The 107,123-nt window shown below is 55.0% G+C and overlaps 2 protein-coding genes, 1 long non-coding RNA gene and 1 other non-coding gene across 12 annotated transcripts; 3 read left to right on the forward strand and 1 right to left on the reverse strand.

The window, feature by feature from the left end:
- Positions 1 to 5,354: 5,354 nt before the first annotated feature.
- Positions 5,355 to 5,427, forward strand: TRNAM-CAU. Its single transcript has one exon. It is a non-coding gene; the product is annotated as a tRNA-Met (tRNA).
- Positions 5,428 to 5,862: 435 nt separating this feature from the next.
- On the forward strand, positions 5,863 to 30,487 carry FBXO31 (F-box protein 31). 4 transcript variants are annotated; one of them, XM_048316471.1, is made up of 10 exons: positions 5,863 to 6,253; positions 13,197 to 13,268; positions 15,068 to 15,154; positions 18,725 to 18,801; positions 20,244 to 20,411; positions 21,081 to 21,155; positions 22,497 to 22,606; positions 23,262 to 23,415; positions 23,996 to 24,357; positions 25,609 to 30,487. In XM_048316471.1, the coding sequence occupies exons 1-10, from the start codon at positions 5,863 to 5,865 to the stop codon at positions 25,829 to 25,831; spliced, it is 1,719 nt and encodes a 572-aa protein (XP_048172428.1). In that variant the 3' UTR covers positions 25,832 to 30,487. The 4 variants fall into 4 exon arrangements, with proteins under 4 accessions (XP_048172428.1, XP_048172429.1, XP_048172431.1 ...); XM_048316474.1 differs by lacking the exon at positions 5,863 to 6,253 and adding an exon at positions 6,436 to 11,548; XM_048316472.1 differs by lacking the exon at positions 15,068 to 15,154.
- A 5,820-nt stretch (positions 30,488 to 36,307) lies between these two features.
- Positions 36,308 to 61,037, forward strand: KIAA0513 (KIAA0513 ortholog). 6 transcript variants are annotated; one of them, XM_048316747.1, is made up of 14 exons: positions 36,308 to 36,422; positions 38,038 to 38,407; positions 50,466 to 50,946; positions 51,667 to 51,766; positions 52,178 to 52,251; positions 52,367 to 52,437; positions 52,918 to 53,125; positions 53,567 to 53,607; positions 54,078 to 54,156; positions 54,602 to 54,679; positions 56,248 to 56,277; positions 58,599 to 58,679; positions 58,953 to 59,047; positions 59,159 to 61,037. In XM_048316747.1, the coding sequence occupies exons 3-14, from the start codon at positions 50,609 to 50,611 to the stop codon at positions 59,206 to 59,208; spliced, it is 1,245 nt and encodes a 414-aa protein (XP_048172704.1). In that variant the 5' UTR covers positions 36,308 to 36,422; positions 38,038 to 38,407; positions 50,466 to 50,608; the 3' UTR covers positions 59,209 to 61,037. The 6 variants fall into 6 exon arrangements, with proteins under 6 accessions (XP_048172704.1, XP_048172703.1, XP_048172701.1 ...); XM_048316746.1 differs by lacking the exon at positions 38,038 to 38,407; XM_048316744.1 differs by lacking the exons at positions 36,308 to 36,422; positions 38,038 to 38,407 and adding an exon at positions 41,322 to 41,516.
- Positions 61,038 to 66,980: 5,943 nt separating this feature from the next.
- LOC125332279 lies at positions 66,981 to 68,135 on the reverse strand. Its single transcript, XR_007206426.1, has 3 exons — positions 68,014 to 68,135; positions 67,740 to 67,907; positions 66,981 to 67,436 (listed from the first exon to the last, which is right to left on the reverse strand). It is a non-coding gene; the product is annotated as an uncharacterized LOC125332279 (long non-coding RNA).
- Between the last annotated feature and the right edge of the window lie 38,988 nt (positions 68,136 to 107,123).

The following is a 107,123-nucleotide window of genomic DNA, read 5'->3' on the forward strand; positions in this document are numbered from 1 at the left end:
CCCAACTGTTCTATCTTCCACAAGGTTGGGTTGGTGTTTTTTTGTTAAAAAGCCAGTATGAAAAAAAGCCAGTGACTCCAAACCGTGGCTGACATTCACAGCAATTCCCTTGGGAAAAACTCCCACTTTTCCTATTTTTTTCCCCACATGAGCTGCCTCACAATGAAGTGAGTGTATTTCACATTCAGAATTATAAATCATCCCCTCATTTTTCTGGTACAACGGGACTGAAAAGGCTTTTTTTCCCAGGGAACAGGCGAAGCTGTTCCTCTGCAGTGCTGCACCCTTCCTGGAAGACAGTGCTCAGTGTGTGGGGCTGGGAGCTCAGCAGCTGTCAGCAGTATTAAATTCACCAGGAACACGGAGAGAAAAGCCCCATAAAATAAAAGGAAGGACACTGTGCTGATAACGACTCGCATTTCAACCTGAATTAAAATACCTCCCCTCAGTTCTTTTCTCACAAATTGTTCTTATTGATCCAGCTCAGCTCAAGATTAATGTGGGTTTGGTTTTTTTATAAGCGTGCAGCCATTACCCAGCTGCTATTGGACATTTTCAGGCAGAATCAAATAATAGAGAATTGTTTGCAATGCCTTAAAATAACTCTTCTGGGAAGTTTTCCTCTTAAATTTGCCTCAAGATGGTAGCTACCCTTAAGAACAAATTCCCACACTTCAAATTTCACCATTTGAGTCAGGAGAACTTTAGGAAGAAGTAGTGAGAATGGCAAAATACCTGTTTTGGGGGTAGAAAAGTGTAATTTGAGAAAAGTGAAGCTAAAGAGACCACTCGCAGAACATTTAGCCTGGGTGGGTTTTCTCTGAGGTCTAACAACAGCTGAGCCCGTCCCTCAGTGGGAACACAACACTGTCTGTTGGAATATCACGTTCTAGACTATTAGACATGCTTTTTTGGATGGCAAATCCAAGCTAACACACAGATGTGTGCAATGTCATCACAAAAACATCATGTTCATAGAATGTTTGGCTAAAAACTCCCTGCACTCCCTCTGCACGAAGGATTGCCCAAGACATCATTGCCGGGTACCGACATCAGTTCCTGCTGTTCCTGCTGTTCCAGCGAACGGCTCTTGGCTCCAGGATCAAGTTTTAAGTGGGAGATGATGCTTTCACGAGGGAACACAGTAAATCAGTTGGTGTAAGCAACAGTGAGTTGTGTTTGTGTACTGCTTTTCACTCGGAAAATCCATAACGTCTTGGCAAGCAGCAAGGCCAGCGTGAGCACGGGAGGCAGAGCGGGGACATCGTGGAATAACACAGCGTGTAACAAGGTCTTCCCCTGATTTTTGATACTCTAGGATTGCAGCAGTGCCCCAATGTTCAAATATTAACCGAGTACTACGTCGCCTGTGGTTCAGTAAACACCCTCCTCACTGATGCTGAGATGCAAGGGCAGCACGCTGAAGAAAGATCGTGCCCTCTTCCAGAAATCATAGAATCATGGAATGTTTGGGGTTGGAAGGGATCTTAAAGCTCATCTCGTCCCACCCCCTGCCATGGGCAGGGACACCTCACACTATCCCAGGTTGCTCCAAGCCCCGTCCAGGGGGCACTTCCAGGGATCCAGGAGCAGTCACAGCTGCTCTGGGCACCCTGTGCCAGGGCCTCACCACCCTCCCAGGGAAGAATTCCTTCCCAATATGCCATCTAACCCTGCCCTCTGGCAGTGGGAGCCAGTTAAAGAGAGGGCACCGAGCTGTGCTCTAAAGCAGAAGGATGTAACCACTTCCTGAGCCATCAGCAGCTTTTCTGCAGTGCTCTGGATTTTCCCTGAAGAACCCAGCCTGTCCAAGGGTGTTTATCCTGCAAAGTCTGGTGAGATCGATGTCCACAGAGAGAGCAAGGAAGTGGGAAATCATAGACTCAGGACAAGAAGAGCTGTTTTCCAGCTTAAAATATACACATTACAAAAACCAAAGCAAAACTCTTCGGCCTTTCTATTGGAATATTCTCCCTTTGATGTGTCCTGCCTCCAAGGATAGAGGCAGTTTTTTAGGAGGCAGGAGGAGTCTTTGTTTTTTATTACAAAGCAGAAATGTCAGTGCAGGCCCATGCCAAAAAAACATGCTGCAAATACTCTCTGTGGCAAACAGAGCTTGCAGAGGGGGTTTGTTCATCTGTCTTGGCCTGCCTTGCCACACTCTTCTGTCCCTCTTGCCAAATGGAAAAAAAATCATTCTCTCCTCGCTGTTGTGGTTCTAATTGGCTGGATGTGCCATCAGCTGGCTCATCCCCACGCAGAGCCTGGGAAGGGGTAAACACATCCAGGATTACAGAAAATGAGGACACTAACTTTGGGACCCATCCAAAGCCCTTTAGTGAGCGTGAAGACTAATTGACTACAGCGAGACCTGCATCAGCTCCTTAATTGCTGAGAGGAAATGAAACAATAACATTTCCCCCTTCGCTGCATCCTTTTTCAAGAGCCCTGTGGTAATGGCTGCAAGCTGCCTGCCTGAGACAGCAGCACTGGAAAGCTCTGGGCCATTACTCTGGGAATGTTTTGCAAGGAGGGTGCTCAGACAGTGCCACAGAGGCTGGGAGATGATGATAACTCACTTTTCCTGTTTTCCCTACTGTGACAAACAAAGCTGGTTGGTTCAGATAATGGATTTGGTAAGATAGGGGAGAAAGCAGCAGTTTTATACTTTGATGATGGGGTGGTGGATACTGAAGTTGACGGTGAAGTTCAGTTATAACCACCCTGTTGTGCACCAGCTCTCCACCTTCTGGGCCCCAAGGACCTGGGATGTGCCCAGGCTCCAAAATTATTGTGTGTTACTCCACAAGAACAGCGCTGGAAATTGGAGACAGTGAGTGTTTCTCCTCTCTGATGTGATGAAAGGCTGGGATTCCCTCACTCTGCTCCGTGGGAAGGGGAAACATGGTCACTTGGAGCACTGAGAGCTTTGCCTCAGGCTTTGCTGGGCTCTGGGTGACATCAGTGTGGGATGCAGGTGGGTGCTGCTGGGCAGACTTTTCCCCTTGCCCTTCTTCATCTGGAGGAAATCAGCACGGGGCAATGGAGCTCCTTGGGAATTGGCATGGATTTGGGATGGGCTGTCCTGCCTTCTGCTGGGCTGGACTGGAAAGGGGGTCAGTGGGCCAAGGGAAAGCCTGATTGATGAGAGCTGTGGCTCAGCACCCACGGAGCCAAGACTGTGGGGTAAGGTTATAGGGGTCAGGTGGGTGAGGGAAAGGAGAGAAGGTTGTAGGCTGATTAGGCAGCAGGAGCATTCAGTGGAAAAGGAAAAAGAATAAAGTTCAGATAAAAATAGAAAGGCAAAAGAGGGGAAAGCATGTGTGTGCTCTAGACTGCCGTGGTTCTGCTCCAGGCAATGTCACCCAGGACATCTTTTGTTTCATTTACACGAATATCCTTGCCATCAGTACTTTTCCCTGTCCCCTCCATGAATCCATCAGTTCCTAAACAAACAGACATGACAAGGCCTTCGAAAGCTGTGTCAGAACCTTTGAGTACCAGTTGAGTATAGTGTAACAACGTGGGAAAAGCCATGTGATTCCCTACAGGTGCAAAACAGCTCCGGCCGTGTTTCCAGAGAGCTGGTGTTTGGTTTACATGACTCACTGCCCATGTGCTTTGGTTTAGATGCTTGGAGCAGCTTCTTGTAATGTAATCAGAACTGCGGGCACTAAATTTGTCCATCACTGAGGCCCCAAAGGATTAGCATAGCACTAAAAATGATACCTCATCCTGCACGTGGGCAGAGTCAGAGGGCGGAATGCAGCGGTTCAGCCTGGGAGAAACCGAGCGTTTGCTCATCCCAGGGTTGGAGCAATGTTGTTTGTACCACGAGGCAGCCTGGATGTGATCATCCCATGTGCACGGCCCCCCAGATCCTTGGGAATCAGGGTATCCTGGCCTTGACAACAACAGCTGCCCATCAGTAAAATTCTTGGGCAACTCGAGCATCTCATCTGGTCTGGTAGGGCTTAAAAGGAGTGTGAGCAGTGGGACAAGGGGGGTGATTCTCCCCCTCTTCTCTGCTCTCATGAAGCCCCACTGGAGCTCTGTGTCCAGCCCTGGAGCCCCCAATGTAAGAAGGATGTGGAGCTGCTGGAGCGAGTCCAGAGGAGCCACGGAAATGCTCCAGAAGCTGGAGCCCCTCTGCTCTGGAGCCAGGCTGGGAGAGCTGGGGGTGCTCACCTGCAGAAGAGAAGGATCCAGGGAGAGCTCAGAGCCCCTTGCAGGGCCTAAAGGGGCTCCAGGAGAGCTGCAGAGGGACTGGGGACAAGGCATGGAGGGACAGGACACAGGGAATGGCTTCCCAGTGCCAGAGGGCAGGGATGGATGGGATATTGGGAAGGAATTCCTGTCTGTGAGGGTGGGGATGCCCTGGCACAGGGTGCCCAGAGCAGCTGTGGCTGCCCCTGGATCCCTGGCAGTGTCCAAGGCCAGATTGGACAGGGCTTGGAGCAGCCTGGGCTGGTGGAAGCTGTCCCTGCCCATGGCAGGGGGAGAATGGGATGATTTTAAGGTCCCTTCCAACCCAAACCATTCTACAATTCTACAATGTCCAAAGGTCTGTTCCTCCTTCATCCTCTGCCAGCTCCCCGCTCTGCAGAGCAGCCTCCCTGCAGCGATTCTTGTGGGTGACGCTCGCAGACTTTCTGCATCAATTAAATCTCTCATTTCCTGGCTTCTGCCAGTTTGGGGATTTGTTGCTTGATTGTCATGGCGACTGCTGCCGTGGGACCCTCGCTGAGGGTGAGGCCCCTCCATTAGGATTCAGGGCAGCGCTTCAGCCTGCATCACTGGGGACCCTCTTGTGCTGAGCACTCTCTGAGAGCAGAGAGCTCATTCCACTGCAGAAATCCCAGTTGAACAGCATCTCTTCACAGCAAACGAGGCTGGCTCTAATTTTTGTTAATTATGTGGAAGCAATTTGATTTCCTCGTGAGCGTGTTGTCAGTGCAGCTCTCATGGTCTATTCCTGGCCAGCAGGATGAGGATGCTTAGGAACCCCAAAGGACTCTGCAGCTGTTTTGCAGAACAGCATGAAAAAAATAGGACCCATTTACAAAATAAAGAGAAGAGACAAAACCCAAGATCTTTCTTGCAGAACAGCGTGGGAAAGAGGAGCCATTTGCACAAAATGTGAGGTCTGGCAGGCAGAAAAGCAGAGAGAAGAACGAATGGGGGAAAAAACAACGAAACGAACAAAACAGATGCAGAAAAGGAGCTTTTTGTAAGGAAGGAGGTTTCTCAGACAGCGCCTCGGGAACGGCGGTGACGACACGAACACTGGCGAGAGGCCGGGGAAGCGCAGGCACAGGGACAAGAGTACTGCGCGGAGGGGTGTTTCTCGAGGAGCCTCGTTAGCGCAGTAGGTAGCGCGTCAGTCTCATAATCTGAAGGTCGTGAGTTCGATCCTCACACGGGGCAAAGACGGTTTCCTCCTTTTTTTTTTGTTTTCCCCCTCCCGCACGCAGCGTTTCCCAAGGGAAGGGAATATCCATTTTTTACCATGGATTTCGAGCAGGAGGCGGGATCGCAGCGGGGCGAACGCGCTCCCCAGCCCTGCACCGGCCCGCAGCGCGCCGCGTTACCGGGCACCGGCCCCGCCATGCGCGCGGTCCCCCCGCCCGCTAGGGGGCGCGCACGCTGGTTGTATCGGTTAGGGAACAGCGTCCGCGCAGCGTCCGCTACCGGCGGGGGCGTGGCGCGGCTGGATGAGGCGGCGCTGATTGGCGGAGCCGCGCGGTGGGCGCGGCCCAGCGGCGGGATGGGCGGCACCGATTGGCGGGGCTTTGGGGTGGGCGGGGCTTAGCGGCGGGCACGGTGGCGCGCCCCGGAGCGGCGGCCAGAGCGGCGGCGGCCATGGCGGTGTGCGCACGGCTGTGCGGCGTCGGGCCGGCCCGCGGCTGCCGCCGGCGCGGCTCGGCGAGGGAGCAGCGCCGCGGGGCCGCCGACAGCGAGCCCGACACCGATACCGACCCCGAGGAAGCGGGCGGTGGCGGCGGCGTCGTCGTCGTCACGGAGGACGAGGAGGCGGCGGAACGCATTGAGGGCGGGCGGCCCTTGCCGCCTTCCGTCGAGGCCGGCCCGGCCGGGCGGGCCCCGCTGTCCCTGTTGGAGCTGCCCCCGGAGCTCCTGGTGCAGATCTTCGGCTCCCTGCCCGGTACCGACCTGCCCAGCCTGGCCCGAGTCTGCACCACTTTTCGCCGCATTCTCCGCACCGACACGATCTGGCGGCGGCGCTGCCGCGAAGGTACCGCTCGCCCGAGGGGATGCACGGTCCGGGGGTCCAAGGGCAGCAGCCTCGAGGGTGCAGGAGGACACGGAGAGTGCGGGAGGGGATGGAGTGGGCATCCTGAAGGGCCGGGCTCCGTGGGTGCCGGGCAGAGCTGGGGTCTGGGGGTGCAGGCTATGGGGCCGTGGCTCGCAGGGCTCCGCGTGTGCAGGGTGGAGAAGTGGGCACATTTCGGGTCCCCTGGGCACGGTCCCTTGGTGGTGGCACTTGGCTTGTGGCAAAGGGCATTGAGTTGAGGTTGTCCCCCAGGGGTAGCTGAAAGGGAGGAGTGAGATGGCAGCAGGCCGGGGAAGATGATGCCTCCATGCAGCATGTCCTTGGGGGAATCCTGAGGATGGGGGGTTTCGGCAGCGAGGACAGGGAATGCTCAGCCCCTGCAGCAGGGAAGAAAGGGGGGCCCTTGGGATTCCTGGAGCCATGGAGACACGGGGGATACACCGGGGGCAGGGAGCCTTCTGGGTCCTGTGGTGCACGGAGGAGGCCAGGGACATTCTTTGGGGAATCATAGAGCCAGGTGTGGAGAGGTTCCAGGTTCGTGTGTGCATTTTCCAGGGCTCATCTGGTGCAAGGATGCTGTGCTGCAGTAATGTGAAGGCCTGGGAGGTGCTTTTTCCTCAGCTGTGCTCTATGAGGCTGCAGTTCTCCCTCGTTACTCCTCATCCTCGTCCTCCCACCGTTGTGGCTCTCTGTCCTCTGTTATTTCAGTCCTGTCCCACCTCCCAAGGTCTGCCTTGCTGTGCTCATCCTCTTTCCAAATGCTGCCATCCTGCCAGGTGCTGTTGCTGCCAGCACATGAAGTCATGTGTATTTCCCTGTTTGCTTTCTGTTTTTAATACCAGTGAGGGCACAGGGATGAAAGATTTGGGTATGTCAGTGGCAGCCTGCTGTGGGATCTGTTGGAATGCCTGAAGCCTTGCAGGAATGAATTCGTGCCTCTATCAGCACTATCCAAGAACCTTTGGACAACACAAAAACTGCACCTGGAAAATGTAAACCAAAGCATTCTGATTTCATAGTTCAGCATTGTCCCAATAATTTAACATTGGTTGTAGGAATGGCTAATGAAATGGTGTTAATTCCTTCCTTACACTCCTCTAGTGACTTAGAGCCCTCATGGATGTTTGTGTGTTTGATGAATGGTTTGCAAAACTTGACTGATTAATTATTTTAATAGGTTATGATCCTGGCAAGATGTGTATATAGAAATATATGTCACTTTTTAACTATAGGCACGGTTGACTTATAAAAGAGCCACTAAATTAGGCCTGGTGGGGAAATGCATTTATTTATCTAATTCATGTCTGCTCCTCAGATTTTCTTTTCAGTAGATAAAGCAGTGTTCAAAAGCTCAGCTGAAATTCAAGGAAATGAAGGAAACAGTGGAATTTTTATGGCTAAAACTAACCTGGACAGGAAGGGGAGGTATCAAGACTACACTTTTGTCTATGGCCCTTAGCTAACTACCAGGTGAGAGGTGCATAAACCAAATTTTGATGCTTTTTGCATGTAATTTCTCCTGCTTCCCAACATACCCATTTCAAGGAGTGTCAGAGAGCAGCTTGATGGCTGCTGGTGTGGCTGAGGAGGCTCCTGTACCAAAGGCTGGTGCCCAAGCCGTGCTGAACAGATAAGGGGCAGTTCCTGGCCAGCAAACTTCCTACAGTGGTGAAACTGAGCCTGAATCTTTTAACCAGCCCTGGTTTTCCAAACAGTTCCTCAGCTGGATTTCTCAGGCTGTTTGTGGTGCTTTGCATTGCTCTGCTGTGGTAGGAGTGGAACTTTGAGTAGTTGTACACATGAGGCTAAAATTAGGCAGTATTTTATGGGTAAACATCAGGTGTTGGTAAATAAATACACATTTAAAACTTAAAATACTCTGTGCTGTGTTTCTGCACAGCCATGCACTGGGGGCTGTGTGATAGTCAAACATAAAATGTCATCACTTTTTGTAATCTTTGCCAAAACCAAACCAATTCCCATCTCTAGTCAGTGCTTAAGTGTGTGTTTGTATTGCCTGAGTCGTGTGATGAGGCTGCATGTCCTAAAAACAGAACAAGAACACATGTGCCTTGCCGGTTTATTTGCTCTGAGGCCTCCTGATGCTCATGGAATCACAGAATATCTTGAGTTGGAAGGGATCCATGAGGATCATCCAAATCCAGCACGATATTCCAGAAGTAACTGGGAAACTTCAGCTTGGTGTCAGCTGCATGTGCAAAACTACTTCTGTTTTTAGGAATGCACAGCAGTGCAGAGGCAGGAAAGAATCCTGAAATTCATCAGAACAGACAGAAGCTGCTCTGGGAGAAGCTGTTGTTGCAGTGCTTTGTTTTGGCCATTTTTCCCTTCTCCTTGGACAAGAGCAGCGCTGGATGTGAGGAGCAGCCTGGCTGTGTCCCAAGTTGGATGGGGCCCTCGGTCCATGCAGTGTTGATGTCTTGCTCTGTCCTGCTCTGGGCCAGCTCAGCTGTAGCTTAGTCTGAAAACATGCTGTGATTATTCCAAGTGTCCAGAGGACTTGTCTGCCTGAAAGTGGAGTGGCTTTTGCTGCTGGTGGAGGACTGGGAGAGCGCTGGGATGAAGCAGGGGGAATTGTGTAGCACTGACACGACTGTCAGAGCTGTTGTCCTTTTATCATTGCAACTGTTTGGGGTAAACAATGTCTCTGGATCGCTTCCTTGGCAAGGAGGGGGTTGCAGTCACTTCCATGTTTTCTATAAATAGGAGATTGCTGATCTCTGCAGCAGGAGCAGAATTAAAGCTCGTGTCACCCTGGCTGGTGGCCTGACCTACCTTGATTAACACCTTATAGTCCATTTTTAATCTTTAATTTCTTTTTTCTTAAACCAGAACAGGGCGAGTGCAGCAGGGCACCTGGGAACAGACCAGTAATGCAGAATAACCAGCTCTAGAGCTTGGAAGAAAAGGCTTTTGTTTGTGAAAACAGCCTCCAGCAGCTTTTGGGCCTGCTGCAAAATGTCAGCCAAGGTGCTGAAGTTTCTGACCTTCAGGTTGTATGGAAAGAGGTGCCTGTGGAGAAGAGTGGGGAAAAAAGGCTGGGAAATGTGGTTTGTACAGTCAGTGAGGAGACTCTTGGGTGGGGTTCAGCTCTTACAAGACTCCAGGGAATCCATGCAGGAGTTTGATGCACAAAAGCTGCCACAACAGGAGCCATTTCTTGCAGTGCTGTGTCCTTGTAAAGGTGGAGGTGATTTTCATAAGTCACAAGGCTCCAAGCTCCCTTTGTGTGAGGTGAAAGCATTGTGCAGCGTGTCAGTCTGTGGCTTTTCTTCATCTCTGATGACCTTTTCTGGCCTTTAAACTACAACCTGGCAGTGGTTTGCTGTTCCTCACTGCTCAGGCAGGTGCTCAGCACTCTCAGCCACCCTTCAGAGTCTCAGACCTGTCTGCAAGCTGCACATCTTCTGCTTTAGGGTTTCCACAAATATTTGCATTTGTTGCAGATCAAATCTCCCTTTCCTCCATGGTAACTCCAAGCTTTCCCCTGGGAGAAGTGTTTGGGAGAGGACTGGGTGTGTTTTAATCTGATTGCTCAGCCTTTGGAAACAAGAAGCCAGTTCCAAATTTGTCCACCTGGTATTTCAGAGGTGCTAACCTGAGAATCTCCCATTTTTGTGGTAGCTGGAATAATCCAGTGAGTTTTTATCCTCTCTGTTCTGTGTCCAGCCTTGTGAACATGCATTTATCCAGGGATAATTGGAGGATTTGATTAACCAGGACACAGTGGAAGTTCAGTAATGGTGAAGGGGATCGAGCTCTGCCAGACATCCTCATTTCCTCAAAACTGGATGTGCACACACAGCTTCCAGCAGCTCCCTGGCATTGCTGTGCTGGGAGAGGCAGCAGAAAAGCAGGAATTGGGGCTTTGATGTGAGCACAGGGGTTCTTCCCAACCTGGGGTGGAAGAACCTTGCTTGTTTTTAAACTCCTGCATGGGCCACGCAGGGTGGGGGTGACAGAGCTTCTTTTGGGGGAGGAACAGGGAATGTGAGGCTTGGAAGTGGGAGCAGGGCAAGGAATAAATGCCACTTGGAGAAGTATTAGTGCAGCTCATGCCTAGATGGAGACTGCTTTTCCAAGTCCTTTAAATTCCCGTGCATGTGACCATGGAAACAGCAGCGTGTCCCTGTGTTTGGGAAATCAGCACTCCTTATAAACCCACTCCAGCAGCCTTTCCAGCTGGTCAGTGGGAACTTGGAAAAACCAATTTCCATCCTTGCTTTGGGAGCAGGATTAAGTAGCCATTTTCTAAGGGTGTGAATTTCGGTGACTATTAACTCCTTAAAATAAAAATACTTAACTCAGTGAGCTATTGCACTGAGATACATTTCCTTAAAATAGATTTAATTGCACTGAAGTGGAATTTTCCAGGAAGCTTGAGCTCTTCAGATCTTTCTTGGAAAGGGATTTCAGTTCTCTGTAAAGAAAACCTTACCAGTTTTCTTTTTCTCTCATTATCTCGAAGCTCTACTTGCTGTTAATTTATGTCCCTCTTGCCTTCTGGGTTAAAAAGAGATGGCCTTTCTTGCTTATGATGTTTGGAGGGGTGTTGTTTTTCGGCACTGTGAGCCAAGAGATTGATTTTTCCCATAAAATGGCCATCGTGGTGTGAACAGCTGGTTCAGGAGAGCTGCAGTAATGCACTTGTGGAGCTCAGCCATCACTGTGGCATTTTCACTCTCTGTAGTTGTTTGCTGACCAAAACAGGGTAAGAATTAGTTATAAAATGAGTGTTAAAGCACATTAAGATGAAATTATTTTTTTCCTGGTAATACTTTCTTATAGGACTTGGATATCTAATGACAAATAACGCGTAGCAATATACAAATCCTAAATTTTTGTGTTATTTAAAGGAAATTGTTATTTGAATCTTTCCAGGAAAGGTTTTAATTACAACCACTTTAATAATGGTTTGACTTTCATAAATTTCACTGCAGGTTATCAGGAGCTCTTGCATGAAGCTTTGACATCAAATGCCTTCCCACCCTGTTATTTGGAGGTAGCTGCTGGTGGTGGATCTCCCATGGCACTCACTTGAGTGATTTATGGATTAGGGAGAAGGCTTTGGGAAAAATCAGCCCCTTCTGTGGGAAGAGAGAGTGTCACTCTTGGTGCTGTTAGAGATTCCATTTGGGCAGAATCCTCCCTTTTCCATGCAGTATAAATCCCTTCCCTGCCTGACTTCAACCTGCCTGCAGTGGGAAGGGCTCATCTCACCCATCCTGGGGCCAGGTGAGTGTTTGTTTACATGGACAAGAGTTGCCTGTTCCCAAACCACGCTGTTCCTGCCCTCTTCCAAAGACTTTCCAGTCAGCTGGGGACATTCCATGCTGTTCCCTGCATCCCTGTGATGTGTTTACCCACCACATTCTCACTGACAGAGCAGTGCTGGAGAGCCTGGAAGGCTCTGGCAGGGTGGGGCTGCATTCCCAGGCTCCCGTGGAGCTCTGGTTTCATGGATCTGCAGGACACAGCTGGCACAGACCCAGCACTAAGTGGTTTGTTTGTGCTGGGCTGTTCTTCCTGCGAGCTCAGCTCGTCTGCCCTCTCCTAATTGTGCTTCCTCAGCCCACCTTGGGATTGAGCTCTGAACCCTCAGAGCTTCCTCTGGCTTTGCCTACAGAAGTCAGCAGGAATTCTGCCGCTGCCCTTGGTGGTTTTTGACGAAGGGCAGCGTTTGTTGTGCCTTGTGCCCCTCTCACCTTTGCTGCCCTCACCACCGCTTAGGCGGAGCGATGTGTGCGGGACGGGTGTTCCCTGGAGACAGGCTGACAATAAACCCTCTGAGTGCTTTCTCGTCATGTGCTTGTATTTATAGACACAAGGAGGCTGAATTCATTCAGGGAAACTCCTGCTTTTCTCATCTTTGGAACCTGAATGCTCTCCTGCAGCAGGTTTCCAGCGTTAGGTGGTGCTTCACAGCCACAGTTGGTAATTCAAGGATGCTCAGCTGAGGATCAGTTTCATATTTAACGGCTTGATGAGGGTCTGCAGAGATACAGTTTTGTGTCAAATAGCTGGCAGATGTTTGTGCTGCTGAGGAAAGCTGCTGTTTGATCTGTGCTGTTGATGTCTTTGATGTCAAGGAGGGCACTTTCCACTGCTGAGATCTATCGGGGTCACTGCAGCAGGGTGGCATTGTCACTGCTGATTTTTTTGGGATCTCCCTACTCTCATTTCCTCCCTCTGCTCTTCTGAAGATTTCTGGCATTGAGACATTAGTACTTGGCTTTTATTACTTTTGAAGTTTCTTAGAAGTTCGATGTTGACTTCCTGAAAATGAAAGGAGAGAATCTCATTTTCTGCTTCAAAGCTGCTCCGAGATCTCTGACTCCCTTTGTTTTCGGGGCTTCTGGGAGCAATCAAAGGCATCTGCCTGTACAACAGCCCCCTCTCAATCTGATCTGCTTTCAAGTGTAGCCATATTTGTGCATGCTGGGGCCTGTTTTATGTCTCCATTTCATTCTTTTTCTAATCTGTGACCTTTCCTTTAGGATCCTAATAAGCAGTTTTCCCTGTCGGGTACCTCAGTGGGAGTAGATAATTGCTCTGCACAGCGGTGATTTGCTGGAAACAGGCACACAATCCCAGCTGGAATGGGGATGTCTCCCACATTTCACACTCTTCCTGGCTGAGGTGTGAGCAGCTGTGAGTTTGCTGGGTGTGTTTGTGCCTTATGGTGTGTTTGTTGCAGGCATTGCTTGTGAAATGTCTTGGAATCTTCCACAAAATCACATCCGGTTTTTAAAGCAAAAATAAGGTTCTTGGTCTACTTGGCAGCTTCAAGAATGCACCTGATCAGATCTCAGTAGCTGCTACCAAGACTCTGGGTGCAAACCTGTTTGTGCCAGAGTTGACCCTTTTTTCCATGTTGTTGCAGAGTATGGAGTGTGTGAAAACCTGAGGAAGCTGGAGATCACAGGAGTGTCCTGTCGAGATGTTTACGCCAAACGTAAGTGGTAAACCCAATCCAAATCTTGCTTAATACCCGTTTTTAGAGCATAGAAGTGTTGAATATTTGTTGAACTTTGATGGCAGAAGTTGTTCAGACTGACTTGCAGGGGTTTCATTGGGAAGTTGACATGTTTGGAGTTTTATTTCATACCAAGCAGATGCCAAGAGTTGGGATTTCTGTGCTTCCCAATCCTTTGGTGGGAAAAGAGCATGGAATTTAATTTTTTAATGAAGTATATTGGGGGTTTTTCCTCCTGTTTTGCCACTTTCAGATTTTGCTAAGGAGCTAACGGATATTTTTTCTAAGCCTTGATCTCAGTGAAAGGAAATGGCTATAGGAGAGTGGAAAAGGGATGAGCATGCCCTGAAGGAGGAGAGCCTGGCAGGAGCTGTCAGTGTGTTTTGGGAATGTCTGTGGGGGTGGCACCCTTTAGAATCTTGAAGCAGCAGTGACCTCAAGTACTGATCTTAAAGCCGGGAAGAAGAACAGGTAGAAGGGGTTTAATCCCATCCTTAATAGACTTGCTGAGCATCCACAGGAAAATTACTTCATCACCTGTTATCTGTCTTTCCCTATTCTGTACTACACTAGGGATGGAGCTGCCTAATTCTCCTGGCTGGGAGGGCTGAGTGATGCTGAGCCAGCACACGGATGTCCCCAGAGAAGTCCCATTAACCTTTAATTCCTATTTAATCCCATATCTCTGTGTGGCACTGATGTGGTGACAGCTACACAGCACACACCAGGTCAGATGTTAGCTCTTCATTGCCACTTTTAAGTGGGACAGCATCTCTTCATGACCTGCAGTCCTTTTTACTACGTAACTTCCATGGCTCAGAGATATTAAAGTGATACTTGGTGCTTTTTATGCACAAGCTGTGGGTAAAAATGGCCCTCCTGGCTCAGGACAGTGGTGACTCTCTAGCCCGGTAGTTCCCAGCCATGGCTGTGGGCAGGAAGGCCGAGGAGAGAGCAACCCTGTGGGATATTTTCCTAAACATTCCCACTGTTTGCAGGTTTCCAGAGTGTAATCAGTTCGTTTATTTAATAACCTGCAATAGATCTGTCTCACTCTGTTTCCATGAGTAGTTTTCAAACCCATGGCATCCATTAGCAGAGAGTCACACTTGGTGTGTGAGAACCACCCCTGTGATGGTCTTTCCTGCACTTCTGTGTGAGGTCTGTGCCCGTATCCATCCAGCAATCCCAACCAGTGATGGTTGCTCCAGAGTGGGAATGCTTGGCAGCCGTTCTGGCTTTCAGGATGCGCCATCTCAGCTCCTCTGCTCAGATGCAGAACTTTGCCCTGTGCCAGGAGCAGTTTCCTGGTGGTGTCACCCCTTTTTCTCTACTGTCCCATAAACCTCTTTAATTGCAGAGGAGTTAATTTGGGATTACTGCATGGACTTTTCTGTTCACTGAGTGTGCTTCTGTGAGAAATGGTGGGGCAACATGGGAACTGAGCTCATTGCCTGAAAGCAGAACTAATCCAAGGCCTGGGCTGCTGTCTGTGGACTTACTTGGTCTTCTTGAGGCAGCAGTGCAGAGTTTGAGGAAGGACTTTGATTCCACTTGGAATTCGCTGGATGCCATTTGTAAATAATGTCTGTGGGAATCTGGAACACGTCCTGTGTGAGAAATCCTGCTCACACGAGACCGGGGGTGACGGAACCAACTGGAAGCAAAGTCAAGGAGAGAGCTGGACTTCCCTGCGTGGTTGTCCCAGATCCATGGAACTGTTTGCTGGTCCCAGTGGAGCAGAGTTTGCTGGCACTCACCCTGCTCTGTCTGTTCAGGTATAAACCCACGGGTGAAGTCGGGGCGTTTTATGAAAATCCTGCCCGACTACGAGCACATGGAGTACAGAGATGTTTACACCTGCCGTACGTACCCCGCTGCTGCTGCTGCTTCCTGCACCCAGCACGCCCGGGATGCTGCATGGAGTGTGCCCTGGCTTGGAGCAAAGGATTGGGGATGACCTTGGGACAGCAGGGAGGTGCCACCAGTTGTGGCTGGTGTGTGTTAGAGGAGCGCTGTGACCCTGCGGGGTGACAGCGTGAGCAGGGCAGGCACTCAGGGGTGTTGGTCTTTTTTTGAGGTGCTTTTTTGAGGATCTCTCCTCACAGAACAGGAGCACTCACTCTGCTCGTTGGGAATTGCACCTTTCTGAGAGGGAAGAATTCTGATACCCTGGTGAGGCCTCCCAAAAGCAACTCTGGACTGGCAAAGAGCGTTGTCGTGATCCAAGTGAGCCACAGTCAAATCCACAGCTCTCTCCAGTGCAAAATGCTGAGTGTTCCCATAGTAATTCCCTCCCTGCACACTGAATGCTTTTAAGCACCATCTGTCTCTAGGAAATGTTCTGCTAATGTTTTAAAGATTGTGATTTGCCTTCCTCATTTTGGATAACCTTTTTTTCCCCCTCCTCGTGTTGTGTTGAGGGAGGAATGGTTAAACCCTTGGAGTTTAGTGTTCAGCAGGAGTTGAGGGGGAAGAAGGACTGATTAGTTTACATCAGTTAAGGAAGCCAGGAGTGTTTGGTGTTTATTTGGAGGGGGTGTTGAGCTGTCTCTGATGCTCCTTTGGGTCTGCAGAGTTTGGCAGACTCAGTTACTAACTCACTGCTGCTTGGGAATGGAGTTTATCACACACATTAATGAGGGAGTGGATGCTGCAGAATTCCCTGTGCTGAGGGAAGCAACCAAGCAGGGGCCATGCTGGGAAGGTGAGGACTTTAATATGCGTCAGGACAGACCAGCAGCACGGCTACAGCAGGAACTGGGACAAAAATTTGGGGTTTGGCAGCCTGGGGTGCCTGTCAACACCAACTGTGTTCTGGGGCTGGATGGGAAGGGGAAGCAAATCCAAGCTGCAAGATGGATTCCTTTGGAGATTGGATGTTTGCTCCAAACATGCTGTTTGTGGGGGCTCTTAAATGACATTTACTGCTGTTCCCTCAGTTATTACTTCTTTAGCTGTAGGCCCAAACTTCTGATGTGCCCCTTTTCTCTTGGGCTGTGTTGTGTTCCTTGGGGAGAAGCTTGGACAGTTGGACTCGATGATCTTAGAGGTCTTTTCCAACCTGAATGATTCCGTGGTTCTGAGCCCATGTGGTTTAAGAAGCAATGGCCCATTTCCCCTTTTTCCCTTCCTGTGTTGTCAGGATTTTCCATGGAAGTCTTCCTTAATTCCTGTTCCTGCAGTGTCACCCAGGTGAGCTCAGATTGCTTTCCCCAGGGGCTTAAGCTCGCCTGGATTACTCTGAGCTCTCTCTATGAGCAGTTCAGGCATCACCAACCTGAGCACTGCTTCCATTATTCCAGCTCAATTTGCTTATAGAGACCTTCCTGCATCCCAGGAGTCTGGGAGAATTGCAGTGGTTTGGGTTTTTCCTACTCAGGATCTTCCCCAGGCAGCCTTTTCTTGGTGGGAGTGTGGCATTCCCTGCTTTTCCAAGCCCATCCCCAGCTGGATTCAAGCCCCCTTCCCATCTGAAGGGTGTGCAGGGCTCCTTGTGGAACGTGGGGAATATTCAGGCTGGATGAAGGTTGTCCTGGAGCATCCCGTGGATGTGGTTTTGCTCCATTTGGCAGGAGGTGGACTCAGAAATTTGGATAGGCAAGAGGCTTCTCCAGGACTGAGCACAGGCAGTGGAAAACCTTGGAGAAAGACCTGAGTGCTGTTTTCTTTCGAGGAGCAGGAAGGGAAACAACTGTCAGATTCATCCTGTCTCCTACCAGGAAGAGCCAGAGCTGGAATTCATCAGGTTTTCCCTGCAATTAATATTAGCTGCTGTTTTGCTGGAGCTCAGAGACAGCCCAGGCTTGAAAACTGAGCTGTGTTTTGAGACTTGTTTGGGCCCTTGGCCAAGTACCAGCATTTTCCCCCGTAGCTTCTGGAAATGAATGGGATTTTTTTTTTTTGGTTTCCTGTGTCCAGAAATCAGCCCTAGTTCCTGAAATAGCTCCCAGCAGGAGCTGGGCTAGGAGGAACATCCTCATCCCCCTTGGATAGCTTTGTTTTCTGTCCTAAAAAGTAGTAATACATTAAAAAAAGCTGGGTTTTATCAGCTCTGTGGCAGACAGGGTGGAAGGCAGACTGTGGTGGGTGGAGCAGCTCATGCCATTAATTAATGTGTAATTACTGAGCTGGGAGTGGGGTTTGCCTGCTTGCCTTAGTGCAAGTCTCAGTCTGAAATTGTTTATTGCCCAGGGAAAAGGCTCCTCCAGGCCAGTTGGCAGCAGCTCTGGACTTCCCTCCCTGCTGTCCTAAACTCCTGTGGAAGTTCTTGCTTTGGTGGGATAAAAAAACTTGTGCAGCTCTTGCTGTCTGAAGTAATTAATGAAACAAAGCTGCTGGAACAGCTGCACTGAAGCACAATTCTTCTTTTAAATTGATGCAAACCCAAAGCTATTATTTAAGCCAGTTCTGGTAGTTAAAATGGGTTCTTGTGGCCTTCTGAGTTGGCTGTGGACATCTCTAAGGCAAGTGAAATACCTTCTTCATGGAAATAACATGCATGCTGCTGTTCCTGCCCAAAATGCCAGGCTCTGTAATGCCTTCTTGTGAAGGTTACTGATCCTGGGAGGAAATCAGATGGACAGAAGGAAATTAGATGGACAAGAGGAATGGCTGTGTGAGGACTGGAGGCAGGTCCCATCTCTAAGCTGTCCTCACAACAGCGGGTTTAAGATCATTCTGTAAAAGCCCTTTCCTCCTGATTGCTGAAAATATTCCTCTGTTTAGGTGGGCTTGGAGGGACACCTGGCTCTGAGACAAGAAACAGAGAAGCCTCAACTGCTACAGTAGATTTTGAGTGGGTTTTGGAAGCAGCTTTTGGGCACTGCTGAGGTGTGGCTGCTTCTGTAGAAGTTTTAAGGCCGTGGCTGAGCTGGCCTCACCACCAGATTCCCAAGCTGGAGTGATCTATGTGCTTTGCCCCTGCTCCCAGTGGCTGTTTCTAAGGATGCTTAACTCTGGAGCCAAGTTTGTCTACACAAGGCAGTGAAATGCTTTCAAAATATTCAAATTTCCTTGTTCCTTCCTGCCTTCCTGCCCTTCCCTATTTTCTGTTGCTTTGCAGTGTGAAGCATCGAGTGTGTTTTTCGTAACTGGAGGTGGCAGATGCTTCTATTTGTTTTTAGCTCTGGTTATATCGCGTGATTTGTATTATTGGGACTGTGTTGCAAAACTTTCCCGGGAATTCCTGCTGAGGTAGGTGGTTCTGCCCTTCCACAGGGCCAGGAGCAAAGAATATAAATGTGTGTGAGCTTGGGCGAGGCCTCAGCTCAGAACTTCCTGGCTGGGCTTGGACACAACCACTTTTCCCAAGTCAATGTGGTTGTGGGTGCTATTGGTCAGCGCTGTGTGCAGCCTGGGAGCAGGCTTTTCATTCCCAAAATCCCAATTCCTTCTTCTGGATGTGCTCACTTGAGTGTCTCCCTGTTCCCCAGTGCTGCACCGCTACCGGCACATCCTGGGATTGTGGCAGCCGGATATCGGGCCCTACGGGGGACTGCTGAACGTGGTGGTGAGTGAGTACCTCATCCTGGGGCTTCTGAGGGCTGAGGGGGGTTTTTCCCACACTTTCCACCCTTGGCAGCCATTCCCAGACCATTAAGAAGTCTGAACAGTCAGCCCTCAAGTGAGTGATATGGACCCAGAGGGTGCTCCTTGGTTCTTCCTTGGTTTGTCTTAGGTTGGACATCAGGAGGAATTTCTTCACAGGAAAGGTTGTTAAACATAGGACTGGGCTGCTCAGGGAGGTGGTGGGATCCCCATCCCTGGAGTGCACGTGGCACTCATTGCTCTGGGTGGGGATTGCTCACAGGTTGGACTCGATGGTCTTGGAGCTCTCTTCCAGCCTGAATGGTTCTGGGATTCTTTTTATCATCACCACCTTTCTCCAGACAGTTCTTTTATTTTTCAGCTCTGTGCCAAACAGAGCCCCAGGAGCAGGTAGAAAACATGATCAGTGTTTGAGGGAAAGGCTTGATTTAGAGTTTGACACTGATATTCCGGTGGCTGGCACAGGAATCTGTTCACTTCATTTTCTTTGCCTGCAGCTGAACTTTTTGCAAAGGGCTTTGCAGTTGTGTGGTTGGCAAACCTTTACACCAGCTCTAAGACTCGTGCATCAGATGTAGAGTGACACTGGTGACAAGATGTGTGGAGTCTGGCAGCTCTGGTGCTGCTGGGAGAGCAGTTAATGAACAATGTTAGACTGAGCTGGTGAGAGCTGAGCCAGGAGTTTGCCTGGAGCCCTTGTTCTCTGCACCAAGGTTCAATAACTGCCAGGTTGAAGCGGAACAAATCACGAGGCCTTTGCATTTTGCAAGATTCTATTCCATGAACTGGTGTAAGAGGGCACCCAACTGCATCAATACTTCCACTGTCACCTTATAAAGACTTTGTGGCACTGCTCTGCCTTCATCTCAGATCCCTCTGTTTGGAGAATATCCTGCCTCTGGAATTGCAGAGCCTATGGGGAAGGATTCTGTTAGGTGTGCAGGAAGGGGGCTGGCACTTGTGCCTCTCAGGAGACGAGAGTGTTGCTTCCTGTGTTCTCTGAGTAATAAAGCCAAATAATTCCTCATCCAAAAGGCAGGGATAATCATGGGAAGCAGAATTCATCTGCTGGAATATCTGCCAGCAGGAGCTCTCAAACCAATTAGAGCCTGACTTGCTGTGTGGTCTCTCCCTCTGGATCCTGCGCTCCAGGCAAGTCATTTGCAACAATAAAGGCCTGAGCTTTTTCCAGTGGTGCAGGAAGCCTTGTAAAAAAGCCCTCTTCACCCAGGGAGTGCTGGGAGTGCATATGGTCTGGGTTAATGGCTGGAAAGCTGTTTGGGAATGCAGCAAACTATTCTGCAGCTCCTGCCCTGGGCCAGAAGAGGCCTCAGAGTTTGCTGCAGACTCACAAGGAATCATGCAGGGCTGATCCCGTGCGCTTTGTGTCCTGTCCCTCTGCAGGTAGATGGTTTGTTCATCATTGGCTGGATGTACCTGCCGCCTCATGACCCTCACGTGGATGATCCCATGAGATTCAAACCCCTCTTCAGGATCCATCTGATGGAGAGGAAATGTGCCACGGTGGAGTGCATGTATGGTCACAAGGGACCTCATAATGGCCACATCCAGGTGAGCTCCTCTGCCTCCCTCAGCATTGTGTGTGCACTTCGGCTCTGGGAATGGATTCCTCAAAAAGCTGTGAGGATTTTATTTCAGAGCTGTGGCTTTCACCACCCTGCTGTGTGTGTGGGCGCCAGCTTTACGCTCATTATGTGTCTGACAGGTTGTGTGGGCTGTTCCCTGCTCTGAATTTGTTCCCTGGCAGTGGCACAGCCAGGCTGTTGTGCTGTTTTCCATTGGGCTGGAGCATGGTGGGAGCACCAGGATCTGGGGAAAGGATGTGTAAACTGGCCTTGGGCAGCTGGTGAGTGTGCCCAGGCAGACACAGACCTGTTCTGCAGCTCTCTCCACAGTGAGACCTTGAGAAGGTGATGCAGCATCCACTGGATGCTTTAAAAAGCTTCCTGACAGGCTGTTTGTTTTTCTTTAAAGGAGGAAGCTCAAATAGGGAGGCAGCTTAAAACTATTATTTTCATTAGAGTGCATTGAGGTTTTATTGCTTTTATTTCTCTGTTCTGTAGCTGCTGCACTCGGTAGCACTGAAGGATTTCTGTGTTGTAGCAAATCCAGTAATGTTTGTTTTGTAAAGCACTTGCTGTGAGCAGTCTTGGCTACGTCATCCAAAGCATCTCTGAACAGGGCTGTAACCTGTTCAATTCTCCTCCATGGTAACCACAGATTGTAAAGAAGGACGAGTTCTCCACCAAGTGCAACCAGACGGATCACCACCGGATGTCAGGGGGGAGGCAGGAGGTGAGTGCTCTGCCAGGGCTCCACACTGAGGCTCTTTGTGTGTCCCCTTCCTGAGGAGCAGCTCTCAGCTGCTGTTGGGGTCTGGGAGGTGCCCTTCTGCCTTCTGATTTCTGTGTGACTGAGCAGATATGAAACCCCAGGCTGTGAGCTTTTGGCTGATGTCCTGTTTCAGGCAGCTTTCTGTGTCAAGGTGCTCTTTGAGCCCCAGCACCTTCCTCCTGTTTTGGTAGCAGACCTGTCCAGAGAGGGTCAGCAGCACATCTTGGACATCAGCAACACTCCAGGCACTGATCTCTGTCCGTATAATTAAGATCTTTCAAACACAGTGAGCACCAGCTGCATTTGGATACCTGCTGGTCAGCGAGGCACCTTCCCACTGCTTGCCTTGCTCGAGGGATTAAAAGCTTCATTTGGTTGTTTCTCCTGTGTCTGTCAGCTCTATCCAGCAAGGCAGATTCCTGAGTGAAATACCTGTATTTAAATGCAGGTATAAATGTCAGGATGAATACCTTTGCCAGGTACTGCTGTTTGCTTCCAGCTGGTTCCACGTGACAAATCTGATATTTGAGCTGCTTCTGAGGAATGCTGTAAAATGTCTGTCTGCTAATGGGAAACAGCTGGGTGAAAGGTTTAGTGAAGTGTTTTCTGGTGCTGGAGCAGATGAGAAATGCTTTAATACTTTCAAAGCACCACGTTAAGTGTGCGTGGCATTATGGTAATTGGAGGATCTGGCTTGGGAAGATAAAGGAGGCAGGTTTGGAATATCACTTGGCAGGCTGCTATCTCAGTGTAAGCTGTTATCACACCAACTCCTGGCAGGGTATTAACTTGTCAGAGCTGGAGTTGGGGTACTTCAGGAGATGCTTTCAAAGTACCCTTTGGATTTAGATGCATCAGAATTAAATCAGCAGGTTTTAACCTCCTAAACCCTTAGTGCTTTTCAAAAGCTTTTTCTTTTATGTTGAACATGTCGGGACAGGGCACAGGAGTCAGCTTGTGGGCACACAAATGAGTTACTGTGAGGGAAAGAGTAGATGAGCTACTCTGCAGTAACAGGCCGTGCTTTTGCTTTTGTTCTGAAGGGTTGTATTGGTTCTACCTGGGATTTCTTTGAAGGGAAGCCTGTTGATGGTGTGACCACTGGCAGTTACCATAATCACTGTTAAGCATATTTCCAAGCCGACACGTGCTTGTTCCCAAATCCAGCCACGTTTCCCTGTCTTTGGCAGAGGATGTGCCCTGTCTGTGGCTCTGCCAGTGAAATGTGCTGCCACAGAGTCACACAGTGAAGTCATCTTGGGGCGATGTCCTCATCCTCCCCCTTTTCTCCTCGTGCTGCAGGAATTCCGGACGTGGCTGAGGGAGGAGTGGGGTCGGACTCTGGAAGACATCTTCCATGAACACATGCAAGAGCTCATCCTGATGAAGTTCATCTACACCAGCCAATATGAGTAAGGGCTGCTACAACCTCACAAGCATTTCTCCCTGAGACAGGGGTTTTCCATGGGCTTCCACAGCCAGAGGAATGCTGTGTCTCTGCAGTGCTTTCCAGCTGTACAGGGAGATGAGGTGGAACGACAGCAGTAGGAATAGGATTCCAAGTTCTACACAATAACTGTGCACAGGAAGGTGCTTTTGAGTCGTTTAACTGTGTTTAATTTGAAGACAGAGCAAATGTGATGCCAAGGAGTGTCTGGTTATTATCCATATTAATCAGTGTGCTCTGTAGGGCAGGAACCAGAGTCCCTGAGAAATTGGGGGATTGTAACCATCTCTCCAGGTTTCTATTAGCAGCCACCTCGGTGTAGCAGATGTTTAAATATGCTTCACTCTCAGGTTTTCTGGGAATCTCAAGGACTGAGGAGGTTTCTTTGCTGCAGGAATCTCCTGGTGTGCTCACAGGGATGGTGGGGAGAGAAGTGCAGGGAGGGAGGAAGTGCTTGCGGAGCTCTAAAGCAAATCCACTCAGCTTGTTGGCATTGCTGAATACACAGATCCTGCCTGTCTTGACAGCATCCCCAAGCTGCTGGAGGAGCAGAATGCAAACCCATTGCTGATGGGGAGGGGTTTTTTTCTTGACTTCTCTGACGTTTTTCTCTTGCACAGCAACTGCCTGACGTACCGGCGCATCTACCTCCCCCCCAGCAGCCCCGACGACCTCATCCAGCCAGGCCTCTTCAAAGGCACCTACGGCAGCCACGGGCTGGAGATTGTCATGCTGAGCTTTCATGGGAAGAAAGCCAAGGGCACCAAAATCACTGTGAGTGCATTTTCCTTTCTCTCAGGTGCTTGTGAAAGTGTTCTCAGTGCCGTGGATGCACAGGAGAGATTTCTGTCTGGGAGTTGGCAGCCCAAACCCTGCTCCCTGTGGGGATTGGTGGCGTTGGGTGAATCTCAGCACATGCAGAGTAGCCAGAACCTGCTCTGCAAAGTTTCTCCTGGTTCCCCCTTCCTTTCCTCCCCCTTCCAGCTGCTTTCTGTGAACAGCTGGTAGCAGGTCTCTGGAGATCCTCTGTGTGTGTCTGAAGAGCAGGTACCAAATGTTGGCAGCTCTTCACTGAAGTCAGGCTGGGGAGCTCCTTCCTCCCCACGGGGGAGGGATTCTGGTGAAGTGCAGCTACAGCTTTGACTTTCTTTCACCCTTGCAAGTACAGCTTTAGATTTAAAGTTCTGTTTCTGGGAAGGGGAAAGCAGAGATGTCAGAGGACAGCAAACAAGGTCCAAGCAGGTTTTCTTTGTTGCCAGCTTGGTGACTGTAGAATAGAGTGAACTATTAACAAATGAGGTGATGGCTCTGTACCACCTGGTGTGTGCAGCCGTGCTGTTCCTTCCTGCCCTAGGGAGATCCCAACATCCCAGCTGGACAGCAGACTGTGGAGATAGACCTGGCACATCCTCTGCGGCTGCCTGACATCGAGAACCTGCGAGACTTCAGCGAGCTCTCCCGTATTGTGCTGGAGGTCCAGGAGCAGGTCCGGCGGGAGGAGCAGGAGCGGGAGCAGCGGCAGGAGGAAGAGGAGCATTCCCAGCAGGCTGCCTCCCAGCCTGCCAGTCCCCTGGGAGGAGAAGGTGCTGAGGGGGAAGAGACTGCAGCTGGGGCAGAGGGGACGACCCAGGACAAGGCACCAGCTTCCCAGCCCTTCGTGCTGCCCATGGGAGTGATATCGAGGAACGAGGATTATCCCCGGACCTGCCGGATCTGGTAACTGGTGGTTTTATGGCCCAGTCACTTTTTGAAAGGGAAGGGGGAATCTTGGAGGTGTGTCCTGTATTTGTGTGCCCTTTGCCTGCCTGTGGATCTCCCAGCCCCTTGGGCTCTGATTTCATGGAATGCTGGGATGGTTTGGGTTGAAAGGGACCTAAAAGCCCATCCTGTTCCACCCCCACCCTGGACAGGGACACCTTCCACTATCCCAGGTTTCTCCAAGTCCCATCCAACCTGGCCTTGGACACTTCCAGGGATGGGGAGTTCACAACCTCTCTGGTTCCTGCCTCTGCTGCCCAATTTCCCATGCTTTGGTTTGTTCCCTCTCTCACCACACTGTCACCTGCCATCCCACTTCCTTGCTGGATTTACTTCTGAAGCTGGCACCTCTCCTGAATTCCACACACACATCCATTTTTTTGGTGTGTTTTATGTCCCAGAGCTGCCCAGCTCACATATTTAGAACTGTTCAAGCTGCTTCCCGTTCCCATGTGTGTCATTCATGTTCCTTGGCTGTGGGAACACAGTGCTCTCTCCCACCTTTCCCTGGCCTCTGGTGCCGTGGGGCAGCCCTGGCAGGTGCTGAGTACCCCAAGCAGGAGGTGCAGGCATGCAGAGAGCTGTGTTCAATGGGAGCTGGAGTTGGTGAAGCAGCACACTAAATGAAGTGTGGAAAAGGAGCCCTAAAGCTGAGGCTTAGGCAGGTGACCTTCAGCCAAACATCTGTGCTCGTGGAAAAACCTACCCAGAGCTGGTTAATCCCAGAAGGCTCCTGCTGTCACAGCTGAGTTGTTTGGATAAAACCCTGCTCCACCTGCTGCTTGCTCAGAGCTTTGACTGACCTTTATTCCTCCTCAGATCCTGGTAGATTTTTTCTGCTTTTTAGATTTTCCTCTCCCTTCCCTTAGGTTTTGCCACTCTGGTCATGCTCTCAATGTGCCTTTGCTTTCCTGGGAGGATTGATCCTGTGCTGATCCTTGAGTTGCACAAGTTAATCTCAGATGGGTTAGGGGGCTGAACTACTGAAAAACACAGCTTTGGTGTGCAGGTGCTAATTAGGATAACCCAAAGCAGCAACCTGCAAGTAGCAATGAGGAGTTTCTTGTCTTAAAAACCGAGTGTAAAACTCGCTGTTCTGTCACACCCGGCTTCATCAAGACTGGCTTCATCAGAGTTTTGTGCTAATTTCTTTGGATTAAATACTGGGTGATTCTGGTTGTTCTCACACCTCTTTTTATCCCCTTGCAGTTTTTACGGGACGGGGCTCATCGCTGGCCACGGCTTCACCAGCCCCGAGCGGACGCCGGGAGTGTTCGTCCTGTTCGACGACGACCGCTTCGGCTTCATCTGGCTGGAGCTCAAATCCTTCAGCCTCTACAGCCGCATCAAGGTCTCCTTCCAGAACGCCCAAGCGCCTTCCCGGGAGGCCTTTGATGAGATGCTCAAGAACATTCAGTCCCTGGCTACTTGATGAGTGGTTGGTGATGGACAGGGCTCGGGGTGGCAAAGGCTGCTGCGCTCCCCAGCCGGGGCTGGGCTGGGGAGTCCTCGCTCTTGGTACCTCTGGATAAAAGCATGCACTTTGAATAAAGCCTTTTTACCCCAAATGTACACACATCCCAGTTCAGACATCCATGACTGCCCTTTTCCTCTGTGCTGCTCCACGCTGCTTCCCAGCAGTCCTTGTTCCCCAGTCTGGGCTTTTTAGAGCTGAAGGGATCCTGCAGAGGAAGGAACAGACCTTCCTTAGTGCAAAAAAAGAGTATATTGGGACAAAACCAACACCTGGTCAGAGCTGGGCAGAGGAACAGGCAGTGACAAAGCACATCCTCCTCTCCAGAAACTTTTCTGTGGGTGCAGCATTGCCAGGAGAGGCTGGTGTGATAGCTGCGTCCTTGGCTTGGTAATTGGAGTGTGTGGTTTCCTCTGGAGAATTCCCTCAGCAAGGGCAGGATGAGAGTGCTCAGCATTGTCCTGGTTTCTGGAGCTGGATGGATGTGCTGTCCCTGGAGCTGCAGGTCTGGGTGTCTCCCTGAGCACAGAGATGATGATTTCTCCTTGCAGGAGCTGGCTGTGGCACTGGAACTGGGTGTAAACTGCAGAAGCTCTGATGTGTTCAGACTGGTTTGTACCTGGAAGGTTTTCTCAGATCTTGTGAAGTGGGTCTGAAAATGGAAAGGAAGGAGCAAAAAAGAAACCCAGCTGTGAGATGAGCCCAGCTGGGCAGCAGAAGGTGCCACATGTCACTGGTCCTGTGTGACCCACAGGTGTCATTCCTGTTCAGGATGTCCTTTGGAGTCCAAAGGAGTGACAAGGGATTGTCCTCCTATTGTGTGGCTCATTCTGGCTCCTGGAATGGTGGGTGCTGCTGGGTGGGTGCTGCTGCCCCACTCACAGGGCCCTTCTCTCCCTTTCTAGTTTCACTTGTTTTATCCCAGGTGATTTTGTGGCAGATCTGAGCTCTGCTGGGAATTGTGTGCTGCAGGAGAGGAAGCAGATTCCCTCTAGACTGTGCTGTGCAGGAAAATGCTGGCCAGTGCTCATCTCCAGGCTGTGAGCTGTGCTATAAACCAGCAGCACTAACACAACCCTTTGTTGCAGCTGCTCTCTGGCTGTGAGGACAAACTCCAGGTCCCTTCTCTTCTCCCCTCATCAGTGTCTAACAAACCCCTGCCTTTACATCTCTGCAGTTTTAGGTCTTTAAATGTGTCTGTACCTGTGCTGGGAGGTTTCAGGCCCCTTCTGTGGAGAAGTTTTCAGTCCCTGCCTGGTTCCAGTGCCTGTGAGCAGCTTTTATTCTCACTCTCACAAGGGCTTTTTTGCCATTTCTGGCTCATGAGGTCTCTGAGCTGTGTGAGAACCCAGGTTCCAGCAGGGATGCTGAGCAGCAGCTCATGTCACTCACAGGATTAATTCCTGTCTCTCTGAACAGAGTTCTCCAAACTTCTGGGAATTTGAAGGTGATGTAGGGCACTTTTTGCTGTGTTTCCTGCAGGTTTGTGAGGAGTGGAAAGCCTGCCTCAGTGGTGGGGGTGAGGAGCTGTTAGAGGCTTGGTGAATAAGCTGTGAAAAGTAGGTTGGCTGTGAGCAGCCTGTAGGGGTTTTCCTGGCAGAGGGAAGAGCCAGTTTGGATCACACAGGGCTGGGGAGAGAGGGAGTAGTGACTGCTCTCTGTGTCTTGGTGAGTGGGCAGAGAGGTGACCTGGAGCTGAAATTGGGCATCTCAGCCTTCTGCTGCAGCTGCTGAGCTCTGTGCACAGCTCGTGCCTGATTTGCAGACTGAGGTTTCCAGCTTGGTGCAGGTTCCTGGGACAACTGAAGATGTTCAGAGCTGGGTTAATGGTTGGACTCGATCTCAGAGGTCTTTTCCAGCCTGAATGATTCTATGTTTAGGGCTTTATTTGGTGTCTCAGTGGCCTGTTTATCTTGGAGTTTGCCATTAGGCAATCTCTTGTCTGCCTTGTGTTCTCCCTCACAGCCCAAAGGGATGGGAGATGTCCCCTTGGGCAGCTGTTCCCATTGCATGTCCCTAAAACCAGCTCTTCTTCAGCTGGATCCATAGCTCTGATTGCAGATTCCTCCTCCCCACTTCAATATCCCCACCAAAATAAATCAAAATCCTGAAATTTTACATTACTGACTTGAGAATTTTTGCTTTTAGCTTTTAAATTACGATTCACATTTTTTAAATGGAGATTGAAATCCAGATTGCATTGATTGCCCTGCAAGTGCTTGGCCTGAGGCTTGAGTTGCTCTCCCAAGTACCGACCTGTCTGTAGCCTCTGTCCTTTGTCACCTGGGCAAGGTGTCACCTGTTTGCTCTTGGCACAGGTTGTGCATCTGCTCTTCTCCAGGCTTCTTGTCCCTTCTGCCAAGGGTCTCTTGAAGGCCAGACCTGCTTGGCTGGCTGGAGAGAAGGGCTTTGGTGGAAGTTGATGCCCTGTGGGAATTTTTCCCAGCTCTGCCTTGCCCCTGTAGTGGCATCTTTTTATTTATAACTTACCTGGCTGGCCTCAAAACGTCAGGATAATTCCTGATTAAAGGGAAAACTGCTGGTACCCCCTGGCTTTGTTCTGTCTGGAGCAAAGGAAATAGCAAGTTTTGTATTAATATTCCTCCTCTGATGCCTTTTCTCACCTGCTGCTGCTCCAAGCCTGGCAGGCTTTAGTGGCATTTCAGAAGAAAATCCCCTCTGATTCAGCTGAGGGTGAGGAAAGCTGTGGAGATGGATTTGGGAATGCTGCAGGTGCTCCTGTGCCAGTTCCTTTGTGCCTGGCTCTGTCAGTGCTTCCACAGCAAAGCAGGGTAGCACGGAGTTAAAACTCCCAGCCCTGCAATCTTTGGGAAAGGGGAGACAGATTTAGGAGCAGGCAGTTTGGATCTGATCCCCCGTGGCCAGGGGGATGCTCCTGCTTTCCCCAGTCCTGCTTTTCCTCACGGGAAGTGGTGCTGACAGGACAGGGCTTTGCTGTGCTTGCTCGTGTTTGGTACAGGCTGTTCCACCCCCTGCCCAGCACTGCATACCCCATGGCTTTCCCAAATCCCGGTTCTCCAGCCCCCTGGGATCTTTCTGGGAGCTGTTGACAGGGATAATGTGTGCTGGGGCCCTGCAGATGGTGATCAATCTCTGCTGCCGACGTCTCCTCGTCCTGTTGGCTCTGCAGGAAATCTTGGGGACAATTGGCTGGATTTCTTCATCCCAGATGGGTGGAAAGTGCTGGCGAGGATGGAAAACAACTTGTCAGGGGTAGGAATACTCTTGGCAGGAGCCTTTTGGATTAAACAAAGCCTTTGCAGGGAGGTTGCAGAGCCCCAATGGCCACTGCAAGACCTGGGGCTGAATTTTGGCTCAGGGACAAGAAGTGACTGGTTCATGTGCTGGGTTTTGCTCCTCCATCAGAACACATGGATTTGGCCAGCTGGAAAAGAGGAACATCAAAGCTCCAGTTTGTTTGCCTTGGGCCTGATTTGAGAGCTGTGAACATGCTGTGCTTAGGCCTGGTGGTTGTGGGAGACTCTTCCCTCCACGGGGATTTGTCAGGCTGGGTTTTACTAAGGATGGGGAAAAAGGATGGAATTGTTTGTGGATTCAGGTGTCAGCTTCTCTGTGGAGTGAACAGCAGTGCTGCTGTTGGAGGGCAGCTCCTTAGGAAATGTGTGCTGGGGAGAAAGGGAATTCCTGTGCCTGGAGCTGTCAGCTCCCAGGAAAAGCCCAAACTGCAGCTGGCTCAGTGTTTACTTTTCAACAAGGATGACTTTTTCTTGCTTTTTATTAATTTAAACCTAGTGGAACTCGATGGGAGTGTTGGCTGTTGTGTGGAAATGGGTTGTTTAGGCTCGACTTGATAGTTTAGGGAATGGTAATGTGTTAACTCTGTCTTGTAGCTGGCTGCTCACGTGGCCAATAATCCTCTGTGATGTTCAGCTGCCAAAGGCTCGTGCTGCCCTTCCCAGTGGAACAGTGAATTTTTTGGGATGTGGAGTGGAAGATAGAGGTACTAAACTGTGAGTGCCACTGACCTTTGGGTGCTTTGTGTGCTGAATTAAAATGTGTGATTCTGGTTTTTTGTTTGGATTGCAATCTTTGGAACTTTTGAGGCAAAGAGCACTCTGCTCGACCGTGTTCATTAGCTTAATTAAAGCAATCTGCACTTTTGTTTTGTCATTGATTACTCCCCTTTCCCTGTTCCCACGTGTATTTTGCACTCACCACTTTAACATGACACTAATGGATTGATCTGGGCATTTCCTGTAGGTTTTGAGTGTGGATAAGTCTCGATAAAGTATTAAAAGTGAAGGTGAAAGATAAATCCCTGCTTTGTACAGAGGGCAGTGGGAGGAAACCACTGGACATCCACCACCACAGATATCCATGTGGAACATGAGCAGTTGTAGTTTAAACACCTCAGCTGCCCAGTCTGCTCCCCTGCCCAAGGGCTGGGGCTTTGCCTGTCCTGTTCTTACTGGCTCTGAGAGGAACAGGATGTATAAAATCAGCACCTGGCCTACTTCACCCTGGGTTTTGGAAAGCTGAGCAAGCCCTGTGTGTTACTTTTACACCTGATCATTGTTACCCAAGGAGCCTTTTCCAATTTCAAATAATAAAAAGCAAAGTTTTGTGAACTTACTTCTGTTCGCTTCTTTTTTTTCCCCCCCTTGTCCCAAAGGAAAATGCTGGGCCAGTTCCTCCCTCCTGACGTGCAGCTGCCTGTCTTCCGTCGTGGGACAGGAATTAATTTTCCCTTGTTTGGGTACTTGGTGAGCAGTGCTGATTTCCTGAAGATGTGAGACACACCCCCCACACCTCATGCTGTAAAATCCCAATTCTTCCCCTATCCCTATTTTCTGTTCTCTCCTCCTCCATCTCCCCTGGGGTGCCCGTGGTGCCCTGCTCCCTCCCACTGCAGGTTTGGGGGGGCAGAACTGACACCCTGAGCCCTGACAAAGCCTCTCTGCTCTCCCAGGCCCAGCTTTCTCTGTCTGAAAGGAAGCATGAGGTAATCCTGGATTTTTTTATTTTTTTTTCCATTCTTCCTTCCACTTGGTCTGAAAGGGATCAGCTGGCACTGACCCAGCATGAGGGTGAGGAGAGGGAGGCAGCGTGATGGTGTCATCCCCCTTCTCTGTGGGGTCACACTGGGAGTTGTCTGCATTCCCTGCACTTGAAATCCACACCCACGCCAGCTCTGCACTGCTTTTCCAAGTGATGCTGTGGAAATGGGACAACTTGTGGCATGAGCTCGGCTGCCACCAAGGAGCTTTTCCTCCTCCTGCTGCAGATCCTGTGCCAGCCCCGTGCTCCCTGTCCTGCCTTTCCTGGAGGGAATGTCGTGCTTCAAGTTCTGCAGCCCAGTTCTGCTGGTGAGTTCCTTGGCAGCTGATTCTTTTCGAGAACAAACCCTGGCTGGGGAGCACCGAACTCCCCAAGTTCAGGCACGAACTGCTAATTTGGAAGTGGCTCTGCTTTAGTGCGGGTGGTTAATCCAGGCTGGAGGGCTCTGTTACAGCTGCCCAGTGCCGTCCTCTGAATGTCTGGCATCTTCCATTTCCCCTCTTTTATGTATTTTTATACACCAATGCCTTCCCCTCATCCCATGCCTTGATTTTGTGGTGCTGCAGGCCCGTTGGCAAGGGAAGAGTAAAACACAAGTGCAGTAACTCCTGCTCTATGTTTGGCTTGGAGGAGCACAAATGTGGTTTCTCAAGAGGCAGCGTTGCTGAATCCCAGCCACAGGCACCTCCCAAGTGCTGGATTGGGAGCCTCCCTCTCCTTCCAAGGAAGCTGGAGGTGTGAAGGATCACTGCAGGGCTGAGCTCCTTTGCTGTAACCCCTGGCCAAGGAGTGAGGAGTTCCCTGGGACCTGGCAGAGATGTTCTGGGCAGGTGGGTTCCTCCTCCCAGCTCAGTGGTGGATAAAGAGATTTTGCCATCTGCTGGGGGTCAGCTCCTGACTGTCACGGCCTTTATGGGCTGTTCGTGTGCAACAGGGAAAGAGTTGTCCCTGGAGGTGTTGGCTCAGGAGCTGAGGCCATGCAGGGGTGAATTATTCCCTCTCTGACAGGACAGACACGTCCTACACAGGTTTGGGGACATCATCTGTGCTGGGTCTTGGTCTCTGCTCTCGGGAATGTCTCTGCTCCACCAGAGAGGCCACAACATTCCTGCACAGCATTCCTGCTTCTTCCTACCTGGCTTGTTCCTAAAACCCACAAGGCTTTTGCTTCCAGACAGGAAGGAAGGTGGCTCTCCATTCTTAGAGCCACAAATATGAGCCTGAAATCACTTCCCAGTGTGAGCCCAGCCCTGGCAGCAGCCGGAGCCTTTCCCTGGGGTAAGGATGGGGTGTGACAGCTTCAGGCTCTGCCATTCCCTCTGCCTTTCTACCCACCTTGTTCCGTGATCCAAGGGCTGCATTTTCCAATTCCCAAGACTTCAGGAGACACCTGAACAGGAGGAAAGTTGGGCTGTCCACGCTGTGTCTCTGCATCATCCCAGCGCCTTGCCTGGAGGAGGGTGAGCAAACTGTGGGCTGTGTGTTCTGCTCATCCCGATTCCCAGCAGAAACTTGCTTTTTTCCTCCTCTTCCCAGTGGAGGCGGTTAATTAATGGCTAATTAAAGCCTTCTGAGCTCCCTCTGTAGTTCCTTGGAGCTGTCACTCCTTTCCTTGCCCACTGCCATGTTCTTGTTGTCATTAAACCTCTGTGGGTGATGGGCTCTGCTCCTGGCTCCTGCTTTAATGTCACCTTGTCCCTTCAGAGCCCTCGTGGGCTTCCTCCCGTGGGATTCTCCCCGAGCAGCCGCTGCCGGGCGGGGCTGGGCCGCGCCGTGTCCGCCAGGGGGCGCCTGGAGACCGGACACGGACACTCGTGGGACCGGGATCGAATGGACACGGACACGGACACGGACACGGACACTCGTGGGACCGGGATCGAATGGACACGGACACGGACATGGACATGGACACTCGTGGGACCGGGATCGAATGGACACGGACATGGACACGGACACTCGTGGGACCGGGATCGAATGGACACGGACACGGACATGGACATGGACACTCGTGGGACCGGGATCGAATGGACACGGACATGGACACGGACACTCGTGGGACCGGGATCGAATGGACACGGACATGGACACGGACACGGACACTCGTGGGACCGGGATCGAATGGACACGGACACGGACATGGACATGGACACTCGTGGGACCGGGATCGAATGGACATGGACACGGACATGGACACTCGTGGGACCGGGATCGAATGGACACGGACACGGACACTCGTGGGACCGGGATCGAATGGACACGGACACGGACATGGACACGGACACTCGTGGGACCGGGATCGAATGGACACGGACACGGACACGGACATGGACCCTCGTGGGATCAGGATCGAATGGACACGGACATGGACACGGACACTCGTGGGATCGGGATCGAATGGACACTGACACTTATGGGACCAGAATCCACATGGACACGGACACTCGTGGGACTGGGATCTGCACAGATGTGTGAAATGTTGTGCCCTGGCTCCCTGAGGCTCTTGGGTCAGGCCACCTGCTGAAATCGGGACCCCTGGGGCATCCCTCAGGTGGGGTCAGGTGGCACCTTTGGGACTCAGCCCCTCCTTCCCTGCTCTCTCACCAATCCGCTGTCGCACCTCCCACCCCTCCCCAGCTGATCCCAAATGAACCCATTCCCATCATCCCAACTCCGCTACCTGTGGGACAACCCCAAATTCCCTCCCCTCCCTCTCTCCCTTCCAGCCTTCAGTCTTACCTCTCTTGGAAGCGTTTTCCTCCACGCCTGGCTTCTCCCTGGGGCTTTCTGTCACCTTGTCATCCCTCGCCTCACCTCCGGGAACCCAAATTATTCCCGCCCCGGGCCACACTGCCCACCCAGAGCTGCAGTCCCAGCTCTTCCCACGGAGCCTCAGTCCTGCCCTGTCCCTCAATCCTGGTTTCCATAAGCCCTGAGCCCTCAGAGCGAGTGACCTCTTGCTCCCTGCTCCGGTGCCTTTATCCCACCCCTGCTCCCAGCCTGTCAGGAGTGGTTTTCCCGAGCTCCGTTACCTGCCTGGCTCTGCCCCTGCGTGTTCCTGCTAATTAAAAACAAAGGACGAGATGCTGGTGAGTAATGAGCTGGATGGATCCGCTCCATTTAGGAGTTCTTGGATAAACAACATGGAAATTTAATTTTCTGCCACTCTGGAAAAGACAGGCCTTGGATATTACTTGTGCACCTTTCCAAGCATCTTGCTTGCTACAAAGGGGAAACTTGGCTTTGCTTGGGACCCTTCCCGAAGTTTCCCGCATGGATAACGTGCCTGTTTCATCCGTGACCACATCCTGGCCAGTGCTGGTTCTTTTAGGGAGAAGGTGCCAAATTATCCCTGTGCTGGGCTGTGCCTGACGCGGGGGCAGCTGGAGAGGAACCTTCTCCTCTCCAAAACAAGCGGATACGGCGGCAATGGGAAAAAACACGGCTGGGAGCCAGGAAGCGGGAGCTGCATCCCGGCCCCCGCCGCGCTCCGCGCACAATTCCCTTCTCCCTCTTTGTTTTCTCTAATTGCACAGCGAGGCCTCCGGGCACAGCCTGTTTCTTCCTCCGCGCCGGCACAAAGCCCTGCGGAACGGGGCTGGGACGTGCTGACCCGGCAACAGGGAATGCGACCTTGGGAGAGGGATCCAACCGGTTTGGGCTTCCCCGCGGAGCGATGCTCGGCCGTGGTGAGGACTCTGCTCTGCGGGGCTGGAAGTGCTGCTCCCCACCCCGGCTCTTCCAGCTGGAGCATCCCCTGGGATGGATGGAGGCGCTGGGGCAGCACCACAGGCAGCCGGAGCGGGGTCCCCGCTGGGCTCGCAGCGGATTTAACACTTCCCTTTAAGCCTTTGGGGCGGGATATCAGCTCCTCCCGCTGGGCACGATTCCCTCCTTTCCCCACCGCTTCCCTGCCTGCGGCGGGGTTGTTTCCCATAGGAGAGGGCTTAGGGAGGCGAGGTGGAATTACAGCATTACAGACAAAGCCTTTAATATCATCTTCCCTGCGTGAACAGCGGTGCAGGGCGAATGTTCTGCCGGGCGGGCTGCAAATGAGGCACTGTACGGTGCAGGATGTACGAGGAATTGCTCCATCACCGCTCCTAATGGCTTAACCAACAGAATCCATATTCATAAATCAAGCCAGGAGCGGGAGCCGACCTCTGTTCAGCGGTGCAGCCAGGAATAAAGGCAGATTACGAATTGCACAGAGCTGCTGCAGCTGCCACGGCTCGGCCTTGGCATTAAACGGAGCCCAAGGAGAGAAGATACAATCAAAGCTGTCTGGCGGCAGCTGAAGGATTAGCTGAGTCAACCAGCAAAGAGCTGAGCTCATTTATCGGGCTATTTTCAGGGCTGAAATGCACCCTGGATGGAATTTTACCCTCAATTACCGATCTCACACTTGGACAGAAGGGAATCATCAAAAATGGGCTTTTTCCGTGCGCCGGCTGTTCGGGTTTGGGCATTGCAGGGTGTGGTGGAGCTCGCCGGGGTGAGCTGATGAGGGCTGGGAAGTGGAGCCAGGGAGAGAGGGAGAAATGGATGGATCTGTTCTCTCTGGCCAAGGGAACTGTGGTGCAGGGAGTGTCACAAAGGTGGTGGCAGGAGGACCTGGTTGTCTCTCACCACCAGACAGGGCTGTCACCAGCACTGGGTCAGACCAGACCTTGGCTTTTCTGTCCCCCAAGGACACAGGAGTCACCATTTTCCAGCCTGAAAATGACCAATGACTCCTAAAATGTCACTGGAAAGTCCAGCACAAAGCCTGGCTCTGCCCCTTTGCAGCCGAGCTTTGGGTTATTGCAGAATCCCACAATGGTTTGGGTTGGGAGAGACCTTAAAGCTCATCCCATTCCCGGCCCTGCCATAGACAGGGACAGCTCCCACTATCCCAGGTTGCTCCAACCTGCCCTTGGACACTGCCAGGGATCCAGGGGCAGCCACAGCTGCTCTGGGCACCCTGTGCCAGGGCCTGCCCACCCTCCCAGGGAACAATTCCTTCCCAATATCCCATCCATCCCTGCCCTCTGGCAGTGGGAAGCCATTCCCTGCGTCCTGTCCCTCCAGCCCTTGTCCCCAGTCCCTCTCCAGCTCTCCTGGAGCCCCTTTAGGCACTGAAAAGGGGCTCTGACTTCTCCCTGCAGCTTTCTCTGCGAGCCAGGCGAGGGGGGATTCTGCAGCTTGAACCAAAACTGCCTCTGTTTCCCCCAAAGTCCGGCTGTTTCCCGGTGAGCTGGCAGTGGGAGGGAAGGGGCTCTGCAGGGCTGGCTGCTCTCCCAGCCCAGAGCGGGTGCAGGCAGCAGCTCCTTGTGACGGAGGGGCCAAAAATAGAAATTTCCCAGGAGCTGGGAGGAATAATACTTCTCCTGACACCCTGCAATAGCCTCGAGGCTGCCAGCGTGGTGATAAGCAGCTGTTCTCCTGTGTTCTGGAGCAAGCGTGGTTTATCTCTTCCTTGTTCCAGCCCTGCAGGAAAACCCCAGCGATTTTGCTGCCGTGGGACCCCCAGGTCTGTATTTGATTATTGCTCTCTTCCAGCAGCACCTGGAGATTTGACTGGAATTCCCAGCCCTGGCAGGGCTCTGGTCCCCGCTGCGCTCTTGGATTAAAAGCCAGGAGCGGGAGGTGCAGGGGAGCTCTGTGGGTTTTAGGTGGGGTGAGCTGGCCGGGTCTGATTCCTGAATTAGCGGTGTTTTGGAGGCTGGGGAGGTCAGGGAGGTGAGTGCCCATCCGGGCTGCTCCCTCCGGAGCTTTTCCGGGAGGAGGAAACGTTCTCAGCCGCCTGCGCAAACGAGAGGCCCCGAGGAGGAAACACATCAGGCTGGGGAAAATCCCGACCTGCTCCTGCAAAGCTCAGGGCTCCAAGAGAGGATTAAATCCCAGAGAAAACTCGGGTTCCCCCTTCCCTCTGCTGTCCTGCCCCCCAAATTCCTGTTTTCGGGTGAGGTGATGCCACTGCCCCGTGCAGGGCACGGTGATGCCACTTTTAGTGTGCAGAGTTTGGTGAGCAGGAGAAAACCTTCCTGAGACCCTTCAGAAAAGATCGATATTCAGTATTAAGCTGGTTTTAGGTGGTTTTAGCCAGCAGCTGCTGGGGGTGGTGTCTGACTTCAGCGGTCCCAGCCTCTTGCAGCAGCAGCACTGCCCAGGTTCAGCTGAGCTTTTCCCTCCATAAAACTCCTCAAATCCCCTCCTTTGCTTCCCGCCTTCCCTGGAGCAGGGGTGACACAAGCGGAGGATTTTCCCATCTCCAGCCCCTCTCTGGGAAGCAGGGTAACATTACATCCAAAACAAATTACGTTGTGCATCCGAGCGAGGCTGCTCGGATGCGTTTTCCTTCCCTGTCGATGGAGGCAGTGGGAATTGCAGCCCCATTAATTTCTCCTTTTTGCCTCCTGCGAGTTGCCAGTGCCTCTCCCCCGTGCCTGGTAAGTGCCTCATCTGCTGGCTCGGATGCTCTGCTGTGTCCCTGGGATCTTTTGTACAACCTCAGTGCTGAAAGGTCTCCCCAGCAGCCTGGGAATGCCGTGGGGAGGATGCTGGGGCTGCGGGATGCAGCAGGGATTACAGGGAGCTCCGGAAGGGCCAGCCCAATCCCGGCATCCCACAGCGTTTCCTTCTGGTTTGTGCCTTTGGAACCTTTTGGGGTTTCTGGTGCAGGATGAGGGGATGGGGCAGCTGCCAGGCCCCAAAGCATTCCCAGCCTGGAGGAAGATCAGCCGTGCTGCCGGCTCTCGGAATGGGAAACTGCCGCTCAGAGGACAATAAAGGTTATTAAATGTCAGGGAGAAATAAAGCTGCCTTCTTCCCACTTTTTTTCCTGTTTTCTCCCCCTGGCTGCACTGGTTTGCAGGAGCTTTGTGCTGCAGGGAGAGATGGGGACTGGGAGCAGCTGCCTCGGGGCACCCCAGCGGTTCTGGATTTGGGATGGGGTTACTCCTCGAGCATTTGGAGGTCCCAGCCAGGTCCAGGGCCCCCAGGCCCAGCCTGACTCAAGGACAGATTAAATGGGTTCATTCCCTGGGCAGGCACAGCCTCACAGGGAATTACATCGGTCTGGGCTCACTCTTTGGGATGTGGGATGCATCCAGCCGGCTGCTAACCTGTCTCCAACCCTTTGCCAGGCACAGGGTGTCGGTGACAGCCGGGAGGCGGTGACAGAGGCCCTGCTGGCCTCTGCCACACCTCTGCTGCCAGCGCCGTGCCCTCGTGGAGCACCAACAGGTCTTTCCAGTCCCGCCGGAGCCTCCGGGAGCTGCCATCGGCGGGCGGCACCCGGGGACAGGGAAAAGCAGCGGGTGCATCCCTGCCTCACCTGGTTTGGCTTTCACTTTGTCCCTCGGAGCTTGCATTAATCATTGGACAGCGGTGACTGCTGGCGGAAGTGTCCCTGTCACGCCAGGCTGTGCCCGCCCGGGGCTGGGCACCCGGGCATCGCCGCTGCCGGACGCCTCTGCAAGGAGCAGCGCCGGGAGCCGCGGCCGGGGGCAGAAGGTAAAGGGGATTTTGGGGCTCCCCCGGGAGCAGGCTGGGCTGGAGGGGGGGTGGGTGCTGATGGCACCCGGCAAAGCTGCTGGGAGGAAATACCGGCCTGCAGCAGGGAGGCGCGGAATGGCAAAAGTCGGAAAATTCGCTGTGGTTCGGAAACTTATTGGTGTTTTTTTGGGTGGCGAGCAGGGCGAGCCCGAGGGTCGGGGATCAAAGTGTGGCTCCCATGAGATCCCAAATTGTGGCATCTCTGCTGGTCACTCTCAGGGGCTCACCCATGGCACTGCTGGGACAGTTCCATCCCCCGCATTGTCCCTCCCTGCCTGGCTCCCGGCTTGACAGGTGGCTGGAGTGACAATTGCTGCCTCCAAAGACGATATTTGTAAATTCCTTGCTGGGCTGTTACCCGGCATGTGGGGGAGCTTTACACAAACAGAGAGCCAGAAGTCACTGCTGGAGCTGGGAGGGAAATAACATCGCACAAGGCACTTCCAGAGAGCACGGAGGGGGTCGGCCAGGGAAGCAGCTTGGGAGGCGAAAATCAGAGAATCATGGAACGGTTTGGGTGAGAAGGGACCTTAAAGATCATCTTGTTCCACCCCACAACTCACAGTGAGCTCGCTTTGGGTAGATTTGGTGTGTATTTAAAAATAGTTGCTTAGGGGTGACTGGCACTGGGATCTCATCCCATAGCATCCCATCCCAGCCTGCCCTATCCCATTCCATCCCATCTGATTGCACTGGAAGGAGCAAACCCCATCACAGAGGGCAGCAGGACTGTGAGCAGAAGTTGCCTTCCATGCCTGGAGTTAATTGAAACACCCTTATCCTCTTCTTGGTTATTTGCTCATGAATTTGGAAGATCTTTATGCAAACCAATTAGGGATGGGATTCCCTGGGGATGGAGTGATGGAAGTGCCGTGGTTGTTTTGTCCTCCCTGTCCCTTGCTGCTGACCAGGACGGTCGGTGCTGAATCCTCTGGGATTGCAGAGGTGATGTTGGGAAGGACAACCGGGAGAGCAGGGAGGTGACACCTCAGCGGGATGCTCAGGAGAGGGTGGGTGAGGTGGCCTGCTCAGGGATCCCATCTTTGTCAGGATTAGGGAATAAAAGCAGGAAAAGGGCATTGATCCCCTGCCATTGTCGTGCCTTAACATTCACATTCCTGGGCTGGAGTGCCACCGTGCTGGTGACCTTTCCTTTGGAGCTGTGGCCACTGGGGTGTCCTGGGCATCCTCTGCCCTCACCCTGTACTTGTGTCCGAATGCTCTGCGGGCTGCAGGGCTCCCACCAGCTCCTCTCCCACGTGTGAGGACCACGCTCTTCCCGGGAAAGATGGTGCAGTTGGAGGTGATGCTTATCCCCGGCTTGTGACCAACTGAGCCAGAGCAGGAGAGGGGACACGGGACACGAGAGCTGTGCTGGAGGTGTCACCAGCACCGCAGGTGTCACCAGCAGCTCATTTTGGGGACGCTGGTGGGGACACTGTGGGGTGGTCAGTGGTTGAGTTGTGGTGCCATGCCCTGTGAATCCCACTGTTTTGCCCGAGCTGAGGTGTATCCCGCCATCCCAAGGCTCCTGCTGCTGCACCCTGAGCTGCTGGCGAGGTCCCTGCCACCTCCCCAGCCCCGTGGCACTGTGACAACAGAACCCGGAGCTGTCACTCGCCGCTGCAGCCTTTGCCCTCCCAGCAGCCCCACGGCCGCTCCTCGCCCTTCCCACTGCCTGGAATGGGCAGGAGGGAGGAAAACCAACCTCCTTCCTCCCAGCTCCACCACTGCTGGGGCTCCACGGGTGATTTTCCATGCTCCAAGGGCTGGTTTGCCACGGGCTGAAGCCCTCTGGAGCTCTTCCCCAGGTCCACGTGGACTTGCAGGCAGCATTGGTAGGTTCAAATCCCTGAGGATGTTCCTGTGCTGAGTTTGATGGATCCAAACAAGATCCAGGCTTATTTGGAGGGGAAGCAGAGGGAAAAGAGCCCCATTCCTGCTGCTCCAGCCTGTGCCAGCCTGGCCACCTGTGTCTCGCTTTATAAATAGGTTTGGCTTTCCTTTTAGGAAAGATAAAACGGGTTTCCTTTTCTGTGGCACGACTTTGCTGCAGATTCCAGGGAGACTGAGGGTAATTATAACACTTTCATCCTCCTGGCTGCCTGGCTGAGCTGCTCTGACACACGTGTGGTGGCAGATGTTTGCTAACCAAGAGGACCCCGGGAGGGTTTTTCCTCCCTGAAGGAATTAGTGCCACGGAGGCGTGAGGCTGTGACAGCCTCTGGCAAGCCCCGTGTTGCTCAGTGGAGTTGTGTCCTCCTAACGTGGGACCCATCTGTGGGATGGCCTCAGGGAGGGCAGAACATTCCCAACCCCGAGCTGTGGTAGGGAACGTGGCTCTGGCATCTTCTGTGGGAATAACACATCAAATTAACGTGGTTTGGGGCTTGTTTCCTAACCTGGATCCCAGCTGGGATTTATGGGGGAAGCTGGAGGTCAGAGCAGGGTTTGTCTTCTCCAGCTCTTCCCCTGTGGCTGGATAAGGAGGAGAAAACTCTGTTTTAAACCAAGTAAATCCCAGCACAGGAGAGCTCCTGGCTGTGTCTGGATCTGCCACACTGGCACAGGGAGAGATTTTCCGTGCCCAGACTGGTGACACAGGGGATGTGCCAGTGGGACATGGAGCTGGGAGTGCAGGTGTGTCTCTATCCCATAACACCTCAGTACATGAGGAGAAGGAAGCTCCGGTGCCTTCTGCATCAGAACTTCAACCAGGACGGAGGAAACACGAGGATTATCCCAACTGTTGAGCAAACAGGGGCGTTCAGTATGGGAGGGTCCAGCTTAACGCCATAAACAAGATTGGATTAGGAGGGATTTGCAGAGGGTCAGTCTGGAAGAGCGGCTTATTTAGGTTTTTAGCAGCTGTGTCACAACCATCCGTGGTGTGGCAACACTCGGTTGCGTTGTGCCGGTGTTGGGTGTTGGGTTTGAGGGCCCAGGGAGCTGCTGGGATCTCCTGGGCTGGGAGAGGGCTCTGGAGCACAGATCAGCACCAGGAACCCGGCATCTTCCTTGTCTTGGGAGGCTGAACCAAATCTTTCAGCCCATGAGATGGTGGAGGGTGAGTATCCTTTGGGGCTTGGGTGCTTTCCTGTTGGGGGTGTTTTTAAAGCCAATTAATTCATCCTTGTGCAAGTGACCTGGTGATGCTGAAGCCTCTTGTTGCCCCTGTCCCTCTCCAGGTGCTTTGGCTCTGGTGGCACAGCCCTGCCCACAGGAGCTGCCCCTCTTTTGGCCTGGGGTCAGCCTGGCCCTGCGGTGTTGCAGGACCTGGGCTTTGGGGTTTTTATCAGAGCTGTTATCTCGTTTCTTGCTCTGCTGTTGTTCCTTACAGCAGGATTTTGCATCGAGGGGGCAAGTGAAGGGGAAGCAGTGACACCTTCTCTGTGGTGAGCGGGGACAGGACCTGAGAGAATGGCATGGAGCTGGGCCAGGGGAGGTTTAGGCTGGAGAGCAGGGAAAGGTTCTTCCCCCAGAGGGTGCTGGGCACTGCCCAGGCTCCCCAGGGAATGGGCACGGCCCCGAGGCTGCCAGAGCTCCAGGAGCGTTTGGACAGCGCTGCCAGGGATGCCCAGGGTGGGGTTGTTGGGGTGTCTGTGCAGGGCCACACAAGGACTGGATGATCCTTGTAGGTCACTTCCAGCTCAGGACATTCTGTGATTCCGTGATCCGTCTGCCATCAAACCCCTGGCTCCTTCCTGGATCTGCCAGCTCCTGCCCTGGCCCTTGTGCCTGGCCCCGCTGCTCAGGGGTGCGAAACAAAAAATTACCCAATGCTTCAGCAACTTCCACCAAAGATTTGCTTCCCCTTGCAGCTGCCGAGTCGATGGGGATGTCACCCTGTGCTCAGCACCCACCCCGCTCCCAGCCTCCCTCCTGCTGCTGGGGACCCACCCCTGGCAGATGCGGCACTGCCGCTGCTGGAGCCGTGCCGGGATGGGATGGGAAAGGGAAAATAGGGCACTTCTCGTGTGTGACAGCCACAGCCGCCCCCGGAGCCTTTGTCTGCAGAATGGGAACGCGGGGAGGAACATCCCCATCACCGGCAGCTCTCCCTGTGCCAGCGCTGCAGCTGCAACCCCGCTGCCAGGGGCTTCATGGGCGTCCCCGGGAGGTGCCAAGGAGGGAGGAGGGCGGTGGGAGATGGTTGTGGGCTGGGCAGGGAGCTGGGAGAGGGGTCACTCTCCCAGGAGGGTGTTTTAGGGGGCACCACCATGGAGGGATTTCCACTTGGGAAGTCTTGGATGTCTCATATGGCTGCTGGAGAGTAAATAACCCAACCTGAGCCTTGGTCCTGCTCCTTGGCTGCTTCCAGCTGTGGCAGAGTTTTGGGATGGATGCTCTCCCAGTCCCTGGTGAGCAGCCTGGGGCCTCTCCTTTCCTTGTTGAGGTGAAGAATTCCCGGGGAGAGCTTTGAGCTGAGGTGGAGGAGGCGAAAAACGTCATAAAACCATGGAATGGTTTGGGTTGGGAGGGACCTTAAAGCTCACCCAGTCCCACCCCCTACCATGGGCAGGGATGCCTTCCACTATCCCAGGTTGCTCCAAGCCCCATCCAGCCTGGCCAGGAACATTTCCATGTGCCAGGAACATGTGTACTCCCAGGATTTCCACCTCCCATGCTCCAAACCCTGGCTCAACTACAGAATAAACAGATAAAAACAAACAAAGTCCAGGCATCCACGTGAAGACCCAGCCAACAAGAACTGGCAGGGGGGAGGCGCTAAAACCCCTCCCGTGGTGTTGTATCAGAATCGGGGAGCCAGGAGGCGTTTTTTCCATGTCACTTGCAATTCCTGAAGCCTGGCTTAATTAGAATAATCACCCTGGGCAGACAGTCAATTAGTGCTGCTCCCGGGTTTCTGCTGAGCTCAAACGTTGTGTCACAGGCACGCTGTTCCCTCCGTGGGCTGATGATGATGATGATGGGTGTGCAGCGTCCCTGGTGTGGGGATGGAGGGGGCAATGACCAGTTTCCCAGTAATTGGCACCATTTGAGCTCTCCTGACGAGGATGCTCCATGGCAGCAGTGATTCACCCCTCTCCCTCTCTCCTGCCTGGCTGCAGAGCACGGAAAAGCCACAAAATTGAGGCTTTTGACTCTTTTCCAAGGGTGCCCTTGAGCGGCAGCACCTGGGTTCGGCCGGGCTCTGCCAGGGATGCTGCAGTTCCCATCCCAGCAGTATTCCCCTGGAATCACACAGTTTGCTGCTCCTTGGCATCTCCAGAGGATGTGGTTCCTATTGGTTTTTGGGGATCAGAGCAGGACTGGCTGCTGCTGCAGGTCCTCCAGGCCGTGCCGGGTCAGCAATCCCTCTCTCCCTGTCCATGGGATGCTCTGCTGCATGGAAAATGCTCTGCTCGGGGTTGGGGTGATGCTGGGGCAGGGAGGATAAGCAGGACCAGGGATTCTGTGCTGATATGGGGGGGGGGGGGGCTCCTGTCTCCCCTCGCTGTTTTAGTCCCCTAAACCCTCTGAGAGACCCCTCTGGGTTAATGCAGGCAGTGCCTGGGTGCTTTTGGGAGGGCTGAGGTGGGCTGGCAAGGGCAGAGCTGGAGGGCTTGGGTGGCCTCCTCTCCATGGTCGCTTGCTTCTCCTTGTACCAGAGACTCCCCGTTGTTGAGAGCACCCCAAAATTGCCCCCCAGGCACGTGACACCCCCTCCCAGGGGGCTCAGCCTTTCCCTGTTTCCCATCTCTTGCCATGAAACCCCTGGAGTTTCGTTCTGGAGGGTCAGGGGAGAAGCCAGATCGCAGCACTGCCCTCCAAGTGGGCAGGAATTCCCCCGAGCTTTGCTCTTGTCCTGTTGCTGCTCCCACCCGGTTCCTCCTCCCGCCTGGGGCTTTCCCCCCTCTCTGATCCCACCTGGCCCTTTTTTCCCTGGAGTGGCTCACCTGGAGAGGAGCAGAGCAGGTAACCCACAATCCCCAGGGGGCTGAGTGGTGGCAGGGCTTAAAAACCACCTAAAGCTAAGAAAAAGGGCCGGAGAATCTCCCTTTGGAGGCGATCCTGCCTAGTTTTGTTTAATATCCCAGATGTTGGGTTGCACAGGGGCTTGGACAAGCTGCTTTGGGCTGGAAAATCCCCCTTTTATGGGAACCTCACCTCGTTACGGTTAATATTTGGGATAGCTGCATGTGCAGGCAGTTAGGCTGATTTTGGGCTGCAGAACTCCTTGTTGATGGGGACCCCACCTCATTTTGGTTGGTATTTTAGGTATCTGCATGTGTGGGGACTCAGGCTGGTTTGGGCTGGAGAACTCCCCTTTTGATAGGGAGCCTGCCTAATTTTTGTTAATATCCCTCATGTCAGGGTGCACAGGGACTTGGAGGGGCTGTTTTGGGCTGGAGAATCCCCCTTTGATGGGAACCCCACCTCATTTTGGTTGATATTTTGGATATCGGATCCAACACACGGCTTGGATATTTTGGCTTGGTTAATATTTTGGATATTTGCCCGTGCAGCTACTTAGGCTGGAGAACTCCCCTTGGATGGGGCTCCTGCCTAATTCTTCCTCCTATTCCCCATGCCAGGGCGCACAGGGGCTGTTTCTGAGGGGCGATGCCCGCCGTGGGAATCCCTCCCTGGCTGGAGAAGGGCCGGCGCGGCTCTCTCGGGAGCCATCGGCGCTCGGCCGGCCGTGACAAGCGTGCCCGGGTGGCACAAAGAGCTTTTCCGCGGCGCTTTCCCGGGAGCCGGCGCGGCCGCAGCCGGGCCGTGCGCGCAGCCGCGCGTGGGCACCGCCGGGGCTCCGCAGGGAGGGAGCGCAGCGTCCCCGCGCCGCCTCCGCCGCCCGCTCCCCGCCGTGCCGGCCCCGCCGGCCACCCCCGGGCCGGATGCTGCGGAGCCACTGGCGAGCCGAGGCGCTGCGAGGCTCCCGGCTGCAGGTAAAAAGCCGAGGGAGGCAGGGAAAGGAGGGAGGATGGGGATGCTGTGACCCCGCCTGGGGACAGGCCTGGGCTTTAATCCGTCCTGCGGGCCCATCTCACGCCGGCAGGTGACACCTCGCTTTTCTTTTTTTTTTTTTTTTTTTGCATCTCTCTTGAAGCTCCGCACATCCAGGGGGATGCATCCATCCTCCCCGGGAAGGAGGGAGGGTCCCCGCGCTCCGTCAGCCTTTGCAGCTCCGGCTGCATCCCGAACCCCTCAGCAGGGGCTGGGAGCAGCATCTCCCGTGGGAATGGGGGGGCTGAGGGTGGTCTTGGCAGGGAAACCTCTCTCCCCCCCCCCCCCCCCCCCGCGTGCTTTTTGGGGGGCTCACTTCCAAAATATGGCCCCCGGGAGGAATTTTTGCCAGGTAAAAATTGGAATTGCAGGATAGGTAGCCGCATTTCGGGGCTCCGTGGGGATGAGGCCGTGGCGGAGGGGGGTGTGTGAGAGCTGCGCCGCTGGGAAGTGTGAAAGGAGAAACCGCTGCTCGGCACAAAAGCCCGGCTTGCGCAGCTCAGGTCTATTCAAGAGGCATTTAATTCCCCTCGCAAGTCCAGGCGAATGGGGAGCTGCCATCTGGTGTCTGATGGCAGAGCGGGGAAAGGAAAGGGCTCTCTGGGAAGCGGCGCGCTCGCCGGGCTTCAGATTCCGTGGAAATGGCTCCGTTATTAGGGCTGGGTGATGGTTTTGTTCGTGCCCCGTGTGGGCTAAAGCCGGGCTTGAGAAGGGAAAGGGTCCTGGAAGGCAGCAGCGCCCCAACACTGGGGCCAGGACCCTCTAGACCAACACACACCACCTGCCAAAAATCCTCCCTCATCAGGCACTGGGATCCCGGTGCCGGCTCAGGATGAGCTGGGAGCTGACTCTGGCATGCACCGAGTGTGTGCGGTCTCTGCCCCACCTGGTATCCCCCTGGTATCCAGGGAATTATTTTAGGAAGTTGTGGAGCTGTGGGCAGTGCTGCAGCACGGCTGCGCCTTGGCCCGGGCACGCTTGAGCCTCCCTGATAAAGCCGGGAGCGTGTCCCGGCACCGGCAGCAGAGCGGATCTGCGGCGGCCACGGGCAAACCCAGCGAGGAGGAGTTTCGGCTCTCCAAAGTCCCCTCTCCAAAGGATGTGTTTAAACCCGGAGGTTCGTGTGTTTAAATTCAGCGGGGTGCTGGGGAGGGGGGTAGGCGCGGTACCTCTGGATTTAGGCTGGGTTTGGGGGATCTGGCACTCAACGGGTCTGCCCCGCGGAGCCGTGACCCTGCTGCCGGCGTGTTCTCTCCGGGGGAGGGACACGAGGGAACAAGACTGACCAGTTCCCAGGGAGGAAACAGGCTGTTCCCTCGCGGCACGGGGAGTTTTCCTTGGCAGGCGCTCAGCCGTGCCCGGAGTGCCCTTGCAGAGCCCTGCCGCGCTGGCTCCGCGCCCGCGGTGCCACGAGCTGGGGTCAGACCCGTGGGTGCAGTGCGGGTCGGTGGCTGCGTGGTGTCCCCGGGCAGTGCCAGCAGCAGGAGCAGGTGGCATTCCCGTGTCGGAGCCGTGCCAGGGCAATGCAAGCCCTGCACAGGGTGGATGGGACGAGGGTGGGCTGCCACGGAGGGCCGCAGCGTGGGAAGGTGCCAGCACCGAGCGATGGCACTTTGCCAGTCCCTCAGCAGCGGTGATCCCCGTGCGTGTCCCCTGCATCGGGGCTTCCTCCTCCCCAGGGCATCAGGACGTGGGATGGCACAAGGCAGCAGCCTTTCCCGCAGGCTGGGAAGGACGTGTCCGCTGGCACAGCGGGGAGAGAGAGGTGGGATGTGTTTACATCACCTGTGCTGCAGCACAGGGCACAAACCCTGCCCTGCCAGGGCCGGGTGCTGCCCACGCGAGCATCCCTCGCCCCCGCACAGCAGCGGGATGCAGGCAGCCCTTGGCATCCACAGCCCTTGGCACGGACGCAGCACCAGAGCTCTCTGCGGAGCTCCCGGCTGTGTCCAAAGGAGCAGAGTTGTCCCCTCTGGGCTGCCAAGCCCTGCAGGAGCATCAGTCGTGGCTTTTCCCCTTTTCCCGGAGCTGAGTGTTCCCAGGGGCTCTCAGAGCTCCTGCACGCTGGGTCTGAGTGCCAGGCTGCAGGGATGAGGCTATGAGGAGGAAGCCAGAGGTTTCTTTGCTTTAATTCCAGTTTTGGGTCATCCCTGGCAGCTCCCAGCTGGAGTGTCCATGCAGGATGCAGATGGGAGTGTGGCTTCGAGCACTGGGATGTCACCCACAGCCGGAGCTGATAACAGGGATTATCTCAGTGTGTCATCCAGCTCTGGGGACAGGCTGGGAGCAGCTCGTTGGGACCCTGTGGTTGGAGGGAGAGGAGAGCCGGGCCACAGATTGGCCAAATCCTGCTCCCAACTGGGATTTCCATTGGGGCAAGCTGGGATTGGATCGCTCTTCCCAGGTGGGAATTGCTGAGGCCCTGCAGCAAACCTGACCCGACACACCTGGAAAAAGCCCAGAGAGGAAACTCCATGCAGGGCTTCGGGATGCTGGGAGGCCCAGCCAGGAGTGCTGGATTCAAAGGCAGGTCACGGATGAAAGCTGCTTGCACACATATGTGCAGCTGTAGGTGAATCATTCACATCTACCCCAGCATTTCTTTTTGGTAAAAACAGGCACTTTCCAAAGTTTCAGGGCACCGTGGGTTTCCTGTGGAATTCCCACATGTGGCTTCAGCACATTCATGGATGATGTTCCGAGGCTGGTGTCTCCACCGGTCTGGCTGAACTTCGTGGTTAAAGTCAGCCCAGGAACTGCTGAATTTCAGGATGATGCTGAAGCTCATGGTGTTGCATCAAGGCTCCCAAGCAGCCCCAAAATCCCTTTTTATTCCAGAACCCTCATTTACTCTCAAACTTGACCCAGCCAGGAATGGGTCCCCTGGGCAGTGGTGGGATGTGCAGCTGTGCTGATGTCCATGAGTGGATGGTGCCAACTGTGGGACCTGAGGCTCTCAATTGGTATTTTGGCTAATCCTTCCCTGGATTTGTTCTGCTGCAGCAATGAGCAGGTTGTGGAGTGGGGACAGGGCTGGTTTTGCTGCTTGTTTTGGTTTTGAAGCTCTTCTGGGCTCCGTGCTGAGAACCCAACCCCTTCAGAGGTGCCTGGGCAGCCCAGCACCCCCAGCAGCGGCCAGCACTTTGGAAGGCCACCTTTGGTGGCCTTTGCTCAAGGGCAGGGCTTTACCATGAGCTGGTCAGTGAGGGGTTAAACCTTTTCCATCCCTCTGTGAGCCGGATGCACTCCCTGGGGCTGCTGAGCTGAACTCCAAGTCCTCTCTCCCAGAGGGTCGTGGGGCACCCTGTGCCAAGGCCTCCCCACCTTCAGGGGGAAGAATTCCTTCCCAATATCCCATCCATCCCTGCCCTCTGGCTCTGGGAAGCCATCCCCTGTGTCCTGTCATTCCATGCCTTTACCCAAAATCTCTATCCAGCTCTCCTGGAGCTCCTTTAGGCACTGGAAGGGGCTCTGAGGCCTCCCCAGAGCCTTCTCTCCTTCAGTGCCAAAAGGGACTTTGCAGCTGCTGGGGGTGGATGGAGGGATGGAGGGATGGATGGATGGAGCACAGCGAGGTCCCTGCAGCAGGAGGGGTGGTTTGGGGGGGGTCAGGGACATGGAGCCAGGCTGCAGCTGGCTGCCTCCCCACGGGAACAGCGCCAGTCCCTGCTGTGCCGCAGCCTTGGGCTGCTCCTCTCCCAGGAGCCGATGCCTTGGCAGCTCCCTGAGTGCAGCAGTGTCCCTGCAGCTCCCTGGGACCAGCTTTAGGTGTGTGCCAGGGGGCTCCGTGAGGGAGGGTGGGACAGCAGGCTGCCAGCGGAGGTGGCTGCATGACTTCTGCCACCTGAGGTGACTTTTCTTTCTGTCCCTGCTGTCTCTGGGGGACAGGGGCTTTTCCCAGCCAGGAGCTGAGCTGTCTGATGCTCAGGGAGTTGTGTTTCTCTCACTGTCCCTACATTCAGCTGCCCCAAAGGGTCCCTGGAAGGGAGAGGAGGAGGGGGATGCTGCTGGAACAACGGCTGCTCCTGCAGCCCAGGGGTTGTTTTCCCACTGTGCTGTGCTTGGTGAAACACGTCAGGTTTGGTTTCAATTTGAATTCCTGTTTGTCTGATGAACAGGACATCGGCCCTTTGGGCGATTTTTGCTCTGGGAGCGGTTGCCTGTGTCCTGGGATCAGTTCCCTGGAAGGCAGCGGGGCTGTGTCAGTGTTGCTGTCGTGCTGCCCTGGGTTTGTTGCTGTCACCTGTGCTGCTGTCCCTGCTCCTGCACCCTGTTCCTGGCTGCTGTAGCATGTACTGGGCTTCAGACACCATAATTCGCCACCTCCTGGAGCAGAAACACCCTCACAGAGGACATCAGTGACACTGACACAGAGGCAGCTTCAGGGTGGCCGTTTCTTTTCCCTCTTGCTGCACAGCAGCTGCTGCAGCACTGTCCAGGACAGGCATGTGCCGGAGCATCCCGGTCCATCCCTGTCCCTATGGTCTCTGTACCTCCTTTGCAGTCTGGGGTGGATGCCAAAACCCCTTAACTGCAGTCCAGAGCCCTGTGTCCTCATCCCATTCCAGTTTCTCTCGTGTCCAGCATCCCCTTTCCATTCCCAGCTAAGTCCATGTGTGTTAAACTCCGGGATGCTCCACCCCGGAGATGATCCCATTTCCAAACGGGGTCAGACAGGCCCGTGAGCAGAGACAGGGCAGGGACAGGAGGAGGTCAGGGCTGCCTTGGGGAACCACCAGTGTCCTGCCAGCTGCTGGCTCCCGCCAGCCCAGTTCTGCCTGTCAGGCCATGAGATGTCACATCCCAAATGTGACTTTTGGAGCTGAGGCTCCGGCTGTCCCTTTTCTGGGCTAAAGGATGGAAAACCCTCTTGAGTGGTGCCGAAAGCACGTGGGCATTCCATGGGATTGCTGACTCACGTGGCTGGTGGAGAGGAGCCAGCTCTGTCTGTCCCTCCACTGCTGACGGACATCCTGGGGACCTTGTGGGTGGTGGCCTTGCCCAAGGTCCGTGGTGGTGGTTCCCGAGGATCTGTCCTCATTCTTGTCCTCCCTGTGTCTTTCAGATGTCCTGTGGTAACCTGTCCCCCACCAGGAGGTCCTGCCTGCCTTAGCCAGCACCCTGCCAGCGATGGCCTCAACGCCCCAGTGAGGGGCAAAAGGACGAGGAGCGAGTGTCCCCAACACCGCCACATCCCCCAGGACAGCCATGGAGGCCCCTCTGGATGTGCCCGTGGGGAACCTCATTGACTTTGACACCGAAACGCCCGCCTGTGACCCCTCAGAGCCCGCTCCTCCCGCTGCTCCCAGCGACAACGGGCACCTGGGGGACACGGGGGACGTGGCCGCAGAGGAGAGCGATGCCACCGAGTCAGCAGACAGCGAGAATGACATGGGGGACTCTCCCCGGCACTGGGGTGGCTACCGCCGCTCCTCCTCCAACGAGTCCTTCTCCTCCAGCCAGAGCACGGAGTCGGCATGGGACGAGGCCACGGCCGAGCGCCGGGAGTTCATGCGGAGTTACGTGGAGAAGATCTTCACCGGGGGGTGAGTGAGTGGGGCTGGTGACACCAGGGACATCCCGCTGGATGGGACGGGATGGGATCTGGCTGCTTTCCCGCTCTGGGAGCAGCAGTTTGTGTCCTTCCCCGAGCTCGGCTGCTGCCCCAAGGTGTTGGTGCTGAGGGGGATGTGGCTTTTGCCTTGCACCCCTCTCCTGGCCACGGCCCAGCTCACCTTCACCCCCAGCTTCCCTCCCTGCTTCTCTCTCCCCATTCCCGTGCCAGGGCTCACCGTGCCGGGAGTCCCCATCTCCTCTCCCTGCTGATGCTCGTGGAAATGCCGGTGGCTCGCACGTGCCCAGGGACCCTGTGGCAGCCTCTGGCTGTGCCCCCAACCCTGCATCACCCAGATCCCAGCGCTGTGGTATCCGTAACTCCGTGGCTCAGCGTGTCAGGCTGGATGGAGCAAATGGAGCGTGAGGAGCAGCAACAGGGCTTGTTTTCGCTCTGGGGCTCGGCGCCTGTCTCCAGAGCTCAGTTTCTGCTCGCGCTGGCCTTGGCTCTTCCCTTCTCCCTTTGCCTTTGGTTTCCCTCCTGCCAGGGAGGAAGAAAAGAGCAGCACAAGGCGAGGGATGACAAAATGGATGCTCCTCTCCTCCTCTTCCTCTGCTTTCCTCCCCGGGATGCTGATGCCAAGAGGGATGTTGGGGGTTGCAGGTCACATCCTTGGTCTTAATGATGTTTTTTTAATTTTTGCCTATTTTAGGGAGGATTTGGACCAGGAGGAGAAGGCCAGGTTTGGGGAGCTCTGCAGCAGCGAGAATGGGAAGGGCAGGGAGTGGTTCGCAAGATATGTGAGCGCCCAGGTAAGGGGAGTGGTGGGGAAGCAGCAGGAATCCTGCACGGGGTTTGGAACAGCCTCAGGCCACGGGGATTTATTTATATCCCAAAGAAGTATTTTTGGAAGGCAGGAACTCAAGGAAAGTGAGGAACCACAGCAGAGGGAGACACAGCAGCGAATAAATGCATTTTGAGCAGTTAAACACACCCTTGGTGCAGCACGGCAGAGAATTCACTGGTTTTATTTAAAATTAAATCCCACCAGTGCTCAGACACATCCTATTCCCTAAAAACACAACCCAGACAGACACAATGCTATCTCTGAGGGCGAGACCCAGCCTTGAGTGCTCTTTTGCCCCCTGCCCTTGGTGGGTGGTCCCGGGGTGGGCTGGGGCTGTTCCTGCTGCTCTGCTGAGCCCTGGGCTCTGTCCCCGCAGCGCTGCAACTCCAAGTGCGTCTCGGAGCAGACCTTCTACCGCCTGATGCAGTCCTTCGCCCTCGTGCTCTTTGAGTAAGTCCTGGGGGCACTCTGGGGCTTTGTGGCAACTCCCAAAAGCCCCTGAGGGCAGGGCCGTGAGGCTGTGCTTGGGTTGGGGTGTCCTCACTGTGTCCTCCCTCCGTGTCAGGTGTCACCAGATGGACGATTTCAGCCCTGCCAAGAACCTCATGACCATGTGTTTCACCTATTACTATATAGGTAAGGGAACCTGCACCCCTGTGGAGGCTTTGCTGGTGCTGGGGGCCGGTTTGAAACGTATCCTGTGCGTGGGAAGGGGGTTGGAGGGGTGCCCCAGGTGGAAAAGAGCCCCCATGTCCCAGAATCCATGCCAACCTGGCACAGCCCCTCGCTGGGGTGGTGATGCTGCTTTGTCCTTGCTTCCAGCCAGGAATATTTGTACGTGACAAACCCCAGATGATCCCAGACCCTGGGGGGGTGGGATGTGAGCACCCCAGCCCAGAAGCACCTTGGTTTAGTGCTTGCTGTGTGGTGGCTGCTCCTCCACGTGGGGCTGGATTGGGAGGGGGGAGGATAAAAATAAAAACCTACAGGAGTTGGGATGGGAACTTGGGTGTCTCCACCTCCTGGTGGTGCCTTGTGGAGCTGGGTGCAGGTCTCCAGGAGCCGGCAGCACTCAGGGCCGTTGGGCTCACTGAGCTCCTGGCACATTTTCCCCAGGGAAACCTCACGCCCTGCCCTTGGAGGCCAAGGAGAAGCCCACGGGCAGCATCGACTCGTACCTGAAGTCGGCCAACACCTGGCTGGCTGAGAAGAAGGACATCGCAGAGAGGCTGCTGAAAAACACCTCGGCCAAGACAGAGAACGTCAAGGGCTTCTTTGGGGGCCTGGAGACCAAACTGAAGGGTCCTGCCACCAAAAAGAGCGAGTGGGTGGCACTCCCTTGGGTGGGCAGGGGGGCTGGGCACCCTTGTCATGACCAAGCCAGGAGCCTCCCGGGTGTAGGGCCACCATGGGTTTGCCACTGTCACCTGTGTTGCTGTCCCTGCTCCTGTCCCACCCTGTGCCCTCTCATGGCCACGGGAGGTGGTCTCTAGCCTGGTCCCATGCTTTAGTCACTGTCACCTCATGGTCTGGGAGTCCTGTTTCCCTTGGCCGTGGAGTTTTGTGGTTCCCAGCTCGTGATCTTCTGCGTCATCTCTGTGCTGGGCCCAATGGGGGGGACATCACTGTCTCTGTCACCTTTCTGGCCGTGGGGACGGTGGCATGCGAGCAGAGGGTCCTTCAAATGAAGTTCCCTTTGCCGGGGGGCCATGGGCTGTCGGGGGGACAGGATTTTGGGAGCTGACACTGATTTCTTGTGCCACAGCGAAGGTGAGGACAAACCAAAGGAGAAGCTGAAGAAGACAGGTGAGTGCAGCCAGCGCTGGTGAAACAGGCACGGTCAGGGCATCCCTGGGGAAGGAGAGAGGGTTGGAAATTCTGGAATTCCTTGGGGCTGGGTTTGAAATTCCAATCACAACTCTCCTCCTGCGAGGATCTCGTCCTCAGTGTCACAGGCTGCAGAGGTTTGGGCACCCACTGCCTCCGAGCTTTGGAGGTGCACCAGTCTCCCCCAGTGCCTGTGTGTGCTCCCAGACCAGTGGTCCAGTCCCTCCAGGATCCTCCTGGGACATCCCTGCCTTCCTCAGGGCTGATCCCTGCCCTCCAAGGGCACTCAGAGCTCCTCTTGCCGTTGCTGGGGATGTGTTGAGAACGTGTTTGGTTTGCAAACCATCCCGGCTGCTCAGCCACCAGACTGGGAGAGGGCACAGAATCCGTGTGAGGCTGGGGAGGTGGGAGTGCCCCAGGCCTTGGCACATGACTCGGTGTCCCCACAGTGTCCCTGCAGAGCCCAGAGGAGGAGAAGAAAGGGGAGAAGATCTACCTGTACATGCACCTCAAGCAGCAGCCGATCTGGTAAAGCCCCGGGGCGAGCTGGCTCCAGTCCGGGGAGGGGTTTGTCCTCCTGGCCACGTGTGCCCAGATGTCCACAAGTGCCCCTAACAGGCACGTCCCCTGTGTTTGCAGCCACCAAAGAGCTGGTCCAGAAATGCCCCAAATCTGCCAGGCTTGTTTGGCCCATCCTGACCCTTGGGAAGACTCAGGGACAGGCTGGGCGAGATTGTAGGATCCTGGAATGGTTTGGGTTGGAAGGGACCCTAAAGCTCATCCCATCCCACCCCTGCCATGGGCAGGGACACCTCCCACTATCCCAGGTTGCTCCAAGCCCCATCCAGCCTGGCTTTGGACACTTGCAGGGATCCAGGGGCAGCCACAGCTGCTCTGGGCACCTTGTGCCAGGGCCTGCCCACCCTAATTATGAAATCCCAATTGGCCATTCCCAACATCTCCCTCCCTGCAGGCACAACCTCCGGTTCTGGAACGCCGCCTTCTTCGACGCCGTGCACTGCGAGCGCAGGAAGAGGTCCCCCACCACCAGGTAGGGCACGTCCCCGTGGGCAAAGGAGACTCCATGCCCCCTCCAGCCACCCCAGGGTGCTCCTCCCAACAGCCCCGAGCTTGACCGACCCTGGGGAAATGCTCTGCTTTCCATCCCTGACTGGAAACCTGCTGGGAGCACTGGGAAGTGGGGTGGGGGCAGTGAGATCCACGGCCTGGTTGGGATTTGGGAGCATCAAGGTTTTCCTGTGCATTTTGCAGCATTTTTGGAGGAGCCAAGCCCCAGAGGAACCAATGCCCAGGAATCCCAGCCAGGGATTTCTCAGGCTGTTGGTGCTGAGTTTGCCAACAGGTCTGGGAGGGGCTCAGTGCAGCCGTCAGGGAGGTGCAATGGATGGGGGGGATGTCCCAGCTGTCCCCAGGAGGGACAACCTGCAGCCAGCAAGGACAAAAGCTGGGGATGGTGGCACTGCCAGCACCGAAAATTGGGATAAACCTGCCAGGGAAGGAGCTGCTCGTGTCGGGGGCTGGCATGGGGCACATGGGATGCAGAAGTGGGTGAGACACTCGCCAAGCTTGTGCCCGTCTCTTGCTCCACCCGGAGCAGCCGGGAGGGCTCCAGCCATTCCCTCCTCTCCTGAGGCAGTTTCCCACTCCCAGCCGGCCCTTCCCCGCTGTCTGTGCAGTGCCCTGGGGCTCTGAGCTCTCCGAGCCGCCCCCTTTTGGGAGCGCTGACAGCACTTTTGAGCAGCCAGCTCCCCCCGTGTCCTCCCCAAATCCCGAGCTAAGCCGCAGCAGCCCTGGCTCGCGCCCTGGGATGCTGTGCCAGGTTCAGCTCACGGATCAATCCCTATTTTCCCTTTTATTGCTTTCCCTTTTTTCTCCCAAGCCAGCACGGGAAGAGCCCATTCAGCAGCAATGTAACCAGAACTGCATTTGCCTTGATTAAGCCCCAAATTAGCAGCAGCAAATGCCTCACAAGGACAGACGCCACCGGCAGCTGCTCCCTGCTCCCAGTGCCTTTCCCAATTAATCTGATGGCTGAGTCTGCCTCGGCTGCAGGAGCAAGCCTGACTAACAAAGGAGCTTTGGGAACTGCAGCCCGGAGTCTCTCGAGCATCTCGGGGGGCTTGGAAGGTGGTGGTGACCCCCCCGAGTCCTCTGGAGAGGATGAGAATCCTCAGAGTGAGCTGGGATGCCGCGTGCTGGGCTGAGGACTGAAATCCCTGGAGGGAGGAGCTGGTTGGTGAGGGCTGGTTTGGAATTCCCAGTCGGTGCGTGGCCGTGGCAGATGTCCGGAGGGTCCGTGGGGATGGGGCTGTGGCCATCTCTGTGATGGGGTCACCAGGACATCTCTGGGGTGGCCGGGCCTCGTTCTCCCGGGGCTGCAGCGAGACCTGGGGAGGTTTTTTTCCCCTCTGGGTGGGGAGGGCAGGGGAGGGGGGGAAGGAATCAGAACTAAACTCCTCTTTTTCTCTCTCTTTCCTCTCTCTCTGCCTCTAACAACCTTCTTCCGTCTCTTCTTCTCTCCGTTCCCCTCCATCCCTCTGTCTTGCATGATCTTTTCACGCACCACTTTTGTCTGCCCTGTTTCTGCCGCCGCTCCAGAGGGAACACTGGGGAGGAAGAGGAGAAGAGGTGTGTCTGTCCCTGTACTTCCTTAGTGTCCCCAGGCTGACGCTCACTTCAGGTCCAGATCCTGCCCTGGGGAGGGGGGGGATGTGTTTTGGGGGGCTCTGAAAGGCCCTTCCTCCACGGAGGAGGAACAGCTGATGGAGGTTTGAGCATAAGCATCACCCTTCCAAAGGGCCAGAGGGGTTTGCATTGGCTCCTCTTTCATGTGGTTTTTAAAACGGAGCCTGAATGGTTTCAAGCTGTGATGTTTTGCTGGGAACATCCCTCTGGGCAGGTCCTGGGCATAAACTGAGTTTCTTTGTGTAGAAAGCATCCCCCTCTCCTGTCCTTCCCGCTTGCTCCTGGCTTCTGCTGCCACTTAGAGGTGCTGGGGATCCTTTGCCAGCTGGAAAAGCTGGCCCTTTTCCATTTTCTAATGTGTTTTTTTCTGCTGCCATCCCTTAACAAAATTAAAAACACAAATGAGGGGCTGCATGTCCCGATTGGGAGCATGTCCTTGGGGCCACGAGCTGGCACTGGGACAGGGGACAGTCCTTGCTCTCTTGGAGTGTGGGATCTGGGAGCAAATCCCTCCAGGTGATGGCTTTAGCAAGAGGCTGAGGGTTCTTGGAAGCCTGGCAGTGAATGTTCCATGTGGCTGAGGAGTGTCCTGGCAAAGAGATGGTGTAAATGGTGCTGGGGAAAATGCTGCTGCTGGAAGAGGAGAGAGTTGGTGAAGAGTTCTCAGCACTTCCAGGCACAACAAGGCTTCCCTGGATACCCCAAAACACAGCCCCACAGCCCAGGGGGTTCCTCACCCTGTGCCTGTCCCACTGGGCCAGTGTGAAAATCAAAGGCTTTGAGTGGAGCCACATGTGGGTTTTCTCCCTTCCCAGGCGTGTTACTCTGCAGTAATAAGCCAGAAACACAGCCAAAATTGGTTTTTTTGGGGCACTTTGATAATGTTTTTTCTCCCGTCTTCCTCCCTTCAAAGCATAAAAAGGCAGGAAGAAAAGAATTACAAACATGCTTCTTCTGTAAATGAGCCGGTGGGGTCTGTGAAGTTTTGCTTCCAGATTTCAAAGATCCTTCATTGGATTCTTGCCCTCTCCTTTCAGTCTCTCCATTTGGGTGTGGGTTTTATTTGCTATCCTGGGCTTTATCTGGGAGAAATTACACCTTCTTTGCTTTAAAAGAAAATCCCCTGAAACATATTGTGTACATTTCCAGAGCCCTATAAACAACGAGCTGGTGGCTGGAGGCTCCGCTCAGCAGCTTTGCACATTTGGGTTGGGGTGATTTAATGGGGACTGGCTCCCTTTATGGGGTCAGCCTGGCTGAGCACCCATCCTCTTCCAGTTCCAGCCACGCTGGGGCTGAGCCAACCTCGCTGAGTTTAGGGTGAGACACCCTCTATCCCAATTTCCCCCCGGCACAGCTTCCCCCCTCCTGCTTGGCATTCCGGCGAGCTACGAGTGTCTATTCTTCTCCCGGTGTTCTCCTCTTCCTTCTCCTCCATTTTTCTTCTGCCTATCCCTGTTTTTCCTTGCTTCTCCTCCTCTTATCCTTGGCTGTGACCTCACCTGATTCTCGGGAAGGGGCCGGCTTCACTGTGGAGCTGTAGTTTCCCTGGCGTGCATGCACTGAGCCCTGCTGCCACCACCCCAAGTGACATCCCTGTGGCACAGGCTTTATTCCCGGGATGGGGGCTCTGCCACTGCCTAGAGCTGGTTGCAAACACCCAGAGCTTGAACCCCTCCGTCCCTTAAGGCGATGCTGCAGTTGCAGGAGGCTGGAGCGGAGCCGTGGCATCTTCAGGGCACTGCTGGGATGAGGGGCCGTGGGGAGGGGTGTGGGAGCTCCCGCCCTGGCAGAGGGGGAGGTAGGTTTGGGGAGCACCTTGGTCGGGATTCGGGGAGTTGGAGCCTTGCTGCAGGTGAGGGACAGGTGCCTGGTGTCCCCCTGTCACCCTCCCAGGCTGGGGGGCTTCAGGAGAGCCCTGCTGGGATGGCCATCCCCTGCTTTCCTCCTCATGCCCGTGGTGGCACCGAAGGTGAGCTCTGTGCTGGAGGGATTGATGCTATTTTTAGCTCTTAATCAGGGCCTTTGCAGGCAAAGCCAAGGCTGAATGAGGTTTTTCCTGGAGCATCTCTTGCTTTGCTCCAGGGCAAGAGCTCTGCAGATGGATCCATGTTGTGAGCTCATCCCACACCCAGCACCACACCCAGGGGCTCTCGGTGCCTTCCTGTCCTCCAGCAGCGTGGCCCAGGGCGGGAAGAAGCAGACAGGGGATGCTGGGGTGACCGTGGTGACAGAGTGGTGCCAGACTGGCTCGTTCCTTGCAGGGAGAAATGGTGCCACATGACGCAGGAGGAGCGCGACGACAGCCTGCGCTTCAACGAGAACATCACCTTCGGGCAGCTGGGGTGAGCAGGGCACCACGGGGTGGTGCCAGCTGCTGAGGGGGGGACCTCCCGCTCTTCCCTCACTGGGGACATCCTTATGGTGCAGAGGATGTCTGGTGCTTCTCCCTGGGACCTGCTCCTGCCCCTTCTATTGAATATCCTGGTGCCAAAGGGACCAGGCTGAGCATCATCCCAGTGCCTGGGACAGGGGGCTGTGGAGAAGGGGAGGAAGGTGGGGGGAAGAAGGGGCAGCTTGGCCATTCTCTCACCCAGAGCATCTCTGTCCTCCCTCAGCACCTTCATCCACAACATGCTGGCGTTCGGCCTCAACAAGAAGCTCTGTAGCGACTTCCTGAAGAAGCAGGCAACCATCGGCAACTTGGATGAGGGTAGGGAAGAGCCTGGGGGATGTGCAGCCCCTTCCCGGGGTTCCTGGAGGGATGGAACGTGGTTGGGATGGTTCAGCAGCCTCTCAGAGCCCTTTTCTCTCCCCTTCCCAGAGCAATACAAGCTGCTCAGTGACCACATCGAGCAGATGGCCACGGAGTAGCCGCCTGGCCGGCACAAGGCAGCGGAGGGACAGCGGCCGGACAGGTGGGGAGGGGAGAGGAAGCCACCTCCGGGGCTACCTGTGACTGAAGCTGGGCTACCTACAACACAACCCACACACACGAGCTGCAATAAAACCTGCATGATCGTCCACCAACCTCTAGAGCTGCCCCAGGGCAGCCTGTAGGCATAGGAGCCAAACAGCCCCCGCCCTCGCCAGACCCTCCCGCCTCTATTGTCGGAGCAGACAATCCCAAAAGCGATTTTTGTTGGTTCAAACGCAAACCAAAACACAAGGGAAAAGCAGGAAGAGCGTGGTTGTGCAGCCCCCGGGTGCTGTGTCATGAAACGCTGGTGAGATCTCTGGTGGTAAATCCAGAGGTATCCAAGGCTGCCTTTCCCTGCTGGCGGCCCCTCGCTGATGCTGGAGCTGCACAGGGATGCAGGAGGTGATGGCAGGGACCGCAGCCAGGAGCACCCAGTCACCTGTCAGTCAGGCTGTGTGGCGTCTCCAGGGATGTCACCACTGCCTGGGGACCTGGGCAGGGTGGGGCCTTGCTGGGGGCAGAGGTGGGGCTGGCAAATTGCTGCTGATGTGCAGCTCCCTGGGAGCTGGAGGGAAATCCTCCTTTGGGAAACCTTCACTGTGCTGCCTGTGTGGGTTTGCACCTCTGGGCAAAGAGACAACAGTTTGCTCCTTCTCGTCAGCCTGGATGAGTAGGAAAAAAGCCATGGCCTGGGGCGGGATTGCGGGAGAAGAGGCAGAGGAGCTCTGCTGGGCTTGGGAGGGGACGGACGGCAAAACGCCTCATCCCTCTCCCTGCTGCCCTGTCAGTGCGGGATGCTGCCGGATTGTGACATTTCCCAAAGCCTCCTGGTATCCCGCGGCAGTAGATTAATTGTCCTCCTTCCCCGGGCTGCCCCTCTCTGCCCTCTCCTGCGCCAGCTCTTCGCTCCAGCTGCTCATCCATCAAACCTGAAATAGCCCTGTCTAAAGGACATCTCCTGTTCTGCTCCAGGGGTGGCAGCTCCCACCGTGCAGCAGAGCTGTTTTATCCCTTGGACCTTGGCACGGTGTTTGCAGAGAGGCTGGGGACGTGGGGACATCGCTGCTCCCCTCTGCAAGGAGCAGCCCACAGCGTCAGAAACCCCCAGCCCTGCACAGCCAAGGCTCCAACAGCCTCACCCCAAAAACATCATCCTGACACTCAAGTCCGGGTTTCAATCAATCCGTTTTTCCCTGTGCTGCCAGCTGTATCCCATAGGAAATAGCATAAATGGATATTTTTCCCATGTAGCTCTTGGCTTCTGGTGTCATTTCCAAGCATCAAAGTGATGCTTTTACCTAAGCTGGGCTTCCCTTGCCGCTGGGGATGGGATCCATGCTGGGTTTTGTAGAAAGGATGGATCCAGCACCAATTTTTCCTTGGTCATTCCCAAACCTGGGCAGAGTTACTGGAAAAGGGTTTTTGTTGGGTTGAGGGGCTGATGTTGGTCCCTCATCGCAGTAAAGACCCTCCTGATGGACAAAATGTGCTGGACCATGAGCAGCTCAGCATCCTGGAGCATCCCATCCCCATGGCATTCCCTGGTATCTGTCTCCACTCAGGTCTTTCCCAAATCCTCATTCATTTCTTTATTTTTACTTTTTTTTCCCCAACATGGAAAGGAAAGTTCAGTGCTGAAGTATATATATTATTTGCATGTGTATTTTTCTATAAAAACAACTAAAATCCAATAAAAAATAGCTATAAACCCTCCTAGACCGGAACTGTGTGAAGATGGGATGAGAGAGAGAGAGAGATTGGAATAAATTATCTTAAAAACGAATATTTTTGCTCAGTTGTTGTTGTGTGTTTTAAGCAGCTGGATTTTCTCCATGCTGCCTGTTCAACCTCAGTGTTCCCTGGTGCCTCCATCAGCTTCTCCCTTCTGATAATCTGTTTTTTAATAGAGAAAAATTGTTGCACCTTTTACAGAGCTGTTCTCATTTGCCCTGGAGCTAGAGAGGCACATGAAGGAGATTTCATTTTTATTTTCTTTTCCCCTGTGCTCTCCCTTTCTGCCAGTGGCCGCTGAGCTGACGGTGGAGCTGGGATCCTGCTCTGGCCTCGGGACATTTGGTTTCAGTGTATTTAAAAATCAATTACTCGGTATTATCTTATTGAGGAAAAGATGTTCCCTTAGGTTAAGGGGCTGGGAATGTCATATTCCACCCAGGATTCAGAGTCCTGCTCCCCTCAGTGTGGCCCTCTGTGTGGCCAAGCTGAGCCTGTTCCTTGCCCTGCAGGGCTGGTTTCTCTCTTGGTAGCCCAGCAGGAGGGTTCTGTGGCCACATTTCTCTTGGGAAGGAGCTTTCCCTGCTCCTTGTTTTTATTTAATTACCCCCCGCTGCAGGAGGGAAACCCCCAGCCCCAAAGCTCAGATGTTTTCCCTGGTGTTTCCCCTGGGTGTGGACTGCTCAGCTATGGAAAACAAGGAGCCTGGGATCACTTCTGCTCCCTCCACCTGCTGAATTCCTTATCACCTGGCTGTGTCTGATAAGTTTGTGTGTATAAGAAAGGAGGGTTTATTCCTGAGGTGTTTGCCCAGCTCCAGGTACCCTTTGCACTGGGTGCCCCTGGCACCTCCCTGTTCCTGGTTTTGCTGGCTGGGTGCTTAGAATTGTTTTGGGAGGATATAGGGGAAGCTTAATCCCAACCTGGGATGGAGTGAGATCCACGGCCAGTTACCCTGGAGCTGGGAGATCTCCTGAGCTCCAGGAAGTGCCAAGGAACAGCATCCCTGTCCTGCTCATCGGGTGGTGATTGCTGAGCCAATTTAGTCATTACCAGATTAAAAAGTGGTGTCACCACACCCAGGAGGGTCATTGGTGGAGCTGAACCCACCCTTGGTTTAAATCCCTGCAGGTGGGTTAGGCCAGGTGTGGGAATGCAGGAGGAGCCCCTGGAGCAGGTACTGGCTGTCCTGGGCACAGCTTTTCCCCTTTTCTCCCTTCCCTGCCGGGTATTAATTACACCATGCAGCAGCTTTAGGAAAGCTGATCCAGCTCTGGGATGATTCCACCCATCCATTAAATCCAGGGTCAGCCTGGTGGCTGCTCCAGCACTGCTCCTTCAAGCCTGAGCACAGCGAGCAGCTCCCAGCCCCGCTGCCTCCCTCGGGAGGGATCAAAGGACGGCTGCTCGCCCGGCTCCGGGGGTTTTATTGCGTCTCTATTAAAGCTGTTAAAAATCTTTCCATTGTAGCAGTGTCTGGGAGTGATAAGTATTCATAACAGAGGGGATTCAAGATGGGTTTGGTTGTAAAAACACCTCTAAGCTGGCTGGATTTATGGCTGTTAAATCATCCCTCCTCTCATCTGTCACAGCCTTTTCAGATGTTCATCGCTGAACAACAGCGAAGTTGGGGCCATAATTTGTGCCGCTGAGTGCAGAGCAGGAGGAGGGGAGTCCTCTCCATCAGTAACTGCTTCACGATTTATGGAGACTTCTCTCAATCTTTTTTTTCCCCGAGTAGGAGAGGCTTTGCCTCACTTTCTGCTGTTGCCAGCTTGCTCAGCCAGCTGGAGCCAAGGAAGTCCAGGTGGATTTAGAGCCCTGCTGGAAGGTTTGACAGCAGCTTTCAGGGAATTTGGGGCTGGCCCTTGCCCGCAGCAGGATCTGCAATGCGGGGCTGCGCCTCTCGCTGTGCTCAGGCTCTGCTTTGGGGCTGGATCTTCCCATCCTCCCCTGGTTTGGGGATGAAACATGGGAAAATCCCACTGATGCAGCTGGTAAAGGATCCTAGAGTGGTTTGGTTTGGAAGGGAACTTAAAGATTTGCTGGCTCGCTGATATTGAGGTGTAAGTTTGGGCTGGGGGGTTCACCAGGCTCTGTGCAGCTCCAGGCTGCAAACCAGGGGCTCCCTGCCTGCTCTGGCAGCCCGGGAGGAAATTTCTGGAGATCTGGGATGATATTTAGAAAGACCTTCTCGCTCTCTGCACCCACCTGAAAGGAGGTTGGAGCCAGGCGGGGACAGTGTCTCCTCTCAAGGAACAAGGGGCAGGACAAGAGGAGATGCTGGAGCTGGGGAGGCCAGGCTGTGTTTTCCTGTTCCCTGGGATGATTCTGGGAGCCAACGCTGCTCTTCCCAAGAAAAGCTTTAGGATGTCTGGTTTGGAGCTGTGCTGATGTGAGGGGCAGGGCTCCCTTCTCCCCTCTGAATTGGGTTTCTTGTAGGGATGCTGCACAGCTGCTGCACCAGCAGGTCCCAGAGCTCCCATCAATTTAAAACCAATATTAGCCAGAGCCAGTCAGTGACGTCTCAAGGGGGTTTTGTGCTCAGCCATTGCCAGCCCCGGGTCAAACTCCTCTCTGTGCGTCGGTGCCACCTCCAGCCCCATGCTGGTGAGGGCAGACAGGCAAGAACCTGCCTTGAGCTTCTGTCCCAGCCCTCCCCTGCATCATCCCAGAGGGATCAGCCCCTCCTGCCTCCAAATCATGTCCTCCAAGCCCTGCTGGCCACAAGCTTTCATCCCCTGGGTGCCCCAGCGCTGGCCAGAGGGGAGCCGTCCCCACCTGCCACACGTGGTGTCCCAAAAGCTTTGAGGTGGATATATTTTTGTTGCAGTGTGTGTACATTTCCAGGAGGTTTTGGGTTTTTTCCTACCTACGTGAAAATAAAGTACGGATTCAAAGCTGAATTGTGGTGTTTGCTCCCACAGAGAGAAGGGTGGGAAGGGCATTCCATAATCCCATAGAGGTTGCAACAAGACACATTTCTGCCCCTGTGGCAGCTACTAACACATGAATAGCTACCAATACTAATAAATCTACTCTTTATTCTAAGAAATAATCATAGATTTGGGTTGCAATAGATGATTTTACTACTGGATCCTGAAAGATAATATTGTCAATAGAATTTAATCGATCCCAATAGTAGAATTTATTGATCATTGTACTAATAGCTAATAGCAATGCTGGAGATGCTGCTGCTTACAGCAGATGATAATAAACACTAATAAAATAAACGAATACTATTAATTAATAAGAAATATGAATAAAGCTAATAACCACCTCCTGTCACTCCCCTGAGAGGACAGAGGGCAAAAGATGGGTGACACCTCAGGCCACTGGGTGACCCTGAAGCCTTGGGCTCCCCTGGACTGGCCTGGCAGTGTTTGATCCATGACACCAAAGTGCCCCTTCTCATTTGGCTCATAATTATTAACCCTTGCGTTGTCATTTGACCCTTTGATCAATTCTCAGAGCCTCAAATGACCTCAAGTAACCCCAAATGACCTCAAGTAACCCCTATGACCTCAAGTAACCCCAATCAGGGCCTCAAATGACCTCAAGTAACCCCTATGACCTCAAGTAACCTCAATCAGGGCCTCAAATGACCTCAAGTAACCCCTATGAGGGCCTCAAATGACCTCAAGTAACCCCTGGATCAACTAAAAAAGACTCCAATGACCTCAAGTAACCCCTATGACCTCGAGTAACCCCTATGACCTCAAGTAACCCCAATCAGGGCCTCAAATGACCTCAAGTAACCCCTATGAGGGCTTCAAATGACCTCAAGTTACCCCTGGATCAACTAAAAGAGACTCCAATGACCCCAAGTAACCCCTATGACCTCGAGTAACCCCTATGACCTTGAGTAACCCCTATGAGGGCTTCAAATGACCTCAAGTAACCCCTGGATCAACTAAAAAAAGACTCCAATGACCTCAAGTAACCCCTATGACCTCGAGTAACCCCTATGACCTCGAGTAACCTCAATCAGGGCCTCAGATGACCTCAAGTAACCCCAAATGACCTCAAGTAACCCAGATCAGGGACTCCAATGACCTCACATAACCCCTGTGACCTCAGGAAAACAGCATGAAGAGTTCAGTGTATAAAATCGCATTCCTGTGCTGTTGCTGAGGGAGTTGTAACAATAATTCTGACATTAATTCACTTTCTAAGCTGCCAAAGGGAGGGCAGCTCCCTCCTTTCTCCAAACTCTGCATTGGCCACACCTGCATAGAAAGCCGAAGCAGTTCTTCCGTGATAAGAGACATCTTTTTACACATCAGAGTAATTTTTAATAATTTTATTATTAAATCTAATGGGGAGTTCCAGGGGATCTTTATTTTCTCTTCACTTGAGCAGATGCATCCCATGTTTCCATTTACAAATGGGATAAAAGCCACTGAGGAAGAAGTTGGCAGCCAACCAGGACCGAGTCCTCTGTGGGATTCTCACTTGGGTTCTGCGCTCCCAAAGGGGGATAACTCCTCTCTGTGCCATCCCTGTTACAGGCTGTGGCAGCACAAGGAATGAGCTAGAAAAAGAGTGCATGAGTAAAACACCTTGTCCAACGGGAATTCAGACTCGAATCTCCGGGATTCTTGGAGTAACACAAACCCTTCTGTTTGTGGGAGCAAACTCCACAACCGAGCTTCGAATCCATACTTTATTTTCACATAGATAAAAAAAACCTTGCAAGTATCGGAGGAAAAAATCCCTCCTGGAAATGTACACCCAGTGCAAGGAGTAACACTTAGCCCTGGCCACAGGCTGAGCTGTGCAGTGACAGTCTGCAGGCAGGGCTGAGGGAAGGGCATCCCCTGCTCCGACCTCCGGACCGAACCCCTGTGGGAACCCCAGGAGAACAAAACGTAGGGAACAAACCAAAACCCAGCCCTATGTGCCCCCTCTGCCCTTTTCCTGCCCAAAAAACCCCACAAGAGATCTCCAAGTGCAAACCCTACAAATGCTAGCAACAAAACACCGCCTTTTATCATATCTCTACTTCCAGGTCGGCTGCTGGAGCTCCTGGAGTTTCCCAGGCCGCCACGAAGAGCCCCCGTTTGTTTTAATAATGATGGTGCCAGGATGGGGTGAGCGGGGCGGTCCCCGATCCCAGGAGCTGTGTCACAAGTCCCTCCTGTCCCGGCGGAGTCACCAGAAAGCGATGTCTTTTCACGGGGCTAAAATTCCGAGCCAGACTGGGTTAGGTGATAAAAAGGGTGACCTTTTAAAGGATCCTTGTGGTGCACAACACGCTGGATGAAAATGTGTAGAGGATGCAGCCTGTAACGTATTTACAATTTTATATGTTTAGCAAATCGGTGGAACTGACAAGAATCCCCAGTTAGAGAGGTAGGTGATGAGGTAATTGCCCCTGGTACTACCCTTTCCTGAGTCCCTGAGCTCATTTGGGGTTAATTGAGCTCATTTGGAGTTACTTGAGGCTCTGAGAATCGATCAAAGGGTCAAATGACAACGCAAGGGTTAATAATTATGAGCCAAATGAGAAGGGGAACTTTGGTGTCATGGATCAAACACTGCCAGGCCAGTCCAGGGGAGCCCAAGGCTTCAGGGTCACCCAGTGGCCTGAGGTGTCACCCATCTTTTGCCCTCTGTCCTCTCAGGGGAGTGACAAGAGGTGGTTATTAGCTTTATTCATATTTCTTATTAATTAATAGTATTCGTTTATTTTATTAGTGTTTATTATCATCTGCTGTAAGCAGCAGCATCTCCAGCATTGCTATTAGCTATTAGTACAATGATCAATAAATTCTACTATTGGGATCGATTAAATTCTATTGACAATATTATCTTTTAGGATCCAGTAGTAAAATCACCTATTGCAACCTAAATCTATGATTATTTCTTAGAAAAACTAGTAGATTTATTAGTATTGGTCATTACTAGTGTATTATTAGCTGCCACAGGGGTAGAAATGTGTTCTAACCCAAACACCTCTCTAACACTCCCCCCTTCCACTCTTGTCTCCTCCAACCTGCACACCACTACAGCTAAGGTGCCTGGCACATCCCAAAACCCAAATTTCACCAGCCTCTCTGAGCAAGTTCAGGGTAAAAAACCCACATCCAAACCTTCCCACACATGTACAGGACAGATTACCTGAAAAAGCCTCAAGTCCTTCCACTAAGTAGGGATTAATGGGATCGTTCTTCCTAATATTGCTGTGGCTTCTCCGGAGTAGTGAAGCAAGCCCAGCTTTGCTGCCCAGGCAACACCTGCAAGGCTGAGGGAAGGGCCAGGTGAGTCAGGGAGGTGGCCCCTGCACGCCCAGCACGGTGACACACGGGTGGGCTCTGGCCGTGCTCCCCAGGGGCTGGAGCAGGGCTGGGAGAAGGCAGTGCAAGAGCAGGGAAGGTTTGAAGGAAGGAAGCACTCCGCAGGTTTCCTCTCCAGTTTCTCAGAGCGATGGATTTCTCACTCTTCAGTTCTGTCAAAACAGAGAGAGGGGGAGGGAAAACAAGCGGTTAGGGATGAACACAAACCAAATCCTCTGCTGCAGGTGTGGTAGTGACCCATACAATGTGCTGGGGGACAGCTGGGGCTCCCTCCCCAGGCTAGAGGTGAGCATCTCAATCTCAGGGGTCTCAGGGATCCCTGGGAACAGAAACCACCCCACACGTATTAGGAGGGACAGGAGGGATCCCTGCCAGCCCCGCAGAGCAGCTGCCCAGCCGTGCTGCCCTCCCGCCCTGTCACTCACTGTAGACGCTGAGCTCGGTGCTGTTCTCACCCAAGCCGTAGCTGCCAGCTCCCACCTGGCACACCTGGTGTCCTGCACTGTCACCGTGCTGATGGACAGGGCCTTGTCCCCACAGCCGCTCCCTGTAGTCCGTGTTGTCCTCCAGGACGCTGCTGGCCGTGCTGTGGTACAGCCTCACCTGCCTGTTGCTGTGTCCACCTGCAAGGTGAGGGGTGACGCTGGGCTGGGCAGCCTGGCAGGAAGCCCTGGGCTGGTTGCCACCCCAGCCCACCAGCCAGAGCTGCTCTCCCAGCCCAGCACTCACCTAGAACTGATCAATGTGGGTGTAGGAAGCATCTTCAGGGATGTAGAAGTTGCACTCGGTCCTGGCTGTGCCCCCGATCTCCACTTCCACCATGGCTGGCATGGGGATCTCCAGCTTGCTGGCTGCAGCTGTGGGACAGGATTTGCCATTAGGGGCAGGACGAATGGGGAAGAATGAGGAAGAATGGGCTGTCTGAGCACAGCCTGTCCCCATCCCCATCCCCCAAAAGCTGTGGGGCAGAGCCGTGCCCTGTGCCAGTGTCCCCTAGACACCGTGTCCCAGCCCAGCAGGAGTGACAGCCAGGACCTCACTGCCTTCAGCATCCACAGAGAGCCCACAGGCTCAGGCCAGAGATCCCGTTCCCAAAGAGGGGACAAGGTAGGTCGTGCCCCCACCAGGGGGGTGTCCCCTGGACAGTTGTGTCCCCAGGACACTGTTGGGAGGCAGCCTGTCCCTGACCACCACGGCACAGCCAGGACTCCCAGGACACTGCACAAGCTCTGACCCTGCTGCCCCAGCAGGAACCCAGCAGTCAAAACATCCATCTCTGCAGCATTCCCAAGGTGTCCCCTCGCTGCTGCTCTGCTCCCTGCCCAGCTCTGCCCAGCCACAGCACCCCTGTGAGCAGAGCTTGCCCATCCCTGCACCGCACCTTCCTCCCAGCCCAGCCGCCCGCAGCAGTAATGGAGCTGCTGGTGCTGCTCCGGAGCAGGATGGGAAAGGTAATGGCTATTGATCCAGAGCAGGCAACAGAGCAGCTTCCTAAGGGATTGGAAGCAGAGCAGCCCCAGCCGGGCAGAGCAGAGACAAGGGTGGCATCACAGCAAGGCTTGGAGTGCCAGCACCACCATCTCTGCTAAAGCAAGGGGGGGTCTGCACGCCCTGGGCTGGCACACGGCCCTGCAGAGGGGACAACAGTCTGTCCCCAAGCAACAGAGCCAGCCCAGGCTGGGGACAAGAAGGAGGAAGTGGTTGCATCAACATCTGCCTTGATAGCGCCCGTTCAGTAACAGCCACCACCAAGGTGACTTCAAAGGGCAGCGCCGTGCCCACAGAATGCTCTGTTTGGAGTGGGTATGTGGTGGCACATGGCCAAAAAGCAGCCAGAAGCCCTTGTGCCACAGCAAAGGCCCTGACATGCAGGACCAGCCATCTCAGAGCACCCCAACACAGAGGTTTTGGCCCTCACCCCTCCCCTCAGCACGTTACAGTTGGCACTAAGCAAAGAGAGATGAGCAAACACAGCACAGCAAAGAAGGTGCTGGAAAAACAGGTGAAAGTCCCAGAGATCAGCACACACCCTCCAGCCCGGCCTCAGACACTTCCAGGGATCCAGGGGCAGCTGCAGCTTCTCTGTGGGGCCTCCCCACCCTCACAGGGAAGAGTTTCTCCCTAATATCCCATCTCACCCTGCCCTCTGACAATGTGAAACCATTCCCTCTTGTCCTGTCCCTCTGTGCCCTTTTCCAAAGCCCCTCAAAGAGCTGGGATCCAGGCAGGTGGGAGGTAGGAAGGTCACCTCATCTTGCAGCTGCAGCAGAAAACCTCACCAGCACTTTGCAAGGCAGCAGCTCCCGCTCTCCCTTCCCATCGCCACGCTCAGAACATGGAACAGCTTTTGGAGGTGAAGCCTCCAGCTTTCTCCAGGTGCTGCCAGATACTCACTGAGTATCCAGGAGACGTGGAGCCTGGATTGATGCCACCTGGTGCCAGGCCCAGCATACTGCATGGGTGGTGGCAGCTGTGGCACCGTCAGCCTGGCACCCGCAAAGAGAGATCCCAAAAAATACCTGGCAGAGGCCGTTCTGCCCCCCGGCTGTGCCAGCTGTGCCGGTAACCGGTTTCGTAGCCCCATCCAGTGTCTGCCAGGCGAACTGCACCGCTGGCTCCCGGGGCGGGCAGCGCTTGGCCCAGGGCAGCCCACGGAGCTTTGGCTCCCGGTGCCGTCAAAGCCGGCATGCGGCTGGAAAACCCGCCTGGCTGATGTGCTCCACCTGCTCTCCCGCTGGGAAAACCACAGGTGTGAAGGGGGGGTTCTGGGCAGGGCCGTCACCCCGTGTGTCCCTCGGTACCTGGTGGCAGCGGTGGGTAAATAGCGACGGTGAGTGTGCCAGGGGCTCTTTGAGGGTTGATGGGGGAAGGGAAGCCCTTCCCAAGGTGGGGGAGCTGCATCGGGATTCCACAGGAATGCCCAGAGGCAATAAGCTGTGCCCAGCTGGTGGCAGGGCTCCCCTCTTTAGATTCTCTGATGTCTAACACATGGGGGCTCAGCCTCACCTCGGTGCTTTGGGGCTCTCTCCACTAAATGCTGCTGAGTTTCCTCAGGATTCTGAGAAGGAGACCTGTTGAAATCCCCTTATTCCTCCCTCCAGACATGGAACATCTCCAGGAGATGTTTCCTCTTGCCCTGTGGGATGTGTCCAAGAAACCCCAGGGGACTCCTCGCTGTCCTTCCGCTGGGATTGGGGCATGCTCGGCTTTTAAGTCTCTAAGTGCAGAGAGATGAATCCCACCACTAAAACATTTGATTTTCTCCTTCTCTGAATGATTTACAATTGAAATTGGAAGATTCCTATGGAGAAACATAGCTTTGATTTGTTTTAATTTATTTTTTTTCCCTTTTGCAGGAGCCTGAACTTCCCAAATCTGTTTTACTGCAGCCGAGGGAAGCTGCTGGGAAGGGCTGTGCCGTGGCTCCTTTCGGAAGGGCCCGAAGGCAAGGCTGACTCACTGAGACAGACCTGCAGAGAGGGGCTGGACAGTAATAAAACACATCTGTCCTCTGTGACCACATCCCAGATGTGAGTCACATCCTCTCCTTCCGCACTTCCAACTCCAGGCCATGTTTGGACAAGGTCACTGCAGCTCCTTGTCCAGCCGGGAGACAGAGGGGGTGTCTTGGCTGAGTTAATTTTTCCCCTGCTGGTTTCCCCAAAGGACTTTGAGCTCATCTGCCAGCAGTCCTTGCTGTGGGCTCAGCCAAATTTGCCCCTCTGCAAGCCAAGCAGGATGGGCAGCTCTGTAAAAGCTGGATAAGCTGGAAAATCCCAGAAAATCAGCATGCTTTCTCTCCCTCTGGAGCTGGTTGGGCATGGAGCTCAGGGATGGAGCAGGATGCAGGACTGAGGGGGCCAAATCCACCAGGCAGTTCCCTTCTCTCCTGGTGCTATTTCTGACAGCACTGCAGAAGCTTTTTGTAGTTTTATTCCAGCCCTAAGGCTTTTCCATGCGTTGTGGCTTCCTAAGGAAGAGGATAAATGCTGAGCTGGTTGGCTCAGGACCAGCAGGCTTGGGAGCCCCCACCAGCAAGAAATCCCAGCCCTGACGCTGGGAAGCTCTTGCAAAGGGTGAAAGCCTTGTGTGTGTCCTTGCTGGGAATGGAGGCTGAAGGGAGATTTTTCTCCTCCTTTTCCAGCTGGGATGGAGGCAGGTGTGTTTTCCCTGGAGCACGCTGTCTTTATCTGGCAGCTGATCTGCTCAGCTGCATCCCCAAGCTTGTGCTTTATGAGCCATTTCTGCACTTTCTCCATGAAATGGGACATTTTTGGCTGCAACCCTGGGATAGAAACCCTGTGGGGCCAGGTGGGACGTGAATTCTCTTGTGTAACCTCTGCTCAAGGTCACCTTCTCCAGCCTTTAGCTTTCAATCAAGGATGAACACCTTTCCTTCTCCCTGGGGATTGGGAATTCAGGGTGTGAGCAGCCCTTTCAACAAGAAACCCACGGATGTGGCTCAAAAAAAGGAAAAGACTGAGGTCCTCAGGGGATTGCTGTGGGGCTGGCAGCCAGCAAAGCCACTTCCTCGCCGAAGGGAGGCAAAATTGAGCAGTTTTCCTTGGCTGGCCTCTCCTGCCACTGCGTGTGCTGCTTCCAGGCAGGATGCTCGGGGACAGGAAGGGACAGCAGGGCCACTGCTTGCTTCCCGCAGGCTCCCAGCTTTGCTGTCACTCAGGCCGTGCTGGAAGTGGGTCTGAAATGACCTTTCCCCGCTGCAGCCCCGTGGGTTGTTGCTTTTGCCTGTGGGTTTTGGCATCCAGCCCCTCCATCCCTCACAGAGGGGATGGCTGCTTGAAGAAGAGCCGGTCTCTGGAGCAGGCAAGGAAAAGGATGCTGGAACTGCTTAGCTGAGAGGTCAAGTTTCCCAAGATGGCACTGTGGTGGCTTTTTCGAAGCTGTCATTGTCAGCAGAAGGGGAAAAAAACCCTCCTGGATAATGTGGGCCTGCGCAGGGCAAATATTTGACATGCTGAATAAATGAGCAGGAGGGAGACGTCAGGGAGAGCAGGGAGCTCTGACTCATGTTCCCACAGCGCTCCAGACACCTTCCCGGCAGGCAGCTGCCAAATGTCCGTGTCCCTGGAGCATGGCAGGCAGAGAAGAGTGTTCCCACAGCTCTGCTGGCAACCAGGGATCTTTGCAGAGCTCTGGGGTGCTGTGGGTACCCCCAGGTGGGCTGGGACAGCCCCTGGAGTGATGGGGAGGCAGCAGCAAGGGGGTGTCTGGGAATGGGATTTTGGGTTGGGCCTGCTGGTTCGGCCACCCCCTGCCCTCCTTTTCTTGGGGGTGCTGAGTGTGATCCAGCCTTATTCCCACTTAGGATGCTCCTGTTGAACAGCCAGCCTGGGCATGCTGCAGCCATCTCCTGACAGGGTGATGGGCTTCACCTCCTGGCTCTGACACAGGTTCCGGGTGAAAATAGCGGGCAATTTCCTCCCTCCCAACATGCAATTTAAGCGTGTGGTGAAGCAGCAGCGTTTCTCTGGCTGGAAAGCTGCTCGGTGTGAGCGTTTGAGCAGAGCTCTGTGGTTTTCCTGCCTGTCCGCCTGCAGCTGCAGGGGAAAAGCGGAAGATCTCGGCTGAACTCTCGTTTCCCATCAGGGCAGCGTTTGTGCACAGCGGGGAGGGCCAACCTGCAATTCAATCTCCAGCTCTGGGGACAATACAGCCTGTGTCCTGCTGCCGACAGCCATCCTGTGCAGGGACAGGCTGTCCCAGCCTCGTGCTCGTGCTAGTGGCACCGCTGGCTGGAGGGACAGCTTGTGCCTCTGAGGACACGACGTATTTTGTGATGTGCGTCAGCTTTGCTGCCTGTGTGTGACTGGGAAACGCTCTCTCCCCCACTGGCTGCATCCTGAGGTTGTGGATATGAAAGTCCACATGTCTCTTTCTTCTTTTTAATTGCTATAATTTGTCTGGCTCTTACCCGTGGTCAGGAGCAAGGCTTGGCTCTGAGTTCCCTCCGTGGATTTATTTTGATTTCGATGCTGTGCAAAAAACCAAACCACCCCAGCCCCTCGCGTGGTGCCCTGGGTGTGCATCCCGGGCACGGGTAATTTTTCTCGATGGAGTAATTTCCTTGCCCCCAGTGGGACTCCTCTTGTGAATAAAGCTATGTGGGATCAGAGGCTGAAAACCACAGCCTGGGAAATTTATGCAGAGGAGGGAAGGAGGGAGATTGTTCCTAGCAGGCAAGCGGCGGCGCTGATTGCTGTTCTCATGGCAGGCGGACAGGGCTGGGGCTCATTAGCAGGCGGCGGGAGGCAGGGCAGGGTTCGAGAGCTCACAAATTGCCTCAGAGCAGAGGTTGGTGCCTCCTGCCCTGGATGCTGTGGGGACGGCTGCCCAGGGGGATGGGGTCGGGCTGGGAGCGTTCCCTGAGCCAGTACCAGGCGTGGGGTGCTCAGTCCTGACCCCGTCTTCCAGCAGCCTGGAGCCTGTGATCCTGTTTTTCCTCTTGAGCAGGAAGGGAGCCTGGATGTGCTGCTGTTCTGGGGCTCACTGGCAGCGAGTCAGGGTCTCTCTGTTTGCTGTGTCCAAGGTGGGGTGAAGACAAGGGCCTGAAAGATCAGGAAAGGGAACAGTGATCAGGAAAGGGAACAGTTGAGAAAAATAGAGGGTCCCAAGCAGAGAGAGGTAAAATCTGAGGTATCATGGGCAGGAAAAGATAAAGGCTGATGGTTTTTCATGGGGAGAGTGCCAGGAACAACCTGGGCTGAGCAGAGGGCACGGAGCAGGGGAAGGGCTGAGATGTCATGGGACACATTCCCTGGGACACGTTCCCTGGTCCTTTTCCCGCAGACACAAGCATTGTCCCCATCCCTGTGGGACTTCCCAGGAGCGGCTCCCACACCCAGACTCATCCTACACCCATTCCTGTGGACAGGGCACCCCCAGCCCCTTGGCACAGGGGATCAGCATGATCCTCCCAGACCCCACTGTCACTCCAAGCCCCGGCAGAGCCAGTGAGCTGCGTGTCCCCACGCCGGCACTACCACCCCAGGTGGCCTTGTTTTCCTCGGCAAAGGCGGATGGGAGCCACCATCTTCTGAGCAAAGAGCATTTTTAATCTCCTGCTCCCGCTCCGTGCAATTAACTTGATTCCCTCCCCTCGTTTCCTGCAGAGGTTTAATTAAAATGCATTGTTCGCCTCGCCAATTATTTGCTCTGTCCCCCGGATAACCTCTGTGCAGCGGCTGCTTCTTGGGGTTTTTTTTTTTCTTTCTGTCTTTCTCTTTCCCCCCCTCTCTTGTTGTTATTGAGGTTTCTCTCCACTCCCCCCTCGGCAGCTCCAGCAGCGTTTACCTGCCCGGGAGAGCGGGATGGGGGAATTATGGAAGCACGGCAGCCCTGCACGCACAGGGGCGAGCGGGGGCCGCTGCATCCCCGCGGAGCCGGGCGGGGGGAGCGCATGGAGCTCCGTGCCCCCGAGCAGCTGAAACAACAAGACCTTGTTGACTCGCTTTGAGTTCCCGGCACTCGGCAGCTGCTGCTCCAGCAGGTGATAATTGAAACCGGGAGCGAACCTGGATGGCGGCAGGGGTTGAGATGTAGTTCAGCCTTCAGCCCCCTCCTTCCTCGCCCCGCTGTCGCCGTGCAGCGACGCTGCTGCCACCGGGAGTTGCACAGAGTGGGGACCCTGGGGATGGTGGGTGACACTTCCCAAGGAGAGGGGTGGTGGGGCAGGGAGTGAGCGGCTGCAGCTCCGCAAGGTCATCCCTGGAGGAGCCGTTTGGGAGAAGGGGTGTTCAGCGCTTTCTAAAAATAACCCCGTAGCAGGACCGAAATAACAAGCTGCTCTCGAGCAGCACTGGGCTTGAAGCCGGGCCAAGGCAGCTGCTGCCGGGCCGGCGGCGGCCCCTCGGGGTGTGCCGTGCAGCTGGACCTGCCGGGGGGGGCCACGGGAGTCCCCCACCACCAGCCAGGGGGCGAGCATCGGATGCGGGATGGCTCGGAGAGATGCTGATGCTCAGCCTGAAAGCGGGGGAGGAAGGGCAGGGTCTGGTCTTGGGAAGGTCCCTTAGGAAGTGGGGTTGATCCCCTCCAAGGAGCTGGGTGTTGGGAGAGGTGACACGGCCAGATGGTTTCCTCCTTTTCCATCGGGTCCAGTTTGGAGAGCAGGACTCGTGTCTGGATCTGTTGGAAAATGCTGGGTGTCTGCAGAGTGTCAGCAACATCTCCTCCTGCAAAATCTCCTTAACGTGTCCCCAAAGGCTTCCCTGCTCCTGCCTTTTGCAGATCCTGCCCCAGTTCTTGGCTTTCCTTGCAGGGGCTCTGGCAAATGTCACCTTCCTGGTGGTCCCACACACTGGGATTTGCTGGCTCGCTGATATCAAGGTGTAAGTTTGGGCTGGGGGGGTTCACCAGGCTCTGTGCAGCTCCAGGCTGCAAACCAGGGGCTCCCTGCCTGCTCTGGCAGCCCGGGGGGAAATTTCTGGAGCTCTGGGATGATATTTAGAAAGATCTTCTCGCTCTCTGCACCCACCTGAAAGGAGGTTGGAGCCAGGCAGGGACAGTGTCTCCTCAGAAGGGGCAGGACAAGAGGAGATGCTGGAGCTGGGGAGGCCAGGCTGTGTTTTCCTGTTCCCTGGGATGATTCTGGGAGCCAACGCTGCTCTTCCCACAGGTGATGGGGTTTACTGGAATGCACAAGGGGTGGCTGGGGACAGGATTCAGCCATTCATGGGCCTCTGCTCCTCGAGGTTCCAACCCAGCAGCCTGGCTGGATCTCAGAGCGCCATCCCTGAGAGATCCAGGTGGAAATTACTCCCACAGGACATTAGGATGAGCTGCTTTTGGGGCTCCAGGGTGAGCAGACATCCCTCAGGGGGTGTTGGCTGGGCACTGCACTTGAGTCCAGCAGTGCCAAGCTCCCCTTTTCTTCCACCCGCCTTTCCAAATCCGCTGATGAAACTTGGAGCCGTTTCCAGTCTAATTGCAGCTTCAGAGTGGGAATCCCCAACCCTGCAGGGAGGATAAATCCTGTTTTATCCCTCTGGAAGAGGGTACAGCAATAGCCTGGGGAAGACAGCCCCACTCACGCATCCTTTGAGGGAAAGGTCCAAACCTGCCTCACACTCTTGCTTAAAACCTGGCTCGAGTTCAGCCCTGGCACCTCCCAGGCAGGCCTGCAGGGCTGATTTTTGGGGAGAGAAGGGCTCAACTGCATGTCACAAGTTGGAACAAGCATGTCCATGGGCTGACAGTGGTGGCCCTGCTCCACCCAGCCAAGCAGCAGCCGGTCCCTCCTGGGCAGCGTGTCCTTCCGAGTGCTTCTCATTTTGTTTTTCTTTTCATTTTGGTGTTCTTTAGGCTTAAAATCCATACTCCTGGCTGTTCCTGCCCTTATATGCAAGTGCTCTATAATTGAAAACTCTCAGTTGTGCGCTTCTCCCAAGCAAAGCGAAGGCTTCAAAGCAGCAGGTGGAAATTGAGCCGATATCTTGGCTGCCGAAGTGAAAATTTGAATGAAAATTTAATTTTTCCTTCACAAAGCAGGGAGTTGGGTTCCTGGGGCCCTGGCCAAAAGCCTGACGTGACCTTGGCTTGCAGGGACACCGAGGGGAGCAAACCCCAGCTCTGTCCTAGGGATACGGGAGATGCAGCACAGGAGATTTTTCTGGAAATTCTCTTGGCCAGATGGCTTCAGTTTCCGTGTAACAATAATGGGATTTCCTGATGGTTTTAGGAGTTTTATGGGTTGAGGAGAGGGGACTGAGCATCTTCTGGGTTTTGAGCATCACCAGTGAGGCTCAGTCCTTTCCTACAAGGACACTCAGCAGCCTCGGGGCAGTGCAGGAGCCTGTTGATGGTGTTGAGTGGTGCTCCCACACTCCAGGTGTGCTTCATCCAGGTGCTTTTCTGCAGCATCAAGCTGTCCTCGATCCACTCTGGCACCCTGCTTTGCATTCCCACCCACCTGGCAGCCAAGGACCCTGTGCTGGCTGCCATTGTCACCTGTCGAAGGCAGCAATGACACTGGCATTGTGCAGGAGGTAAAAACATCACCGTGAGCATTTCCTCCTGGGCTGGGAGCATCCAAAAGATGCCAGGGGCTGGATCCACTGCAGAGGGTGCAGGGCAAGAGCTTCCCATGCCCACATTTGGGGACCAGAGGGATGGCAGGGAGGGAGAGAAGCGAGGAGAGGGAATGTGGATGTGGAAAGTCACTGCCTGAGCTGGAGCTGTGCCACTGCCGGCTCTGCGAGGGGCCGGGGGCTTTTGGGGGGGGGGGAGTGTGGCCCCTTAGGAGCGTTCTCTCGCATCCCACGTGGATTTGATTTCCCAGCCCCCGGATTCCTTTGGGCTGAGGAAAGCCGGCGGAGCCGCCTGTGCTAAGGAGCCGCGCGGCCGCAGCGGGCGGGTCTCTCCCGGCTCTTATTTTGTGTTTGTTTTTAATTGAAAGACAAAAGGCCTCGTGCTGGAGGCAGCCTGCCTTTCCCTTTGTCCTACGTCTTCATGGGATGAGGAGAGAGATGCGAAGGGAACACGGCAATCTCAATCCTACCCATCCCTGGGGCCAGCATTCCCTGTTCCCATGGGACCACCAGACCCCACCGAGCAGCAGCTGCCCCTTTCCTGGGGGTGAAGGGGGAGCAGCTGCGGGGTGATGCCACAGGCAGGTGTGTCCATCGCTCCTGCTCTCCTGAGCTTTAGTCCTTTCTTCTTTTTTTTTCCCCTTTTAATCCCTGGAAACAAAGCCAGAGGGCAGCTGCGCCCGGCAGCGCATCCCGCTGCAGGCAGGGCTGGGGCTCCGCTCACGTGCGGGATCTCAGCTTTGCAGGTGATTCCCGAAAAATCCCTTTGCCAAAGCCAACCCTCTGGCTGCCCGGGGGTTTCCGGGCAGGTCAGGGTGTTGGCCGGAGCAGGGATGTTTTGAGAGTCCAGGAGAGAAGCCCACCCTGCGGGGCTGCCCGGCAAAGGGGTGGCTATTTCTGGGCTGCAAAAGGAAAATTGTCCAACTGCTGAAATTGGCAGCGAACCCCAGGGCTATAATAAACAACTTCCCGGCCAAGGTCCCTGGCTATTTTCTCTCTGTTTTGGCTCGGAGAGGAAGATTTATTTTGTTTGCCGCTTGGAATTTTTTTCCCTTGTCTTTTTTTCCCTCTTCCTTTGGAGGTATTTAAAGCCAACAACCCCCCAGAGTCCAGGCTGGGGTTGCTGCTCTCCTGGATGTCTCTGGGTCCATGGAGGTGTCAGTGCCACCAGCTCCCATGCTGGCACTCCAAGCAGAACCTTTTGGGATGTGTTCAAAGCCCATCCCTTACAGAGCTGCAGGGCATTTGTAGCTTCCAGATGAGCCTTGATAGCAAAAAAACCCAAAATAATAAAAACCAAAAAACCAAGCAGAAAAAAATTCCGCTGGCTTCCAGGAAGGGTTTTCCAGACTGTGGGACTGAACAGTGAAGCAGGAAGGTGGATTCTCTGTGCAACCTTTTCTATCCTCATTGTCCTTGGGGAAGTGCGGGCTGCCAGACCTCCTCCGTGGGAGGTTTGGGAGCTCCCACATTGCTGTGCTGTCCCTGGGTGCCCCTTTCCCCATCCTGCAGAGAGCTCCCAAGTGCCACAACTCATTCCTGTGGGACACAAAGGGCATCAAGCTGGATAAATCAGGCATGAGTGATGGGGGTGTGCAGCATCTCTGTGCAGTGACAGCTCCAGCGGTGCTGCAGCTTCCCAATCCCTGTGCCTGCAGCAGGCTGGAACACTGCAGGTGGGATAGCAGGAGCTGAGATCCATGTTTTGGGATAACCCTTGCTTTGCACAAGTGATGGAGCAGCAAAGTGAGGGATCGCTGGCACCAAAACACACCAGGAGCTGGGGCAGCCCCCACTGCAGGGTTTTACTCACAGCCAGAGCTGAGGATGCAGCTGGAAGTTTGTTGTGGATGGGGTTTGGTAGAGGCTGCTCCCCCTGTTTGTTGATGTAAAATCCAGTTTTACTCTCTTGGAATGACATTTTTCCCATCAGTTTTCCTGAGACAGGACTCTCTGTGCTCTCCAGCCAGGAGCAGGGTAAGGTCCAGGCGTGTTTTCCCCGATACCGAGTCCTCAAGGTGCTGCCAAAGACATGAGGATTTGGGCAGAGTGCAATGCTGCAGCCAGCTCTGGTGTGACAAAGCCCCACCAGGTGTGGCAGAGGGGATCCCCAAGAGGGATCCCTTCGGATTTTGCATAGAATTTCTCCCTTTTCCCACAGAGCCAAGCTGGCTGGTTGTTTTCAAGCCAAGGGTGGGCATCTCCAAGGTTTCTTCCTGAGGGATGAGCAGTGTTTGGCCACCAATTCTGTTATCCTGTGATGTCTGAGCTGGTGCATCCTGGATTTATTGAGGGTCATTCCCCACTGGAGGTGAAGGGCAGGGCAGGATGGGACAGGTGGGGTTGGCAGCACTCCGACACATGCAGCACCTCCCTGCAGAGAGCCCCGTGGAACACGAGGTGCCATCAACAGCAGGATCCATTGGCACAGCCCACATCTGGCTGGAACTTCTGGGATGCCAGGAGCCAGCTGGGAGATACAGAATGGGGCCGGGATGAAGCTGTGCAGAGCACGTGGAATGAGGGGGCCAGGTCTCAGCAGAACGCTGGGAAAGGCTCCCTGGGGCTGAAGTTTCTTGAGCTAGATGAGCTCAGAGCTCTGTTTTCACCTCTATTCCAAGTGGATTTGGTGTGTTTATATGGGCAGCTCGTCCCTCAGCACCCCAAAAGTATATCTGCTATCCCTGTAGCTGGAACTGGGAAATGGATGGGAGCTTGGAGGGATTTCCACTGGGGGTGAATGGGGGACCCCCCCCATGGAAGCAGCAGGATGCGAGCTGGGGTTTGGCTCTGCCCTTGCTGCATTTTCCCAAGGAAAAGGGGGTGCTGCCCTATCCTGAACCCACATCCCAGGATCCAGCCAACCTGGGGAGGCTTTGAAGCACCTCCTGGGTGAGCTGCAGCCCTGGGGAGCCGGCGCTGACACGAGCCAGATTTTGGAGCCGGGCGCAGGAGGCTGGCGAGGGCTCTCCTTGGCAGAGCAGTCAGGGGAACAGCTTGTGACAGCCTCTCTCCCTCTCCGAGCGCCTGCTGGGGTGCGTTCCCTAACCTTTCCTGCCTCCGTTCCACTCCTGTGTTTCTCTCTCTCTCCTTTTTTTTTTCCCCTTCCCTTTCCCCTAACTGTAAATGCGCCATAAAAATGGATCAAATTGCTTAAATCACTGTCATTAAATCAGTGTGAGTCCCCCCTCCGCCCCTGTGCTCGAAGCCTGGCAGAGAACATTTGTTCCAAAGGCTGAACAGCCGTCTTATTGCTCTGAAAGCATATTTGCTGCTTGATGGAAGGAGGAGAGGGGGAGAAAAACAGCCTGCAAGGGAAGGAGGGGGGTGAAACCACCGGGGGCTGGTTCTCCTTGGACACAGAGGGGGGAGCGGGGCCGTATCCTGTGGGCTGGGCCCATGGGATGTGATGGGGTGACAGGGATGAGGGGACCAGGGACACCTCTGGGGTTGGCTTTGATGGTGAAGTGGGGGTTTCATGGTACAGGGGATGCTGGAGAGGGGTGGTGGGGATCCCAGTGCCAGCACAGACCACCCAGCCACATCCTGTAATGCTGCAGAATGCTCTCCATCCCGACCGGATTGAAGCCTAGCAGTGATGCTGTGGAACAGCTCAGCCTGGTGCATCACAAGAGAGCAGTGGATTCCCAGTAAACAAGGCAGGTTGAGCTGGTGAACCTTCCCGAGGCCCTGGGTTGATTAAGCCCTGCCATTCCCAGCTTAAAGAGCGGCTTTAGACCTGCTGGTGTTTGCACATCTAAATAAAAAGCTTTTGCAAACCCTCACCATGGGCCCTGGCAGCTCAGGAGAGCTGGGGAAAAGCGATTACTCTGGAAATTCGGAGTATTTTAGGAGCCTGGGTTTTGGCACAGCAGAGCAAGGCAGCAATGGAGGCAGAGACAAGACCGACTCCAGGAGACGCCGTGTGTTCCCACACCGGCACTGGGCCACACGGGGGAACGCAGGAATGCTTCTACCCAGGTGGTCTGGAAAATCCCTAGAGAAAGCAACGCGAATGCCGAGGAGAGCCGGGAGCTGGAGGCGGATCAAAGGGCTGGGGAAGGGGCTGCCACAGGTGGCAGGTGCTGGCAGGGAGAGCACATCCCAAAGGCACCGCTGTGCCGAGCCCTCCTGGTTTTCCAGAGCTCCAGGCTCTTGCAAAGCTGTTGCACTCACCAGCCGCTCTCTGGCGCTTTGTCCCCGGGAAGGTTTCTCAGAGGATGCTGGTTCCCTCCCCATCCATCATCCTCCACCCCGCTGAGCCGGGACACCGCCTCCTGCCCTGGAGCGGCCTCCTGGGCTCTGCCTGAGCGCTGAGGACGGGACTGAAGTTGCCTCCAGGACCAAAATGTGACCCCGGGGATGCTGTGCTGTCCATGGACCACGGCAGGGCTGGTTGTAGCCTCCTGCTGCACCGATCCCTGCTCCAAAGCCCTGAGGAAAGCAGGAAGATGAGATGTGCTGGCGCAGATCCCCGTGTGTGGGGCAGAGCTGGGGGGCACAGCCCTGCTCCTGCCTCTGCCCTGGGTGCAGGAGATAAAAGCCAAAATGCAGAACAGCTCGGAGGGCTGGAGAGGTGCCCGAATTTCCACAGCTCCAGATTAAAAACGCACCAGCTTGGAAAGGCTGCCCGGAGGCTGGGGGAGCTCAGCCTTCCCGAGGCTCGGCACGCTCCGGGTGCTGCTTTGGAGAGCCAAAGCTGGCCCTTCCCAGCCCTTTGAACACCCTGTTCCAGGCGAGCAAGGACTCTCATGCCCTTGAAGACCCCGTAGATGGTGAGCAGGGACCCCCTACCACGAGATGGGATCTGACTGGAACAATTCCAGGGTCCCCCTTGGAAATGGGAGCACGGAGAGGGCAACGCAGCCGTTCCCTCGTCGTGGGCTTTGCAGATTAATTATTCCCAGAGTAAGGAGCTGCTTAATGGCTCTCCCCCTTCACCCCCCCCTTCTCGTGGGAAACTGCAGGGACAGCTTCTCCTTGTCCCTCAGGGGCGATGCACGTCAGGCTTAATCCCTGAGCATCCTGCTGCTTGCTGGGGACACTCAGAGCTGATCCTTGGCCCTGGTCTAAATCAGGAATAACTCCCTTAAAGGCAGCAGCAGTGAGTTAGCATCTCCCAACGCTGTGACACAGGAATGCTCTGTGGAGGAAAGCAGGATTGATAGGAATAATCAGGTTTTGTTTAACCATATTGAACTTTAGGGTGAGGGGCAACTCCCCCGTTCCCAGCTTTTGGTCTTTACTTTGGTTTCTGAGTGCCTGAGGGCAGCAAATCTGTCTTGACAGAAGTGCTAATGGAGAAAAAAATGGATATTAATTCAGGGGAAGTGTTTCCAGACAGGAATTCATCTCTGTAAGCACCACTGAAGTACATGAGCTGCTCAGCTCAAAGCAGGAGCAATGATTTTTTTCTGGCTGCATCCTGGTCCACAAGGATGCTGAGGAACAAAGTGCACTTTGGGCTCATTTGGACCAGATACAGACCTGGGGGTCTCCCAGCTGGTGATGCTGGACCATCCAAATATCCACTTACCTCCAGGTTCCATGTGCCATGAGGCAGTACAGAGGAGAGCGGGTGATTTCTCTTCTTTCCACCCCAAAAACCCTCTGAGAAGCAGACATGTGTCATCATCTCAGGCATGGTCCAACCCTTGGCTTGATTTCCCTCATCCAGACATCCCAAGAACGGAAATTTCTGCCCAGGGATGGTGAGGAGAGGAAGGAGCACAACCCTCCTGGCAAAGGCAGTGGCTGCCACAGAGCTCTTGTAGCTCCCTTCCCTGCAGGTGTGTGTTCACTGCTTCCTGCCGGGAAGGGCCACAGCTGGGATCTGTTTGCTCAGGACCTTGTTAGGGGCTTGTGGTCTCAGCTGCTCTCTGCCTTGACCTGCCTGGAATCCTGCAGTAGGGATAAATCCCGGCAAACCCATCCTGGCACAGGGCTCCAGTGTGGGCATAACCTGTGAGCTGCTTCACCAGGAGATCCACCTTGTTTTGGGGGCTGGCCACCTTCTGAGGGTCGGAAACCATCAAGGATCTCTCTGGATTGGCCAAACTCTCCATGAACTTCATCCAGCTGCACCTGGGGGTGACTGGAACTGCCAACAATGGTCTGAAAAATTGAGCCATGGTGTTCCTCAGCATAAGGAACCCTCTTTCCCACCTCCTCAATGGATAGGCTGCTGTTCTCCTTGAACACTGGCTTTCTGTTAGGGGTTAGGATTTTTCCTTTTGTTTCTTTCTCTCATGGAATTTTGTCCCATCTGTGGCTAAGAGAAAATAATGACAAGTACCTAAGTGACAAAAGAAATGGCCAAGATGGGGGAATGGTGCAGCTGGCTACTCTCTTACCTGGGAGGGCAAAGATACCTCGAGATTTTGGCTGGGCTTGGCTCCTCTCACTTTCGGCATCAGAGGGGAGACAGAGGCTGTGGCCGCCATGGGGAGAATTCGCCACCACCGTGGCGTTCTGCCTCCTGCTGTCTTCTCCTACCATGAGTGAAGCAGCCATTATTAACACCTTAATAACACCTGACCTCACTAGAAAGGACCCTCACCATCTACTAGGGTGCCTCAGGGGAAACCCCAGGACCCCGAGCCCCTCCAGCTCTGAGGGGGCCTCTCCTGCTTCAGCAGCCGGGCTGCCGCTGCCCAGCCCTGCCATTTTTTCTGCCACTACTCTGGGTTTTTTGCTACACTGTAACCCCGCACCCCCTGCCTGCCAGGACACGCCGCGTCTCCCGCTACGGCTGTGGAGTTTCTGATACATCCCGTTTACCACTCTGGGATTTGCTCGCCTCTGCCATTCCAGCCGCCGCTCCGAGGTTCCTGCTGCAGCCCCTTCCGCCGCCCAGCCCGCCGCCATCGCCGCGTGAGGGAGAGAGGCGGCCGGGCTCGCGGCACAGCGCCCCCTGCTGGAGCGGGGGGAGCCGCACCCGCCCTGCCCGGCCGGGAGCCACCGGCGCCCCTGGCGGCCGCGAGCGGAACTGCAGCAAATTAAAAGCGCCCGTGGCCGAGAGAGGCCGGCGCTGGGTTTCTGTTCTGTTTGCTGTTTGTTTTTATGTTCTAGTAAAGAGCTGTTTTTCCTTTTTCATATCTTCGCCTGAAAGCCCCTTAATTTCAAAGTTATAGTAATTCAGAGGGAAGCGGTTGGTTTTTTTCTTCCATTCCAAGGGAGGTTCCCACCTTCCTTGGCAGACACCTGTCTTTCAAACCAAGACACTTTCCCCACGAGTGGTGTCCACCCATCAGATGGACCCTGAGGCCAAGAATCCAGCAGAGCACGCCTGGACAAGGCTGGTAGGATCCGTGCTCAGTCCTCCAGCCTCTCCATGGTTCCTGCCCTTCCCAGTGCTGGTGGTGCTGGTGGGCTCTGGGTTGATGACTGGCAGGACCCTGAGTTTCTCTGTTCCAGTGAACTTCTGCTCCCCACTCCTCTGCTGAAACAAAAGAAATTCCAAGATGCTTTGGTGCTGCTAAGCAATGTGGGGTCACGTCCATTCATCTGGATGAGCTGGGGACCAGTGAGAGAAGGGAACTGGGACCAGTAAGGAAAAGGTGGGAAGAGCTGACATACAAGTGAAGGTTGAGGGAAAGCTGTGGAGGTTGAGGGCAGGTCTGGGGATGCTTTTCTCCAGAAACAAGGGACATTTTGGAGGATGCTGGGTGGATTGGGATGCACGGCTTGAAGCCATGGACTCTCGGGAACACCATCACAGCCAGGTCCCCACCACAGCTACCTGCCAGGAGAGTGGTGGGAATGAAAGGAACCTCTCTGCTGGGAGGAACACCTGGGACAGGAAGGAGGAAGCGGCCTGGTTGCAGCTGCCTGGGAACCTCTTGGGCTCTGGAGCTTTTTCCTGACGAGGCCCCACAAATCCCATGGCAGGATCTTGGCTCCGATTGCACGGAACAACGTATGGATCCAATAGAGCACAACTCCTATTTGTCAGAGCAGCCTCGGGGCTCCAGCAGATGCAGAGTTTTGAGGAAATTGTGGTTTCTCCATGTGTCTCTAAACACTGGATCCAAACAGGGTCCTTCTCCTCCACCTCCTGCTCTCGCTGGGAGGTAGCAGGACAGCAGGATGCTTCTCTCCGTGCTTTCCTCCCTTGGAAGGGATGCTGGAGGGGCTGTGATTCCCAGCACACAGCTTTCCTTGGGGAGCTGTGCTGGTGGAAGGATAAACCCTTGTGTATTTGGAGAGCAAAGCTGTTGGTGGCAGCCAGCTCCAGCATCCCCACGCAGGTAACTGTGCCCAGGCGTCATCGCTGGGCTCGTTTTCAATTAAAAGCTGATTTGCTACAGCCCTTTGCTGACCTTCAGGCTCGCAAGCTGCTGCTCTGCAGGGGAAAACAGCCCTGCTCCCCACCTCCTTCACTGCTCTTGTTTCCTTCCCCCATGCTCGAGATAACTCCCTGTCTTTCTCTGTCATCATGTCTTTATCTTAACCCTACAGATTTTTCCCTTCCCCAGCGAGCTGGATGATTTCTTAATGCTTATTGACAGGGGTTTGTGAGCACCATAGAGGAGCCGGGAGTAGGACACAGAGGAACCTGGGGGAGGTCCGTGCTCCCGGTGGCAGGAGGGGCCACGCACAGACAACACCCTAGGCTCGCCTGACAGACCCACGGCTGTGCCCACGCCCAGCGCCTGCAGCTGATGCTGCTGTATAACCAGGATCCTGAGGGATTCTCCTTCCCTAGAGCCCTGAGACATCTCCCATTCCCAATCTGTGCCAGCACTGCTGCTGCATAACCAGGGTCCCACAAGATTCCCCTGTCCTGGGGCTCCTGAAGCATCTTCCTTCCCACTGCTCACAGAGGATCCCTACTCCCTGTGTGCCTTGGAGCTTTCAAGGCTGTGGCGTGGGCAGGAATTGCCAGGCAGGCTCTGGCTCAGCAGCTCTGGTGCCAAGGCTGGGGACCCGCAGGCAGGGCAGCTTTGGCCAGGCCCTCTGCCAGTGCTGGGACTGCAATAACAGCTTTGGATTTAGCAATCTGCAGACTTTGCCTTCTGGATGCCAGCCTCCCAGTGCCTCCTATGGATTTGCTTATGAGAGGGAAAATTATGGAGCTTTGGAGTGAGGGAAGGAGGAGGCAGTTACCTGTTGGGATGGGCACTTTCTGCCTGGGGATGGAGATGGGGGTGGGAGGCAGCGTAACTCCAGGGCAGATTACAATCCTTTGAGGATGGAGATTGGATCTCTACCCTGGAGATTTGATTTATTTCGTGGAGATTTGATTTATTTCCTGCGTGCAAGGCACTGCCCAGCTCGGCTGAGTGTCTCTGCAGGCTCAGCCAGCAGCAGTGGCTGCAAGGAAAACCTTAAATGAGAGATAACAGGGACATGGGACCGGAAAGGCTCTTTGCCAGCCAGGGGGATGGAACAGCCACACACGCGTTTGCCGAGCCGGTGGCAGCCGGGCTGAGCTCGGGCACACTCAGCACACACGTGGCAGCAAGGGACAGCAGTGTCCCGGCCAGCCCGGGTGGAGCCCCCGGGGGGGGGAGCCGGGCTGTCCCCGCTCTCCCTGTCCCTGGACCAGCAGAGGGCAACAGTGACCTTTGCAACCGGCTTGTCCCCAAAAAATCACCCTCCCTGCACCGGGGAGGCTCGGCTGGTGCATCCCGGCTGCGGGGGACACGGGGGCCCCTGGGGGTCCCATGGTCCTTTCCTGGGAATGCGGCCTGTTCTCGGCAGCTGCTGTGCAAAGTGGAGGGACCTGGAGTGGTGACCCCATCGATGGAGTGACAGTTCCCACCTCGGAGCCCATCCATGGGAGGGAATAGTCACTCCAGAGTGGGAACAATCGTCTCAGTGACGGCTCCGAGGTGGGACTCATCACCTCATCAATTCCCACCTTGAAGATGGGAATCGTCATCCCATTAATGGGCTCCAGTGTGGGCTATAGAGCAAGGAGAGCTGTGCCAGGCCTAAATTTTGGGCCTGAGAAAGGCCTGAAACTGCCTCCAAGGGTGATGGGGTTACCAGCGTACAGAAAATCCCACTATGAAAAGCCAGTGTCCATAAAGGAGACAGAGGAGTCCTGCAACTTCATTCAAATAAAGCGAGAAACTCCACCGGGGCACACGCTCGCAGGGTTTTCTCTCTCGAGGTTTCGGAGGGCGCAGCCTCCCTTTATACCGAACTCCCGGCCCCACGTTGCCCTCTTCCCTTCCCCCTTGGCTGAGGTACCAGGAAGGTGCAGCCTTCCCGAACCGCCTGCCCCATATCCCCCCTAGAACCTGGCATTTTACCCCAAAGGTCAGAAGCTTGGAAGGTCTGCTTGTGCAGACCCACTTGGCTATTTCAGGAGCCAAACTGTCTGGGCTCTGCACCCAACCGGCTGCCCAAAGTCAGCAGAGACATGAAGTCCGATTCCAAAGACGTTAACAGCCATCCCTTCACCCACCGAATTATTTGTAAAGACATTAGCACACATCTTCCCTCTCACCAGCAGCAGAGCTGCTGTGTTTCCTGGCCTGTACATCCTCCCCGTGGACACAATTTCAGGTAAGAACCACTCTTAACACTGATGAAGAATGGTTGAATGCTGCCTTGAAGCCCAAGCAGCAACCCCGATGCTTTGGGAGGGAATGACTTACGGGAAATGTGCTGGGATGGCCTGTGGGATGTGGATCTGGAGGAACAGCCCTTGCAGGGGTGCTGGAGAAGGGCTGGAATATGGGAGATAGGCACAGCCAGAGCCGGCTCAGCTGTAGTTTGGAGGCTGCAGCGGGATGAGCCCTGAGGGACCTGAAACCCAGACAAGATGTGAACCATCACCCCCAATCCTCGGCGGCCAACCCCTCTGCAATTAGCCTCCTGAACCAGCCAGCGGGCTGAAGCCGCAATTTTCCTTCTGGAATAGCTCTCTCCCTCGACCTGCGCGAAGGTCACACCCAGAGCGGTCGTTAGCGCCGCATCGACCTCGCATTAACGCCCCGAGCTGCCGGGAGGGGCGGCCTGGCAGCCGCAGCCCTGCCAGCCCGAGGGGTGGGCGGGGGGGGGCCCTTCGATCTTCCCGCAGATGTGGGAGTCGATCCATTTGCTGAAATGAATGGGAAATGCTTGAAAGGCTAAACCTCAAATGAGGTATTGACTATCTGCCGAGCCGGGCAGCGCTACCTGCCGCAAGCTGAGCCCTGCTTCCATCGCTCCGCGTGTGCGTGGAGCCGCTGGACCCCCCGGCTGTGCCAAAGGGCTGCTGGCATCCCATCTCAGGGATGCTGGAGCAGGGATCAACTCGGGATCAGGTTTTCCACTGCCCACTCGCCAGGGAGCCGGAGCCTTCGGTGGGGCTGCGCTCCAAGGCGAGACAGTAGGGCTGAAATCCTGCCGTCACGCTTGGGTTAATATTAAACCATTAAATGTGCTCAGCTCTTAATAGAGGGGCTGGTTGGAGCCTTAACCCTGTGTTTGCTGGCAGCTGCCGAGTGTCCGCCTCTCCTCTGCCAGGGATGGCAGTCCTGGCCCTGCTTTGCACGTTTTCCCTGCCGAGGTGTTTGCTCTGCAGGCTGCTTTGTTTTATTTTATTTTCCTTTGCTTTCAATTTTCCCCCCCTTCCAGATACTCTCCTGCCTCCTTCCCCGGTCCCAAATCCAAGGCCAGCCCGCCAAATATGTTTTTAAAAGTCTATTCATTCGAAATCCCGTGGTACTCTGCAAAAATGGTGTTTGAACAAACTCGAAATCATACTTTAAAGAAAACACAGCTGTTTAATTACAGCCTGCATGCAAAGCAGCCTCCATCATGTGAGTGGAGGAGCTGGGTGCTGACTGTGTGTTTGGCCTCTGATCCCCTTTAATCTCTGCAGTCAAAGGATTTTGGTTTGATTTCCTTTTATTTCCCCACCCGCCTTGGAATCTGCAACCAATTTGTTGTTGTTGTTTGGGAAATAAACCCCAGGGAAAAGGTCTGGATCCGGCACAGCCGGGCTCGCACCGGCTCTTGCCGTGCCGCCTCCTGGTTACCCCAGCGCCAAGAAAAAAATCTGTTTTCCCTTTGCCCATCCTGCTCTGCTTTTTTTGGCCCGTCTCTCTCCCGCCCCGAAGGAGCCGATGACTTTCGCATCTGCTGCTGCATCTGTTTTCTCCATCGGGTCCGAGTGTGCTGATAACTTCAGCTGGGAATGGGAACCCACTGGTGAGCCAGGGCTGGGGGGGGAAAACTTTCCTCCAAGAGTCTCTCGCTCCGCGAGGAATTGAGTGTGACAAACAGGGGTGTGTGTGAATGGCTGGGTGTCCCACTGGGGCCTGGAGTCCTTCAGAGGGGTTAAATCCAACTTGGAATTTTAGGCAGTGAGAAGAAGATAGGGATACCGGTTGCACAGCCTCCTTCCACATCATACTTTTGGGATGGGGAGCCCATTTTTTTGGGGATGGCGAGGGTAGCAGGCTGCTTGGCCGGTGAGGACACACAGATGTTGCTGCAGGCTGCAGCTCCAGGTTCATCCTGGTACAAATCCAGCGCTTCCAGGCTTTGCCTGAGGGGGATCCAACAGCAGCGAGCAACAAGGCAAATAACCCCTGGCCCTGGATTAAAGCAGAGAGCTCCAGGCAAGCCCTGGTTTGCATCACTGAGGGGTGGCCGGGGGCTGTCCCCGAGCTGCAGTGGCAGGGGCCGGTGTCCCAGGGGATTGCTGGCTGCAGACCAGGACCACCAGGGCAGCAGGATGAGCTCCCTCGGCTCCGGCAGCCAGTTGTTCATCCAAACAAGATGTGGACAAGGTGGGAGGGTGAGTGTCCTCGTGGTGTCTGGGGTAACCAGCTGTTGGGGACAGTGAGTTATGTCTCCTTGGGCTGCTTTGTTTCCCTGAGGTGACCCCGGGATAACTTTGGCCAGGCTTCACACAATCCCAACCTTTCCCTGTGCCTCTCCTTGCCCTGCTGAGCTTTGTCCCATGCCTCCAGCCCGGTCAGCCCCCTGCCCAGACCCTGCACCCTCCGAGGGCTTCAAGCTGTGCTCAGCTCCAGTCTCCAGCTTTGATTCCTCCTTGGAGGCTGCACCAGTCTTTCATTCCCCTCTCCTCCGCCGTGCCCGGTGCCTGTGCCATGAGCCTTTCCAGGCGAACATTAAAGCCTTTGTCTGGTTGGGAGTGCGGAGCAGACCATTTAGGAGGAATTAGTGGTTACATTGAAAGGGGAAAATAAGGGCTCCTGGGTTAAATGCACTTTAAATGTCTTAATAATTGCAATTGGCCAACTCGTTCCTCCCCGGAGCCAAAAGCCTGTAATATGGGAAGCTTTTCTCTAATCAAGAGCAGCACTGATACCTTATGTAGGAAGCCACATAGGATGGAGGGAATTATTTCTCAGCGCTGCCTGTCTGTCATCCCCCAGCCGCCGGCCGGCCCCTCCGAACCCGCCGGTCACTGGCAAAGCCGGGATGGGTTTGGGATGGCTGCGAGCCATCCCCATCCCAGGTGCTCTGTCTGTGGGATTGCTACGACCGTGCTCTCTGCTCCGAGCGAGGGTGGCCCTGCTTGTCCCAGTGCCACCCCCCCGGGTTGTCCCCCTGGCCGGGAAGCCCCGCGGAGCCCCGGCAGCCGCCGCGCTGCTGGCGGGCAGCCTGTCAGTGCCATCCAGGTGGCTGGCTGAGCCCCCGTGCAGACACAGCCCGGCTCCCTGGCTCCAGCCGCCGCACAACCACGTCATCCATCAGCGATGACAAGCTCCTTTTGCAAGGAGCCTTTGTTGGCACCCGGTGCCGAGCCAAGGAAGGGGGGAGAATCGGGCTCGCTGGCTTGCGGCAGACCTCCAAGGCGAGAGCATCGGCCCCGGCAAGGAGCAGCCCCCTCCCTGCCAGCAGCCGGGGGAGGGAGGTTAAAAGGTGCAGCTTGGAGGAGGTTAAAAGCAAAGCAGCTTTTAATTTATAACGTGGCCGAAAGAGAAATGGTAGCCAAAAAAGATAAAGATGCTGGAATAGCTGGAATTCTCCAGCCACCGCGACTCCGAAGGGTAAAGCCACTGGAATGTGTGTGTGTGGCGGGCGGGGGTTCTGCTCTGTCCCCCTCGGGGCGTCCCCCACGTCCCCTCTGTGAGAGCAGGGGAGCAGCAGAGGCAGGAGGGGTGGAGGTGGCGAAGCCCGAGGGTGCCCCGGCACCCACGCAGCTCTGTCAGGATTGGGACTGTGGGGTGCAAGTCTGCCCCTGCTCCTAACCTCCCCGGGTGGTTTTGGAGCCGAATCGGACCTGCTGCCACCCTGCCTGGGTGAGGGCAGGCTCGGAGGTGCTCCCAGGGCAGGGCTGGGGGCCAAAGCACCTCCGTGTTTGGGCTCAGGGCTTGGCTCGGGCTTTCTGAGAAGCTCAGCTAAAAATTGAACGGCTGCCCAAGGAGGAGGCTGCTCCTGCCCTGGAAAGCAGAGCGAGCAGGGGCTGCCCCCCAGCCGGCACCCCTGGGTGCACCCCCGCTGGCAACGTGGGTGGCGAAGAAAGGGTGCAAGCCGGGGGGAGATCTGCTCTTCCAGACGGGCCATAAGGCCGGGTCTGCCCTTCTGCAAGGGCTTTTGCAGCTCGGGTTTCTCAGATCTGGGTAACCTTCAAGCAAGGCTGGCCTTTAGCACCTGGCTGCATCGCTCAGGGCTCGGGCCACCGGCCCGTGACGGGGACGAGCCCGCTCCCCATCTGCTCCCTTCCCTCTCCCCGATCCACTCACAATAGCCCATTCAGAAATCCATCCTGGATCTTGGAAGAGAGCAGGAGGAGGGGAAGAGCCATCAAACCCTGTCTTGATGGGGAAACACCCCCAAAAATGAGTGGGAGTGCTCCATCCCCTCACTGCCACAGTGATGGGGCAAAACTCACCCCTACCCCAGGGGTGAAATGTGCCTGTCAGGGAGGCCTGAGATGGAGCTGGTGGTGCCTGTGCCGCCTTCCCGCGCTGTGCCATCTGCTCCATGCTGGGAAAGCCGGCTGGAGCCTCCACAGGGCTTTGGGGACCAGGAGAGGACAGATGCCCCCAGCGCACCTGTGTGCCAGGCCAGCGCTGCCCTGAGGATGCTGAGGATGCCCTGAGGTGGGAGCCGTGCTTGTCCTGGCTCCCTGCTGGGGGATCTGCCGGTCTCCCGGACCTGGCAGCACCTCCAGACGTGGGTCGGGGGGAGAAGGGGCTGCTGGAGCGGTGTAAAGTGCAGGGCCTGGCTGTGGGTTCGCCTCGCAGCCCCTGGCAGAACAAGGAGTCCCTGTGTGGCTCTGGCAGTGCGTGCCGGCCGCAGACACCGCTCGTGTGTCTGCGAGCGGCTCCAGCCCCGCTCCTGCCGGGAGCTGGGCTGGGTGTCCGGCCCAGGCCCGTGGTCTGGAGCTGGGGCAGGTCTGAGCCTCCTGCCCCGGCCTCGCCAGCTCTGCCTGCACGGATGGATGCTCTGACCCAGTTCTTGGCTCTTTGCTGTTGCAAACTCCAGCCAGGCATGAAAACCAGGGCTGGGGCTGCCTGGATGGAGATGGGGGAGCTTTTGGGGTTTGTTTTCCGTACAGGGCTGGAGGCAGAGCCTTCCCAGCCCCTCCCCAAACAGTACAAAACCACCCAGGGCATCCCGGGTGGTGTCAACAGAGCCGGGCTGAGTTGCTGACACTTATTTCCACTCCCTGGTTTCTCCTTTCCATGGTTCATTTTCCTTCCCTTCATCTAGGAGATAGGACAAGAGGCTTCCTTGATTTTTTCCATGGTGTTTGTAACAGCAAATCTTGCGCCTGTGGTCACTTAATGGGAACAGTGTTAAAGCAATGGAGTTAATTTGTTTCTGTACCCCCAGGCTGCCAAGCATCCCTTCCCAATGGGATTGGAGGCAAAATCTGGGCTAGGCAGCCCAATTATCCATGTTTTGTTTGTGGCAAGGGGCAGCAGCTCTTGGGATGGCACAACACTGCTGTTGGGACAGAGAAGCCTGGGATGCTTCCCCTCTAGGGTGAAAAAAATCCCATTTTCCAGTGTCTACAGGAGAATCTGAGGAAAGGGATTTGCATTCCGCCCCCTTCTCTTCCACACTTGCACAGACACAGCTTCCAGCATCCCTATGGCCGGAGAGGAGCCCCATCCCATCTCCCATCCAGATCCCAGCCTGGCTGCTTTTATCCCAGGCTTTAATACAAATAATATCATTACCAGGAGCTAATGGAGCAAGTGTGCCCTGACTTCCCTGCTCCTTGATGCACCTTCCTTATTTACTTCGAATTATTTAGAGGAAAACCAAAGTAAAACCAGGGCTGAGCCCTCCCCCATCCCCACTGCTGCATAATTAGTGCTACAGCGAACCCATTAATGCCATCCCTGGAACAGGAACTGCTCCAGCCGCTGGCCTGGGAAACAAAAGGGATTTTTTTTCTCCCGATGGCTTTATTGTTATGGGAATACCCAGCGCCCCTGCTCAAAGTCATCTCAGGCAGATGCTGTCAGCCTGAAAATCCCACCTCCGGAAATCCCATTCCTCTTGCTCCCACTCTTGCCTAGTGATCCTTCCTCTCACACGATGGAGGGTTAGCCCTGGTGAGTGGGATGAGGACGGAGCTCCTTCTTCCTGCACCATCCTGAATCAGAGCAGACACTGGAGGGAATCTCCATGGATAAGCCAGGGAAGTGGTGATGGGGAGGGTTGTTTTCCCTGCTGGAAGCTGCTTTGCTGCTGAAAAAGCTGCTTTATTTTACCCAAGGTAAGTCCCACCTGAGAGCTATCCCGGCAGCAAAAGCTCTGGCTGCTCCAAACCCAGCAGGTCCACCCAGGAGGGTGCCCGTGGCCCAGCACGGGGAGTTATTTCATCATGAAATTAAAGCAGCTCCTCTCTCTGCTCTGCCTTCACCCCAAGACTCAGCAGACACCGCTGAGCTTTTCCCAGCTTGTTAAGCTCAAGCCTAAGCTTTGAAATGGCAGCGCTGTCCCTGCGCTGGGACACTGGGTAAAAATAACGCCGGGGGGATGAAAGAGGATTTGCCATTTTTAGTTGAACTGCTGGAAGTTCTGCTTTTTGGCAAGTCATCAGGGCACTGCAAGGGGGGCTGCTGCCGTGGTTCCCCCCCATGTGGGCTCTTGGCCGCTGCATGGTGGAGACCTCACGTGTGTGGAGCTGCTTTAGCTAAAGAGAGAGGCTTTGCCAGATGGGAAATGTGTTGTTTTGCAGCCTGTGTTAAATAATTTTTAACCTAGAAGCCATTATCAAATAAAAACTCTGTGGTATAGAGCGAGGCGATGCTCCTTGTGCCGCTTTTCCCTCACAGTGTGCCCAGGGGCTGCAAAAACCAGCTCGGAGGCTCCTCTCTCCTTATCAAATGGAGAAAAACCTGTGGTTTTCCAGTGGCTGGGTGTCAGGATGGCAGCAGGGAAAATCTGCCTTCAGATCCGACTGGATTAGGACTCTACAGGCTGAGATTTCCTCTTGTGCCCATGGTTTTTATCACCATCGATGTCCCCACAGATGGTCTCGCTGTCCATATAACGGCCTAGGAGATATTTATTTGTTGGGAAAGGGATTAATCCATGGCTTTAATCCTGTTGAGCTTCCAGCTTTGCTGCTGTGGAGCTGTGAGGAATTCCCCAGGTTAGCACTGAGCTCTGTTCTGGGGGAAAAAGGGAAGTAATTTTCTTTCCATGGGCTGGTTCTCCCTGCTTAATGCTTCCTCTGCAGCTCTCCTGGTCCCTCTCCATCCCATTGCCCAAGGCCTCATCCTTCTGCTCCTGCATTTCTGCACTTAGCTTCCCTGCAGGGAGGCAGCCTTGGGCAGCAGGGCTGCTCCAGCCCCTCCTCCTCCTCCTCTTCCTCCTCCATCACCTTCTCTTCCTCTCTGCTGGTGCCTCCCCAGGCTGAGGTGCAGCAAGAGGAGTGGTTTGCATTGATCCATCTGCTGCCACACTTGGTCTCCTTCCTGCGGGATTTGGGCTCGCTTTGAGCCTGGCAGTGTTCGGGAATCACTCTCTCCATCTTTCATGCTGCCGAAGCTCAGCTCCTGCTGGCTTGCCCCAGGCCCTTCCCCAAAACTCCCGAACGTGTTCAGCATCAGCCCTGCAACCTCCTCTGGTACTCTCCAGCTGGATCAAGCCTTTATTCCCTCCCTCTGGAGCTGTTTCCAACCTTCCCAACCTCACTGACCTCTGCAGAGGCTGCGGCAGCCTCTGGCAGCGCTCTGCACCCTCCACCTCCCACCCCGTGTCCCCTGCCACGCACCAGCCATGGCATCTCCCGCTGTGCACGAATCCTGCTCAGCCCCTGGCAAATTCCCGTGCCAGGAGCCGTTAGTGGGAATGTCTTGGCTTGGCCGAGCTCCCTAATGCGAAGGTTCGCCTCCAACACGCCCGTGCTGGCGCCCAGCGCTGCGTCTGTGCTGCCGCGTGGGTGGTGGGGAGCAGGTTCAGATGGTTTCCCTTTATGGAGGACGGGGGGATAAAGGCTTTGCTGGGGATTTTTCAGCCAGAAAGCTACTATTTCTTTTCCATGGATGGAGCCTGGGACGTGCTGCTCTGGTGCAGAAGGAGGGAGTGATCAGGGAGATTGGGGCAGAAACTCAATCCCCTTTTTGCCAGATCCCGGCTGGTGACAGTGGCCTGAGGTCTCTGAATTGGGGAGGGGGAGCCTGGATCACGTTTATCCAGGGAATTCTAAACTGTGGAGGGTTTTCCTACGTATCCCAGCCCCTCTCCATTGTGTTGCAGCCTTCCCCTCCCTCTCTAGGAATCCTGGCCCTAGGAGAATGCTGGGGGTTCCTCAAGCTGAACCCCTTTGTCCTGGCTGGGGTGAGGGGGCCTGGGCTGGTATTTGTAGGAACTATCTCAGTGCTGGTTCACAAAATCCCGCAGAGTGCCGGGCTGGATCCATGCTCTCCGGGACTTTCCCTCCCGCATTTGTCAGTGTCAGCAGCAGTAATTTCATAAATATGCTGGGAGCAGGGGTGGGGACTTCACCCAGACTTTACGTCAATGTAAACAGCCCTAATTGGTGCTGGAGCCTCATAATTCCAGGATTTCCCCCCCTCCTTGCCCGCGTGCATCGAGGAAACTTGCGGTGCCAAGGCGAAACGTGTTTTCATTCATAAATCCTGGGAGGGGGGAGCAGGGACTCGCTGGCATTTCATGCCTGGGGGTGCTTTTTTTACATCCCCCTTTTCACCCTCCCCAATCTGACTTATCACTGGCTTCAAGCAGTGGCAGAAACACAGAGTGTTTAATGGGGGAGTGCTGGGAAGAGAATAAAGCCATTTACTGCTCAAATGCAGTGCTGGAGGCTGCCGAGGGCCCCTGGGAGCCTTCATCCCTCTCACAGTCACTCACTTGACGGCCTATGTGAGACTGGAACCATGTGGGCTTTGTTAGGGGGGGCTCACCCACCTGTCTGCACCTCACCTGGGGGTTTCAAGGCTGAGACACCCCCTGGGGGGCTGTGGGATGGGGGTTGTGCAGGTTGGTTCCTTGGAGTGGGCAGTGATCCCGGTTTTCTTGCTGGCCTGCTTCACCCCAGGGACTGTTTGTGTTTATTAATCCATCCTGTGCTGGGAAACAGCTGGGAGGGGAGGGAGATGGGTGAGGGTGTTCGGCAGGGAGGCACAGAGCTCTCCAGCCCCTCCTGGGCAGCCCAACATTCCCAGGAGGCAGCTGCCAATCACTCACTTGCACTCCAGCTCTTTTCTTCCTAGGAAATTAGGCTCCTAAAGGAAAAAAAAACCCCAATTTTGGCAGCCCCTGGGGCGGGGTCCTGCTTGGCTGCAATCATCCCCCTGATCCACAGCAAGGGTTGGCAGCCATGGAATGTGGCTCTTCTGGCTGCCCTGCTCAGCAGGGATGGGTGTGAGCGTGGATTTGGGGTCTCCCAGGAAGGGCAGCATCGCCCCTTCTTGTCCTTTCAAACCTGGCAGAGTGACTCAGTGGGTACAGCACGGTGTGTGGGAGGATTGTGGTCCCTTTTCTAAGCTGGGAAAAGGGAAATGACTTCTGGTGTCCAGACTTAAATCCTTCCCACCCACTCTTCCCCAAATCCAGGAGAAATCAGCCACCATGGCTAGGTTTGCTTCCCACATCCCAGCCTGTGATGGATAGCAAAGCCATGCGATAACGTGGGGGACCCCAGCTGGTCCTTGGGGGGCTGCCCATGGGTCAGACCCCTCTGCTGGCAGCACCTGCCTGGGGACAGCAGCAGGAAGGTGTGGGTGCAGCTTCCAACATCTGGGCTGCTGCTGTGGGTGTTGGATGTCCCTTGGTGGAGCCAGGGGCTGCTGGTTACGCTCCCACTGCACGCTGGACTTGTCTGGGTAAATCCAGGATTAAACTGGAGAGCTGGGCTCCATCCTCCCTAAGCAGTTCTGCTGTGAAAGGCAGCCTGCTGTTTTAATCCATGTTTTAGCACTTCTGGGCTCCAGCTCTGAAGGGAGAAGCCCGGGAAGGGCAGCGGGCAGGATCTGGGTGTCCTCGAGCAGGACCGGCTGCTCTCGTGCCGGGACGTGCTGGCCACGGTGTCACCCTGCCCTTGGGCACACACTCGCTCCTTTACGCCCTCAGCCCCCTCGCTGACTTTGACGGATTGCAGATGTTTTCTTTGCAGCCCGGTCAGCGCGAGAGGAACGGCTCCGTGTCCATCGGAAGCGCTGTAAATCACTGCGATGTGTTCCTCAGAAGGGCTTCCAGCCAGGGCCATAAACATCTTGCCTCAGGCCAACGTGACATCCGTGGAGCTCCCCGGCCATCCCCCCGGCCGGCGCGCGGCTCGGCGGCTCTATCCCATCCAGCTAGCACTCAACAGCTGATAACTTTTCCCCCCTGCCTTTTCTTCCAAGAGTTGGGCCGTTCGTCAAACTCAAAAGCTCGGAAGGGCCTTCAGCCAAGAGTTTAAAGCCCAAGATGAAGGTTTTGTGAGCTGGGTGGTTTAGCGGTTACAGAACACATGCTCCGGGACCCCCAGTATGGGCCAAGTCCCCCCAAGCAGAAACTCAGTCCCTTCCCAGTGTGCAAAGGCTCTGGTGACTCTGGAAAAGGAAATTTATTTCTACTGGCCACAGCAGCTCCCACTTCTTTGGGGAAGCAGTTAAAAAAAAACAACCAAGAAACCTTTGAGCACAATTAAATTTTTTAAACTGTAGTCATCCCCTCTGTTCTCCAGTGATTTCCCACCGGCAGGGTTAGGAAATCATGTTTTACATCATTTTGGCTGCTGACCCTTGCGAGAGCTGCTGGATTTCGGAGAGGAGCTGGAAGGGATCTTCTGAGCTCACCTCAGCCCAGGCAGAAGGAGTTGTTTCATAAAGCGGTATAGTCAGCAGTTTGATCTAAAGAAAACAGCATGGAAAAAAATTCCTGAGTGATGGATACTCTGGCTGCGTTGTGGAATATCAAGGAAAAGATTCCCTGTGAGCACTGCTGCTCTGTGTTTCTGGGTCCTTTGGGACCTTCAGGGAAGGGCTGCGCTCCCAGAAAGTTTGCAGTGGATGTGGTCTGATGTGGAAAAGTACAAACGGGGGATTTTAATTTAAACTTGTCAATATTTAATCACTGCACAGTCAGTGTTTCATCCCCAGGTCACAGCATCCTCGGCAGGATGGCTGGGATCACCAGGGACGTGGTGGGGCTGGGATCATCATTAGAATGGGAGAGTTTTCCAGTCCCTTTTTCTGGTGCTCTCAGCAGGGTCTGGCTGGGATTTTATCCTGGCTCCCAGTGGGTCTTTCCGTATGGGTGGCTGCCTGGCATAAGCCTCTGGCGCAGCAGAGCTGCCTGCCCTGGGAATGGTCCCGAGAGCCACAACTTGGCCTGTGCACAGGTATCTGCTGCCTATTACAGGCAGGATCCTGGCTTCGGTGCTCTGCCCCTGTCCCCTCCAGCTTTTCTGTTGATCCTGGGGGATTTGGGGACTGCTCCGTGCCGCGGTGTTGCACGCAGCATCCTCGCTGTGCCATCCCATCCCAGACCACCGCGGTGCAGGTGAGCTGCTGGCAGCAGAACAAGCCGGGAGCTGCTCCCCCACCTCCTGCTCTCCCTCCCTCCCTCCCTGCGGAGCGTTTGGACAAATAAAGTTCGGAAAAAATCCGAGCTGGAGCTGCTGACTCCTTGTGCAAGCGGTTTAAAATAGGCCACGCTGTTCCAGGCTGGCGGCAGCCAGCTGGCCCCGCGGCCTCCCCGCTGGAAAACAACCGGGAACAAAAACACGGGAGCCCCGCGCCGAGCCTGTCACCGCGGCGCGGGGACGTGACCTGCTGCCACCCGGCCTCCCTGGCCCCAACACGGGGCTGAGGGACCCTGGGGGCACCGCGTGGGGCTGGCAGGAGCAGAAGGGCAGCTTGGGGACGTTAATGAGACATTTCCCTTTGCCGTGCAGGTGGGAGCCCAGGGCGGGGAGCAGAGGGATCGGCACTGGGAGGCTGGGATGTGCAAAGGAGCATCTCCAGTGAGAGCATCTCGCTCCGGCTGTGCCCGTGTCTCTGCTCCAGCGGGGTCCTGGGCAATCCCCCCGCTGCTCCCATTGTGTTTCTGGATTTTGAAGACAAAGCAGCCGTGCTGGCCGGGAGCCCGGCGGGAAGTGGCCCCAGGTGGGCTGGACAAGGTGCCGGGGGGCAGGCCCACGTCCCCCCGGGGCTGGCCGGTGCCTGAGCCCGCGGTGCCTTTTCCGTGCTCGGCGGTCCTTCGGGGACAGGAAGGGCTGCATTGTAAGATGGCCTTCCAGGATTTCCTCCGGCAGCCCTCGGAGCAGGATGCGGCCATGCACCAGCTTCCAGGGGAACCTGCAGGGATGCTGGGGTGCCCTGGGGACTCTCCACTGCTCCAGTCCAAGCCAGCCCCAGGGCAAGCCCAGGCGTTGAGGCCGCAGATAATGGCTTGGATAATGGCTCAAGGGAGGGCTGAGAACCCAACAAGGAGATGAGAGCCCCATTAGCCCTGAACTGATCCAGCTCAGCCAACAGGCTCCTTCGCCTCCCTGGCCCCAAAAAAGGGAGCAATGGGACCCCAGTGCAGGTGGTTTAGCTCAAAGGTGATCCTTGGCAGTCTCATGGAATGATGAGGCAGTGAGGGCTTGGCCGGACAAGGAGCAGGAGCAGCACAGTCCCTCGAGGGAGACCCTGAACTGCAGGTGTGGTGACGCAGCTTGTGAGGATGTGAGCAATGTCCCCGGGCTCCCAGGGGACCAGGGATGTCACCCCATCCCAAAACTGCCTGCACACACAGGGAGACTGTCCCTGCCTTGTTCCCTTGTCCCTGGACACCCCTGCTGGCATCTGCTTTGCTTCCCTTTGTCACAGTGCTTGGACCATTTTGGATCTTCCTTTCCTGCTGGTCTGGGAAAGCAGCAGAGCAAAGGATCCATCCACAGGGACAAACCAGCAGTTGTGTGCTCCAGCAGCACGTCAGCCCAGGGTTGGGGCATCAACCAAAACCTCTCCAAGGAGTGCAGCAGTGTCCCTGAGGGCCATGAGGGACATCGGCACTGCCACTCGTCCTCTGCACCCGCTCCCTCCGCTCCAGGGAGGGCGATCGCTCGTTGCAAGGTTTAATGGTTGCGTGCAGCTTGCCTTGAAGAGCTCTGCACCCTGGCTGGGGAGAAGAGGAGGAGGATTTGGCAGCCAGGAGCAGGGGGATTAGCAGAGATTTGTTGGATCTCAAGGAGAGAGGTGCCAAGTTTTATTTGTCAGAGCACAAGTCCTGCGGGCAGGGGACCCCCGAGGATGCTGCGTGTCCCTATCAGCTGGATGCAGCACCCAGGGCTGGCTGAGGGGGATCGGGGCTTTCCATGGGGGGAACCCCATGGGCCAGTGCTGGGGGCAGATGCCAGGGAGACAGATTTTGGGTTGGAATAGGTCCCACAGGCTCCTGGATGGCACGGCCAGGGCCATGGGGGTGTCCTGGAGGATGGAGCTCTTTGGGGCAGTGTGAGACAGAGCAAGAGCGACGCTCCTTGAGATGTGCAGGTTAAAACCAGCTTGGGTTTAAGCTGAGCCCATGCAGTGCTGGTCCCAAAATGCCCTTGGGATGCAGATCCCTGCTGTTGGGAAGCAGGGCTGGGGGTGAGCTCGTACCCGGGGCACGGGGAGCCTGCAACATCTTGTGTAACAAGGAGCGAGCATCAAAGGGAAATGCCTGAGCGAAGCAATAACCCACGCTAACAACAGAAAAAAAACCCCTCTCCCCTTTCATTTCCCTCCCTCCCCTCTTGACCTTGAAGAATGCTGGAAGGTGTCATGTCATCAGCATTTCCCAGCCGCTGGGAGCTTGGGGGGGGGGATTTTTTTCTTCCTTCGGGGCACCCTGCCAAGAATAACAGCCGACTCCAGCAGGTCGGCACAGGAAGGGAACGGCTGGAACCTGATTTGCAGTCAGACGCTCAGAGAGCCAGAATGCGTTTTATTGAAGAGGTCTCCAAGGAGGCATAAACCTTTCCCCCCCCCAAAAAAAAGGAAAAGAGAGAAAAAAAAGCCTTTCCGATGAAGCTGTATTTTTAATATGCATTTTAAAAAGTCTTTAAGATAAATTTGCTTCTGGTTCATGTTGCTGGTGTTGATTTAGGGCAGGAGCGGGAGTGGGGAGGAACGGGGGGGCACTGGCGTGGGGGTGCACCCTGATGTGAACTTGGGGTTGCATGGAATCCCTTGGATGAAGGCACATTTGTTTTCCTGGTGGGATCAGGCTTCATCTCTGCTGCCTCCAGCGGGGCCAGCGCATCCCTTGGGATGGATGTGTTTAGCAGAGGTCAGAGAGAGACACGCAGGCGCAATTCCTCCCAGGAAGGGGGTGTTGCTTGCCCGGGAGACAACCTGGGCACTGGTCAGGAGGTCCAGTGTCCCCATCATGACCAGTGCTCCTGTGTCCCATGGTGCAGAAGGTGTGGGGGGGACTGCTGGGCACTGAGAGAGTCTGGAAGGGGCAAATCCCTGCTGGAAACCCAAGTTTGGTCAGGAAAGTGATGAGCAGGACACAGGCATGCACCTCCACTGGACAGACCAGACAGGAGCTGGCAAAGGAGGCGATGCTTGACCCATGTGGAATCTCTGGGATGAGAGAGAGCTCTGGGGCTGGTGGTGCCTCTTGACAGGCACATGGGGAGCAGGGCTTGGGACAGGGAAGCGATGAGCTGGTGGTTATGGGAATTTGGGAGGCCTGGGCTCACATTCTGGCAGATTCCTTGCCTCAGTTTCCCCAGGTGTCACAGCTGAAGTCTGCGTCCGAAGGGATGCGTCCATCACGGCTGATGGGTTCCAGTGTCACGTGGGGAGGGTGACCCTGCAGTGACAGAGGTGAGTGCCTGTTTCACCTGGATGGTGGCACCTTTTCCGGGCATTTGTGCTTGCCACGGTGGGGCTGGACCCTTCAGGGGCTGTCCTGGCTGCTGCTTGGCCACGGATTTCTGTCCCATTACTGCCAACAAAAATCTTTCCAACACAGGAGTCTCTCTCCTCACCCTTTGGCTGCACAAGGGGACATTGATTCCTGATCCTCTCCAGCCTGCCTTTGGAAAAGAACAAAACCCAACCCCATCCATTGCAAAGAACAGGAGAACCTCCCAAACAAGCTCTTCCCCCAATTCTTAGAGGGAAGACACCAGAGGCATCCCGTGATCTCCAGCCCTGGGGTGAACCTGCTGAGCTCCCAGCCCTTATTCCACTGATCTCATCCCACAGCTCACTAAATCCAGCAAGATAGTTCCAACAAGGAGCACAGACTGGGCTGGGGTTGTCTGCACAGCTCCATCCTTGGGAACATCTGGTACCCTTGGCTCGTCCCAGCTCCAGTTGGCTTCGGGGGAGCAGTGACCGTGGGTGGTCACACCCTGCTGAGCCACCCTGGGGTGCCACAGGGGTGGTGACAACGGAGTGACAGCTGTCCACGGGATCTCAGGGTGCTGCTGGCTGGGCACTGTGCCGACAGCTCAGCTCCTCCTGGCACATCCTCGTCCCAGCAGCGGGAAGCACCGGGGAGGAGCGGGATCCGCGCTGCCGGGGCCGCGGGATGCGGTGAAGCCGTGCAGCTCCCCAGCTCCCTTCTAATTCCTTTCCCAGCTGCTTTGCCTCATCGCCATGACCAGGCTGTAACCGGAGCAGGTCAGCGTTTTGCTGATGGAATGTTTTTCCATCGGGAAATACCGATTTCTGTGGGAACATCTCAATTTTGACCAAAGTTTTCTTTTTTTTTGGGGGGGGGGGGGGGGGGGGAGGGAGAATACTTGAAAACTAGGCCTTTCCAGAGGGTTACCTTCTGCCATTGTTTTTGAGATGAGCACAAAGGGTGGTTGTGGCATGGGAAAGGTGGGAATGAGAGCTGGTGTGGGAATAAAACCATGGCTAAGGACAGACTACGGCCCCTTCAAAGACAGCAAGTGAGAGTATTTTTGAAAAAGTCAAAACGAAGTGAACTGGTGGGTTATCCTCAAAAATGCTTTCACTCTGGATTTTGGAGTAGGATTTGGGCTTTGTCTATCTCTTCCTCTGCTTGCTTTGTCTTCCTAAGTGGTGCTACTTGAGCATCCCTACATCCATTTGGGATCGACATCCTGGCAGGAGGAGGAGGCGATGCCAAGCGGGGTTTTCAGCTGCGCAGGAGCTGCAAGCTCCAGCTGCCTCCCAGGGGGATGAGGGTGCTCCACTCCAGCCCCGGATCCAGCCCCAGCTCCCGTGGCCGCCCTGCGGGGCAGATCCATCTTTGACTGGTGAATAACGGGCTGGGAATAGAAAGCTGAAACCAGAGCCCGCGTCTTCCCGTTGCATCTTCGGAGTCATGTGAGAGGTTCCTTCCCTCCCATCCCACTCGGCAGCAGCCAGGGCTTGCCTAGAAATAGCTCCTGGCACTCACGGGGCAGGACCCCGACCCCGCCCCGTACCGGGGAGCCGGTGCCATGCACGGCGCTGCTGCGGCTCCCTGCAGCAGGGCCTGGAGGCCGAGCAGGAGCACAGCAGCCTTGGAAAACCCTTGGAGCTGGAAAAACACGTCGTGCTGCCCACAGGGGATGCGGGGTTGCTGGGATGGGTTTGTGCTCTGCAAAGACACGGGGTGCAGAGTCCCTGCTTGATGCCAGCTCCCAAGGGCACTGCAGGGGTCCAGCTGCTGCTCCTGGATTTTTACTGCTCTGCAAGCTGTTATTATTTGCAGTGACAAACCTTTTCTTCTCTTTTTCACCCCCCCCCTTGCCTCTCTTCTCCACCCTTTTTTAATAGCGGCCTCTAACAGCCACACTCATTCTTCTTTGTTGACACGGCCCTTTGGCATCAGCACTTGGCATTTGCGGAGCTGCTCGCCCTGGAAAGGAAAAGAAAAAAAAAACCTCTTAAAAAAAAAAAAAACCAACAAAACCTTATGAAAAAACCCCACAAGCAGCAACTGGGCCCTTGTGCCTTGCAGGGGACGTGGCTCCCTCCTGCCTCACGGGACACAGGGACATGGGAGGGATCGGGGCCTGGTCCCAGTGGGGCTGAGCAGGAGGAGCAGCACGAGGTCAGCACTGCCGGACACCCACGGAGGGAATTGGGGCATGGACTGAGGGTGCTGGATCTTCCACTGATATTCATGGACTCACAGGGTGCTCCTGAGGATCCTGGTTGGACCCAGGCGCTGTGACCACCGTGCCAGGCACTGAATGTGTCCCCTTGTCCCCTGGCTGTTGCAGGAGCAGCAGTTTCTTTGCCACAGCCTCTCTGGCCGAGCAGAGAGGCTCAGAGTGTCCCCACAGGGCTGTGGTGGCACTCAGTGGCCCCCTGTCCTCCTCAGGGTCCCCTTCCTGGTTTCTGCCTGGTGGGCAGCATCCCAGCAGCATCCCCGCATCCTCGCTCAGTCGGTGGCTGTGATTCCAGCGTGGGATGGCCGTGTCCTCTTCGCTTCCACCGGTGTCACAGCTCCCTGTCACCTGTGCACAGCTTTCCTTGGGTCATTATTTCTGATTGCAGGCTCCCCGCTGCGCAGAGGCAGATGTTCCTGCTCGCACCAGCTGTGATCTTGGCTGGGAGCATCCTTGACTCACCTGCAGGGCCACGCAAAGGACTGGGGGGAGGACAGTTTGCGAGCAGGAGAAAAAACTGCCTGGGCTTTTCCAGCGAGAGGAACGGTGAAAAAATCAATGAAGTCAGTCCAGAAGTTCAAAGAAAGGTTGAAGCAGCAGATAAGGGATGTATCCCGACTATTTCCGTGAACAAGCCCTATCTCTCCCGTCTGAAAAATCAGCACCAAGTGCAGAGATCAGCCTTTAAAAAAAAAAAGGAAATAAAAGCTTGCAGAGACAAATACAGCTGTTGAGCGCAGAGTTCAACGTCGCTGAACCCCAGACCATTGTCCCAGCGTCCTGTGGCAGCCACCCTGCCACCTTCACCCTGGGCAGGTGACACCATGGAGCTCAGACTGGCCAGCCCCATGCCTCAGTTTCCCCAGGTGGCGCAGCAGGGACAGTCACCCATGCTGGCACATGGTGACATTTAGATGTCCCTGCTGGATTTTGAGCAGGGATGATGACAGGGCTGGGCTGCCCTTCCCAGTGCCCTTCCCTGCCTGGCTTTGCTCTCGGGCAGGACGCCAGGAGCCCACGGGCGGAAGTGGGAGCCTGGACAGACGCCGTGAGGGCAGCGGCTGTTCTGCTTCCCCGGCCACGCACGGCTGGGAATTGCCTCCTTGGAGAAATATTCCCTTTTAAAACACCAGAGGATTATCCAGAGGGGGTGGCTGGGGCAGCAGTCACGCTGTCTCGAAGGCACTGTGTTGTTTGAAATGCTCTTTAAGGCACTTGATGACTCACTGCAACAGCTGGAAGGAATAAGCAGTTGGTAATTTCCATATTAACCTCCCGGTCCCAGGGATGTGGGATCTGCAGCACGTGCCTGCTCCTCAGGGTGCCATGGAATGGGTGCTGCTGGGTCCCATTGTGCAGGGCCGCAAGGGCCAGAGGGGCTGGGACAGGGATAGGGATAGGGATAGGGATAGGGATAGGAATAGGGATAGGGATAGGGATAGAGACGGAGGTGGGGATTGGAATGGGATGGAAATGGGGATGAGGATGGGGACAGAGCTCAGGATGAGGATGGGGAGGGAGATAGGGATAGAAATGGGGATGAGGATGCAGATGAGGATGGGAATGAGGGTGAGGATGACATGGGACAGAAATGGAAGAAGAAAGGGGGATAAGGATGGTGATAGGGATGGGCATAGGAATGGAACCAGGAATGGGGATGGGAGTGAGGATAAGGATGTGGATGGAGATGGTGATGAGAATAAAGATAAGGATGGGGCTGGCAATGGGGGTGGATGGAGGAAGGGAGGCAGGAATGGGGATGGAAATGAGGATGGGGACAAGAATGGGAACAAAGATGAGGATAGGGATGGACCCAGCACTAGTCAGGCTGCTCGTGCATCCATCCTGAATCCCTGCCCCATACAAGCCAGGGGAGCCCCCCTGGCCCACGAGGCCGAGCACAGCTGTTTGTACAGCACCTTGCACAGCTGCTGCTGAGTCCTGACGCAGGACAGGGCCTGTCCCCAGCCTTGTAAGGGACATCTGTCCCTGGGGCTTGTCTTTGAGCAAGGGGCCAGCAAGGAGCTCTAAGGTGGGCGCAGTGGGGTGTTGGCCATCCAGAGCGAGCAAGGAGCCTTCCTGCCCTGCCTCCCACTGTCCTCACAGTGCTGGCTCGGAGGAGCGGACCTGGCTGTCACCACCGCAGCCCTGGGGTGGCTGTGGAACGCCAGCTCTGGCAGGAGGGCTGTGCGCCGGCAGGAGCCGCGCTGGAAAATCCTGCGCTAGGCTCGCCTTGATCCCCGCGCGCCCCAGGGGACGCGTTTGCCGCCAGGGCATATGTTTTCAGTTCTTGCCGAGGCCGACTTGAGAAATTTTCTCTCCCTCCCAGCTTCTCTGTTGCAAACAGC

This window comes from Corvus hawaiiensis, chromosome 12, assembly GCF_020740725.1.
Source record: "Corvus hawaiiensis isolate bCorHaw1 chromosome 12, bCorHaw1.pri.cur, whole genome shotgun sequence".
Lineage (NCBI taxonomy): Eukaryota > Metazoa > Chordata > Aves > Passeriformes > Corvidae > Corvus > Corvus hawaiiensis.

What these genes read in the sequence shown, in the direction of transcription:
- FBXO31 (XM_048316471.1), top strand. Translation starts at nt 5,863, where the DNA reads ATGGCGGTGTGCGCACGGCTGTGCGGCGTCGGGCCGGCCCGCGGCTGC. An exon ending in TCGAGATGTTTACGCCAAAC is followed by an intron (nt 13,269 to 15,067) that starts GTAAGTGGTAAA and finishes CTGTCTGTTCAG; the next exon opens with GTATAAACCCACGGGTGAAG. An exon ending in GGGGACTGCTGAACGTGGTG is followed by an intron (nt 18,802 to 20,243) that starts GTGAGTGAGTAC and finishes GTCCCTCTGCAG; the next exon opens with GTAGATGGTTTGTTCATCAT.
- KIAA0513 (XM_048316747.1), top strand. Translation starts at nt 50,609, where the DNA reads ATGGAGGCCCCTCTGGATGTGCCCGTGGGGAACCTCATTGACTTTGAC. An exon ending in TTCGCCCTCGTGCTCTTTGA is followed by an intron (nt 52,252 to 52,366) that starts GTAAGTCCTGGG and finishes CCTCCGTGTCAG; the next exon opens with GTGTCACCAGATGGACGATT. An exon ending in AAGAGGTCCCCCACCACCAG is followed by an intron (nt 54,680 to 56,247) that starts GTAGGGCACGTC and finishes CCGCCGCTCCAG; the next exon opens with AGGGAACACTGGGGAGGAAG.